The sequence below is a fragment of the Tauraco erythrolophus genome, chromosome Z (assembly GCF_009769465.1).
Source record: "Tauraco erythrolophus isolate bTauEry1 chromosome Z, bTauEry1.pri, whole genome shotgun sequence".
NCBI lineage: Eukaryota > Metazoa > Chordata > Aves > Musophagiformes > Musophagidae > Tauraco > Tauraco erythrolophus.
Window position 1 is genome coordinate 11,889,316 of NC_141496.1, and position 136,123 is coordinate 12,025,438.

The following is a 136,123-nucleotide window of genomic DNA, read 5'->3' on the forward strand; positions in this document are numbered from 1 at the left end:
GCTGGCCAGGAAGGGAGTAACCAGCCTGGGGCACAAGACCCTCTCAAGCGACAGCTCAGGGCCGTGAAATCACCCCAAAAAGCCTAAACTTGGAGTCCACACAGCAGACAGGGCTGAGGGCAGCTCGTGAGCTGAGCAGGCTGGGCAGGCAGAGCCAGCACAGCACCCCTGGCCATGGAGGCTGGCGATGCTGCCAGGGATGCCCATGGGGTAGGGGATGGACACGGGGAGGGGAAGCCTTTGGAATAGGAACACCCATGGGGAAGGGATGCCCATGGGGTAGGGGATGGACACAGGGAGGGGAAGCCCTTGAAGTAGAAACACCCATGGGTAAGGGATGCCCGTGGGGCAGTGGATGTCAATAGGGAGGGCACAACCATGGAGCAGAGGATATCTGTGGAGGAGGGGTGCCCTTGGGGGACGGATGCACGTGGGCCAGGGGATGCCCATGGGAAAGGGATGGTCCTGGGGTCAGAGATGCCCATAGAGCACCTGTGCCTGGCCCAGAGAGGGATAGGGGACCTGTTGAGCATGACCACTGCCTGCCCTCCACTGGCAAGAGTGCCTGCTGGGCCCGGAGGGTTTTGGGGTGCTGCAGGACGGCTCCAGTCCCTTGGGTCAGGGACTGGCCTCTAACCCCACAACACCTTGGCCAGGGAGAGGTCCCCCACCCTGCACCCACCATGGCTGGGCTGCAGCACCTATGAGCTCGCACAGTCCCTGTGGGACCTGGCTGTTGGAGATGTGGCTCTGGGGCCACAAGGGGAGCCCCAGCAGGGCAGAAGGAGGTACCAACCATGGTGGCAATGAAAGGGCTGCCCTCAGCTGCCCCCCTCGCTCATCCCCTACCATACAGGGCAAGTCCCAGCCAACAGCCCCTTCCTCCCTCGAGCATCTCTGCAGGTTACCCAGTCCCTCCAGCAAGATGCTGGGTAGGGGAGGGTGCTGTGGGAAGGCTCCTGCCCCTGCGGCTACCAGGGGTCTCTGCTGGTGGGTGGTCCCTAGAAAGGGGCATGGGGGGGCCAAACCCAATCCCCGGCACCAACTGCTTTCCTGGGGCTGCTGGGGGTTCACGGGAGGGGAGGGCGGCCAAGCTCCCCAGCTGTTGCGGGGGCTGATCTGGGGGACACCCTCAGCCCCCGGCAGGATTACACTGCTCTGGGGCAAGGGAAGATGCTCTCGGAGCTCCCGTGGGTGCTCTCCCCACCACAAGCCATGTCCCACAGGCAGCAAGGAGAAAAGATGAGGTTTAGCAGCCCTCCTGCTGGATTTAATTATCATTTGCAATTATGAGAGGTAGCAGGGAAGACTTGGGCTGCGGGGAGCCGGGACACGCATCCCACCACCCCCTGCCCTGCTTGCCCCGGCCTCCCCTGCTGACAGATGCCAGAACGCATATTCCTCCAGTGCTGGCTGGGTGGTGACAGTCCCAAACTGGGAGGGAAAGAGAAACCCATCCCCTGCCAGAGCTGGGGAAAGCTTTTGGGAAGAGTCCTGGAGAGCTCCTGGAGCGGGTGCAGAGCAGCCCTTTCCCCTTCCCAGGTTGAAAGCAGCTGATTGCTGGTTCCCCATCCTGGCTGGAGTCACCTCTCTCAGGCTGGCATTGGGGAAGCAGCAGGGTGAGAAAGTAAAGCCAGTGTCTGCATCCCTGCAGAGCAGCGGGGGGCACAGGCAGGGAAGCAGCACTGGAGTGAAGTTTCCAGGTACCAGTTAATCCAAAAAAGAGGCAGAAGAAACACCAGCCCTCCTGTCCTCAACCCCACTACCAACAGAGGCGGCGATGGCCAGCGTCCCCCTGGCAGGAGCGAGCAGAGCAGCACTGTTTTCTTCAGCAGAGGTGGTATAAGGACAGGGCAGGAGCAGTGCCGGTGGAGAGATCTCAAGTAGGACAGAGCACCTGAGCTGCCCCCGCTCCCCAGGGGCCTCCATGGCCTCCTACCCCAGCAGGAGCTTGTGCTATTTAAATGCAGTGTTCCCAATTTCAGTGTGTTTCTCCCCACTGCTATGCACAAGCCCCCTCTCATGGGCAGTCCGTCCTCCTGCCATTTTGAGACTCCTTTCTTCCCTTGAATGTAAATCCAGCTGGTTTCATGGAGCCCTCCAAGATCTGTCAGGCTTTGGGGCAGAAACTTGCAGAACCCAGAAACCACACAGCTTCTGCCGTGCAGGGGGTAGGTTGCCCTCTCCATTGTGACTCAGCCCCAAAAGCCTGGGCAGCCTTCTGCCACACAATCTGTACTTAACCCTCTGCAGAAACCCTCAGCTCCTGGACCCCCCTGAAAGCTGGCAGCACACAGCTGCCCTGTGCCTCCTACAGCCGTCGTCTTGAACAGGCTCACTCCCCCGGAGCTCAGGGCTGGGCCGTTTCCAGCCTCCTGCCCAGCTCTGGTGGGCACCATAGGAGCTGTCCCAGGGCTTCTCTCATACATACCACGAAGCAGCTCAGGAGTAACACATTCTTCAGTTCAGAGACGGTAAAACAAACCCAGGAGCAAGGCAGGCAGATAGAAGACGTGGAAAGCGAGGACAAGAACCATGATCAGAACCCGACTACTGAGTATGGGGCACAACATGGGGCAGGCTGGCACCAGAGACAAGGCTGTTGTCAGAAACCCAAGGACACATGGAATGTGTCCCCTCTTCCCTAACCACAGTGGTTAAGCATAAGCTCCAGAGACAGCTGAAGGGCTCCCTTGTGCCTGCCTTCAGGCAGGGCTGACAAGGGTTGCTGGAGAAGTCCTTGCTGCTGAGGAGTCAAAGCAGCAGGAGATCTGACAGCTCATGGCCAGCACCGGAGAAGAAACACCAGATACCTGCTGCCAGGCTCTCTTACTTGGCAGGGCCGGGGAGAGACACTGCCAAACCAACTTCTTCCGTTAACATGAGCTAAGAGGTGTTAAGCGTGAAGAGCAACCCCTGCACGCAGCAGGGAAGCACACGTACAGATGGACTCCACCAGAGCGAGGGGTGCTGGGACAGCACCCTGAGACACAGGTTTTCAGACCACACCAGCACCACACAAAGGAACTGCCGGGGCCTGGTTAGAATTTTGTGGATTTTTTTTTTTTTTATTACTTTTGTGGTTGTTTTTTTTAATTAATACAGGCTAGCGTTGTACCCTTTGCTAAAGCTGCTGATTCTGCCACATAAACTAGAACAGAAATTTCTCAGAAATTAAGTCGGTTCCCCTCCTTGTCAATTCACTGTGCCTCCCACCTGAACAACGGTCTGGATCTGTGTTTGCAGAAAACATTCCCTGTACAAAGTCTGACGTGCAGCTACACTGTTCTGACTGAGGAATGAAGAAGCCGAGAGTTCACTGAACATCAGGTTTTTCCCTGTACAACGTGGCCTGACATGGGAGTTTGGTCCACGGAGGACAGCGAGTTAACCGTAGAGATCGTCGTCGTTGTCTTCACTGTACACGTTGCCCCCACTGCCGCCTCCTGTGCCTTGGCTTGGACCGGCGCCGCCCTGGTTACCTGACGGGAACCTGCGTGCAGCAGTACACAAGGAGAGAGAAGAGATGCTGTTGAAAAGCCTCCTCACAGCTCAGCCCCATTCCCTCCCTCCACACCAACACCCTGCTCGCTCAAAGTAGGACAGGCAGGAGAAACAGGATGAAGCCTCATGGTCACGCAAAAGGCTCACACATCTGCTGGATGTCACTTGTGTCAAACGCCAAAGGGTCGATGGACTTCAGGAGCGCTGACAAAGGAGCTACAGCCAACCTGCAGCACAGCCTACACCCACCACGTTGTGTACCAGCTGCCGTACACACAGGGGATAATGGGAAACTGTGGTGGAAGAGGGGTTTGTTACCCAGAATCCAGCAGAAAGCTGCCCTGGTGCTCTGCTCTGGGGCCAGCTGAACCAGGCTGCCCTCCCCCATGGTTACCTGAAGCTGCCAAAGCCACGGCTCTGCTGTAGAGTCTGTGCAAACATCTCGTATTTCCTGATGTCGTTGTCACTGACAGAGCGGCGAGCAAAGCGCATGGCCTCCTCAAAGTGATCCCTGCGTATCTCAGGAACCGGGTCGTCCTCCTCCACTTCCTGCAGCAGGACAGAGGGCCCAGGTTAGCTGCACACCCGAGCTCTGCAGCCCGACAAGTGCCCCCAGCCTCCCTCCAGGCCAGGATGCTCCAGCTCCAGGCCATGTGTGAGAGCCTGCCTCTCTCCACCTCAGGATTACAGAGAGGAACACATGGCACCTCACCCACGGGAGCGGGGAAAGCCGAGTGCCCCACTCACCATGGCGGAAGGGTTGGTCTGCCTCTCACGTTCTCGCCTGATCTCGCTCTCAATGGACTCGCGGATGGCCAGTTTGCAGGCACGCTGGCAAATTTCTGTCAAGTCAGCCCCCGAAAAGCCATTGGTCATCTTAGCTAGGAAATCCAGGTCGACATCCTAGTGGGAAAAAAAAAAAAAAAAAAAAAGAAAAAAAAAAAAAGGCAAGAGAGGCCTCTTGTTAAAACCTTACATCCTCAGGTGACAGACAGGTGTCTTCAAATCACATGGTAACAAGGTGCTGCCTTAACCGTGGCCAGTTTTGGAAAGATTAGCTGTTAAGGTTCTTGTTTTTGGGAAAAGTTAACCACACACGAAGGCAGGCCATGCTCCCCATGCACCCAGCAAGAAGCCGTGAAGCAGCTGTAAATGCCTTTGCACCTGTGGATGTAGGATGATTTCTCAGGTCTCAGCACTAGGAGTCAAATGAAACACTGCCAGACTAGAAATGGACATGGGACATGGGCACACCAAGACAACCTGACATTCTCTTCCTTTCCCTCAACTGAGGGCGTCGTACTGCAACCTCCTTTGAAGCTTTCCTCCCTAACAGTACCTAAAAAGCTAAGCTTGGCATCAAAAAAGCTTGAGCTCTCACTTGACATCTGCTTTTCTCTGATTAACTACAGTTGCATTACTGTCTGCTCCTCCGGCAAGGGACATAGCTCTTGCCTATGATGGAGTTCACCAATAATTAACTGCCATGGTTCTTCCTCAATTTCCATCTCCCACCCCCATGTTCTACGTTTACTTCTCTTTCAGAGCACAACAATCTTTTCCATCGTGCCATAACAGGCTTTCCTGTTGCCACACTGTGGGAAGAACTCCACTATGCGACACAGACCTGTGCTTACACACTGACACCAGCCTTGTTGGTACCTAGCCTCAGAGCCCTCTTCATTTCCATCCTTCAGGGACTGAAGGTTTCCCAGCTCCATACACAGGGAGCAGTCACCAGCCCTCTGCACTGTCCTCAGTGTGTGAGGAGCACGTGTGGCACACAGCAAACCCAAGTCAGACACAGGCAGGGTGCAGATCCTACCTTGGCAACTGGTGATTTCCTCAGGTTTGCCTTAAGAATAGCAACCCGGGACTTCTCGTCAGGCAGGGGGATGTAGATGAGCTGATCCAGGCGGCCGGGGCGCAAGATGGCTGGGTCAATGATGTCTGGCCTGTTGGTGGCACCGATGATGAAGACGTTCTTCTTGGTGGACATTCCGTCCATCTCTGTCAGGATCTGGTTGATGACGCGGTCTGCAGCACCACCGCCATCACCGATGTTCCCACCTCGAGCCTTTGCGATGGAGTCCAGCTCATCAAAGAAGAGCACACAAGGGGCTGCTTGGCGAGCCTACAAAAAGCAAATGGGAACAATCAGTCCATGTTAATACCACCTGGTGAGGAGCACACTGAGCTCACCCTACCACTAAAGCAGCTCAGAGGAGGACCAGAGAACAGCTGCTGCAAGGAGTGTATGGAGGACCTGCTCCAAAACAGTCTTCTGCCACACAAACCCTCAACTAAATTCTCCTGAACAAGCAGCTGAATTTCCCCAAAGCTGGGAGCTTTGTTAACCAGGCAGAAGGGTGGTAACTCCAATGCTGAGAGGGAAAGCTGAGCCAGTTTGCCTGGATTAGAACTCTCCCTGCATGACCTGGGGACGTCAATTGGTTATTTAGGCACTCAAGTATCAGGAGGTAAGATATATCACATGGAAGAGAGAAAATTCAATTGCTGTCTTCAGCTACCTAATGGGTAGTTACAGGGAAATGGAAGCCAGATCTCTCTTCAAAGGGTGCAGTGAAAGGATGAAAGACCACAGGCACAAATGGCTGCAAAGAAAATTCCAGGTAGAAATAAGGAAAAAAATTCTTCACAATGAGAGAGCTCAAACACTAGCATGCCGGCCCAGAGAGGTCACGGATTCTCCACTCATGGCGTATGTTCAGAATACAAAGCGCTGAGCTACCTGATCGAATTTCCAAGTTATCTCCCTGCTCTGGCCAAGCAGCTGGACTAGATGGCCTCTGAGGTTTCCTCCCAACCTACATTTTTCTCTCTTACTCTCCTTCCAATTTTGTTCTATCAGCACTTTCCCTGACCACGACAGTGAGGATTTCCAGGATAATCAATGTGATATTTTCTGGAACAGGAGGCGACACCATCTACAGGGCAACTGAGCAGCAGGAGCGAGCTCCTTTCTAAGCCACGTATATCGCAGGACAAGAACCCACAGGGTATTTTGAAAATCTGTGTGACTTCTTGCCCTGCAGTATACATAGCTAATGAGATGTCGAAGTAAGTTTTCAGGGAGATGGAGGACATCCATGCTATCCTAACGCCAGCCTCACTGCTCAGGCACTGGGACATTTATCATCCTGTCACAGCAGATGCAAACCGCAGCCAGAGAAAACAGTTTAAACAGCTATTTCGCTGAAGAGGATTAATTGGCTGACATCAGGAAAGGAGACCCTGCTCTCGGTGCAAGTGGAGATATCACAAAAGACAAGAACCAGGCCAGTAAGACAGATGCAGTGGAGACAAAGTTCTAAGGGCACCTCAGCACAAACGTAGCACAGGGACTAGAAGAAACACCTACCTTGTCAAAGATCTCGCGCACATTGGCTTCAGACTCGCCAAACCACATGGTGAGCAATTCCGGCCCCTTGATGGAAATGAAGTTTGCCTGGCATTCGTTGGCAATGGCTTTGGCCAGCAGTGTCTTACCACAACCAGGTGGTCCGTAGAATAGAACTCCTTTTGATGGGGTCATACCAAATTTGAGGAACTTGTCTGGGTGCTCCACAGGATACTGAAGGAGAACAGCACAAACAAACAAAAGATCTCATGATCAGCTGGAGCAGGTCTGACCTTAGAATCACAGAATGGTTTGGGTGGGAAGGGACCTTCAAAGGACATCTTTCTCTAGATCAGTTTTGTTTCTCCTCCTACCAGAAATGCTACCCGAGATTTCTGGTGGGTTAAACACAAGGTCCTGCCTGCTTGGTGCCACTGCAGTTTCTTACTGGGCACTGGTTTGACAAGCACCACGGCAAGACTGGAAAGCTGCCTTTACCTGTTTACCTCTAAGAACTAAGTAGCAGTTCAGGTAGTTTTCCAGCACACTCAACCCAAACTTCACTCTGCCCTGCAGAAGCAAGAGGGAACAGCTCATTATCCAACCTACGCGCTGTGCTCTCCAGAGACAGGCGAGGGGCCCGATGTGAGCGTTTATCCTCAGCAATGAGGTCAGAAATGGATGATGATTTTAACATCAGAAAATCAGACTGAAAATGAGATTCTTTTATTCACAGACAGGATGTTTCTACAGCGCCAAAAAGCAGGGATGTATCAAACCTAAACCATCCCAAATGCAGGCACCACAAGTTTCCACAGACGATTCAAGACTTTTTGTCCCAGCCTCTCCCTTCATAGGCAGCTTCACCATTACTGTCCCTGTGCTAACGCTGACGGAAAGCCCTTCAGAGGCTCTCTTTACGAGAGTCTTCATCAACTTTCTGGCATATAAAGCCACCACATAAGAGGATGCTCAGCAGTGGTACCACTGCTTGGCTCCACTTAGGAGCTGCAGAACCACTGCTGTTTCTGCACGTAGCACAACGCCCACCCAAGATGACATTGTAGACTCAGCTAAGGAAAGCCAGATGCTGCTTCCCATCACCTTCCTCTCCAAGTTCAGTAAGACAGAACAGCACGGTATTTTTAGTCCATTACAAGCAAACACCATAAAAACCTCTGCAATTACCCTGTTCACAGCCTAAAGGGGAATCTGAACAAGTTCTGGATTTTACTACTATAATTATTTTTCAAGCTGACTAGGCAAAAATTTTTTGGAAACTCTTACCTGTACAAGCTCCTGGAGTTCTCTCTTTACATCTTCTAGACCACCAATATCTTCCCAGGTAACTTGTGGCACCTCCACCACAGTCTCCCGAAGAGCAGAAGGGTTGCTCTGGCTCAGAGCCCACTATCATCAGAAGAAACAGCATTGTATGAATTCTAACACATTCTGCTCATGTGCTTCAAATAAGCAATCAGACAGAACACCCAAAAGGAAGAAAGGCACTCCTGCATTACCCTGAAGTCATCCATGGTCACAGCCAGCGAGTTCATCACTTCAGCATCAATGGTTTCATCTTCCAGGTCTATGAGATCCATCTTCTTTCTGATAGCCTGAAGAGCAGCTTCTGAGCAAAGAGCAGCCAAGTCAGCACCAACATGGCCATGGGTCTCGTTTGCCACCTGAAAGCAGAGCACTGACTATGACTCACGGGGATACAAGTGAGCGCTCTGCAAGGGCAATGCATACTCTGGTCACTCACTGGGAAGCGCAACAAAGCTCTGGAGAACAGGAGCATCAGTGCTTTGCTGCAGATTCAAGACAAGCACTACCACATATTTAACAGGCAAAGAGATCGCTGTTCCACCTCCTACTTGCGTTGAAAGCTGCAACTGGAATTCAACGGTGTGCAAAAAGACAACTCTTAGGACCGCAGCTCTTCATTCGGGACAGAGATTACAGGAACCATCCAGTTTACACGTGGTGTTCAGCATCACCACAATGCTCACTCAGCTCTGTATGAGCTGTTTCAGGCTTACTTCACTTTTAAAGAGAATGCCACAGCAAACAAACCCAGGAGGACAGTGGCAAGGCACTTCCAGGCTGGACTGATACGCATCTGTTTCACTTAGCCATGCCATTCTTAATTAGTGAGTGAGGATTTTTGGCCACTGGTAAACAAGTTAGAAGGAAGCCCAGAAATCGCACACTCACCCAGTTTCAGGCTGCCCTAAATGAGCAACTAACTACGTCTATGCCATCAAGCCTTAATAACTCTTCCATCACAAAATAGAGCATCAGGAAAGTCTGTCTGCAGAGACAAACTTTTCTAATAGCACGCTACTCACCTGTTCCAGATCCACATCATCAGCCAGTTTCATATTTTTCGTGTGGATCTGCAGGATCTCCAGGCGCCCCGTGGCATCTGGGATACCGATATCTACCTCTCTGTCAAAGCGACCTGAGGAGTACAAGACACATGTTAAGCTGCTCATTAGTTCAGTGCAGGAGAGAAGCTGCAGTTGCTGCCTTGCTCCAACTGAACCACACGATGACAAGCCACAAACACCTACAATTTCAGAAAATGACAGAGCTTTGGGCTTCTCTGCAGCATTTGTCAGCACAGTAGCAAAGTCAGGTCAGAAGAGGAAGACAGGCTTTAGCCATTTAGGGAAAACGAGACTACTGATTTAACTAGAGCTCAAGAGACACAGAGGACTGGCGGTTTATTAACTTTTTCTGAACCTCATTTATAGGAGAATACACTTCCCCAAACCAATACACCAGGAGACATTTTCGCTTATTTCTACCTTTGTGTCCTCACCACAAAAGTCTGCAAATACTGAGAGATTTAATTTCTCGGAACCTTCACAGCAGTACCCAAGTGGTGAAAAACATGAACTGCACAGTATCTGGAGAGGCAGGAAAATATGGATGTATTACTGCAGTATTAACTAAGGTACGTACACCTATCATTTGCCTCTAACCATAGCTCTGCATTCTAACGCCTCGCTACGCATTTGAGAGGCTGTTTTCCCCTACACACTTGACTGGTTTGCTATTACAGACTTTACCAATTATTCATACACCAGACATTCATTCACAACGCAAAGTTTCAAAAACCTGTATCTCAGAAACTGCCAGACCTTCAGTAAAAGAAAGAGAAATCAGAACCTTCTGCAAACCAAGGCATGAACATCCCCTCAAGCATTTACTCCTTCTATGTGTCCTGAGATAGCTTCACCAAATAGAGGTTAGCACACTTTTCCACTTCAAAGTATTTTTTTATTTCTCCAAGTTCTAACCTAACACAGCACAGAAAACGATACCAAAGGCTGGAAGCCCACAAATTAATTTCAAACAAGCAGCTGGAGACAAGTCAATAGTTTATGTGACACACAGCAGACGTTTAATACTAATTTCTGCTCAAATCCTTCCAAGGCCCCTGAAGCATACATAGCCTGTAAAATAGTATGCGACACAAAAGAAAGAAGACTGCCATCATGGTTACCGAATCGCCTGAGTGCTGGGTCAATGCTGTTAGGTCTGTTGGTAGCTGCCATAACAATCACGTGTGCTCTCTGTTTCAGTCCATCCATAAGAGTCAACAGCTGAGACACTATGCGACGTTCCACCTCTCCGTGTGTCTATGGAGAAATAAAGCAGTGGTGAGATCCACAGCCCTACGACCCAGCACGGGAGCGAGTATTGCACCAGAGCAGACAGATATGGCAGCCACAAGCTGTGAAAGGAACCTCGAGAAGAACATCTCATTCTTCTCACATCCGACTGAAATCAGGCAGTAAGTTAATACTGCTTTACCCTGTAGTCAGATGCACAGATTCATACCAGCTGCTACCCAAAAGGACATACTTCTCAACCTTCTACAGGCTTTCTTTACCTTCTCTCTCTTAGGAGCAATGGCATCCAGTTCATCAATGAATATGATGGCAGGAGCATTCTTCTCTGCTTCCTCAAAGGCTTTCCTCAGGTTGCTCTCAGACTCACCAGCCAGCTTGCTCATGATCTCAGGACCTGAAAAACAGCTGCACTGTGGCACCCAGCAGAAAAGCAGCTAGCCCCAAGACACACAGCTCAATTTTTTTAGTACAACGTTCACATGGGAGAATCTATATCTCAAGTCAAAGCAAACACTATCAACCGAGTTCACTAAATTTGCAGCTGAACAGGCAAGAACAGCGTGCAGAACTACTTTCGACCATAATCCCTAACATTCTGTGATTATTCCAGTGTTTTCAGTTTACTCTAACAGAGCACAGCACTAGTCAATGAGCTACCTTTAGCTGCCTCTTTCCTTACCCTATTTCACACTTGGGGAGCTTCTCTGTAATATGCCACCGCACACTGTTAATGCCAGTCCTAGCTTTCAAGAGAAGCAAACAGATTATATGGTGAAGAATTATCACAGTGGGAAAGGAAAAAGCTTTTAAGATACTGAAGCTGCCTTTAGCTTACATTACACGGGTACACATTTACCTCTAAGATCCTATAAATGAGTTAAACCAAACCAAAAGAGGTACTAAGGGTGTTTCATTACAAATAACTCACCAGTTTACACCAGCTCTGTCTACAAAACTGCCTGCAGCTCCAGGCTTGGGAGCAGCAGACAGAGAACGCATCACTAACTCTGACAATGTTATTTTTATTATGCAATAGAAGTACAAGTGTCTAAAGGACCGGCTGGCTCGTTAGTATGCAGTGACAGCTTCCACACACTTTAGGAAGTATATGACAAGGGCGACATATGGTTAAAACCAGCCCATTTACATCTGATGTCTTGAGATACAAAGCAAGTCACTTCCCTGCTGCTGACCACTGCTATGCTATGCTATACACTCCTTCGCTATCGCTTTCACGGGTCTACGTGACTGAAATCAGAAAAGAAAAGCAGCACTCCTTAAGCGCTTAAAAACATTCACTTGTTCCAGTACTGACTGTAACAGCAGTGAGGGAAACTCAGGATTTTGTCCTTACTAGACATAAACGAGTTACCATCTCAACTGCTACAGGTGAGAGTTATCAATACGAGGTTCTGTCACTTGTAGCTAAGTCCCAAAGTACTCATCACAGCCTTCAGGAAAGTCCCTCCCAATTAATGCTACGTGAAACAAAACAGGTCTTGTGCTTTACTTGAGGTGTAAGAGAAATTCACAGCAGATCAGCTGTTTTTCTGAACAGAACATGGTGGCAGCAATAGAAACGAGTGTCCTGCACCCGCATACTTAGAATACTCTCAGCACTTCACTCCCAGCTCTGCTCTCACCAACACAAACGATCACTCAGCCAGCCAGACTCCAAACCTGTGCGTCACAAAGCTGTCTTCCAGCCACCCTGCTATGTGGTGGGAAGGGCCACTACAGATGCTCCACACAAACGGCCTTAAGTATTCCCAGAGGCATGCTTGAAAGAGGTAAGGACGGATGCCAGGGAGGCAAGAAGGCTCTACAAGCCCAGTTAACACCATTCATTACCGTAAGACGGATGAATGAGCACACAGCAGGTCCAGGGTCAAAACAGCCACAACACTTACCGTTGATCAGGAAGAAGAAAGCCCCTGTTTCATTGGCCACTGCTCGTGCAATCAGTGTTTTACCAGTGCCAGGAGGACCATACAGCAGAATCCCACGCGGAGGCTGGAGACAAAGGCAAGGGACTTCGGTGGTGAGCCAGTACATGAATGCCTAAGTAGCTTCACAGTGAAACTGTAGGCATTTGATAAAGCCAATCCAAAATTGTGATGCCAACTCATGCAACAGCTGTCATCCCAGCACTGCTATCAACACCCTTACTACTTTGCATGAAACAAAAACCTTGCCAGTAACTGACAGCACCAATTCAAAGCACCACTCTGCTTTACAAGTTGCCAGTACTTTAATCTGTGTCCAGAATATGGAAGAAAATACTTTCCTAGCACAAGCATTAAAAAAAACCAAAACAAACAAAAATTACTTATTCCACGCCCACCAATGCCTCATAAACCTCTGACAGCAAGAGTCATCTGCAAGGGCATGCTCACTCATCCACCTGGTGCACAAGGGGACTTACCTTCACTCCTATGGCCTTGAAGAGTGCAGGGTGTCGGAGGGGAAGTTCCACCATCTCCTTGATTTGAGCCAGCTGCTTCCGGCAGCCACCAATGTCATCATAGCCCACTTCATTCAGTGACTCTTCTTCATCCTATCCGGAAGGAAATGTATCAAACACCTGAGTAAAAACAATAGTTCAACAACCCCTCCCAGCCTATAGAAGCCAGGAATCCGGGTTTTTGCTCCTAGTCGTTTCTTTGCTGTCTTGAGATTCTCACTTTCAAGTCTTCCTGGGGTCTTCTATAATTGTTTCTTAGCTCTGTCTTCCCAGACATACAAAGGGAACTGCCTGCACATACCTAGACCTCACGGAAGTCCACCCTCTTGAATGAGTGTCTCCCACCAGGTTCCCTATGGACTCTAGCACAAAACAAGCCCCATGACCCTCTGATGCGGCAAACAAAGACAGCGACAGACAATGAAGCCGAGTATAAAATACACTCATTCCTTAAACTGTAAGTGCTATCTCTAACTACGTGACACACTCTAGCTATCATACAATTCTCAGACGTAGTGTTGTCTCTTGGGATTGACAGAAATTAACAGAGAATGTTAAGATCTAGACACACGGATAAGATCAACAGTAACCAACTCTTCCAGCATAGCTCTACAGCATCCGTTCATCTGGCTGTCCAAATCTCTACTGGCCTCACTTATCCATAACGTTAGGCCACACTAAAATAACAACGCAGCCTGGAACCTCAGAGGGGCTCAGTCTGAGCCCCACAAACAGGAACTACGACCTCAAGCAGGTCCCTCAGGGTCTGGTCCTATCACATACTGAAGGTCTCCAGGTGTGGAGATTCCCGCCCTCTCTGGGCCCTGCTCCAGGGTTGGGGTAAACTTTTTTCTTAGTATCTACGGTGAATTTCCCTTGATCCAGCTTATGCCACTGCCTGTAGCCCTGTTGTTGAGCACAGCTCTCAGAAGAGCCTGGTCACCCACCCCTTCTCATCAGGCAGTTGCTAGTAAGCCTGCCCCTTTGCCTTCTCTTCTCCAGGCTGCGTGAACCAGCCCCTCCTCATTCATTCCGACCTCCAGCTCATCATTTTGGTGGCCTTGGCTGAACTTGCTGCCCTGTCTCTGCTGTGTTCTGAAGCACCCAAACCGGACTCATCCACTGCCCAAACACAGTCTCACAAGTGTCACATGACGGTGAATTTTTCGGAAGGCAGCTAACCACAAATCATCACTTGCTCTGATTTGCAGGCACTTACTTTATGAAGTACACAACCACTTTAGCTCATTTCTCTGAGATCTCCTACTATGCAATAGTAAGGTGGCCAAGACCTGACAGACAAGCCACTCAGGCTGCCTCAGGCTTTGGATGCTCAAGGCTAGATACCTTAAGGGACTGGGGAAAATATTATTTTTTTTAAGTCAACCATTTAAATCTTTGATTTAAACCAACCATGAGATTTCAAATTTTTCACTGAAAGAGCACTAATTGCTTTCTTTTCAGGTGACATGAAATTTAGCAACTTTGTAAGCTCTCCCTGCTATAAATCAAGGGAAATTTGGAATTAAAAGATGCATCTAAATCCAGCATGAGATATCTGGAAGCAGATGCAAAACCAGCTGCTGCCAAAGAGTGGCATCTCATCAGCAAACCTACGCACTGGTGCTGTCTCGGCATATTAGGAAGGACACTGGAAGTACATTTCCCTGGCTACCTTCAGTAGCAGCTCATCTCCTGAAACCAGAGTTTCTAACCACTACATTCAACAAACAAAACGTCAGAACAGGAACTGCGAACACTGCTGCTCTCAAGGACTGTCACAGAAACAGATTTTGGACAGAGGGGATTCAGTGGAGCTGCATGGCAGGATTCTGCTCACCTCTCGCTTGATGGGCTCTCCTTCACAATGGATCACTGTGTCTGGAGCCACTATGCAGTATGGACTTGGATCTGTCTCCACCACTTTGAACTCCACCGCACGCATCCCTCCACGCACCAAGAAGATGTCACCTGTAAAACCATACATTTCAGTAGACTGCTGCAACTGGCATCTGCAAAACGTTGACCCGTGTACCACCAGCAGCCGAGGCGGCCAAGAAAGTGGGTTACACAGGCACTTTAACACTGCTCGGCATTTTAAACTCCAGAGCTGAGCGCACTGACGCACCCGAGCACTGCTCAGACCCACGGCCGTTAAAGTTCTCAAATTTCATCCAGTAACAAACAGCAAACAAAAACCAGCAAACAATAGAAAAGAATACTGTGCCTAAATACAAAACACAAAGGCAAGGAATCACATTTCTTTTCCATTCAGTTTCAATTTAACGTTTCTAAAACAGGCAAAAAGACCTAATTTAACAAAAATTCATTTTGTCGTTGTTAGAACTAGTTGTTACTAGTTGCAACCGGCTGCGCTCAGAAGCAGAATAACATATAACACACTGCACTATGGCTCCTGGCTGAACTGGGCTACAGAAGCTGGACATCTTCAACTCGTGTTTATACTGTATTAGGACCTGTTTGTTCCAGCAGAAGTGCTACTAGCACAACTCTAAAAGCATGTTTGGTTTCCTAAGCACTCTCCTAGTTATTAATTAAATCACTTTGAAGAAGTGAATCTAGGGAGGGTGCCAGCTGGTATACCCAACCAACTGATTAATATGCAGACAACTCCCCAACTCCATCAAGTGGCAGCAACTTAGTTTAATGAGATTTTTTTTCTGCATTTTACCTGAGCCTTTCCCAATGCTCTCCCATCTCATGTAGCAAAAAAGCCACAGGAGAACTATCAAGCTGTTCTGCCAGCCAGCAGCAGATATCACCCTTTCTTCTGAAGATTAGGAAAAAATTAAATCGGCATCATCAAAATCTCACTCTATAGATGGAGGTCTGTGCAAGCTTCTAGAAATTCTCTTTATTCTGCCTTCAGTAACAGGCATCATTACCTTTCCTGATGGGTCTGTATGCTTCCAGGAAGTACGGCTTGAGATAGACCTCAAACAGATTCCCCGTGATCCCTTCTACTGTGTCATCAATCGGCAGCACATGGATACGTTTGCCGTATTTCACATCTGGGCAAGGTTGGATGCTGCAACAGAAGAAAACGTCAGTGAGCCACATCATGGTGGACTTACACCCGAGTCTAGAAGAGGCAGTGATGCCCCTTCCCAGGCCAGCCCACATGCCAGAAAGGACACTCCGAAGCCCTGGTGAGACTTCCCACCTGCATAAGAACATTTCAGTGCTGACAAGGCAAAAAATCACGCCCATCAAGAGCTGGTCTTCACAACACACACCTCCCTTCACTCTTCTCAGCCCTGTCCAGGATCACTGGGGAGTTTCACGCTTTCTTCCTAGACCCTGCTCTTCTGTAGCCCGCCTCGCCATCCCCAAGGCGTGTTCACAAGTCACCAATGCAGCCTGAAGACCTGCGAGAGTCATGAGCTAACCTTGGTTTCAACAACGAACTACTGCTGCACCAACTGCAAAGGAGAGGGAGCTGGGGGAAGCTCCTTGTTCCTTCCTCTCTCTACCTCACTACAGAGACCAGAGCTTCTGTTGCTGACAACCCTGATCCTGAAGAAAGGCTCTCACAGGACCAACCAGAGGTAACCAGCTCACGGCCAGGTGTCTGTCAGTCCTGCTTTGCGTAAAGTCGGAAGGCCCCTTCCTCCTTTTTAAATAAACACCATGGTTTTTGTTTCGCAGTGAAGGACAACAGCCTACTGTAGTCACAGCTCAGAGCACCAAGCTACAGCAGAAAGCTCCAACCAGCTTTGCCAGCGAAGAAAAGCCCACGTGGAACTGCAGCTGAATGTGCAACTTTCCATACGTGGCTTTGCTCAAGACTTCTAACAGATTCTTTCACCACATGCTTTACGGAGAGGATACATCGGAAAGGGTAAAGGAAAAGACAGACTGCCTCAGAAGGAAAACAGCTGACAGACCACAAGCAGGAAGCAATTAGCACCTGAATCTGGATTTTGGCAGAAACCAGGCCACAGAAAATAACACAATAAGTAGTTAAAGGTCAGCAAGAAAAACTCCAAGGGCAAGAAGCGTGAAAACTCTCTGACCCTCACAACAAAGCTAGGACAATCGATAACGTGCTTGGAAGGCTGAGGACCACTATGGACACAGTCCCAGCAGAGCAGGGGAGAGCACAGGCTGAACTGTCACACTGGAAACTACTCCAACAGTAACCTCACATCAGGTTAAGGTAAGTATTCACTTTTATTTTAAATCCACAGCCTGGCTCAAGACACTGTTCTGTTCCAACCACCGTGGTGTTTAAAAGTTACATTTTCTAGTGGTAGAGGGATGGGTGAAACAGCCTCATTCTTCTCCTCTGCAAAGTTTGCGTTTAAAGATTTTGCCAGATACCACTCCAGGAAGTCTAGTGTCAGAAACTTGGATCCATTTTTCCCAGAACCTGGGTGCGGTTTAACGTGGTCAGCTACCAAACACCATGCAATCACTCACTCTCCCTCCTTCACCCCTGGGAGATGAGGAAGAGAATTAAATGGGAAAAGGGAAGGAGACTCGTGGGTTAACATAAGAACAATTTAATAATTGAAATAAAATTAAAAGTAATAATGATAAAAATAATAATTAAAATTACAGTAATATACACAAATGAGTGATGCACCACCCGCTGACCAATGCCCAGCTTGGCCCAGGCTAGTGATCCCAAAGAAGAGGGATCCTGAAACTGCAATCCCAGAAGAGAGAGACAGTCCCAAAGAGAGACCTCAAGAGAAGACAGCTTCCCAGCCAACCCTCATCTATACACTGAGCACTACATTGCATGATAGGGAACATTTTGATGGCCAATCTGGGCCCCAATCCTAAGCCTAAAATCAAATCGTAAGCTAGGAGTTGTGGGTCTGTTGCTCCAGCTATGCTCACTCCCAGCTTGTTGTGCACCTGCACATTGGTAAACATGGGAAGCTGAAAAATCGTGGATTTCCTTATCACACACTAAAGGTATCAGCATATTATCAACATTCTTGTCATGCCAAATCCCACACTAAATCCAAAGCACAGCACTATTCTAGCCACTAAGAAGAAAAACGAACTCTGTCCTAGTCAAAACCAGGACACCCCGCAATACATTTTAAGCATTCCTAGTTTTAAAATTATTTTTATAACAAAAACTGAAATACAAACATCCTTCGGGGATTTTTAATCTTGCTACTTGACTGCTTCCTGGTTTTGTCACTCATTTCTAGCGAGTTCTGACTTCCGTTTGCCATAGGGCAGCTCAGATACTCCGAGATCAATTACAGTGCTGCTTAATGCCTTCCACAGTTAACACTGTGCACAGTAAAAATTCAGACAAGAAAAATCTGCGAGTTCACCTGAGAATGTAAATTGGAGAATATAACTGTGACAACAGTGGGATAAATGAACCACTCAATTTAATGACAGGACCTTGGCTCGTGGAGGTCCTGAAGTGACTTCAAGAATCTTTAGCATAACTTTTTTAGTATTAATCTGAATACACATGCAGCCAGAAACGCACACAAAAATAAGCTGAGATCCCTGATCTTGAAAACATCTCTGTGATGTAAGAGTACTTCCTGCAGACCCTGCCTCTGCGACTGACTCAATCCATTCAGAGGCAGCACACGAATTACTTAGGCAACCTGGGGATACAGGACGGCTAGCAAACGAGTCCTGACCTGATCACATCGCCCAGGCGCACCCTCAGGTTGTTGCGAACAACCCTGTTCATGCGAATCTTCTCGTCTGAGCAGGTGTCATCTGACAGAACAATGCAGACAGCTTCTCTCCTCTTCTTTCCTTTGAGCAGGACAGTGTCTCCTCTGAACAGCTGCAATTCATCCATTTTTGCCTGTCAACAGTAACAGCATTAAAACAAGCTTTTGACAAAATGAGAATTCAAGCATTTGAAGGAGAGTTACATCTTGGAAGCGATATACTAAATCCACAACGACAGTCAAGAGCTAATCCTGACGCCAGACTAAGGGCACAAGCTCAACTGAATCCTACAAATTGAGAATCAAAACACATTTCATCACAGAAGGGTGCTAGGAAACAAAACTACCCTCCCTCCCAACCACTACAGCTTCCGACACAAATACTCAGATGCACGTTGCAAAGGTACATATCAAGTTACGACACACCAACAGCTTGCAAACCACCAGATTAAACGCTTCGCTTTTACAAATGACGCACCTGGGACAGTGACACAACACTGTTGTCTTCATTGATGGCTTCATCCACAATTAACCGATTGGGCCTGTTCTTCTGCTTCAGAATAGCAGTCGACAAGTCTTCCGCTTTAGAACTAGTGAAGGAGACAGAAGTTATGAGTCTGAGTGATACTGCTCTCCCCCTTTCCGGCCACCCCCTCTTTTCCTCTCCATTTTCTACAAGTTTCTGTGTCATCTTGTCTTTTAGAAACTATACTTGTTTGTAAGAGAAAGAAGAACATTTCCCCCAGGCACCAGCTGCAGGAGTTCAAAGCACAATGTTTTCTTCAATAAACACAACTACTTTACTCGCCTCAAATGGAAACAGCTATGAAGCTATCTGTGAAAAGAAGTGGTCTGTGAGATGTTGCTGACTGTAAGATGTTTTCCCTAAAAGAATTAGTCAGACTCATCTGAAATCACATGTAACCGCTGCCACCGAAGCAAAAGTTCAAGTCTATTTGGTGTCAAATCCCAGATAAATAGGGGAATTAAAGGACAATGCTGCAGCTCCCCCGACAGGAAGAGCTGTAAGAGTTTTGCCTGTCGAGGCCTATTAGTTAAACCCAGCAAGCCAGTAGAAATATTCAAGTGCTCATTAAAAATTAGGTTTTCTTTTTAGGCTACAAGCACCTTTTTAGGACATAGGCACCTTCCACAATACCTTCACAGGAGTTACTGCAGCTCCAGCCCACTACGCCACAAGAAACATGACAGATAATTCATTCACCTTGGCAAAATGGAGAAAATCAAACAGTAAAGAAAGAGAAGAAAGGCAGATTAAGCCATGTCCTTCAAAAACTAATACAGCAAATAATTCACTGAATGAAAAAAATATGAATTTGAACCAATTTATTTCAAAGGAGCTCTTGAAAATTGCACACTAGCCAGCTGCAACAGGGGCAGACTGTTGTAACCTCCCTTGGTGGGCACCTGACTACTTTCTCCAAGTAGTCCAGATGTGCCAGTGTCTAAGGTCTGACCAGAAGCCTTTGTGCAGTTGGGTTTGATTCTGACAAAGAAAATCATAGAATGGTTTGGGCTGGAAGGAACCTCAAAGATCATCTAGTTCCAACCCCCCTGCCATGGGCAGGGAAACCCTCCACTACACCAGGTTGCCCAAAGCCTCATCCAACCTGGCCTTGAACACTTCCAGGGATGGGGCATCTACAACTTCTCTGGGCAAGCAGTGCCAGTGCCTCACCACCCTCAGAGTGAAAAATTTCTTCCTTATATCTAATCTAAATCTCCCTCCTTCAGTTTAAAGCCATTTCCCCTTGTCCTATCACTACACGCCCTTGTAAAAAGCTCCCCTCCAGCTTTCCTGTAGGCCCCCTTTAGGTACTGGAAGGCTGCAATAAGGTCACTGCGGAGCCTTCTCTTCTCCAGGCTGAACAGCCCCAACTCTCTCAGCCTGTCTTCATAGCAGAGGTGCTCCAGCCCTCGGATCATCTTCATGGCCCTCCTCTGGACTCGCTCCAGCAGTCCCATGTCCTTCTTGTGACAGATAAATACAGTCTTCCTTTGTCCTAAGCAAGCAGCAAGCACCAGCAAAGAGTAGGAAGCTCTGTGGACAACAGTGTTAATCATACACTGTGGCTCCATTTTGCTCTTTCAGGGACAAACTAACCAGAAGAAATCAAACCCTGAGTGGAAGTGGCAGAGCAAGCAGCCACACAGCACAAATGCAGACCGCAGCCTCGGTGCATCGCTTGGCACACTCACCGCATTTTTAAGAGTCCATCAGAGAGGAGTGACACACCTACAGCGTGATGTTACCCCAGGGCCCCCGACCCTCAGGCACAGAGGTTTTTCCAAGGCAGCCTGTGCGGTGTTGGCTCCTTTCTCGGACACTTAAAAGGGGGAAAAATACCAAGCAAGCCTATGAGGGCAGCCAGCTTGCTGCCCAGAGGTTTTCAAGCTTTGCATAAGCCCTGCTAGCAAAAGGAAACACGCTGGAAACAAGAGACAACATCATTCTAAGTGAACAAAAGGATTGTGAAACATGTCTTTTCCTGGACTGCCAGCACAGGGAAAGTTGTGTTTTAACTTTCTTCATTTAAGAGTGCAAGAGGTAAGACATCGACATCCAGCTCTTTCAACGACCATGTGAGACATTACAGACCTACTCTCTGAACCCAAAAGACATAAGAAAGGCTGCTGGATGCATCCTGGAAGCAGCTCATGAATTTCATTTTCAACCTAACACGTAGTCTTGGCAGAGTTCTAAAAAGTCTGAGATTTCCAGAAGAACTGTGAGCACAGTAAGAAAAATGAACCAATACACTGTCAGGTCAGACAAGATCTTCTGGTTAAAAGGAGTGGATAAAACCAACAACCCACGTGTAAGGATGCTGCCTCAGCATTAGCTGCTGGACACCGGACATTAATTTGGTAGGTAGATTTTAAAACTTGAGCTAAGGGACACTAGAAAGAAACAATACTCCCATTTAACCTGTTCAAAGTGTGAATGTAACTCATACCCCTCTGCGCATGAGAAGTGGATCCAAAGGCCTTTTGACAAGAAACCGCTGCCAGACTTGGGCTACATAAACCGTCCCTGAAACTGAGTGGCTCTCCCTCGGGATACAGAGGCTGCTGTGCAGCCTGAAAAACAGCCTGGGAGACAAAATAAAAACAAACGGAAGAGGAAACGGGCAGCGAGTGGAAGCTTTTGGACCAAAACTGTCCACAAATCAAGAGCTGCATAAATCTGGAAAGTTCAGACACCTCCCACGACACAGCAGTGCTGAAGAGCAGAGCAAGAGGTCCGCTTGGTTCTGTTGAACGCAAGAAAAAAAAATTAGTACTGGAAACAGAAACAACAGTTTCCTCAGTAAGAAGCAAGGGCTGGATCAATGTTGTCAGTACATTACTGCACTTAAAGCAATCGGAAAGCCTGGAGGCATTAAAAATGGAATAAAGGTCACCAGGAAATAGCGCGCAGGCACCTAAACATCCGGGGTCAGCTTCAGTTATCCGACCTGACAGTTCCGCACACAAAGAAACAAAAGTGTTACAAAATTATGTGTCAGCTACAGAGAGGGCGATGTTATTTCTCCTGCAGACAAGGGTAAGAACTTGGAAAGACAAGCGTTGCCCATCCTCCAGGAGCAATTTAGAATATTATCATCACCATTCGCCCTCCCTGCATCTCTCCTGGGAGTTGCTTGTGCTGTAAGTGAGATGACGGAGCAAAATATGTCCGTGCACCTCAACCATGCTCAGACAATCCTCAACATCTACGCATCAGGGAAGGATAGCCTGAACTGAAAACCGCAAGCAGGAAAGCCTGAAAGCATGGACTGGGGCTCTCTCCTGCCAACTTTCTTATAAGTTGGTAAAAACTTCAGCGAAGGGTAGGACAGAAAGCTAACCCAGTGAGTTTCCCCATCAGAGAGAGCCTCGTGCAAGTCCTCTAGATTGTGTCTGCTGCTCATCCCTTTTATCAGCTCCCTCACACACTCTCCCTCTCACTCCCTTCCTTCACAGACTCAAAAGAGAGATAAACTGAACACAAAACATAGCTGTAGAGCTGTTTTGGAATTAAAACAGAATTCAAACCCTGCACCAAGCCTGACCAGGGAGAGAGAGGCCAGAAGTAACAACATAATCCCCAGCACAGCTAATGGCCAAACTTGCATATAAGGCACAAGACGTCAATAAAATGGAAGCAAATACCTAATAGCACTAAAGACCAATGAGAATGTGTTCCCTCTTCCATCCTCAGCCTCCTTTTCTCTCTCAGTAAAGCAGTTCAACAGCCCCATTTGACACAGGAAAGGAGCGAGGGATACTTGTTACATCACTTCATCATTTTTCTCTGTTTCAGAGCTCCCCATGTTCGGCACGTGATAACACCCAGAGGCTATGCACTATGGTGGATGGTATGAAGAGCAGGAGTAGAGACTAATTACCCATCAGTGATTCTCCTGAAAACGACTACCAACCTCCCAAGCTCCACTTAAACCAAGGAAATACATTGTTCCTGCAAATCTGTGCTAAAAATATAGCAAAAAGTCACGGACTCGGAACGACTCCGGCTGCAGTAATGAAAGTGAAAACAATCATGCCTTCTGTATGCTAGTGTGCCTTTTTACCAATATCCTCACGAACTCATTTCCAAAATAAAACCTGTCAGCACTTTCTTTACCACCCTGAACATTCAGATTACAGACCAAACTGATTTCCCCAGGTAGGTATTAAAAAAAAAAAAAAAAAAAAAAGAAATCCATTGAAGCAAATGAGCGAGGGGTCTGGTGACTGCAGCCACTTACTGGAAGAGTTCATGACAACCGAGCAGTGAGTTCACACCCATGCTCCAGAGGCAAGGGCTTTAAACTGAAAGAGGGGAGATTTAGATTAGATATAAGGAAGAAATTTTTCACTCTGAGGGTGGTGAGGCACTGGCACTGCTTGCCCAGAGAAGTTGTGGCTGCCCCATCCCTGGAGGTGTTCAAGGCCAGGTTGGATGAGGCTTTGGGCAACCTGGTGTAGTGGAGGGTTTCCCTGCCCATGGCAGGGGGGTTGGAACTAAATGATCTTTGAGGTCCTTTCCAGCCCTAACCATTCTATGATTCTCAAGGTGCCAATTTCTCAAACACTGTTTCAGACAGGTAGGCACATAAAAACAAGAATCTCCTCAGAAATTGCACTCTCTTACCTCTTGCAATGCTACTTGCTGCGCTAAGGCTCAATTCAGCAAGATGGCTGCCAGCAGCACTGACCCGAAAACAGCAGCTAAAAAGTAAATATTTTCTAGCTGCAGAGTAATTTTTGCTGATTCCTGTGAGGTGGGAAGAACTTTGCTAAACTAGAAATATCTTTTTAAAGACACTGTTCGTGTCACTCAGCTGCAAAATACGCCTTTGAGCCCATCGCTTCCATCACAAGCTCTACCCCGGACACTGAACTCTTGGCACACCTTGCTGGAACTGACTCAGTGGGACCGAGGAGGTCTAAATTTCAGGAGTAGCAAAAGAAAAGGAGAACATAAACAACGGACACTAAAGGGACCAAAAGTGCCTCTGGTAAGGCCAAAAAGTCACTTCAAGTATTTCTGGATTTGGAAAGTTTATCTTTAGATTCTACTTTTACTCCTCTCAAGGAGTAACGAAGTGGCTTGCACACGTGGGTTGTGAGCCAAGACACCACTATTACTCATTTTTAAGGAGCACGAAAGACGATCCTCAGCCTGGAACCGAAAACAGAGTGAGACAAGACACCGGAGACGAAAATATCGCCGATTGCCTCAGCTGCCAGAGAGGCCAGCCCCGTACAACATGTCTGCCTCTGCTAATGCCAAGTCACTCGCCAGCCCCAGCCCGAGAGCCGCTGCAGGGAGGAGGCCGGGATATGCCTCTCCCCTCCTCGCTGCCCCGCCAGCCGCTCCAGGGCCTGGAAGACAAAGCGCTCTGCGGCTGAGGCCTAGCCCAGGAGCGACGGCGCAGGCCGCCAGCCGGGCACGGCACGCAGGCGGCCCCGAGCCGCGGGCACGGCCAGGGCCGAGCGGGAGGCCTGGCCCGGCCAGGCCTCGCACCCCCCACCCCCCCCCATGACTCGACACTTCCCGGGGAAGCCCGGCCCGGGGAAGGCGGGACGGGCAGCGGCGGCGAGCGGCCCATCCCCCCTCTCAGCACTGCCTCCGCCTCCTCAGGGCCTGTATGACACAGCGTGATGGCGGGACGGATCGAGCCCGCCACCGGGCCCGGCGTGGCCCGGGCCCCGCCGCGCCGCCGCGAGGTGAAGCGGGCGAGGCCGGGCTGGGCCCAGCACCGCCGCGGCGGGGCCTAGGCCTCGGCCTGCCGGCGGGCGGCCCGCACTTACTCGGATCCCGAGGCCATGGCGCTTGGGGGAAGGGGCGAGGGGAGGCGGGCGGCGGCGGCTCCTCAGGGCGGGCGGCGGCGGCGGGCGGTGGGTCCCCAGCGGGCCGGCGGCGGGTCGGGGCGCTTCGTGCGGACTGAACCTCAGAGCCGACTCATCGGAAGAGGGAGCTCCGCCCCGCGCTGCTTCGCCTGCCTAGCAACAGCGTGCGCTGACCAATCGGAAATTCCGCCCTGCCGGCGCCTCGGCCAATGGGAGCGGCGGAAGTGGGGAGGACGAGGAGGTAGAAAAAGAAGGGGCGCCCTCGCCTTTCTGCCCCGCCCCTCTCCTTTTCCTTTCCCAATCGTCACGAGCCAAGCGCAACACTCACCAGCCAATCACAGCACCTCTGCTGCCGTGGCTGTTCTACCTGGCAACACGGGCCGGGTAGCCAATGGCAAAAATCCAGGCGGAGAGAGTCCCGCCCCGACGGCCATCTGGGTTAGTCCCGCCTCGCGATTGGCTAACGTCCGAGGAAAGGGAAAGGCGCGGCGGGATTGCAGCCAATCAGAAGGGGCGGGAGGCGGGTGCTCGGGGAGTGGCGGGTGTGCCCTGAGCGCGCTCGGCGCCGCCGGCGGGCAGCGCGGCGGGGGGGGATCGCCGGGCGGCGGGCGGCGCTCCGGGGGGTTTGTTTCCCTCCGGGGAAGGGGTGTGTGCGGGGCCGGCCCTTCCCCTCCACCCAGAGCCACCCGCATCCCTTTTCCCCAATAAACGTTTTTGGCAGTTTTTCCTGCCCCCGGTTGGTGTTTTTGGAGGCGCCGGGCTGCAGCACCCACCACCCTCCGGGCCCCGGTTCCCGGTCCGTTTGGGCACTCGGATCCCCACGTCCCCGACCTGTGCGGTGTTTCCGTGCAGCCAGAGGCACCGCTGGAGCCGAGCGGCATTGCGCCCACAGCCCCGGCTGTGCTCCCTCCCTGCTCGCGCCGGGGAATCCTATGTGCCACGATACTTTCGTCCACAGGAACTGCAGGGCAGAACCCGCCCAAAGACCCTCTCTGCCCCTCCAGCGTTCGGAAGAGGCCAAAGCAGCTCCTGCCTCATGCTTCTCCTCAGCTTCGTCATGCTCTTTCCCTCAAGTCACCCTTTGCCTCGCAGCTTCCAGCTGTTTCTTCCCTCTCGTGGGAGGCAAGTCTTGCCAGAGGCTGGGCTTACCTGGTCCTGGGACTTTGCTCACCCAAAACCAGCTGCAGCAAGCACTGGGCAGGAGCAGGTACCCTTCACACCTGCTCACTGTCAGAGAGAGGCCCAGAGCCACGGAGTGCGGTGGGCATAAGACCCCCCGGGACACACTGGACACGCAGGCACAGACCCTGCTGCCATCCCTGGCGAGTGCAGCGCGGTGGGATTCAGACCCCAGAGCTGCACGCTTCAGCCAAAACCACTTCTCCAGTGGTGTAGTTATTTTCTAGCTCAAACGGGATCCATCGCTTCACGTAAGTAGCGAGATTTGCTGAAGGTCCCAAGCTGTGAACTTTTCCTGAGATGTGCTTTTAGCCAGGACAGAGTTAATTTTCTTCTTAGTAGCTGGTACAGTGCTGTGTTTTGGATTTAGTAGAGAATGATGTAGACAACACACTGATGTTTTGGCTGTTGCTCAGTAGAGTTTATCCTACGTCTAGGACCTTTTCAGTGTTTCCCACTTTCTGCTGGTGCCAGAAGCACAAACCAGGAGAGAAAAGAGGCTACAACCACCAGCAGAAGCTGCAGCTCAGCCAGGTAACACCAGTTAATAGCAGAGAAAGACTCCAATGAAGCATTAGAAGACCCCAGACCAGAAACCATTGGACCAAAACAGCGTGTGAAGAGCGCGCGAGGGGCAGGTGCACAGGTGTCAGGGTGTGATTGTCCAGGGATCTCTTTGTCCGGGCTCCCTCTCTGGAGGCACCCAGCTCGAGCTGTTTTACCAGCTGTACCACCTGAATAAATTGTATTTTTAAGATTTGATGCCTGAAACTCTGCCACAGAAACCCAGGGCCGAGCCTGAAAGAAGAGGAAGTGCCCGAGGGTGCATGTGTTCGAGCGAGGAGACGGAGCCCAATGGGGCACCAGTCGGCTCACCGGAGTCACCACTGTGCAGGGACTTCAGTCCTTGCAGTTGAAGTCTGAGATGAAGTGACTCCTTGAGTGGTGTGCGAATGCACGGGCAGCGGCCTCTGCTTTAACACTGGCTCCAAACTGTGGTGATGGAGCACAAAGCCGGCGTACCAAGCACATGTAGGACAGGCGATCTGACAACCCTTTGCTCTATGAGACCGCCTGGCTCTGCCACCAGCTCCCTCGAGCTCAGAGCTGGCCACGCTGCACATGCAGGTGATGAGGACATCTCTGCCCTGGATCTCCGACGCACTCAGGGCACAGGCCATGGGCACACAGCAGCTCCAGGCAGTGTCGAGGCCATGGTTGCAAAGGTTTGCTCTGAAAAAAGGGCACGGTAAACTTGGACTAAATAGAGATGAGGCTTTTATTAGAAAAGGAGATCCAAGAAAAGTTTCCGTCCTTTGGGAATCCAGCTTTATACAAGAGGAATTCTGAGTCTTGGTGGAGTTTCTAAAGGCTTCGTGCCAGCTCGGTGCAGGAAGGCTTCAGCAGGTAGGGATGGGGAGACTGACTGTGTTAGCTTGAGATGTCCCGGCTTGTGGTCCCGAGGTAATCCTGTATGCTTCCCCCAAGAGATGCACTGTCTGGGAACATCGCCTGCTTCAGACACGAAACCAGGTACAAAGGGAAGGGCCTGAAAGAGAAGAGAGCATGGCATCAGCAAGGACTGCTGCATTCCCTTGCCATGGTCTGACGAGGAGGTTCGATCTCCACAAGCTGTGCAGAGCCCCCAGCTCTGCCTCCAGCCTCTGCCCTCCCGTTTGGCTCCCTGTCAGCTCTTTTGTTCCCGGGGAGTCCCTGCAGAGGCACAGCCCACGGTCTCTCAGAGCAGACGTGGGGGTAAGCTCATCAGACACATCTGAGCTGTGGGTACAGGCTAGCAGGAGTTGAGCTAAAGTGTCCACACAGCTTAAACACAGGCTGTGCTGCTGGAGCTTTCTTGTGTGGCCAGTGGAGATCCCACTCATCCCTCTACACACCTTCCTTGCGCCTTCTGCTGCCCGTCCTCCCCAGGAGGGCTCTGGGAGAACTTCTGCCAGTGAGCAGCCGCCTCCTGCTTTCTGTTCAGCTTCCACAAGGCCTGCACCAGGTAGGAGGCAGCAGCTGGGTCATCTGCAAGACATGAAGAGGATTCAGCCCTGAACACAGGAAGAGCAGGTCCTCAGCACTGCTGCAGGTTGCAGGGCATTGCAAAACCTTGGAAGCCAGATGAGGGAGGCAAGTGTGAGGAGAAGTGGTGTAATGGGGAGGAGACCATCCCGGCTGTGTCACAGGCTCTAATTAACACCAGGGCAACAGCCAAGGGAGATGGCATCAGTGCTGTGGCACAGCCAGCCACACCTCTGTTTTGACACAGGCTGGGGCTTTCCTTGCAGGCAGGTCTGCAGCCCTGAAGGGAGGGAGCCTGGGATCAGGACTGGGACCACCAGGTTTGGCAGATCCTGTGAAGCTCACACCCCTGCAGCATGTCAACATAGCTGGAGCACTGAACAGGGTTGCCCCTGGGAGAAGCACCAGCCAGGCCTTGGCCGTGCTCGGGACACGACACGTACGGCTCCCTGCTCCAACAGGCCTTCATACTCAGCCTCAGGACTGCCAGGCACGGACATGCTGCTTTCTAAGATGAAGCGAGAGTCCAGCTGCTGTTCCAAGAACGCAGATCCCTCTCTGTGAGAAAGCTGGCTGTACCAGGCTTGTACCAGGGCTTGGGCAGGAAGAAGAGAAATCTCCAAGCTGTCTCAGGGGACAGGTTGTGGGCAGGGTTCTGATATACTCCTCTGACAATAGTTTTGTTGTTCTTTTCCAGGGCAGTGAGCTGACCAAGCCCCAGAGAAGCATTTCAAGTACGTAACAAACACTTCTGGCAGCCCTGCTGCAGTCCTTGATATCCGAATAAGCGTAGTCTAAAGTATAAGGCCTTTCTGCTGAAGACAGCAAAGCATCTCAGGACAAATTTGTGGAAAGCCCTTCTGTTCCTCACCAAAACGAGCCTCGTACCTGGTGAGATCTGCAAACCGTGCTGGAAATCCAACAAGGCTTCCTTGTGCCTTCCCAGCTCCAGGAACTGTGCACCTCTCCCGATAAGAGAGAGCAACCTGATCTTCTGGAGCACCTCCACTTCTGGCAGGAGACTCTCTGGCATGGAAAGACACATGGATCTGGAGACAGCATCCTCCAGACATTCCTTCCCTTGTCCCAGCAGGCTGAGCCAGGTTAGCAGTCAGGGCAAGCCAAACATTTTCTTGGGCTGCTCATCCTCCAGCTCCCCGAATCCCCAGCAGCAGAGCTCAGCCTCTCCACCAGGCTGGAAGAGGACGGGAGGCAGCAGAGGGTGAAAACAAAGAATGCCAAGAGCTTGGTACGTCACACATCTGTGGTGAACAGTGACCTCGGCAGCAGCCTGGCCTTTGGCTACCCATCTACACAACTAGCACAGATCTCTTCCCTGAAAGCAGGATTGGAGAAGCTTCCCAGTTCCCAGCCCGTTTAACTGTCACCTAGACAGTTGGGAAGGACGTAGAGCTGAGGCCAAACCCTGCTCCAACCAAACCAGCCAGTCCCTTAGTGTGGTGCAGAGCTCCACGTGCTGGGACAAGCACCTCCTGCCAGAGGTGATGCTGGGTCTGGCACCATGCTCCTGCACCACCACTACCAAGAACGCGGATCCTGACCTAGCCAGGCCCTGCACAGGTGCCATCCATGCAGCATCCTACCTGTTGATTCAACACCAGACCCATAAAGCTGGACTCGCAAGAGGTCACCAAGACACCTGTAGGTGGGAGGACAGAGGAGCTTCAGAACCGCCCTCTGGCTGGGAAGCCAGCTGCAAGTTGTCAAGCCACCCCGTGCCACACTGCGCTCCGCTGTGGCCCTCGCCAGCCATTGTTGCCTGCCAAGGAGGCCCCTTCTCTCAGAAAGGCTGTCACCTGCTGAACTGTGTTATGGCCTCCTTGCTCTCGCCCAGTGCGGCCCACACCCAGCCCAGATGCAAGTATCCAGCTGCTCTCCAGGCAAGACAGCACAGGCTCTCCTTCTTCTGGGACAGGAGTCCACCCGCCAGCCCTGTCCCTGGTGACAGGCACTCTGACTGCTCCAGCCTCTCCTCCACTCGTGACATCCGTGGGATCAGGTCAGTTGTCCGGCTGATGACCTCCTCACACACAGTTATGGCATCCTGGTGCCTCCCAGCCTGCTCCAAGGCAGACGCTGCTTCCAGGAACACCTCAGGGATCCTGGGTAGAGCTGAGTCACCATCTAGGGGCACCTGAGGAGCAAAAGTGATGTCAGTGCTCAGATGCAGAAGTGCAGAGCACCCAGCCAAGTAGATCAACCCTGTGCTTCCTGGAAACCCAGAGCTGCTGCCCAGCGAACCTCAGACCTACTCCCACAGACACTGGAACCTCTTGGAGGAGGCAGAAGCTGTGAAAGCACTAACAGCTCAGAAGAGTCAAAGTGGCAAAACCCTACTCTTGGGAGTGAAGGACATCCAAAACCAGGCCAGCAGCTGCTCCCCACAGGGAAGGGGAAGCTGTTTCTCCAAACAGCAGTGGCAAGTGGTCTCTGGTGTGATTCCAAAGGCAGACTTGCCACATGTCAGAGGTGCCAGCCCCCACCTCATTTCCTTCACATCTCAAACTAGACACTGAAACCTGGAGTCCAGGGGTGATGCCTGCGCCCAGGCCTTGGGATGTGGATCCAAACCTCATCTACCAAGTCACTAAGGGAGCTCTTCACCAAGATACCTACCTGCTGCTGCAGCCCCTCCTGAAACAGAGCCAGAAGATCCAGGTAATGTTCCACTGCATCAGCCACCCTGCAACAAGGACAGGAGAGATGTTGGAAGGAGCAGAGTGACCCCACAAAGTTCCAGCAGCCAGGTGGAACCTATATCGCCAGCCCACAGGCTCTCCCTGTGCCACATCCACTCTGGTCATGACACCCATGTTTTACAACAGCAGTACCAAATGGGACAATTTCCAAGAGCACAGGGAAAACCACAGGGCCTATACAAGCAGCATGTAGCAAGCAGACCGCAGGCACTATTACCTCCCGTCCTGGAGACACCGCTGTGCCAGCAGGTACTTCACTTCACAAGGGTGGCGATGGCGAAGGAGAGAAGCTAGTGTTGGTGTATGGACAAGAAGCTCTGTTTGAATTAGGAACCAGGGACTAGAGGAAGTAGCTGCTGGAGGGGTTTTTTCCACAGCCTGTGAAACAGGAACAGAAAATATGTTCAACATGATGCTGGTCAAGCCCCGAGCAGCTGCAATCACTTGCCACTCCTGGCACCTTGAGATGCACCCAGACGAGCAGAAGCACTGCACTTGGTCAGCACAGCGACCATATTCTTACACACTAGAGCACAGCCGCTTCCGGCAAGAGCAACCAGGATCACGCAGGGACAGGCAGACTTCTGACATCCACATGGCACCAGCAGATTTCCAAGATCACCCACATCACCTCAGGTTTTCAGTTCAAGGTGCTCTGAGCTGCCTGGAATGCCATCTCCCACTGCAGCTGCAGACCTAGTTGGACCAGATCTTGTGCCATGTTTAAGGACAGAGATCTCTTTCCACAGCTGCGCTTCTATCTTACAGATTTCAAATGGCTGAAGAGCTAACTCAGCACCTCCTACTTTGACCTGCTTCTCCTGGGCAGACCGAGGTTGCGACAGCTAACAGTCAGCCCCTCACAGCCACAACCTGCCTTTTAAAGGCCTTTTTACTATTAGACACTTTATTATGAGACTGATACTTCGTGACATGAGAGCGCAACCTCTTCTCCCAAGACCCCAGCAACAGGCACTGGGACTCACAAAGGTCTTAACAGACCAGACCACCAGATGCTGAGCAGGAATTTCAGACCCCTGGGCTCCTTCCTGCCCACTGCTGAAGACAGCACTATCGCTGGATCACTGTCGTCTGCTCTGGGCCCCCAAGAAGCAGGAGCCTGGTTGAAGCTCTGTGCAGGCTCTGCTGGGCAAAAAACAGCCTGGAACTACAGGAAGCAGACAAACCTTGTAGAGCAGAGTCAGGGCCTGCAGCTCTGCGTCAGTCTCCCCCAGCTCTTGGTACACTGCTGCCGCGTGCGACAGGGCAGGAAGGCACTGGAAGTCTACCTGGAGGGCCCGTTTCAGGTGCTGAAGAGCTGTCTGAGGCTTGCCCTAGGTAGAGGGGAAGAGGTGCAGGTTGCAAGGACATCTTGCTGACATCTTTACTGTTCGGTAGGATCCAGATCCTTGCTCTGCTTCCCCAGCAATCACCACTAATCAAGGGGAGCATTTTAGCCTCCTTGGACTGTTTTTTGAGCTGCTCTCTCTGCAGCAACTCTTTGTGCTCAGACAAAACCCCTGCCCGGATTTTGCAGCTCTCCAAGGAGGCTGGGGCCACAAGGGCAACTTCTGCTCAAGACCTTGCCCTCCTGCAGCAGCCTAGGATCACACGGAGGCAGCATGGACACCAGCCTGAGTCCCCCCACCCTGCTCTAGGCTGTGTCTCCCCTCTCCCCGCCAGCAGGGGAGTGGCTCATCCATTACCATTCGCTGAGCGCAGCATCCAAGGCAGGTGTAGATCTGGGCCAGGACCCTCTTGGAGCAGAATCCTCCTGCAGCCTCCTGAATTAGGGAGAGGGCGGTGGGGAAGTTCCCAGCCTCCAGCGCCTGCAGCCCTAGGACAGACCCAACATTTCAGCTCTGCAGCTCCCCTTCGTCCCCACCTAGTCCCCAAACAAGCATATATGTCCTTTTCTTCCTAGTGCCATAGGAAGGGTCAGTGCCTGACCCCTCTGCACCCGGCAATGCACAGCAGGACGGTGCCAAGCTGTCCTCTTTCATTTGATGGTGCTGCAAGAGAACAAGCTGCTCGATGGAAATGTCTAGCAGAAACAATAGCAGCTTCCAAGCCCAGACAACAAGACACCTGCCTTGGTCCAGAACAAGGGCAGAGGTAGGTCCTGGGCAGATCCACCTGTGCATTCACCCACTGCAATGGTGGCGCAGATGAGGAAGCACACACAGAATTTCAGAACATCTGGGCCATTTCCCAGCAGGATGCTTTGGGATATTAATTCATGAATATTTATTGCAAATGCTATTTTCTTTTCTTTCAGTCCTCATTTCAAGCTTCCCTCTGAGGCCACTCCCACATGCCTACATCACATTCACATCTGTCACCTCCCCACTGGAAGTGCTATTACCACCCTAGAGGCTTTTGAGAGGTTGTGGGCAGGAGCTCCTGCCCACTCTCCTCACAGGAAGGTCCCACCTCAGCCCGAGCACAGCAAGGAAGTAATGGCTGCCCCTGGAGCTGCTGAGGTTGTCAAGACAGCGAGCAAGGGAAAACTATGAGCGAGACAGACCGCAGCAGTCGGATGAGATCAATCACCTGCTGTGACACCAGGCTACGAAGCTGTACAACAGCTTTCCGACACTCCCATAGCACTGTGAGCCAACGGGAACAACACACTTACAGCAAGGCAAGTGCCAGAAGACAGAGAGAAGAAAGGAGAATCCTCCTCATCCCCCTGCCAGCCTTCCGCTTTATACAGGATCACTGCAGGGCTCAGAGACCCACCTGAAGCCACAGACAGGCAGAGGAACCCTGTGACAGCACAGAGGAAGGCTTAGCTGGGGAAAACGCAGAGAAGCTCTTTGGATACAGAACAGCAAAGCTGAGACCCAGAGGCTCAGCCCCAGACCTCTTCCACAGGAACAGCCCAGAAAACCCCAGGGGCCAGTTTGCCTGGGAAGAGAAACCAGGATAATGGCAAGGACAAGGGGTCCTGGGACAGGAGAGCAGTGAGAGGCTGTGCAGACATGAGTACCTGCTCCACACAAACCTTGCAGGAAGGCTGCTGCGGTGCAAAGGATCTCTTTCAAGTCCTCAGCACTCTGTACGAGGGGCAGGGAAGGCCCCTCAGCAGGTACTCGCCATGCCTTGAGCAGGGAGAGGAGTTCGTTCTCCCCGTCATTGCAATGAGCTCTCCCTGGATCCTGTGAATACACAGAGGAGAGAGAGCAGGGAATGCTGAAGGAAACAAGGAAACACTGATCCCAGGGCATGGGGAAAAAGAAGTCCCACCAAACCCTTTGACAGTGCTTTCTGTGCTGGGGAGCAATGTCCTACCACCCTCTCACTTCAACTACAACCCACTTGCTGTAATGATTCCTGCCTGGCCCGGGACAGCACTTCCTCATCTCAGAGTGAGGTGACCTCCTGGCAAGGCAGATCCAAGGGCCGTTGAAGGGCATTTGAAAAGCTGAGACCCTCAGAAGACTTCACACAACCCTCACTATCAGCAGGGAAGGTTCCTCTGCATCCCATTGTTTGCGGCTTGCTCCCTGCAGAGTCTCCTCTCTGGCATCTTGAGGTCCAGGGGCTTGACAAGCAGGAGATATTTTGGGACCCATTAATGCACTTGGGGCCATTAGGCTACGTCAGGACGCCAGCGAGAGGATTACACTGACTGGGCAGCATTGATTGAGTCAGATCTCCAAATACCACAGCAACATTTTGCAGAGTGGGGTTTATGACAAACGTAGTATTTAAGCCAGCTCTGCCTCCTTTAGCAAACTATTTGTGTCTGTGCAGGTAGTCCAGCACAGGTAACTGGGACCTGTGCAGCATCTGCCCGTCCGTGCCCAGTTACCTCAGCGCTGCTCAGGAGCCGGAAGAGGCCGGTGGCACTTCCCAGGCGGCCAGCTGCCAGCCACCACGCTGCTTGCAGGGCCCCCAGTTGGTGCAAAGGTGCCTGCAGCTTCTCCTCAGTTACCTCCTGCAGCACCTTATGCCACAGCTCCTCGGTGCTAAGATCCTGCCCGCAGGCCCCACAAGCCTCCAGAACTGGAAAAAAAAAAAAAAAAAAAAACAAACGGAAAAAAACAAGCCATGAGATACAGGTCACTGGCCTGTAACAGACACCATCCCAAGAGCAGAAAAGAGCCTCAGGCAAGCACAGGCTCCTCGTAGCAAGGGAAGTGTCAAGAAATTCTAGTTGTTTAGCTTAAATCAGCAAGTTTTAAAAGTTTTAAATAGAATGAATCACTCAGAGTCAATCATTTCGCATTAGGACGCAGGGGTTATACACTGTGTGTTTAGCATTACTAACTTAGCATGAGTCGCTAGAATTGCTGAAGCCTTGGGTCTCAAGCTGTGAACTTCTCCTGAGATGTGCTTTTAGCCAGGACAGAGTTAATTTTCTTCTTAGTAGCTGGTACAGTGCTGTGTTTTGGATTTAGTAGAGAATGATGTAGACAACACACTGATGTTTTGGCTGTTGCTCAGTAGAGTTTATCCTACGTCTAGGACCTTTTCACCGTTTCCCACTTTCTGCTGGTGCCAGAAGCACAAACCAGGAGAGAAAAGAAGCTACAACCACCAGCAGAAGCTGCAGCTCAGCCAGGTAACACCAGTTAATAGCAGAGAAAGACTCCAATAAAGCATTAGAAGACCCCAGACCAGAAACCACCATTGGACCAAAACGGCGTGTGAGGAGCGCGCGAGGGGCAGGTGCACAGGTGTCAGGGTGTGATTGTCCAGGGATCTCTTTGTCCGGGCTCCCTCTCTGGAGGCACCCAGCTCGAGCTGTTTTACCAGCTGTACCACCTGAATAAATTGTATTTTTAAGATTTGATGCCTGAAACTCTGCCACAGAAACCCAGGGCTGAGCCTGAAAGAAGAGGAAGTGCCCGAGGGTGCGTGTGTGCAAGCGAGGACTCAAACGGGGCACCAGTCGGCTCACTGGAGTCACCACTGTGCGCGGACTTCAGTCCTTGCAGTTAAAGTCTTAAGTGCTGTGAGCAAGACTCCTTGAGTGGTGTGCCAACACCTGGGCAGCAGCTTCTCCTTTAACAGGAAGGTATGGGGTTACAGGGCTTTCCCAGACTCAGCAGCATGGAAACCAAGCTCCCAGACAGGGGAGTTAATGGCAGCACACTCAGGAGAACACATGCGGCTCGGAACTATGACTCCAGCTCTGACGAGTCCTCCTGAGCTCCCTTGCCCCTGGGCAAGCATGTGCCCACACTGCAGATCTCCTGCTGACACGCAGTCTGTTTCAGTGAGCTTTCTTTGAAGCCAACACACCATAATTAAAGAAAGTACTAATTTTCTACTGTCACTGAAACTTTGCACCTCACACTTTGAAAACTCTCGTTTCCCTTAAAACCTTTGGCCTGTCCCTGCATACAGCAGTAGGCAGACAGCCAGGCAGCTGCACATCCTCCCTGGCCACAAGCCACTGCACCTCCTACCCTCCCTGGCAGAGCCAGGCTTCATTGCCCACAGCCCCCCTGCCTCCAGCCAGTCACCACACATCTCCAAAGCACAGAGAATGCTCTCCTCACCCCAAGGAGCCTCCATGGAAAGAGCAACCTCCTTACCCCTGAGGAGCCCCTGGTGTATTTCTTCTGCTTCTCCTTTGATGGCAGAGTCAGATGATCCCATAGTAAAAAGCAGGGAGTTGTAGAGGATGGTAAGCTCCAGAGGCAGGGTGGGGAGGGCAGCCGGCAGCCCTGTGGTCACAGACAACCCGACAAGAAATTGAGCTGGTTAGGAAAAACCCTACAACCAGCCACACTAAAATGTTACATCTGCCTTTGTGGTAACAGAATTGTCCTGGCAAGTATTTTTTTGTTGTGGTGGTGAGATTTAACAGCTTGTGAACTGCACCGCCTACAGAGACAGCAGGTGACATCTCTCCAGGTGCCAACACTGCTTTAGACATCCATTACCCAGCAATCCAGGCGCTGCAGTCCTCCAGGGCTGAGACATTTCAGCTCTCCCAAAAGAGCATTAGTAGCCTACCTTCTTCTGATATGCATCCACTGTTTTGCACAGGCTTCCCTTGCTGTATCTCCCTAAGTATGTCTCTCTCCCTCTCATCAGGTTCCCTCTATACCACAGTTGTGGCTTGGAACCCTTTCCCCAGGATAAAGCCTGTCTCATTTTATCCAGAAGCCCCAAAGCTCTGCCCACATTCCCCAGCAAGATTAGGTAGAGGCTGGGCCTTAATCTCTTTGCAGTCCCAGTTCAGTTCAGGGCAGCGGGGAACGCTTTACCCTCACTTCAGAAGTCAGTTTCCAGCACTGGGATACCAGAGCTGTAGCCCAGTAAACACCAGTGCCCGGGAACGGTACTTTCACCCCCACATACTTCGGGTCTGGGACGGTAGCGGGGAAGAGGGTGAAGGCAAGGCACGGGGCAGGGCAGCCGGAGCCGGCGGGGCCGCCACTCACCCCGCATCTTCAGGAGCAGCTCCCCGAAGCCGCCCCGCTGCTGCCGCACGCTCCGCGCCGCCGCTCCGCCGGGCTCCGAGGGCCGCGCAGCCTGCAAGGTACACACTCATCCGCCAGCCCGGCGAAAGGGCCGGCCCGAGCCGCGGCACCCCTTCCCCTTCCCTTCCCCTCCCGCCCCGCGGCACCGGGCCGTCTGCGGCCCAGCCTCAGGCGGCGGCGTTCCCATGGCAACCGGCACCGGAGCCAGCGCGGCCGCGGAAACGGCAGCCCCGGGGCTCGGGGAGGGGAGGGGAGCGGAGAGGGGCCCTGCCGCACCCGCCAGCGGCGGGCCAGGGCCTGGCTCTCGGCGGCCCAGGCCCCGACGCAGCCCGGCTCCGAGGACGCTCCGCGCCGCCGCTTCATGGTCATGGCCGCCGCTTGATGGCCGCCCACCCGCGCGCGTCCCTTTCCTCCCGCCTTCCCGCTGATTGGCTGGCGCCAGCCGCGCCGCTACCGCGATTGGCGGGCGGGACACGGCGGGAACAACGTGGCGCGGCCGCAGGGGCGGAGCCAGGAAGGCGGTGGCCGAGCAGGACCAAACCTCGGCGCTGGCCGAAACCGCCGCCGCTACGGGAGGGACCCGCGACCGGAACCGGAGGGTCCCGGCCGGCCGCCCGCACCGAGGGCGCGAAGGAGACCACCACAGCCCGCCTTGGATCTCACGGCTTTATTCGCTGACATCTGCTTCGCAGCCACCCGGATCCCCGCACCGCGCTCGGACAGCGAATCCCCCTCCCCCGCCATTAATTAATTAATGAGTCATTAATTAATGAACAAAGCGACCCCTCCCCGGCTGCCTGCGTGCGCCGCAGCCCCCGGCGAGGTAGGTCAGCGGTGGCCCAGCGCGGCAAGCGGAGGAAGCACCCGGGGCACCAGCCCCAGGACTGCGGCAGTCCGGAGGCGAGGCTGTCGGGTGAAAGAGTGCGGCCAACTTGCCTGGATTTGGGGGTTTTGGGGAAGGAAAAAGGCTCTACTTCCCAGCAGAGACTCAAGCATCACTTCCACCTTCCCAGTGCAGCAGCTGAACGGGAATGAAAGCATTAACAGCCAGATATGTAGAAATACCCAGGAAAGCATAGCACCACGCTGCAGGCAGAGCTCCCAAATTGCTTTCCAGAACCGGGTCCATCCCCTTTTTTTATCCCCAATTGGGTAATGAGGCACAGAGAGGTTAATAACAAAAGATAAAACGACAATCTTGCTCCAAGCCATGTAGCAAGTCGAGCCAGAGCTCGGGGTAGAGGGCAGTGCTCCCCAGCCCTGATCCCTGCATGCCAGTACCGCTGCTTCCCGAGGGGAACGGGAGACATGCACACTGAGAAGGTGACCATGCCTTGGCATGTATAAGCAGCCTGAAGCGCTGAGGGAAGAATAGGCAGAGACGGGATGGAGAAAGGGGCATGGGAACTGAGGTACACCAAGCCTGGGCCTCCCCAGAGCAGTTCCATCCCTTGGGACAGCCGTGCGGGCAGCACCAGCCCTACGGACCAAGGTGGGGAGATGCTCCAAACAGCCACAACTTTTCAGAGTCATTCAGCTTTCAGTCGTCATTTTCCAGGTCGTACAAATGAGACATAATTCCCCCTGTGCCCCATGCCAAGACCACAGGACACACCATCCCACTGCCAGCCTGAGCCAGGGAAGTTTCCCAGCGGAGCTCTGCGCCACCCAGAGGGACAGGGCACGGGGCAGGAGGTGCTGCCATGGAGTGCAGACACACCACTTGCAAAAGCCCAAAGAGCAGCAGCTTTGTGGAGTGCAGGATGAAACAGCTCTGCAGAGCATGCTGAAGATGACATGTCCCCTGTCATGCTCACCCAAGGGACACAGGGACCAGAAACAAACCGCTTGGAATAACTGCTCCAGGAGAGATCCAGCAGGCTCCAGTAACAAGCTAATCGGGGGACATGGGGCAGAACCTGCTCCCGAGCACACTGAGTTTCCCAAAGAGCCTTGGTCTGAATCAGTGGGCACCTGCCTCTGGACACTCCTTGGCGTTTTAAACCAGCAAACGTGGCCATGTCTGCTCCAGTATCAGCAGCACGTCCTGCTTCTGAGGTTGCCAAGCCTGGCACCTGACATTAACTCTGTCATCCCTGTCACAACCAGAAGAACAGCAGCCAAACAATCAGCTTGAGGCAGCTGGGGAAGGCTGGCAAAGGCTACAAGTCAATGAAAGAAACCAAGAGCATCTCCAGCCCTTGGAAAACTCATCGTCTTGAATTCTTTGGTGTAGTAGCCAGTCCACCTTGGCTGAGCAGCTAGCGCTCCTCGGCATCTCTGCAGGGACAAGAACGTGCTTGCAGCTTCATTACCGCAAGTTTTGTCTAGTATCCAGTGAGATAAGTGTGCGTGTTTCCCTGGCACTGCAGCGCTGCTGTCCCCTCTGCTCTGCCCTGGCCTTCCGAGGCCATGAGCCTACAGCCCCAGAAGGGCAGAAGGGGGAAGGCAGAGGGGATTTACGGAGGGAAGAGGAGAGGATGCCCAGGCGCTGTCTTGAGCGCTCTAATCACAAACAACGGGCTCAAGAAGGCTCAGCAGCATGACGGCAGCCATTGCAAGAGGAACTCGTCCCAGAGATGGGAGAGAACAAAGCCCAGGGGCCTTGGTGGCAGCTGTGGGGATGTCACAGGTGAGTTCTACGGCATTAGCAACCGTAAGGATTTCTGCTAGCACACATACAGTCAGGCAGCAAGCTCCTGGCCGGGTTAAGAGGTTACAAGACCTATCTGGGCTTCAGCCTTGGCGTTTAGCAATGTGCGTTACCTAGACTAACCTCACATTGAATGAAAATTCACTGGGTTGCTGCTACCTCCATCCCCTTGCTCCTCTCAACACCAATGCACCCATCACCATGGCCCCCTCAGCACCGAGAACCATACAGCCACCAAGGAGTCAAAGTATACAGCAAACAACCTGTTTTTAAGGGTGGGACTGCTGAAGCTCATCTAATCGTGGGCTGATGTGTTCCTGCCCCCTCCAGCTTCCCCCACTGCATGCTGCACTAGCACTGCTGTGCATGCAACCAGGCAGCGTAGGGAGTCACACCAACTACAAACCAGTCCCTGGTTGTGTAGGGTGGAAGTAAACAGCACAGGCCCACCGGGCAGGGGAGATGTGAGGCTGAGGTATGAAAGCAGAGCCAGCAGGTCAGGAGGAGGCCAGGCAATGGAAACACAAAACTAGGGCAGTTTAAGCCTCCCTAGAATTGCAAGCTAACACCTGAACAAACATTTTGCAGGGCTAAAATAGAAAACTAAACCCCTCCTCAAGAGCCATCTTCTGCAGCGACTGGGCACTTGGGCGTGACGGCAAGAACTCAAGTGACAAGAAAGGTGGTGAGACACCTTTCCCGGACCTCTCCAGGGCAGAGGAGAGGAAGAGCCTGGAGTTATGCTAGCAGTCTGCAGTGAGGAACTCAAAACAGAGGCAGTCGTGGTGCATGAGTTAAGAAACAAATGGGATCAGAACAAAAATCAACGCAGGAATCTCAGGCAAGCAGTCCTCGGCTCTTCCTGGAGGGGAAAGAGACAAAGGGTTTCATAGCACCAAGTAATGCCACACAGTGGTTCAGGGCAGTAAGGAATCCCAGCTCCCTTTGAAACTGCAAGGGCAACTTAGCTGGGATGTGGCCAGGCACCACGGTCACTGTCCTCTACCTCTGCCCGTAAAGAAACAGAATGTCTCCTGACTGTCAGCAGCCAAGGGCGAGTCTGGGGTGGCTCACCTGCAGCACGAAGTCCCATGCAGAACACCAAGGTCAAGAGAGAGATAAGCACCAAATATGGGATCAGAGACGCCATCAGCTGCAGTGCCTGGGGACCCTTCAAGATCATGTAACAGCCAGCCATACAGAGACACCAGTGAGCTAAGCCACCTCCCAAAAGAGCTGTCACCTGCTCAGGGCTTTCAGCTGTTCCCAGGCACTGGAGCTCACACCAAGGCCACTCTTGCAGTTGGGACAGCTAGTCCAGACTTCCCTTTCCTTCTGACCAGATCCAAGATGGGAATGAGACGATGCTCTGTCACTACATCCAGCTGCACCTCAACCGTTCCCAATCAACAGCCAGCATTCAGCAGCACGTGCTCAGGAAGAGAGTGGGAGCCCAGGCTGCTGCAGCCCAGCCCAAGGGGACACTGACAGGCCGAGAGTCCAAGCAGAGAGCTCCCTGATCTTGGACACAGTGTTCAGTGCTACTGCTCCAACAACAAGCTAAGCCTGCTTCAGGCTATACGAGGCAGCCCAGCCTGCTCCCCACCGCCCTTCACAGGGCTGAGAAGGACCAGGCAAACGGGAATGAGTGTAGGGCAGGAGGGGCCTCACTACAGAGCAATCACTGGTTTTACAGAGGAGCAGCTGCCACCAAGATCCCAGGAACCATCTGTATGTGTGACCATGTGCACTTTGCTTCCAGCATGAAAACTGAGCATGTGAAGAGAAGTGGTGGCTGCAGGACCTTCCCTCTCCTCTGTCCCTTCTTTCCCCTCCTCAGCAGGCCTCTTCCCATGAGTTAGTCTCTGCATTGGCAAGGTCACACCTTGCTGGCTACTGAAGCTGACCAGCTGCACAGTGGGGACAGTTATCAGGAAAGTAGCAGCAAGACTCCTGGCTGGTGTTTCTCCGGAGGGGCACTTCAGGACTCTTGCTTCATGGGCTCCTGCAGCAGAGTCCTCCTGCTGCCAATACACACCCAGCGAGAGCTCTGGTCTCCACCGCTGAGAAACACCACCGCAACGAGCGGGGAACAGTTGGCTCTGGTCCTTTTGTGCCGCATTGAGGCAGGGAGCTGGGGATAATCCCTGACTGCTGTCGGCAGGCACTCGTTGCTGGTGGCTCATGTATATCTCCCAGCCCCAGGGAGGCAGGGAGACAACCACAGCCTCAGCCGACGAGCAGGTCAGGTTCCCCACATCTCCGATGCTACCTGAGCTGAAGCTGGCTGAACCAGGTGCTGACGGCACAGTCCACACGCATCACCAGGGAGATCCCCAGCAGGAGGCAGATGCTGCTCACCACGAAGCCCAGTGATTCAAACAGGAACCTGCAGGAACAAAAAAGACAGTAAGGATACCACAGCCAGCACGCCTGCAAGGACAGGCTGCTGCCCTTGCTCCCAGCAGACTGATTTTCCTGACGGTGGAAGGCTGATAGGACCCCAGATCCTAAAACCTGAATTAAATTCACTCCCCAGCAGTTGCTGCCCACAACCTGGAAGGGAAGTCAAGCCCATCTCTGGTTTAGCGGCTGTTCAGGACAACACCCAAGTGGGATTTTGAATCCCTCAGAGGCCAAGGCAACCCCACACTCCTACCTGCTCAAAGGTCTGCCTGTTTATCATTTCTGGTCTGGTATCCTTACCTTTGGCTCTCCGCCCTCTATATTCTTAGCTTCCAGGTGGGCTCAGTGTGTCCTTGGAAATCAAGATAAGGAGAAATTTCTAGGCTCTAGCTCAAGTTCAGCTTCTGAACTTGAAGCAAGAATTAGCTAAGGACAGTCCTACAGCCTCTGCTAGGTAAAAAGTCAGAAGATGGATCACATGGTCTCTTCAAGCATTACTGTCTACAAACTTGAGCCAAGACGCCATGGATATGAGCTCCAACCCAGCATCAGAGCAACTCATGGGACTTACTTTGGGGCAAAGACCTTCCAGACCATGAGGTGCCTCCTGAGGATCATAGCTGCACAAACACAGGCCAGAAGCTGTGGGGGAGATCAGGAAAAACAAGTTACGAGTGACTCTAGAGAGACTTCCTGGGCACTAGGTTCACATCTGAAGGTGCCACTAAACTGCAAACATCTGAGAGGCTAGTACAGCTCACACCAGAAATAAGCATCTCAGAAAGGATTCCTTTCCATCATGTCCTCAAGTCAGGAAACACAAACATCTCGGGGTACACAGAAGCGCTCCAAGGAAAGCGCCAGGCTGGGACAGCACAGAGAAGGGCTCCCACTGTGGCTAACCCAACCTAATGCTTCACGGAGAGAGGCGCTCCCACTCTCCTGCTGCAGGGCCTGCCCCCTCCCTTGCACGGTCTCAGGTCTGACCATGCAGGAGAATGACTGGAAGGGCTAAACCCCAGAAAGCTATTCGCTTCTGTGTCACCACAGGATCAGAAGAAAACCAGAGCTGGCGCAAAATAGACAGGTATGGTCGGGAAGAGGGGGAGCAGGACCACAACCCTGCAGTTTCTGAACAGATGTTGCCACTCTGGGCAGATGGGTACGAAAAGCAGCCTAATCCCTACAGTGGCTTCTGTGCTGGAGCCCTTCCCAAGGCACAGAGCAAATGGCATGGCTGAGAAGAGGACCTGTGCAGCTGCTCTTCCACCTGCAACCTGACATATCACCCCTGGGCCCATTTGTGCCCTGCCTGACCCCCTCTTCTCATCAGAGTGCCCCGTGGTTCTCACAGCACACCAGTTTCCTCTTAGACAGCCTTCATCACAGCCATCCCACCTCTGTCCGTACCTGTGTCCCAAGGACAAAGAGATACTTCAGCCCCAGCTGCAGAAGAGCAGTGGAGAACTTCTCTGGGGACTCCCGCAACCTCATCTCCATCATGTGCTCTTCCACCTCCTGCAGCTCGTCCCGAGGCTCCTTCCTGGGCTTCCTCTTCTGAGAGCTGGGCATTTCACACACAAAGGGCCAAAGCAGGAGCAGAGGGCAGCCAACTACCTCAAGGACAAAGGCACATGAAGTTACTGGAGCCCAGGAGGTGAGGAGCAGTCTAGGCTTTGCCATCATGCCCTGGACGTGCAGGAAGCAAATACCCCAGCTCCAGTTTGCTGGTCAGGCACAACTGCATGGAGGCTGCAGGCCACGGGCAGCTCTGTGGCCCCAGAAGGGGACAGCGAGGATGCTGCTGTTCGGCTGGTGCTGGAGCCTTCATCACCTTGTGCTCAGCCTGCAGGCCTCCAGACAAGGCAACGCAGTGAGCCGTGTCTGCTCAGGCTCAATGGCCCAGGAAGAAATTGATTTACCTGCAAAGAGGATATGGGAGGCAAAGGTGTTGGCGCCCACCAGGACAGCAGGCAGGAGGTTCGTGCTGTGGTCAAGGTGGAAGCCCACAAAAGCTGCTTTCCAGTGGATGGCCGGGAAGACGGGCTGGTGGCCTGTGGAATAGAAGAACTGGGAAGCAGCAAGGAGCCAGGAGATGACTGCATACCAGGGCACTGAAAAAGCCTCTGTGTGAGAGAGAGGGGGGGTGGGGGGGGGCAGAGAGAGGGAGAGAGAGGGAGAGGGGGAGAGATCTCAGCATCAAGGAACAAGACAGATCCAAGGGCAAAAAAGTCTTTTTTTTTTTTCCCCCATGTCCCCTGTCCATGCTCTCTCTTTTGAGAGACAGAAACCATGCAGGCTCCCACCAGATAACACAGTGAGGCCAGGCATTCCCTCTGCTGCCTGCCCTGCTACTGGACGCTGTCAGCAGCAGTGGGGTTTGGTGGCTGCTCGCACCCTGGGGAAAAGGGACGGGTGTACAGACACAACACACTCCTCCTCCCACATTGCGTCCCTGCTGCACGCTTCTCTCTTCTACTAGAGGATTTAAGCCGCTCTGAAAGAGCTAGGAAGATCCTCTGAGGATCTGTGCACCACCATCCCCCAAGAGCAGAGACTGGGCTCTGCTTCTCCCACTGGAAACAGGACAAGGTGACTGCAGACAGGTCAGGTCACACATCCAGAGGATGCTCTCCTGCGCCCTCACTCACCAGTGTCTCCAGCAAGGCCCCTGGCATGCGTGTGGATGTGCAGCAGCACGAAGGCCTCCAGGAAGAGAAGCAGGAAGGCGAGACTCAGCCGCTCACTATGCAGAAGCATCAAGAGGAAGCTCAGCAGGGTGAGAGCTATGACCAGGGCTGCCGAGTACACGCTGCCCAGCCCGTACGCTGCCACGGTGGCCCTGCAGCTGCCCCGCTCCAGGCGGCTCTTCTGAGACTCCTGCATCCTCTTATAGATCTGAGGGATGACGTGGAGGAAGTCGACTTCAGAGCTGGGAACTCCCAGGGAGGGAGTGACAATGGATCCTGTCGACTCCCGTGTGTCCTTTGCGAACACCGTCATGGGATTGCACAGCAGGAGCAGCAGTCCCATGGAAGCCAGTCCATAGACAGCCCACGGAAAAGCAACAACTGCCACCTGCACCAGCTCCTGCAGCTTGCCGAGGGAGTCATCAGCGCTAGAGGCAACAGCCCAGTAGCAGGCAATACAGAGGACCACCAGTGGGAAACCCCAGCGCACAAAGAGCACAAGGGGGTCCGAGCTGTTCAGGTTGCCGTAGTGCCGCAGCCAGCTACGCACTGCATAGACCAGCCCGGCCAGCAAGGCCACGCACACGAGGTAGAAGAGGTTCTTGGCCCGTGTGTTTCTCAGGCTGGCAAGGGGGGAGAGGAAAAGAGAGGGCCGGCACTGAGGGATTTCTTCACGGCACTGGTGGAAGAAACCGGAGAGGCGCACGCAGACGAGGAGCGTGGCCACGAGGCACAGCAGGTACCAGATCTCTCTCCGGTAAGAAGAAAAGCCAAGGAGCTGCTGCTTGGGGCCTTCTGGCACAGTCAGGCGACCATCCCAGTGGAGCTTCCCTACTAGCAACACCACCAGTGAGGCCAGCAGGAATGGGGCCACCCGGGCCTCGGCCACCACAAAGCTATCAGAGAACATAGCTCCGCAGCGGAAGAGGAGAATGCCCATGGGGAAGGCCAGCCCCAGCCACGCTCGCAGCCTCTGCCTCAGGCCAATGCTAGCCAACGGTGGCTGACTGCCTGCCAAACGGGCTCGCTTGGGATGCTGTCCCCACCAGTGCCAGAAAAAACCCAGCTGAGAAGCAGCAGCTGCCCATGACAACACCAGGAGGAGATCCAGCCCCTCCTGGGTGAATGCGCGGGCCAGCCCGAGCAGAACAGCCACCACCAGGCCCCAGAGCAGCGGGTACAGGAGGCAGCTGCGATAGAAAGAGTCTGATGCTGCGGCCAGGTCCGAGGCCATATAGCAGAGTAAGCAGGATGCGGCGATGAGGGTGCAGCCCCCCACCATACGCAGCGGCTGGAAGCGGGCCCAGGACTGGGTGCACACAGCCCGTGCCTCCCGCAGGTAGAGCTGAAAGCGACTGATGAGGCTTCCCAGCCTGGACTCCAGCTCTGGAGGCACCAGTGTTGCTCCCTGCACCTGGGCCAAGAGCTGAGTGTGCTCCTCCACGGTGCTGGAGAAGAGCTCCTGCAGGCGCTGGAGCTGCTCTGATGGCAGGTCCTGAGCCACCAGTGAGTAGGAGTGCAGGAAGCGGTCCACCTACGGGAGAGGGGACACAGGGTCAGATAGCGACACTAGGACCACTGGGAACAGGATTCGCTGCCATCTTCCTCACTCAGCCCTTTCAGAATGGAAACAGCCTCAAACTGCCAACCCGTGCCAGGGCAGACCCGTCCCCAGCTGCATCACCCAGGGCTGGTCACCCAAATCCAGGATGTGACTGGTAGGACAATCCTTCTGTCAAAGTGACATCCATCTCAAGTGACATACCCATCCTGACAGCCACACTGACACCTCTTAGTTCTTCACCTGCAAGTGCACCTCTGGTAACATTGTGCATTACCAAGGGCTTTTAAACAGAGTCTTTTGTAACAATAAGGAAAATGTCCCTCAGAAGTTTAAGTCATTACTAGCTATTAATTTGCACCTGATGTCAACTTTTACATTGTTTGTCTGAGGACAGACATCAAATCAAAGAACTTATAGTGGATCAAATCTCTCTTCTTCAATATAGGCACATTAACCCACTGTACCATAGACTAATGAAAGCTCATTCTGCTTCCTACTTCGAGAAGACAGGAACAGAGGCAGCTATAATCCCAAAGTTGTTAAAAAAGGTCTTACAAGGGCATTACCAGGGCAGGGCAACTGCACAAACATCCAGCGGCTCAGCAGCACAGATCTGCTCAAGCCCTCAAACACAGGGGTATCTCCACGTGCCTTCCAGTCGCCTCGGAGGGCAGGCAGAACAGCCCTCTCCTGCCCATGAATGGCAAACATATGCACGAGCTCTCTCGCAGGCCAGCGCGACCTCCCTGGTATGCAAAAGCTTCTTCAACACCAATACCATGGAGCCAAGAAACCTTCTCGAGACAAACGAGTGCAAATATTTAAACAGGCAGGACTGACTAATGCTAATTCCTAATGGATGATGACTGATATCCTGGGTGGCTAACGGACAGTAACATACACGGTCATCTTTAAGTGACAAAGCACTCTTCTGCTCTATAAATACACAGCAGCGAGGCTGAACACTTCTGTCTTCTCATCAGCAATCGTATCTTCTCCAGTTCCTCACTGATCTGCACCAGTGGTGTCCAACTAGCACACCAAGGAGCTGTCTGGGGGCTGGAAGCGTTATCCTTGTGCTCCTAGCAATCCAGAGGTGCTTCAAAGGCAGGCTAGCACTTAGCCAAGACACGTGCCTTGCAAGGTGTGCAGCAAATATGGTTCTGTACGATGCCCAGAGCCACAGCAGACAGCCTTCACGTCCTCCATATAGGCCCTGGCTCGCCCTGGCACATGGCCTGCTCCATTGCCTGGGCTTCTTTTATACCTGGTATGGTCACTCTCATTCAAATTTGACCATTCACCTCTTGCGGTTCTGGGTTTTGTTGCGCTTGGTGTAAACTGCTCCTTCTCTATCCCACCTTATGGTCACCTGTGACATAGTGTTTCTTTTATTTAGTCCTTCATTACTGTTTTCCTTCTGTCACTGATCTAGAATAGCTTTTTAGTCAACACTGTTTCTCCTCCAAAACTGAAGCAGCATCAAAATGTCAATTTGTACTCCTGAATCTCCAACAACAAGACTTCAGCCTTGAGAAACCAGCCTTCCAAACAGCCTCCTGAATTACCAAATCCACCTCTGACCACCTGGAACCAACTCTAATCCTGAAGGGAATGCCACCATCTCGGCCAGTATGTTCCACACCACAGCACTCACCACCAAGCACTAAACAGGTCTCTCTCATGTCTCTTTTGAGAAAATGGTGCTGCCTCTTCCTGCAGCAAACACTGCAGGAAGGTAACTCTTCAAAATAAGCTCTCCACAAACATAACGCCATGTCACCGCCCCACCTCCACCAAAGAGAAAATATATGTGCTTAAAAAGCCATTCCTTCTCTTCTCTAGCTCAACGGGGAGGCCCTGCTGTAGGCCCTACCTGCTTGGCGTTGATGTGATAGACCGAGAGCTGCTGCAAGGCTGCAGACACAGCGTCGCCATCCCCGGAGAACAGCTCAGCCATCACCTCCCCGATGTTACTGTAGGGGATGGGCACACCCAGCAGCAGGGCCACAGTGGGCACCAGGTTCACCTGGGGAATGGCCTCGGGCTCCTGGAGAGACAGGGGAGGAACCAGAAATTTGGAAAGAACACAGCAAGGTGGCTTTTCACTCGGGCTAGAGGATGGTGGGGAAGACATCCCTGTTCAGAGGGGAATGTGAGGAAGCCAGGAGGGGGAAAAACCCAGAGGAAGCCAGAGGCACAGTTCAGCTCTCCCTGAGCACTGTGCGGAGGGGAGGATGGCTGCTGGAAGCTGCAGGTCCTTGGGTCTGGCCCTGGCTGTCCAACAGCTCACTTGGCCCCACTTGGACACTCCTTGCAGCTGGAGGGGCCCAAACATGCGTCCCAAATGCTTCCATTACCTGCATCTTGTGTCAGCCTTTCCATTCTCTTGGGAAAGGTGACAGACTCCCCACTCCTCTCAATCTAAACAATCCCAATTGAATTGTCGCTCGCTGTAACCCCAGGATGCAGTTTTCACCCCAGACGCCACCTCAGGCAGTGGCAGCTAAGGATCAGTCGATTCTCACCTCTGGAGGGCCGTTGCCAAAGAGGGGTGTTTTGCTGTACACGAACAGCGCTGCGTTCACTTCCTTCTCGCTGTCGCCGCCATGGTCTCCGGTCTCCGTCATGCCATGGTCCCCAGCAACCAGAAGAAGGGTGTCATTCCCCAGGTGCTCCACCAAGGACCTGTCACCGGGATAAAGAAGGTCAACCTCTACCTGGGCAGGGAACTGGGTAGCCCAGGTGAGAGAGGATATGTCCCCACTAAGCCTGCTGGTACCACAGAGGTGAAGCCCACAAAAAGATCTGAGCAAGACTAAGTGCTGATGCAGAGCTGTAACAACTGAGCCAGAGACCAGGGTGATGGATGCTTCAAAACTGAACTGAAAATTCAGAGCCCTGAGACAGAGTGGATTGATCTTGCCTCGGTCCCCTGTGGATGGTGACTGGTACCTCAGTGCCTTCAGGGAACTCAACAAAACGCAATTCAGAAGGAATGTTCCCAACAGGAGCAAATTTCAGGCTGCTCCTATTTAGAACTTGTATACTGCATCACGTTGTGTGAGCCATCTCCTGCTTTTAAGGAGAAAAGAGGGGATTTGTCCCTACAGGATGCAGTAAGTATGACACAATATATACCACACTCTCAGACGCAGCAGGGGAAGTCACCCACTCCTTCCAGCGACAAATATTAAAGCAGTCTTAAGAGCCAAAAGCTGCAGCATTTTGGGCTGAGGCACGGCTGCGTGATCAGGATTTCTGGATCCCCTTCCGTCCTCTGACACAAAGGCAGCATTGCCCAGCCGGGGTTCTCCATGTGCTTCTCAAACATGAGCCAAACCTCAGTGTAACAATCTCCATTTTAGAGATGGAGAGAGTGAGGCTCAGCTGTACCCCAGCTGCGTCATCGCCTGGTCGAGAACCAAGGCTCCAAGACCTGAGACAGCCATACCTCTTGTAAACATGTGTCTACACAACTGACACTGTCCCACAGCTGGGGTTTCAGCTGCTGCTGGCCTAAGCCTTCTCCACGCTAACAGGCACAGTAAGTCCTCCCTGTTGTCCTCTGCATCTGTAAATGCCTTCTGAAGACCCCACCACCCTGGCTGAAGGAAAAGGCCAGCTGGCAACCCCCTACCGCCGCACTAATCACCTGAGCATCTCATTCATCTGGGTGAGCTTCTTAGCCATTTCGGGATGGTCAGGTCCGTGTTTGTGCCCACAGTGGTCCACACCAAGGAAGTGAGCAATCAGCACATCCCATTCACCACCGTCCACTGCAGAACAAGAGCAACCTTATCACACACTAGCACGGGACTCGGGCATGGGCTATATGCATGGATCCTCCCGCCAGAGATTTCTGGTTGCCTCTGGAAACTGCCATTTCTTCCCTTCCTGCCATCATCACACCCAGCTATCAAGCAGATTGATGCAAGTTTTAACAGAGGCACACTCTTGGTCTGCAGGTGCATGGCTGCAACGCTGCAGGGAGCTCAATGCCCGGCAAGTGTCCCAGTATCCATGGGTTTTATTCAGCACCCTTTAGGAGAGGAATGGCCCAATATCACCTTGAAATACCCTTAACTCAAATTGCCATAAACTGATATAAAGCACAAGAATGCCCAGGAAAAGAACCCAGAACTCCAGTCCTTCCCTGGAGATACTTCAGGTCAGACTCATCAATGCGCCACTCTGCGTCCCACCCAGGACATGGGCACTGCACACCAATGCTGTCCCTAGCTAGAAAGTTATCCTGGCCTCTCCCTTCTGCTTCAGGGTCTCAACGCATGAAAACTAACACATTTGGAGTTAAACAACGAACTGCAGGTCTCCCACAAGGCACAAGGACTTCCCCGTGAAAGGCCACTGCACCCTTGGCTTACTTAGATTCGTACACAGTTAAAGCAAAGAGCATTCCCCTCGGTCCTAGGACCTCAGGGAGGAGCCTGAAATTACCTAGAATTCACGAATCCATCTCACGTTTCACCTTCTTCCCAAGACCGGGAGCCACTGACACGCTGCTGAGAGCAGTGCCGTGCTCCAGCCTCCTGGCTGCACTGTCGAGTGTTTCTTAGAGCACTGTGTGCCTGCCCGGGGCAGCCATGTGTACAAGTTAAGCTGTTCCTCCTGCTCCATCCTGGCAGCATATTTCTAGGACAGATGTGGAAGTCTAACCTCGTTCCATCAAGCTACACTCCTTTTTTTACAGAAGCAGTTTACGGGTCCTGGAACCTGGCTGATCTGTGGAAATCCAGCCAGAGCGCTGTAATTCCCAGGCAGCAGCGTGCGACTGCCCATTGCCGCTCCATAACAGAAAAAACTCTTCAGTCCCACCCCAAACTTCCACTAGGACACCCACGTAATGTAAAGGTTACCCAGGCCCTGGGGGAAGAGTCGCTTACCTGTTGGATACAGATGCTGCAGGATCCCATCATCCACAGTGTGAAGATCCTTCACGTTAAAAGAAGGGAAGAAATACGAGCGGAAAAACTTCTTCGGAAAGAGTCCTTCCCAAGTGTCGTCACCCATGAAAACCACTCTCCTTCCTGAGGCAGCAAGAAAGGAATCAATGAGAGCAGGGAGCCCATCCGAGTCATGCTGTTACCTGCACCAGCGTGAGGAGCCTGGGCAGACCCAGGTCCGGGTCTGGAGCACTAGCTCCTCTCCAACCCCCACCCAAAAGCGACTTGACGTTAAAATAAACATCTGGCTGTAAATGAGTTTGAATACGGGGAGTGACCAGTTTCTAAGCCCCTCACACCAAATCCAGATACACAACGTGGTGACTTATTGTGACCTTTGACACATCCTCCCAGCAGAAAGACTGATGGGTTGAACAGGCCCGGAAGCAGGCAAGGACCCATCTGTACTACTGCAGCACCTTGGAAGGTGCAGCAGGAAGCAGGCAAACCCTCGCCCAAGGCCTGCGGCCCCACTGTAAAGCACAAGGCAGCAGATGGCTGCTGGCAGGGGCTGAGTAGAAGCTGTTGAGTCCTGGTGGGCTCCAGCTTTAAACACAACAGTGGTGGGTTTTCATACACAGGAAAAAGAAGGCAAAAGCACTGATGCTTCTCTGAGCCTCTGAGGTCCCTTCCAATCCCTAACATTCTGTGATTCCCACTCCCCTCACTCTTCTTGCCCTACCTGCCACCAGCCAGCTCTCTGTGTTTCCACAGAGCCTCTTCAGCCTAGGAGTGGGAACCGTTTCCTCTGAGGCTGCTGCTCTGGCACAGCATCTACGAGCGTTTAGATTCACTGCATTTGCCCACCTTGCTCACCACACACAGCGGGAGCAGACAACCCAGTCGCGTTGCCTCCTCCCAGGCACTGGGAGTGTTTGTGCCACTTTGAGCCCTGGAACGAAATCTCTCTGGCTAACACAAAGCTGCATCCTGTCCCCTTCTCTCTGCTCCATCATGCCACCCTAACAAGGTCACCCCAGCAGCACCAAACCACACAGAAAATGCGACGAGGTCACTGCCTAACAGCCGCAGGCAGCTGGCCAGGCATGCTGCCCGAGTGACACCCCCACAGCACACCCGGCACCAGCTCCTCCCTCGTCGTACGTCTCACCTGAACGCAAACATGACACAACTGACCGCCCTTGGCTTTGTACACCTTGATTCCTGGTGGTGACCTTGTGACAGTCACCACCAGTACAGCCACCTTCACCTGCTTTCTCGTCATCTGTGAAGATGATGAAGCCATGGTCCCAGCTAGTTCTTATTCCCAGTACAAGATGGAGAAATCCTGCCTGCATGACAGTTCTACCTGGGACAATCGTTATCTGAGCGGGACGAAAGAATTAGCTGACAAGGTGGAGATGTTGTAAGCAGTTCCTTTCCCAGGCAGAGAGGAATAAAGATCCAGTGTGAGCCCTGACCAGTGGTTTGCACAAGCCCTGTCCCAGCAGGACACCACCTTTGCCCACCTACCATTCTGCACCAGCTGTGCCAGCAGGTTGTCCTCCTGGATCGCGTAGGTGGCGAAGTTGCTGCCCACGTCAATGAAAGTGGGCAGCGAGCCGGTGGTCAGGCCCTTGATGCGCTGCATGGTGGCAGTGGGAGGATCGGCTCGGAAGCGGTAGAGGCGGGCATGGCGGGGCTGGGAGGTCGCCAGGTGGTGCAGGAAACTCAGCTTGTTCTGGTAGGGCAGCGGGCTGGCCTTGGCTGGGTTGAAGCGGGCAAACTCGAAGCGGAGGGCATCAATGATGACAAGCACGGCCTTGGAAAAGCGCTGGGGAGCCCAACAGGAGCCCGGCGGCAGGCTCTGCCGCTCCCAGGGCGGCGGCACGAGCGGGTCCGAGCAGGAACTGCTGCTGGCGAGCTCGATCCGGGTCAGGAGGAAGCCGCTCATGAAAAGCCCGATTCCAGCAAAAAAGAGAAAGCAGACCCAGGCCAGGAAGAGCAGCACCGGCCACCGCTGCATCCTAGGGGAAGGACCGGAGGCTCAGAGCCCTGCGGCTCCGCCTGTGCCCGGTACCCCCCGTCCTGTGCCCCGACAGCCCTGGCACCCGCCAGTCCCCCGGCGCCCCCCGCATCGTCCCGCCACCGCCCTGACTCGACTCTGCCCGCTCCCGCCCCGTGCCCCCCGCACAGCACCCTGAACCCCACCGCGCTGCGCCTCCCCGCCCCCGCCTCGGCTGCCCAGCGCTGCCCAGTCCCTCCCAGTCACCCCGGTCGCCCCCGGGCATCCACCCCCAGCCGCCATGCAGCACCGCGACCCCCGCGCCGCCACCTCACTCCCGAACCGCCATTGTGCCCCCCCGACGCCGCCGGGCACCCTGATCCCCCGGGCACCTCAGCCCCTTCGCCCCCCCCCCCCGCCCCCCCCCGCCACACCTGCGGCCGCCGCGGCCCGGCACCAGCCGCCCCGCCGGAAGCGCCGCTCGTGCCGCCGGCCGGCCGCAAGCGGCGGCGCGCGCAGCGGCGGGCACCAGCGGCGGGCACCGGCAGCGCCCCCTGGCGGCCCGGAGGCGCCCGCGCTCCCGCGGTGCGCGCGCCCGCAGCTCGAGCGAGGCGCTTAACGGATGAACCGGCCGCCTCCCTGCGGCGCGCAGCCAGGGGCGCCCATGGAGCACATTCCATCGCGCACCGCACGGGCAGCTACTGGGAGACCAAGGGGGCGAAGACAGAGAGCTCAGGTCGCCACGGAGGGATCCCTCCTGGGACAGGGTTCCTCCCCGGGAAGGGATCTTCCCCCGGGAGAGGGATCGTCCGGCTCCTCTTGCAGATCATTGTGTGTCCATGGGAACTCCTGGCAGGAGCCTGCTTAGGAGTGACAGCCGCCCATCCGCAGCAGACAGCAGGCCAGGCTCCCAAGCGCCAGAGGACATGCTGCAGCAGCACCGGTACCATTTATTACATGATTTAATCCAAATACAAAATAAGGACCAAGGGAGGAAGAAGAGCGTCTGACCAGGGAGGGCGGCAGGACAGGACTGCCGGCAGCCCAGCAGGCCCCGGGCAAGGGTACGGGATCCTCCTGGCCCTGCTAGCTGGAGCTGGCCTGTTCTGCTTTCAGCACCTCCGTGGCGGAAGGCTGGGGTTCCTCACTGGATGGAGGTATCTCATCCTGAGTCTTCACAGCTTGCGGCTTGGTCAGCGTGGTGTAGATGCCCAGGGCCTGGAGGGAACGAGCGCACCATGGTGGAGGAGAGGACAGGGCCAGGCCCCGCAGGGCTGCCACCTTCACCTCCCCCAGGAAAGAGACGGGGTCTCTAAAAGCACACTGACCTGCGCGACCATGTTGGTGACGTCACCGGTGTTGGCAGGCAGCAGGAGGGTGTTGGAATCTTTGGCGAGCTTGGAGAAGGCGTTCACGTACTGCTCTGCCACAGAGAGAGAGGCAGCGGCACTGCCATGCTGAGGAGAGGGAGAGATGAGGCTCAGCAGCGAGTCCCGTACCACCAAGAGCCCATCCCTGCCCGTCCCAGCTGGCAGCAGCCCCCAAGACAGTAACACTCCTCACTCGCTGCTACTTAAGACGCCAGGGAGCATCCAAGAGAAAAGCCAGGCACCGCCCCGGCTGTGGTTTCACCTCCCCCAGTGCCAGCGCTGAAGCAATGGCCGCCCCGAGCTGCTGTTGCTCACCTGCTGTGCCAGAGCAGCTGCCAGGAGCTGAATAGCCTCTGCCTTAGCCCTGGCCTTGACCAGCATGGCATTGGCTTCTCCTGCAACAAACCACAGCAGAATGCCCGTCAGAGCTGCAACACAGTGCTTGCACGGAGTGAATCCACACAATTTCACGGAGCAGATGAAGACAATTTCACGCGTGTAAAGCCTCCTCTTCCCCAACAGCCGCACAGCCACACACCTCCCGCCGCCCCAGGCTGCGGGCAGCAACACGAGCTGGAGCTCAGCCTGAGGGCCCAGCAGAGAAGGATCGGCGTAGCTGAGGAAGCCTGGCACACAGAGAGTGATGCGGTCTGCTCCTTGGCAGCATTACCCCTCAGTCTGGAGGGTTCTAGGACCCCCGGGCCCCACATATTCTAGCCCACGGCACTACCAGCAGCTTTGTTGATTTGTTCGGCCTTCTCAGCCTCTGACGCTAGGATCTGGGCCTGCTTCTGCCCCTCTGCCACGTTGATAGCCGATTCCCGCGTCCCCTCTGACTCCAGCACTGTCGCCCGCTTCCGTCGCTCTGCCTCCACCTGCAAACACAGGTCAGATTCCAGCATGCCACAGCCACACTGGAGAAACAACATACATGGGGCAGGTACAGCGAAGATATGCTCCTACATCCTGCTTGGGCATGCATGGCTTAGCAGAGGATGAGGATGGGGATGAGAATCACTTATTCAATAGCTGTTGGTTTCCAGCCAAAGTGCCAACGGGCTTCCCTCACTGCAGGAGGGGCCAGTGCTGCCAGCTCTGGCTGGAAAACAACTGGGCAGTGTGGAAAAGGAGACTTCCCCCTTGTTCCAGATCGCCCTCCCAGAGAACCAAACCTGCATCTGCATGGATTCCTTCACACGTGGGGGCACATGGATGTCCTTGATCTCATAGCGCAGGCACCGGATGCCCCAGCAGTCTGAAGCCTGGTTGATGGCATCCACAATGTTGGCATTGAGGGACTCCCGCTCCTGAGAGGCACAAAAGGAACAGCAGAGAGCAAAGGAGAGGTACTTAGCAGGAGGACAGGGGTCAGGAGGAAAACAGATGCTTCCCCTCACAGGCCACGGTCAGCCAGAAAAACCCATCTCCACAGGTGTAAGGCAGCGTCACGCGCTTCCCACACCTCTTGAAGGGGTCACCATCTCCTAAGGAGAGCAGTGCCCCAAACTGAAAATTGCTGGGAAATAAACATCTGGTGTACATCTGGATACAAACATCATCAAGGAATGCAAACGGCTCCTGTTTCTGCCCAGCAAATGCAGCACGATGGTTACAGTCGCCCTGCACCAGCTCAGCCAGGACACTCATCACTGGGCCTGAACAAAGAGTCATCGACTCAGAAGAAACGCAGCCGCACCAGCTGGGTCTGGCCATGGGCCACCCATCACCCCTTCCAACTAACCCAGGGCAGGGTGAAAAATAGCTCCTGTTAAAAAAAAATAACGGAAACAAGACCCATCTTCAAAGATTCACTAACAGGTCAACAGAAACTGAAGCCAGCAGCTCTCCAAGCAGAGGGTGTTTGCTGCTAAGCGCATCAGCGGGCTGCGCAGGCTGCCCCTGGGTTTTGAGAGATGCTGGCAGCTCCACGATCCACCGCCCCAGCTCACCCGGAAGACTCTGTCAAGGGAGAGTTTGCCAAGTTCAGATCTCATGGTGGTCTGGGCCAGCTGGGTCACTGCGTACTCAGGATCTTCCACCCCATAGCTGGCCTGGAGAGCAGAAGCAAAAAACAGAGTTGATGGCAGGGCCACGAAAGACCCTGAACGAAGTAGGACAGACAAACAGCATTAGATGAGAGACTTGCCGCAGATACCCCTGCCAAGGAAAGGAGGTCCAGAGCCGAGATCTGCCTTTCCCTCCTCCCGCTGTTCCCTCAACAGGGGACGAGGTGCTCAGCCCGCTCGCCTTGCGGGGTGCAGCAAGCTGGGCAGAAGCTGAAGCGTCGTGGGGAGGAGGGGGCCAGCAGAGCCAGGCGAGTGGTGCCCGAGGGGCTACTGAGGCGGCCAGCTGAGCAGCGCGGCGTGCGCAGACTATGCTGGGCGCAGCAACAGGGGCTGCACGTCTGACTCAGGCTGAGTGAGTGTCGGCGCAGCAGGGACTGTACCTTGTAGGGGTCCATAACCCTCAGATAGAGCACACCGTCAATCTGCAGCGTGACGTTATCTGTCAGGAGAGAACAACACATCCTGTTTACCAGAGCAGCAAAGGCAAAACATGGCAACCCTCTCCTCCTCGGCAGGGCTAGCACAGCTGGGCAAGGTCACCCCTTTCCTATCTGGTGTCAACAGCGTGTCACAGAAGAGGGACTGGCTGAAACAGATCTCCTTATCTTTGTAAGAGGGACCTTGACATTCCCTAGAAAACACTACATTTTAATGTTTTAATACACAAGAAGTCTCAGGTGTCCAGATCAAAACATTCCATACTGCAGTTATCTTCTTCATGAAGAAAGATTTAAGGGGGAAAAGAAAAACCAAACAAAAATCTTAGGACTAGAATTGTAACAGAGTTGTCCATTAACCTCACCTGAATTACATTTTACAGAAACACAGAAGAGATTTTTCATTGCTCAACACAAGAATATATCTGAAAAATGGATTCCTGCCCAAAATGGATTCCTGCCCAGGTGAGTTCAACCCAGCAAGAAGGGACAGCTGCAGCCCCTCGAGGGCAGACAGAACCTACTGGGGTTGTCCTGCTCACAGTGTCAGAGGCACAGCCAAGCCTGGGTTCCCAGGCACAGGGCTGAGTGCAGGAGCCTGGGACACTCCTACTCCTCCCTGTGCTGTCACTTGCTCACCCTGGATGCAGCGGAAGGAAAGGGGCAGCGCGCACAAGCTGTTCCTTACCTAAGGTGACAGCTGACTGCTCTGGGACATTAATGACGATTTCTTTGAGACTCTGCACATAACGAATCCGGTCCAGCAGAGGGATGAGGAAGTTCAAACCCTGGGAAAAGGGTGGGATTAGATGGCTGAGCCCTCTAATCTGAGGTTTTCCTCCCAGAGAGCTCAGCCAGACTAGAGAGAGCTGTGCAAACAAAGACCGAGTACACAAGACGCTGCAGGTGCTGCTGCCAGAGCACACGTGCTTTACACATGGGGGGAATTTAGGTTCGCTCGGTGCTTTTACCACCACACCAAGGGAAGCTAGTCTACAGGCAGTCAAAAGGACTGCAGTCTGGAAGAACGAACACACCAGAAAGAGAGAACAAAGGCAAAGAACACGTTTTGTTTACAGAAGTGGAGAAAAGTAGCTCCTCACAGGCTCAAGGATTCGGTGGAACTTGCCCATCCTCTCCACCACCCAAGCCTCCTGCTGCGGCACAAAGAGCACCCCGATATTCACGGGCAGGCCAGAGTTCAAGCGGTGTGGTGCTGGGACCAGCCATGCTGAACGCTTCAGCTGCTGGGAGCGCTGGAGAAAGGAAAAGGAACGGGATGGAGATTGGCCACTGGCACCTTGGAGCCCAGTATCACCCCTGCTCTCCACCTGGGATCGCTGCTCGTTGTCCCAGTACACCAGGGCAGGAAACAGCACTGACACCCCAAACAAGCCCAGGCCAGGAGGGGACACGGGCTGTCCCCACAGGGCTGAGACCTGGGGTCAGTGCAAGCGTCAGGGCCTCCCCTGCAAGTGTAAGAGGGCTCACCCCACTGCTGGAGTTTTCTCCCCACCTCCCCTTCCCTCACATCCCCACTGCGGGGAAGGAATAAAGCCTCCCTGACATCATAAGGGAAAGGAAGGTGTGTACGGGGGTCTCTTCTGCCCCACTCAGCCTCCTGTAACCTGGTCAGACCCCCTCCTCCCACCCCTCTCCCTCACCTCGGTCTCAGGCCACCCCCCTTCAACAGGCTGTCTCTCCCCTGCTTTGGCAGCCTTCTGGCCCCCCACAAGGACCTGTTTCCCCCTGGGAACAGCCTCTCCCGCAGCTTCCTCCACCACCTCCCCTGCCCGGCTCCCCGCAGCCTCCCCATGACCCCTCACACCCCCCCGCACCTCACCCCAGCCCTCCACATCCATTTCTCCTGCACCCATTTATCCCCCAGTTCGCTCCAGCCCCACTCGCCCTAAACCCAGCCCCCCCCAGCTCACCTCACCGCGCCCCGCACCCGCCTCCCCCCGGCCCCCCAACACCCCCTCCCCGCCAGCCCCCCTCGCCTCCTCGGTCCCCCCACACCCATTCGCCCCCAGGCCTCCTCCGCACCCCCCTACCCCTGACCCCGCCCCGCACCCCCCAGCCGAGCCCCCGCGATCCCGGCACCTCCCCAGAGCCCCGACACCAGCACCCTCCGCCTCACTCCTCCGCTCGCCGCCCCCCGGGCTCCCCGAGCCCCCCCAGGACACCCCCAGCCCGGCCCCCCGAGGCGCCCCCCGGCCCCACCTGCAGCAGGCTGAGGCCTGCCCCGGCCCGCAGCCCCGCCCGCGCCAGCATCGCTCCGCCGCCTCCCGCCGACCCCCCCCGCCGCCCCGCAAGGCCGCCCCGGAGGCCCCGCCCCTTCCGGGCGCACCGCGCAGCGCGGCCCGTCCCGCCGCGGCGGCCGCGGCTCCCCCGTTCCACCCGCCCCCGGGAACGCTGAGAGGCGGACGCCGAGCTCCAAACGGGCGTTTATTAAATTAAAAACAAACACGAAAAGTACCGGTACAGCCTTCCCGACCCCGCTGGAACGAGGCGACACCCCCGGGCTCTCGGTGCGGGGGCGAGGAGCAGGACGCCGACACCCGGTGCCGGGCGGCGGACGGACCCCGCCGGAAAACGAGGCGGAAGCAGCGCGACGGCGGGACGCGCTGTGGCCGGGACGCCGGCCAGCCCGCGGAGCCCCTGGCCCCGGGTCGTCCCCGCCGCAGCGGAGGGCGTGCGGGGACCCGTCCCTCCCCGCCGCCCCCCGGCAGAGGCGCCGGGGCTCCCCCCGCCCCGGCGCTGGCACCAGGAGCCCTGGCACAAACCTCACGTCACAGGGGTGATGCAAGCAGGGTACGTGCAAGCTCGTCCACCTCCCTCCGACCCACCCTGGGCTTGGCCCGCAGCTCCCAAGGCTGCAGCAGGGATAGGCACTGCGCCGCATCACCCCCAAATCCCCTCGTGAAGGTCCAGCCCGACTCCCGTGTGATGTCCTCTGCCGCTTCCGCTCTTTCCAGGGACTAAGCCAGGGCTCCTGCCCATCCTCCAGTACCTGATCGCACTGCCGGCAGGCCCCTGCCCAAAGCTGCCTCCTGGATAGGATTCACCCCACTCATGCAGACAGTGTAAGGCTCTGATTTTTTTGGCAATCTCCATCTTCTCTCAGATCCACAGCACGCATAGGCTCTGGTGGCTCCTGCAGGAGGACTGTCCCAGTGCTTCTGCAGGGAGCCCCAGGTCCCCATCTGTGTGACAGCCACACCTCAGCCCCTGGATCCATGGCAATGGCCACTTCCCTGCCAGCCACAGATTTCTTGGCGTCTGGCTTGCCCTTAAGGGGTCAGAGAACAAGTCCAAGCCACCCCAAGCTGCCTGAAGCACAGCTGGCCCCGCAGAGCTGGTGCCCAGCAAGTCTCAGCCTCTGCCAGGGCTTTTAACACAGCCCCAGCCCAGGAGCTGCACCCTGGCCGAGAGGTGGGTCACCCTCTCTTCCACAGGCTGAGGTGTCCCTGTCCCTGTTCCCAGTCACCTTCGTTGCACCCACAGCCCGACCCTAACCTGGGCAGCCCCATGCTGCCAGGGGCCTCATCCAGCACTGAAAAGGTTGGGGGAAGAACAGCACAGCACCTCTGATCCTCTGCACAAGCCTCCTCTGCACTCCCAGCAACAATAAATACTAATAAATACAAACTCCTCTGCACTTTCTGCTCCCAGCCCTGGGATCAGCATGGGCAGCCTCACCCAGAGTCCCCAGCCCAATTCGTCACTCTCCCCCCTACTCCCCAACTACAGTCAAGTCTCCAAGCTGGGAGCAGCACCAGCAGAATGCTTGGGCATGTCCCTGGAGTGCCAGGGCTGCTCCCCAGCCTTTGTCCCTCCTCATGAAGCCCCCTTGGTGATCCCAGCCCTGCTGCAGGGCACAGACACAGGGTCTGTGCTGCTCAGGAGAATGGGAGTGTGCGGGGAGGGTGATACTTCAAGGTGGTGCTTGCTCGCTGGCCCTTTACTCATCTCTTCCCAAAGTGCTGGGCTGGAGGCTCCCTGCTGGCCCTGGCGGATGGAGAAAGTCAGGCCCGGGGTGAGTAGCAGGGGTTCTTCGGCATCTCCGTGAAGGATTTCAGTTCGTAGGGGATCCCCGAGTCAACTTCAATCGACTTACGAGAGAAAAGCAGCCGGATGTCCTCATGAAGGTAGATCTTACCTGACTTGGAGCTGTGAAACCTGAGCAGAAACAAGAACAGGGGGGAGGGACCTCAGGCTCCCAGAGGAGGGCAATACAGCCTCAGTGGGGGGTGTGAGCCCCTCATCCGCTCTAGCCCCTGGTCAAGGTGACCAGGCTCCAGTTGCAGCTCCAGCCTCTCCAAAGGAGAAGCTGGTCCCTGCTCCTCCCCAGGGTGAGGGGGTAGTCAGGCTTCCATCCCCCTGCTCTGGCCTGCAGGCTTGGGGGAGGCAGGGACACATGTGAGAGGAGCCCAGGGGTGACCCTGGGGCAGGCATCCATCCCTCCTAGCATGCCCTACCTTAGGTGCATCAGGTAGCAGAGGACTCTGCGGGGTGGGCCAGTGCCTGGTGGGTCACTGGGGGCCATGGCGGCCCCTTCCTCCTCGCCAACAGGCACCAGGAAGATGCGATGGCGTAGGAAGGTCATGTGGTTGGCCGGCATGTCCTGGAAGTCGTACGTCACCAAGAACATCTTCACTACAGTCTTGTTGGGGTTAAATAAGGTCTGTGGGTAGAGGGGTAGGGGGTGAGACTGGAAAGGGCACAGGAGTGGATCCATAGGGCAGGGCTGGGGCATCTAGAGGCAGCACCAGTGGGCCCAATGGTCCAGAAAGCCCCACACCAGCCTCAGAGGGCTAAGCCAGAGGCCACAGGTCAGACCTTTCCACCCTCCTCCACTCCCGTGCTCCATCCCATCCCCAATGCATGTACATGCCGTCCTGGGGAGACCGTGTCCCTCCCCACCAACCTTGTCCTTTCCCTATATCTCCCATTGCCTTGTCTCCCTGCCAGCACCCTGGGGACACTGTGTTCCCCTCTGCTGTGCTGTCTTGGTAGCCACGTACTCCCTCTGCACAAGCTTTCTGGCTGCTGCCCTGCCAAACAATGTAATGGAGCATAGCCACCCTGGGGGGCAACTGGAGCCTACCCAGCCCTCTCTGCATGGCACTACTGGAGGTCACAGAAGGACTTACCACTTGGATGGTTCCAGCTTTGGGGACATTGTAACCCTTCTTTCCCAAGACCTCCAAGTCAATCACTCCCTGAGGCAAAAGAAACAGCATGTGAGAGAGCGCGAAAGCCCATGGAGAGGCCGGCTGGGACTGGTACAAGGCTGAGAGACCATCTTGCTGGGAATACCTGGCACAAGGTGGCAAGAAGATGCCCAGCTCAGTCCCTCTCCAGACCAGGGGATGAACAAGCAGCAACACAGAGGTGACAGAGAAGCAACAGCCATGAGACGGCTGGGCAGCAGCCTGCCTGTTTAAACACCTGCAACTGTTCCTGCTTCTTTCCCTCTTTGCTTTTTGGGTTAAATACTGCTCCTGGCATAGCCAGTGGTCTCCTCAGGTAGGTGGTTGCTTGAGCCACACTCTTTGGAAAGGGGCAGCCCCCAGGATGCTTGGTGCCTGGGTAGAGCCCCTGCTCACCTCCCACCACAGTCCCAGCCCTCCCTCATCCACGTACCAGGAAAGGTGAGGGTGCACTGTGTTCTGAGATGTCGAAGTAGGTGACATCAACAGGCAGGGTGGCATGCTGGGGGCAGTAGGAGCCGCTGGCACCAATCTCTGCCGTGAACCCTTCGATTCTCCCCGATGGTGCAAAGCGGCCTTTTAGGATGGACTCCTGAGAGAAGAAGGAAGCATTAGGGACCTTCAAAGACCAAGCCTGCCCCTTGCCTTGAAGCTGCGGGTGAGATCACTCCCATCTCCACCGCAACCACATGTTTGCTTACCCTCTCGTGTCTTCTGGCTTTCCAGAACCACCCATGAGGGTCCCTGGCTGCTTACTCTGAGATAGACCCACCCTGAATTGGTGGGCTGAAACCAGCCATCTAACACAGAGGAGGAGTGAGAGCACCTCAGCTCAGCCACTCGACTCTGCAGTGGCCATCTCAGCCTGGCACATCACCCAAGGATCTGCTGGCTGAGCTATCCTGCTGGTGGACGGTGGCTGTGTGACACTGCCACTGCATGCCAGGCCCTTGGGGACAATCAGCCCAGCCCCACGCCAGGGATCCTGTCAGGTTCAGGCTCTCACGTCTGTTGCCAGCCCAGTCTAAAGCCCCCAGGACCCACCTCCCTTGCTGGCAGGTGGATGCCGTTACCTCAAAGTTGCCCAGCAGAGCATGGCTGACAGTGGTGGTGGTCCAGGGTGCTGCAGAGGGCCTGGCACCCCTCCGGAGGTTGCTCCGGAGATGTCGCCTTTGAGACAGGAGAGAAGATTGGTGTCAGACTGGAGAACATGCAGTCCTGTGCTGCCCTTTCCAGGTTCCCCTGTCCGTTTCTTTGGTTAAGGTTGAAGCTGCTTTCCTACCCTCCAGGGGCAGAAGAAACCTCCCTCTGTCCCACAGCCTGAGGTCTTGTGGAGGGGAGACACCGGGGGCAGAGAAGGACCCAGCCTGCCCCCCCACAGGGCTGTGGGGTGCTGGGGTGGCTGGGCACTCCAAGCCCATCCCATGGGGCTGCCGGGACACTCACGATTTGAGGCGCAGCCCGCTCTTCAGCCTCCTCCCGACCGCAGTGCAATCCGCAGAGCTCTGCAGGGGACACAGAATAGAGACCTGTGTTAGGGCAGTAACCGGGGACTGTGCACCCCTAGGAGGTACCATCGCCCCTTGCTCTGCCTCACAAGGGTCCCAGCAGATCGGAGAGGCTCCCATCCATGGGGAGCCATCGGCAGCCTCTGCAGGGATGACCAGCAGGGCAGCGTGAGGGCTGCGGTGTCTGGTGGAGATGTGGGGCTGCCCAAACCCCAAAGCGGCTCAGATGGGGATGAGGGTGCTGGTACCCAAACCAAGGGAGCAGCACACAGCTCCCACCCATCAAAGCAAGTCTTAGAACCAGCCACAGTGACACGACACCCCCAGACAGAGTCATGCACCAACACTCCCTTCCACCTCCCAGGGAATGGTAACACATACAATGAAGCTCCCCGACCAGCCTGGGAAAAGTCCTGATCCCTGGTGATTCATGCAAAGTCCTTGGTAGTGCTGCTGGGCAGAGCAGCGTGCTGCCCACCCCGCCTACAGCCAGGCTCCTACGGCTGTAGGGCAGGGGGTTAAAGCCAGGGACACACTGCAGCCTCCTTTTAAAGATGTCCCCTTTTCAGGGGTTTTCCCTTCTGGAAGCCACACAAAGGGCAGCACAAAACAATGGGATGATGGAGCTGGCTGGCATGACCGGGCGGGAAAACCCAGGGAAGCTGCTGGAGGGCTTCACTCTGCAAGGGCAGTGCTGGGGGCAGCCAGGCTGAGGGACAGTCACCAGAGAGGGCACGCGGGCTGGGATGGAGCTGTGTCCCAGGGATGGTGTGTCTTGGATTAAGCAGCAAGAAGCCAGGGCAGCTCTGCCATGGGTCCCAGTGGGTGCCTGCACCATGGGATGCCCCAGGGAAAGAGACGAGCATGCCAGCTCTGGCATAAGCCTATTGCAGCCTCAGCTGGCAGTACATAGCGAAGGCAGGGAGCTGGTCAGGAAGGGTGGGTAAGCAGGGAGAAATTGCAGGCAGCTCAAGAGCTGCCAGGGTGGTTGCAAACCTCTGGAGTTCACCCCATTTCTGAGATCTTGTGGCACCCTGGGGACATGCCATGAACACCCTAGACGTGCAGAAAAGCGAGTGGCATCTCTGCAAATAGCACTGGGGCTCCCACTCCCTGGCCAGAGCATGTCCAGTCCCACTCTCTGCCACCAAACCCTTATCCTGATGGATATCATTGCCAGGGACACAAGCCATCCCCCACCTCTGCCTTCTTCCTTGTCAGGCAGGTAGAGGCCAGCCGCCCTTCCCAAGCCTGCCAGAAAGTCTGGCTTAAGGTGAAGCTGTGAGACACTGAGTGTGTCCCCACACTGTGTGTTCAACTCTTGCTATCGTGGGGAGGTTGTGTCCTGCCCAAGCAAGGCTCTCCAGGCTAAAGAACTGGTTGAAAGCAGAGGATCCAGTGACTACAAGGTCTCAAGAGCTGGTGACAAGCTATAGACCTACAGCGCTGCGGCACTGGGACAGGACAGGGCGTGGTGCCGCAATGGACTACATTGCCCACGAGGACAGCCCTGAGCTCTGGATGTCCCTGGGCCATTCCCTGCCTTCCCCCACGAGCAATGCTCACCTTGGCTGTGGGAAGCAGGTGATTCCAGAAAGGGGCCCCCTTGGCATCGGTGCTGCGGCAGGACGTGGGCACCGGATGGCACGGCAGGACCCTTTTCTTTCTTGCCGGGAGCGACAGGCTCTCATCCTCAGAGCAGGAGTCAGTCACAACCTCACCAGCAGGCAGTAGCTTCCTTTTGGCTGGGCAGCTGTTGCTGCTGAGCTGGCTGCTCCCACAGGGCGTCTTCTCCAGGGAGCTCAGGTTGCTGGGCTCGGGGCTCAGCGCTGTCTGAGGGGCTGGGGGCTCCTTGCACCCATTGGCCACCACTGGCCGTTCTACTTCTCTGCTAGCCCTGCTGCTGTGAGCTAGGCTGCTCCCCGTCTTCTCTCTCTCCCCACCACAGTCCAACCAGGCTGTTTGTGCAATATTGTGCAAATCAAGGTGAAGTAAGTTGTGGCCACTTGCCCGCTCCCCATTCCCTCCATAGTCTGTGAGTTGATCCCCCAATGAGACAGGACAACTGCCTCCCATGTGCAAAGTACTGCAAGCAACGTGCGGGGGCCAGGAGGAGGAGGAGGAGACATCCTGCGACTTCTCCTCTCTGCTGGCCTTGGGGCTGTGACTAGGGCTGCCCTCACACCGGTGCTCCACCACTCGCAGCCCGCTGTGGGAGAAGTGCTGGGCAGAGCCACAAAGGGATAACTCCTCCACCAGCAGACCATCCTCAAAGGTATCATCATCGTCCAGGGAAGCCTGCCCAGGGCCTCTGTCGTGCTTGCCGTCCACTCCCCGGCCACCCCAGTGAGTTCGTTTGGGATCTCGCCCCGCCTCTGGAGTTCGCTGCTCGGGGTATCCCCTCTTGACGGACGGAAGGCTGCCTGCCTGCTGCTCCGTGCTCTCGGAGGAGCTGGAGAGGTGGGAGAAGATGGAGACCTGGTAAACCTTCTGGCGTGTGATCTCTGTCTCGTTGTAGCCCATGAGGATGCCACGGTGGGTGCAGCGCTGTGAGGAAGGCTCCAAGGGCGCCTCTCCACTGGGCCGGGACAGGCTGGGGTCTGTGCTGCGCTCTGGGGGCACAGACGTCTCCGTGTGGATATGCCTCATGGAGCCTTACTTGCCTGGACTCGGAGCAGAGCCGGAGTCAGAACAGCCCATGCAGCAGCAGGAGGGGACTGTAAAGTGCCACAGATCAGGGTGCAAGGCAAGGGCGTGGGAGCTGGACCCCGTCTCGCTCAAGATGTCCGGGTGAGCCCTCTGCTACGGGGTGCACTGCAGCACAGCATCTGGAAAGAGGGAGCAGGAGGACGGAGATCAGCCTGGGATTCTCGTCTTCGTCTGGGCTTCAGGTCGTAAAGGACCTGCTGGGATGCAGGCAGCTCCTTGTACAGCCCAAATCAGACCTCCCTCTCTGGGGACGGGAAGAGGAACCAGGCTGGTGTGGCTCTCTGAGGAAGCCTGTGATGTCACCTACCTGCAGAATCAGCACCAGCTTCCCAGCCTGGGCACAGAGAGGAGTCTCCAGCCGGGCTGGAGGCTACTAAGGACAAGTCTGGACAAGTGTGAAAAAGGGGGCCTGCCCTCTGCCATGGACTTGCGTGACACCTCACTTCAATTTTCATCCCAGTTTGAGAGCTGTGAGAATCCTGGCCACAAGTTTTGCTGGCATGATAAATACTGAGATGGCTGCAAGGAGCTGCAGGAAAAGTCACTGGCAGACCGAGGAGCTCCAGAGCCTGGCAAACTACCTGGCAGCTCCACCATTTGCCTGTTCAAAAACAGGACACAGAATCATAGAATGTTTGGGTTGGAAGGGACCTAGACTTCATCTTGTTCCAGGGACACCTTTCACTAGGTCAGGTTGCTCAAAGCACCATCCAACCTGGTCTTGAACACTTCCAGGGATGGGACATCCACAACTTCTACGGTAAACCTGTTCCAGTGCCTCACCACCCTCACAGTGAACAATTTCTTCCTTAGATCTAATTGACCCAATACCGACCCCTGAGGAACACCACGCGTCACTGGTCTCCACCTGGACATTGAGTTGTTGACCACAACTCTTTGAATACGACCATCCAGCCAATTCTTTACCTAGTGAGTGGTCCATCCATCAAATCCACGTCTCTCCAATTTAGAGACAAGGATGTTGCGCAGGACAGTGTCAAATGCTTTGGACAAGTCCAGGTAGATGACATCAGTTGCTTTTTCCGTATTCACCAAGGCTGTAACCCCATTGTAGAAGGCCACCAAATTTGTCAGACACAATTTTCCCTCAGTGAAGCCATGTTGGCTGTCACCAATCACCTCCTTTTTTTTTTTTTTTCCTCATTTGCCTTAGCATAGTTTCCAGGTGTCCCCACACCTCTGCTTACTCTTGCAGAGCAAAGGCTTAGGGGCAGGTGAGCAACAGTGGAACTGGTTCACCAAGTGGATCAAGGTTATTTGGAGAAAAAGGCTGCACGTGGTATTTTGACTCCTGCCGTGATGGGGATGGGAAAGTGGCAGACCAGGGTGGTTGAGCCCAGGGATTTTGTTTAGAAGGTATGATGAAAGGTATAACCATGCCCCAGGACATGCTGGGGGCCGACCAGCTGGAAAGCAGCCTTGCAGAAAAGGACCCCGAGGGTCTTGGTGAACATCGAGTTGACGATGAGCCAGCAACATGCCCTTGCCACAAAGAAGGACAACAGTATCCTGGGCTGCATTAGCCACAGTATTGCCAGCAGGTCAAGGGAGGTGGTCCTTCCTCTCTGCTCAGCACTGGCAAGGCCACACCTGAGAGAGCACAGCAAAGGACCACTAAGATAATTAAGGGACTGGGGCATTTCTCCTATGAGGAAAGGCTGGGAGAGCTGAGACTGATCAGCCTGGAGAAGAGAAGGCTCAGGGGGATCTTATCAATGTATATGCAAAGAAGATGGAGCCAAGCTCTTTCCAGTGGTGTCCAGTGACAGGACAAAAGGCAGTGGGCACAACCTGGAACACAGGAGGTTCTGTCTGAACATCAGGAAACACTTTTTTTACTGCGAGGGTGACTGAGCAGTGGAACGGGTTCCCTAGAGAGGTTGTGGAGCGTCCATCCTTGGAGATACTCAAAAGCTGCTTGGACACAGTCCTGGGCAATGTCTCTAGGTGGCCCTCCTTGAGCGGCGGGGTTGGACTAGATGACCTCCAGAGGTCCCTACCAACCTCAACCCTTCTGTGTAACCCACTACGATGCAGCCTGTCCTGGCTGCCCCCCACACTCACCGCTCCGCAGCAGAACACCACTTTGTTCTGGATTAACTTCCTTCTCTCGCAGTAGGTGGTCGTTGGCACAACTAGCTGAAGACACCTGCCAGTCAGGCACCCCCCAGAAGCGGCGTGGCTGCCGTGGAATGGCTCCCACCATCACGGTGTGCCCCCGACCCTCTGCACCGTCCTCTCCAGCTCCTCAGTTTCCACAGTGGCTCTGAGAGGAAGGAAAGTGGGAGACACAGGGCTGAAACGATTCAGATGCTTTCCAGGAGAAGGGCAGGAGGTTATTGCCTGCCTGTGGGGTCACACAGCCAGAGAAGGCAACATTGAGGCTCAGCCTCTCCCAACCTCCCAAATCCAAAGGCCACATGCATCTCGGCCATCTCAGGCAGTGCTGTCACCTTGATTTCCATTTAAACCACAAATACCTTAAGCTGAACTGTGAATTCTCATACCTGGCTCCTTTTTATATCCCTTCTGCATGTCCTTCTGTATGAAACCCTGTGCATATGGACAGATCCTTGTTTCTTTCTGGCAATTGTTTCATGTCTTGGTTTCCAAGACACTGCAGATCACCAGCAACTTCCGAGCCTCCAGCTAGTCACTGGTCTTATGTTCACCTCCTGCCCCTTTCACCTACAGCACAGGACACTTTCTGGCCTTACAGACAAGGAGAAGAGCTTGCAATTGTTTTCTTCCAATAAGAGATGCTTGGCAGGGAAGACAGAAACCAGGAGCCTGACAGCCTTGAGCCATGATGGCCTCCCACCAGCCTCCCCCAGCACAGAGACCACAGTCCTTTCATGTGCACAGCACTCACCTGCTCAGATGTGCTCCTGGTGCACAAGGGAGATTAGCAGATGCAACACAGCTCCCCTGCAGTCATAATCCACTGGCACCACAGCTTTGAGGCCTGGAAGAGGGCAAGGTGGAGAGTCATTTCAGGCAGCAGCTTGTGGTGCAACACCTTCAGAGCGGCCAAGAGCCCTCAGGCACCTCCACCCTCAGCCCCTCTGTGGCAGGGGCAGCCCATGAGTTTTGCTGGCCCAGGAACCTCCAGGTGAAGAAGAAAATGCTGCCCATCCCTGGGGATCATGCCCTCCTGGCTTCCCTCCCCATGCAGCCCTTGACCAGAGGCTCACTGCAGTGGCCATCTGGAGGGAAGCCACTGTCTATCCCACTGGACATCCCAACCCAGCAGTGAGCACTGGTCTGAAGGCTCAGAACAGCAGAGCCAAGGAGATGAATGAAATCCCTGAAGGGATGCTCAGAGGGAGCAAACACTCATGTGCACCCCATTTCTAGCACCCTGGTCCAGCAAGTTCTGCATCCCATTATCTTGCAGGAGGGAAGCCAGCTTCAGCAGGTCACTCACTGTGCTCATTGCCTGACTCACCTGCCCCAGGAAATGGGCTGTTCTTTCATTCCATTTCCAATAAGATTTGTAATTAACAGGCAGCCATGGCCAGTCCCTGAGCGTCAGCCAGCCCAAAAGCCACCGTCAGCAGTGCTGGAGAAGGGCACTGCCAGCGGCCAGCCAGAACAACGATACAATACACCAGCTCCCAAGGAGCACTTGCAGCAGGGAAAATCAACGCCATAGCAAAACAAACCTCTGGTCCAAAACCTCAGCAAAAGCTCTTTGTAAAAATCAACTCCTCCTGGCACTTCAGATGGGGCCTGCACCAAGGCAGGTAGAAAAGCAAGTGAATGCCCGCAGCTGTGGGCAGGCACCAAGGTGGTAACACGCTGTGCTCTGCCTGCCTGGAAGGTTGCTGCTTCCCTCCTCCAACCCTGGGGGAGATTTGTACCATAACTTGCGTGGCACAGTCAACCACTGGCAAGAAAAATCAGAAACAGCGAGTCAGCACTGCATGGCAGGAGAAAACCATGTCCTTCCTGTGTGTGTCCATGCCAGGACAAATGCGCAGATCCATCTGCAACCTTTCTCCTTCCCATGTTCCTCTGCAGTCACAGCCCTTTGCTCCCCAGCAGCGGCTGCCTTTCAGGAGAATGGGTCCATCAGGAGAGGCTGACACACTGACACCACAAATCCATCCCAGCCAAGACCTCAACACCAGTCACCAGGTGATGGTAGCCCTAGCCAGCAGTGCACACACCTAGCACAAGGGGCTGCACTATGTTTTGCCAGCCCAGATACTGTCGTTTGAAGCACCATGCTGGGAAATGCCAGGATTCTCCAGCCCACCACAAAAGTGTTTCCAAGCATACTTTATGAGGACGACCTGCCCATCAGCCTGGGATGGAGAGCAGCTGGAGCACAGCACTGCTCCTCAACCTCCTCAAGATGTAAGGCATTGTGTCCGGGGGAGGTTCCCATCTCCCTTCCCCTAGCCTTGGAGTTTCTCTTGTCTGTGTTTAGCTCTGCCTCCCAGGGCAGTTCTTCCCTGGTGAGAGCCCAGCCAGCTCACAGCAGGACTCAGCCTCTTACAGCACCCAGTGGGAGACTACCACCTCCCTAGAGAGCCTGGAAGTAACACAGGGACCAGAGACTCCTTCATCAACAGCAGGAATGAGGAGGCAACACCTGGTCACCTCCTCCTTCTCCTCCTCAGCTGGGCATCTCTGGAGCCCTGCTTCTGGCTGCCTGGATGGGACAGAATGAGGTCCAGATCCTCACCAGCTCAGCTGAGCAGCACAGTTACTATCTATTGGCTGCAGCACATGGGGCTTCATATGTCCAAGTCAGCCTCTCCTAAGCACTAGTGTTTCAGCCCATGTTAGTGCTCTAAGGTGGGACTTAAAGGGCTTTGCCTGTTGTGGGAAGCCCAGCCAGAGCTCCTCCTGCTCTCTGCCCTGTCAAGCTCCCAGGCCCCCTCAATGCTCAGAGGACAGGAGGGGCCCTGTGCTTTTGTCAGGTTCTCCCAGCACCTGGGTCCAGAGCTATGCCAGGCACAGCCTTCCTCTCTTCCTCCCACCCGGTGAGGCCTGGGGAAGGGCACTATGCTTCGACAGCCACGAAACACCCAGTGCCAAAGGACCTGCAGGGAGGGAGTGTGTCCCAGGCGCTGGGGCAGAGACCCTGCGTTCCCTGAGATCACTGAGACCCTGATGTGGGATGACACAGCCAGGCCTGGGCAGAGTCATGGACTTAGCTTACCTGCTGGTTTATTTTTATTTGCACATCCAGGGGGAACCCAGGATTAACAGGCCGTGGTCTCAGTCTGGTGGCAGCAGAGCAGGATGGTGGGTGAGCAAGGGACCCTGGCTGGGTGATGCAGCAGCTGTACCACATGCTGGGCTGCAGCCTGCAAAAGGATCTGTTCCTGCTCTAACTGTACTGTACCAGTCCAAAAAGAAGCGGGACGGGGTGGGGGCAGCTCTGCCAGCCAGGGGGCATCTGTCGTGGGGCAGGACCTGCAGAGTCCTTGGAAAGGAGAGCCCAGTAGGCCTGGCAGCACAGCACTGATGCAAGGAAGAAAGCAAGAGCTGTGCCCAAAGGGGCCATGCTCACACAGAGAGGATCCGTGTGTCTTCCCGGAGCAGCACTGCCAGCGAGTCAAGGGCACATGCGGCCCGTGGACAAGTCTTTGGTCTGGGCATTGCTGCCTGGGGCAGAGTGTCATGCTCAGGGGCTGGCAGGGCCAAGAGGGGTCCTTACACCATTTAGGTCACAAAAAAAACCCCAAACCAATCCCAGACTGCCTTTTGTTGCCTTCCTCCCTCCTGCTCCCTCTCCTGGGAAGTGCTAAGGAAAACTTAGTCTCACTGGGGGTGAAGCAGGAACCATGCAGCCAGGAAAGAGAGGGGCTGGTGTTACAAGAGGGCAAATAATCATCCTCCATACAAGCAGAGCACAAGTCAAGAGAAGAGGCAACAGAAACTGCTGGAAACGGACTGCCTGGAGGATAAGTCAACAGCTCCATCAGTCCTATCTGAACGCAAGCAGAAGGAAGGAAAGCTAACCCGTGCAAGTGCAAACCCAGAAGCTCCCTGGCACAGGCTTAGAGCAGAGCTTGAGAAGCACTGGCAGGCAGAAAGTTTCCATCACAACCTCAAAGGATGGCAGCACCAGCAGCCATGCTGTCACCAGGAAGGAGTTTCTCCACAGCCTGACAGATCAGGCATATCACCGTCAGGAGAGAGACAGATGCATGAGGCTGGGGACCACCTCCAGCACTATCCATAGGAGAGGTGGCAACCCTGTAGAGAAGCTGGTTAGAGGGACACTGGAGGAACAGACTGCCTGAAGGGAAAGATGACCAGCCTAGACTTGGCTCTGTCACTCCCTGGGATTCAGGTTGGGGAGGAAGGAGCTGATGCTTGGTGGAAATGAGGGAGAGAGAGGGAGGATGCAGAACGAGGGAGCATCCTTGCCCCACTGCAAGGGCAAGTGCTGCTCTCAGGGGTCCTCAGGAGGCCTCCTGCCATGCCAGATTTATGCAGCTGCAGAGCTTCGCTCAGTGCTGGCCCCTGTGCAGGTAACAAGGCCCTGTGCAAGGCCAGAGGGCAAGAATGGGGCAAAAGGCAGTGCCTGTGTAGGAGTGTGAGCTCCTAGAAACCACCAGAGACAGCTTCTACAGAGACAGACCTGACACCTCCCTCCACCCCGCAGCACTCATGTTCGTGAGATGCTGCTGCTGCCCTTCCTCCCATCCCATGGGAGGGGAACACTGACAGGGTGCAGAAGCCCCTGAGGACACAGTAGCGCTCCCCACAGGGCACCTTGCTAGGGCTCCAGGCTGCAGCAGGCTCCTGAGGGGCTGAGGTCTGCCCAGCGACATGCAGTGCCTCCACAGACCCAGCCCCACACACAGGTGCCGTAGGGACTGAGCCCTTCCGCTCAGCCATCCCAGGATAACACAATGAAACCTCTCCTGGGAGCTCAGGGAGCCAGAGCAGAGCTCCCAGCCTGGAGGCTTACCCCTGCTCCCTCTGATGCCCCACGTCTTCGGATGGATCGCCTCTGAACACCTTGCCTGGGTGCCTCGCGTGCCGGCAGTGATGCTGACAATAGCCTGCAGCTGGGAAGGGGGGCTCGCAGGGTCTACAGGCAGATCCTACTATGCAACGGCCACCTGTGTACGACTTTCCCCCACGTCCAACCCCCCTCACCAGCCTCCCCTCCATGCACGGCTGCCCCCCTCCCCAGTCAAAGAATGAAAAGCAGCTTAAAATCCAGCAGGACAATCAGGCAGCTCTCCAAAGCCGGCAGCACCCCCTGCTCACCCAGCACCAGCAGGCTCAAACCTCAGCGATACAGCCCACGGCTGCCCGGCTCCAGCGTTCGACCCGGAGCCCAGGAAACCTGCAGCAGGCAGGGCAGGGAAATCCCATGTAGCAGCCGCTCACGGGGAGGACAGCCCAGGTTGAGGACAGACCTTTGTCTCTGCCTGCCTGTCTCGCTCGCTTGCTGCCGGAGGAGGAAGAGGGGGCGGTGGGGGACAGCGAGCAAAGATAACACCCCTAGGAGGGATGTCACAGCCACGTTAATCACTTGGAATTCCAGCCAGTGCAGACCCCGGCACCGCAAATATGGGCAGCAAATGCAGATGCTCAAAGCTCTGAAATAATTGGATCCTTTCACAAGAGCTGAGCCCAGAATCCAGCACAGGAATTCAGTCCCCGCTGGAAGTCGAGAGATCAAATACACGGAGAGGCAGGCGCAGCAGAAGCAATCCTCAGCCACTGCTGTATCCAGCTCCACAGCCCCCGGCGCTGCTCTAATCTCAGGTGCCTTCTCAGCGGGAGCGAGGGTGAGGGAGGACCGCAGCGGAGAGCCCGAGCCCCCAGCAGAGCCGAGCCGAGGACTGGCCCCTTCCCATCCAACTTACTCCACTTGTGGCAAGGTGCAGAAACGCTGCCAGTGCAAAAGAGGGTTTTGCGGAGGAAACCAGCGGCCTCGAAGCCTTGCTCGACCGGAGGAGCAGCCCACAGAAAGGAGACCCCCGAAGCTGCCGGCTGGCCTCTGCAGCCCTGCGACGGAGATGCCCGGCCCAGCAGCCCTGCCAGCCCGCATCACGTTCCCGGCGAGACGCGCACACGGCACATGTAGGCTCCTGCTCGGCGCCTCAACGGCAATGAAAAGGCACAGAGGCTTCTGCCAGAAAACAAAGAGGCAGCGGCAGAGCTGGGGGTGGGGAAAACTCTCCGCTGCCCAAGAGGATCCCTGCAGAGGCAGCAGGATGCTGCTGGGCTCCACCGCGACTACTCACCCCTGCCAGCCGGAGGTGGCACCCACTCGCCCAGCTCAGGGAGTCCAGAGGGTGGGCCAGCCCCAGCTCCCCTCCCCGAGGCAGCGCCGGGTGGGAAGTGCTGGAGGACGCAAGCCAGGCCCAGGACAACAGCTGGCCACGAGGGGAAAATTCCTCTGGGCTGGCTCTGCTTCATAAAAAGCTGCGTCTTTTCACCTCGGGATAGCTTCCACGCGTCACCGCTCCCAGGGGGAAGGTGCAGCCGGCACCGTGCCAGCAAGCTTTGCCACCTGGGCAATCCATGGAGCCCAACAGCATTGACCTTGCAGAGGCACGGCGGCCTTGGCAGCCACCCCGGGGCAACAAAGAAACTGCCTGCAGCCCAAGCAAGTCCCTGGCCACCCAGGCACAGGGACATGTCAGCCAGCTCCTTTCCAGTCCCCCCCTCCCTCTCCAGGGACGGTGACCCCAGGGACAGGGACCTGGGCCACTGGATGACCATGCAGACTGTCTGCTTCTCTCCAGACCTCGGTGCCAACTGCAACCGATGGAAAATTTTGCACCCTTGGTGATTACAAAGCCACATGCCTGTGCATGTCACAGGACAGCTGTGAGAAGGCAAATGGGTCCCGGCAGAGGGGCAGGGACCACTTCTGCTCTGCACTTGCACGACACCTGGGGTCTCCAGCCATGACCAGAGCACTGATGCGCTGTCACATTTCAAGTTCAGTAAGGACATTTGTCCAAGGGAGGCACGCCCCAGGTCCAAGAAGGACTAGTCCCTCACCATAATAAGTGATGCACAAATGTTGGCATTAACAGTCCTTTTTATCTGATGTCCCAAGAGAAGGAATGATGCCCTGGGCTTGGTGTCTGCATTAGAAGCCCTTCGAATCCTATCCCGACCCATTTAACTCGACCCTAATGGAAAAGCAAATGCTTACTGGTGACTCCCATCCCATCAGCTCCTTGTCCCAGGCCACGTGCTGTGGAAGCGCAATACAGGGACAGAAACATGAGCCTCTGACAAGGAGCTCCGGTGGCATGGTGATGCTTTGCGAGCCAGGAGAAGATAGCACAGCAACCAGTGGGTGATAGGACCCCTTTTGCTCCCATCTCTGCTATCACCTCTTTTCTCTCTCCAGTCACTGCCACATACAACCACAGCCATCCACAGCCCCATCTTTCCTCCTTACCAAGCCAGCTCCTCCTGTACTCTGATGCTGCCCTGTAGCCATCTACACTGCCTGATACCAGATGCACAATACTTCACCTTCCCCCTGTCCTTCACATGGCAGCTGAGCTCTGCATCCCCACAAGCACGCTCCTCTTCACTTCCACCCTAACCCTGTCCTCCACCACCATGAGACCCTGCTCTTGTTCACATGCCCTGCCATGAACATCCCGAATGCCCCCAGCTCTTTCCCTGTGCTCTGCTGTCTCCTGGTTGCTGCAGCTCATACCATAACTTAGCCCAGTCTCCCCCCGTCCCTCACTGCCACCCACCTACACCCCTGCACGCACTCCCCTGACAGGTCCTCAACACCCGTCTGCAAAAGCCACAGCAACGTTACCTTTCCCTACCTCCCCGAACAGTCACCAGGGCACCACAGAGCAGCGGAGAAGGTCCTAGGGACACTGCATTACCCCGAGCAGCTCTGGACACAGGCACCAAAGCTACGTGCGGAGAAAAGGAGCAGACAAAGTGCTTGCGGTGGGGAGGACAGCAAGGATTGTGTATGCAGTGTTCCCCCCATGGGAACTGCCCGTCCCCACTGCAATCCCTCTTGCGATACACTTCCTTTTACCGTAAGGGCCCTCCAAGGGAGGTGCTTGGGCGCAGGCACTCGAGCCTGCAGCTGGGCTCAGTGTTACCAAGCTGCAGCCTGCAGATAAGGCTGCAGCAGCTGTGGGGACATTCAGCATCTTTCCCACTCCCCGTTCTAGACATCTACATGGCACGGGGGGAGGAGATACCACACACACGCACACACACATGGCTGTGCGCACCCACCCAACTCTACCCCTTTCCAGCAGCGATTTAGAAAGTCTCAAGTCTTGCACAGGCCAGAGCAGCAACAAGGGCTGGGCAGGGATTCAGGCCATAAGGGTAAGGCTTTGTCCATCTTTGATTGTAAGGGCAGGGCTGTTGCAGGGAAGGAGGATTTCCACCACAAATTCAACGTCCCGTGCCTCGTCACAACAAAGTCTCCTTCCCATGGCACACAAGGTGAAAGAGAAACACCCTGCCAGTATCAGGAAAAGGGTGTCACAGCTGTCACCTGAACACTTGCGCTGTTGCCTGTAATGGAGGCCAACATGTGAGTGCACAAGTCCCTCTGAAGGGAAACGAGGGCGTAGGAGGGACCGGCATGCCTGACTGCAGGCATATCCATACACATGGCAGTGAGAGACAGTCTAACTCCTGGTGCTTCGTGTTAGGTGGAGGCCAGAGGGGACCTGCCCTCAGGGCTATCTGGCAGGTGCAGCCTGCAGGGACTGCATGGCACTGGGGCACTGGCATATCAGCATCCCCCGTCTTCGCAGAGGTGATAGCGAACAGGGACAGGCTTGACACACAGCTGCGTCCCCAGGCAACCCACCTGCACAGGACATGAGCCCCCGCGTCACCCCCTGAAAGACTCAAAGGACTCCATGCAAACTCTGCTTGCTGCCACTGTTGCAGCCCGTGTTTTGCTGTGCTGCTTCTGCAGGAACACACAAAGCTCAGAGACCTCAGACACTGGCTTAACCACGGTGACCGGGTCCAAAACACCTTCAACCCTGTTGGCAGCCATGCCACTGGGGACACAGATGTCCCCTCCGAGACCTCACCCTTCTAGGAAGATGGAGCCCGCAAGAGACCCGAGAGCGCTCCATGGACTACCAGGAACCAGCTCATCCCTGGCCACACAGCAATTTACCTGTGCTGCTGGGAATGGACCTCAGAGGCCTCTTGGCTCAGACCACCGGACCTTGCTGCTCTCAATGTGGATGGTGTTGTAAGAGAGGTGTCCAAGTAACGCAAAAGTGCCCAGAGTATGGAATGGACTACTGGGGAAGGGAATGCACACGCTAAGCGAGACAGCAGCCCAGCATCAATGAACCCAAGGGAAAGACTGAGAGGAGCAACTTGAGAACGGATCTGGGGACAAACACAGCCTCATGGAAATGTCCTAGACCTTGAAAACCCACATAAAAGCATCTGGGGAGCCTGGACATCCTCCCAGCATCTGCTAGACGGAGAGGCAGATGTAGCTACTGCTGTGGGTCAGCTCTGCCCAGGTACCGTGGCTACACGCAGCCCCTTTTGCTCTGGTTCATTATTGTTGCAGATGGGACAGGGCAAACACTAAAGCCCCTTTGAGCACTTACACACCTGACAGAGGCTTCTGCAGCATCAGGCTCCAGGGTCAAAGCTCAGAGACACAATAAATCACAGAACTAAGTTGTTTCTGAACACAAGGCTGGTAAGGCTGCCAGCAGCCAGCCTTGCAGAAGGACAGGATCAGGAAAAGAGCAGCCATGAGAATAAAAGGCTGGCAAAGAAACAGAAAATACTGGGAGCAAGTAATTCTTTCCAGACAGTCCTTTGGGCTCATCTCAGCCTCCATCTGCTCCCTATCTGCTCAGGATGGTCAGGCAGCTGGAGCCTTTAAAAAGGCTACTGAAGACTTCCCCCGCAATCACCACTGTCTCTGGGACAGGCACGACAGGGAAGATAAACCTGGAGCCCTTCCAGCTGGGGGGCTGGGGGCCAGCATCCTCCCCAGACTCCCAACAATGCCAGCACGCCCCTACAGATCGCAGCTCTGCACTGCCAGCAGAGCAGGGCGGATGGTTTGTTGTCCCGTGCTTTACTGCCAACGGGCTTTTTGTGTTTGCGCAGGGAGGGAATAACGTGGACCTCTGGAGAGATGGCTAAGATAGGTGGGGGCAAAGCAATGAGCCGGGCAATGCTGCTAAGGCTGTGCCTCCGTGCCCTGGCACTGCTAATACCAGGCGGATAAGACTAACAAAACCAGGAGAAGCGGATGGACAGAATAACCCTCTGACCCCTCCATTTACCTTCAACTGGTCAGTCCAACAGGCCATGAGCTGCTACATTGCCAAATGCCCAAAGACTTGCAGACTGGCGAACAACGATGGTGGGAAGGGACCGCAGAGGGTTTTGGCCCAATGCTGCTCACAGCAGAGTCAATGTCAAGTAGATGCTCAGGGCTTGCCCCTGCCAAGGGCTGAAGGTCTCTGGATGTAGGGACTGCTTCCCCTTCTCTAGGCCCTGCTCCAGAGTCTAGCCACCCTTGTGGGGAAACATTTTTCCTAATACCTAATTGGAGCTTCCCTTGTGTGTCTTTGCTTCTCATCCTGTCCCTGGGTGCTTCCCAGAAGAGCCTGGTTTCAGCTTCTCTCCAAACCCACAGCTGCTGGCAGTGGTGAGAGCCCCCTTTGTTGCCTTCCTCTTCCCAGGCTGCACAAACCCACCGTGCTCAGCCTCTGCTCACTGCAGCACACTTGCAGCCCCACAGCTCGGCCAGAGCTCCAGGGCATCTCTGGAGAGTGCTAGAGCCTATTAGTCTCCATCCTGCCCAGCCAAGGGTGCCACCAGGGAGGACAAGAGGTACCTGCAGCCAGCCCCAAGCAGCAGACACCTAGATACCTTGGGGGTGTTGAAAAATAAGGGACTCACCTCAACACTGAGACCAGCCGGGCTGTTTTCATTCAAGCATTTGATCCTTGCTCTGGTTGGAAGTGAAACCAAGCACCTATGTCAGTGCCTGCTGCAAGACACCTAGGGTATCCCGAGTCGGGAGTCCGAAGTACCTGCTAAATACAGACAGCTTTGTCTTCACTGCTGTGGCACCAATACCAGGCCTACCTCCATCAAGCCAACAGGGGACCTGCCTTCAGGAGTGATGAGCAGGACCACCAGGAGTCAAACTCAGCAGAGACCAGCTGGGCTAGATGGAAACTCAACAACACAGGGTAGGTCCCTGGATGAGGAAAGCAGCCATCCATGTCCTCCCCAATGGCCCCCTGGGTCTGCAGAGGAGTCCAGATCACACAAGAGATTCCAGAGCCAACAACCAATCACGTCCCCAGATTTGCAGCACATCATCCCCGTTCCAGCTCTCCCTCAATGCAGCATTCCCTCAATCCAGAGCTATCTATTTATCCTTGTCTGCCCCAGCAGGGACCACTGATATTTCCATCCTTTCCCTGCTCTCTCCAAGCAGATGGGAAGGTTACTGGGCAGGATCTGACCAGGATAGAGATTTGCTCATCTTGCCCAGTGCTGGCTGGACACCCCACTGCCTGCATGAGGACAAGGATCTAGCCCATGCACCAGAGGCTGGGGTACCTGGTCACTGCACCGTCTTCAGTCCCACCTGGGAAAGCCCCAGCACTGAGGATACCACAGGCCTCTCTGGGACAGCAACATACCCATGGCTGGAGGAGATGTGGGCAGAGAATGGGTTCAGTACGTGGCCAAGCTGGATCCCGGCCCGCTCCCAAGCTGCAGGCACTGCCTCCACCTGTTAAGCCCTGCGGCTTTCCCAACTCTCCTCCAGCACCCTCACCCCTTCCCCCGGGGGATCTCGGCATGGGCTGCCAGCCTCTTGAGCTCCCTTAAAGCCCAGCCCTGGGCAAGCACTTGCCCTCTGCTTCCCACTGACTCATCCCCCTGTGATTCACTCCCTCCTCCTGCCTGACTCACCCATTCCTGCCACAGCCCTGTGCACGCACACGCGTGTGTGAGCGTGCAACCCGGCCGCAGTGGTCAGGGCAATGCCACAAACTCTGCAAGGCAGCAACCCGGGCGGAGAGCCGAGCTGGGCTGTGCCAGGGCCCTCACCTCCCACAGCACCCGGCGGCAGGAGCCGCTGGCTTGAGTCCACAGTGGGAAGATGGGCAGAAAGGCAGGCCTGGAGCGCTGCCGAGATAAGGAGCCATGCTGGGGGAGGGCTTCCTTTGGGCTCCGAGGCTGCCTTCCAAGCAAACTCATTCACTTTATCAGCCCTCCAGCAGCCTGATCCCCACCGCTGGCTGTGGGTGGGTTACCCGGTGCTGCTGCAGCTCAGATCCACAGATGTGCCGTCTGTCAACTAACCTGCCTTTGGGTACAGCCAAACATGTCCCCCCAGGCTGTGCGTCTTTCCCAGTTTGACTCTCCAGGGTGGAGAGCTTCCTGGGAGATAGAAAGGGATTTCTTCTAAGCATGGCTACGGTCCCTCGGCATCAGCTAGTGCCACTGCCCATGCAGGACGCACAGGCTTGGCCGGTTCCTGAATCTGGACAGTACAAGCCATGCAGATGATGCTATGTACACACGTCCTCTGCAGTCTCCTTCTCTGACTAGCAATTCCCCAAATGCTAGCAGCTGAAGCTCAATGAGGCTTTGCCCCCCATCCATTCTCTTCATCCTTCCCCCAGCATCATCCCTTCCAAGGGCTCTCCAGCTAACCTCAGCCTCCTACTCAGAGGGGACCAGAGCAGACAGAGGCGACACAAGGAAGACCGCACACCGCAGCTGTGCCGGAGCCCAGCGAGAGCTGCGGCACACACCTCCCAGCCGGCGAGCAGCTCTGTGTACCAGAGCATATCCATCTGCGTCAAAGAGCGCATGAGAGCGCCGGCGCGTGCGGAAGACGCCAGTCTGCGCAGCACGCCCGGTCGCGGACCTGTGCCTCCGTCTGTCGTAACTGGAGGATCCATTTCCCATCGACTACAGAAGAAAATTACTGGGATCAGACATAGGCTCTTCTCTCACCCTTTCCGCTCCACATCCCATGGGTCCGAGTCACACTGACAAGGGGTTCTGGTCCCTTCCACCCAGGAGCGCTTGGTCAGCTGCAGCATTTTCCCTGTAGGGGAAATTGCAGCTGGTGCTGCAATAAGACAAGTCGGTCGAGCATCACATCTCCAGCATGGTCACACGGTGCAGCTGGGTCAGAAGGCCCTGACACCCGGGAATTAAGCCCAGACTAAACCATCCTTTGGGCAGGGAGGGAGGGACAACTCCCTGGGTTGGGATATCCTGTATTTAATAAGGACAAAGAATAATCTGCTGCCAAAGCTCAGGACTGTATGTCAGAGCTGCTGGTTCTCCATGGATTTTAACACTGCTGATCCTCACTAAGAGCACAGAGCTCTTCTCCCTTCTCAGGGCAAGGAAAACCAAGACGCGAGTCACACAGGATCCTGCAGGTACCACTTCCTCTGCACACCACCCCTCCTCTCACCAGGATGCTCCAGTCATAGAATCATAGAATCACAGAATGGCATAGGCTGGAAGGGACCTCAGAGATCATCTAATCCAACCTCCCTGTCATGGGCAGGGACGCCTCTCAACTAGATCAGGCTACTCAAGGCACCATCCAACCTGGCCTTGAACACCTCCAGAGAGGGGGCATCCACAACTTCTCTGGGCAATTTATTCCAAAGTCTTACCACCCTCGTACTGAAGAATTTCTTCGTAAGATCTAATCTAAATCTGTTCTCCTTCAACTTAAACCCATTTCCCCTTGTCCTATCAGTGGACACTCTTGTAAAAAGTCTCTCCCCAGCCTTCCTGTAAGTTCCCTTCAGGTATTGGAAGGCAGCTATTAGGTCCCCCCGAAGTCTTCTCTTTTCAAGGCTGAACAATCCCAGCTCCCACAACCTGTCCTCGTAGCAGAGGTGCTCCAGCCCCTGGATCATCTTTGTAGCCCTCCTCTGAACACGCTCCAACAAATCTATGTCTCTCTTATGGTGGGGACACCAGAACTGGACACAGTATTCGAGGTGGGGTCTCACAAGAGCAGAGTAGAGGGGGAGAATCACCTCTCTTGACCTGCTGACCACACTTCTCTTGATACATCCCAAGATGCGGTTGGCCTTCTGGGCCGCATGAGCACACTGCCGGCTCATGTTGAGCTCCTCATCTATAAACACCCCCAAATCCTTCTCTTCAGGGCCACTCTCAACCCACTCTGTGCTCAGTTTGTATTTGTGCCTAGGATTGGCCCGACCCAGGTGAAGGAACTTGCATTCTGACTTGTTGAAGCTCATGCAGTTTGCACTGGCCCATTTCTCAAGCCTATCAAGGCCCCTCTGGATGGCATCTCTTCCCTCAAGTGAGTCCACGGCACCACGCAGCTTGGTGTCATCGGCAAACTTCCTGAGGGTGCACTCAATGCCGTCATCCATGTCGCTGACAAAGATGTTGAACAGCACTGGACCCAGAACAGACCCCTGAGGGACACCACTTGACACTGGTCTCCATGTAGACATTGCACCGTTGACCACAACTCTTTGAGTGCGACCATCCAGCCAGTTCTTTATCCACCGACTGGTCCATCTGTCAAATCCGTGTCTCACCATTTTAGAGACAAGGATGTCATGTGGGACAGTGTCAAACGCCTTGCACAAGTCCAGGAAAACGACGTCCGTTGCTTTACCCACATCAACCAGCGCTGTAGCTTTGTTGTAGAAGGCCACTAAATTAGTAAGGCACAACTTGCCCCTAGTGAAGCCATGTTGGCTGTCACCAACCACTTGGATATTTTTTATGTGCCTTAGTACAGCTCCCAGGAGAATCTGTTCCATGATTTTACCTGGCACAGAGGTAAGGCTGACTGGTCTGTAGTTTCCCAGGTTGTCCTTCGTCCCTTCCTTCCAGGGAGGCAGGGTGGGAGATCCATAGTGGTCAATGCGCCTCATCAGCAAAGCCAAAAGCAGAGCCAACACTTGTCACAGCGTCACCGAGGTCACAGCGCTGGGTGAGCACCTGAAGGAAACTCAGCAGCCACCAGCAGGACAGGCCCAGCAATTTAAATGCAGGTGCTTAAATCAGCCTGTCACCACTGGAAATATGAGCTTCTCTACGAGCTTGCAGAGCCCCTGAGAGAGCAGCAATAACCTATGTGAGCTCTTAGACAAGGCCAGCTCCCTGCCGTAGCCCCTGGGAAAAGGGGAAGCCAAGGAGGGATGTGCCCTACATCCAGTTAGGGCAGCTGGGGTCTGCCCCAGTTTGAGCCAGACTGTAATGATTTCCTGCCAGACCCCCATTTGTGACTAACAGAGGGGTAACACCACATCTGCAACACCTTCCAACAGCCAGGCTTGGGGGGAAGAGCAGAGAGAAGACAGCCAAGCTGCCCTTGCTTGTAATGTCTCTCCCACACCAAGGAGATTCCTTGCAACCGCCTCTGCTCCCGTTCTGCAGCCCAGGTGGCTGAGAACAGAGGCAGAGTGTCCCTCCAAAGCACAGTGACGAGACCTTCCTGCCTTCAAGTTGCACGTTTCAGGTCAGCAGGCTGGGAACTGTCAGCAGAGGGATGCCAGTTTATCCATCCACCTTCACAGCAGTGGCACGCTTCTGCAGCACAGGTGACGACAGAGGGCAGGACGACAAGAAAGGATTCTGGGTAACGATGGGTGGTAAAGTTCAGGCTTTCTCAATGTGGATGCTGAGCAGCAAGAAGCACACAAAGCTGATGCTTCTGCTGAAACGGTTCCTGGTTACAGGGACAGACACACAGGGCACAAGTCTGAGAACAGGCTATCTACCAAGGTGAACTGAGGATATTACCATTTCCAGGAGTGCCAGACCGAGCCTTCCATTTCTGAGTTCCACTTCTCAGCAGCTCTGTGCTCCCTACAGCTCTCCTTTCCTGATGCTTGAAAAAGTAGAGCATCCTCCAGGCTGCTAACTTAGGTGATGGCTCCAGTGACCCTCATGAAGTATTCCCTGGGACCAGCTTTCACCTCCTAGACAGAGCTCAATGAAGCATCAGCCCTTTGTTCCAAAAAAATCACATCCAAGGTCATCTGATCCAACATGAAGACCAGATGTGGAGTTTCTTTAAATGAAAGCTTAGATGGAGGAGCACGTCTGTGCCAGGGTATGGAGCTGAACGGCTAAGTGCCTGCTAACCCAGCCTGAAAGTTTTAAGGACTAAACTGCTTTTTCTGGTCAGTAACACAAATCCAAGTTTGCTAAAATTGGAAAGCCCACCACGTGGTCCACAGCTGGCACTCACCCTTCCTGCAAGATGGAAACCCCTATTGTCTTGGCAGCCCTGATTAGCCCCCTGCCCTTGGCAAAGGGATGCTCTTGTTAACTCAGCACATCCTGCAGCCCTCCGTACGCGTCCTGGGTGGGCTGGCCCACACCATCTGAATCTCAGGATGGAAACGAGTTGTGTCCTCTTTCCACCTTGCTGTCGGAAGAGAAAGAGGTTTCTGCCATCCATCCCTTCCCTAGTTTGTTTTTCTGTCCTCTACGGCACTCTGCCCTATGGGGCACCCTGAGCAGACTCTAAGCAGAGGGGCCAGGAAAACAGCAGGACTTGGGCTTTCCTGCCTAGCTACACATGAAAAATCAAGTTTTAGCCTCGGTAGGCTTTTAAAAGCCAAATTCCCTCTCCCGTCAAGGCGAAATGTGCCTGCAGGCACCCAGGACTGTCTCTTCTTTTGCATGGTAGAGCAGTGGATGTAGTCTATCTTGACTTCAGTAAAGCATTTGACAGAGTCTTCCATGGTACCTCACAGCTAAACTGAGGAAGTGTGATCTGGATGATCGGGTAGCGAGGTGGATTGTGAACTGGCTGAAGGATAGAAGCCAGAGAGTAGTGGTCAATGGGACAGAGTCCAGTTGGAGGCCTGTATCCAGTGGAGTCCCGCAAGGGTCGATACTGGGACCTGTATTGTTCAACATACTCATCAATGACTTGGATGAGGGAATAGAGTGCATGGTCAGCAAGTTTGCTGATGACACTAAACTGGGAGGAGTGGCTGACACACCTGAAGGCTGTGCTGCCATTCAGAGAGACCTGGACAGGCTGGAGAGTTGGGCAGGGAGAAATTTAATGAAATACAACAAGGGCAAGTGTAGAGTCTTGCATCTGGGTAAGAACAACCCCATGTACCAGTACAAGTTGGGGACTGAACTGTTGGGGAGCAGCACAGGGGAAAGGGACCTGGGGGTCCTGGTGGACAGCAGGATGACCGTGAGCCAGCAATGTGCCCTTGTGGCCAAGAAGGCCAATGGCATCCTGGGGTGTATTAGAAGGGGTGTGGTTAGTAGGTCGAGAGAGGTTCTCCTCCCCTTCTACTCTGCCCTGGTGAGGCCACATCTGGAATATTGTGTCCAGTTCTGGGCCACTCAGTTCAAGAAGAACAAGGAACTGCTTGAGAGAGTCCAGCGCAGGGCCACAAAGGTGATTAAGGGTGTGGAGCATCTCCCTTATGAGGAAAGGCTGAGGGAGCTGGGTCTCTTTAGCTTGGAGAAGAGGACACCGAGGGGGGACCTCATTAATGTTTATCAATATGTAAAGGGTGACTGTCATGAGGATGGAGCCAGGCTCTTCTCACTGGCAACCAATGATAGGACAAGGGGAAATGGATATAAGCTGGAACATAGGAGGTTCTGCTTGAACATGAGGAAGAACTTCCCAGTAAGGGTAACAGAACACTGGAACAGGCTGCCCAGAGAGGCTGTGGAGTCTCCTCCTCTGGAGATGTTCAAAACCCACCTGGACGCATTCTTGTGTGATCTGATCTAGGTGGTCCTGCTCCAGCAGGGGGACTGGACTAGATGATCCTTTGAAGTCCCTTCCAATCCGTGACATTCTGTGATTCTGTGATTTTGGAGAGATCCTTCCCTGCAGGCATTGCCTTTTACCCTCTGCCTTTTACTCACTGGCTCAGAGAAGGTTGGAGAGAGGCCCAAGTGCTGGCTACACCAGTGATGCTGCAAATTCAGGTGCCACGTGTGGGGGAAGCTGCAAATGCAATATGAGGGGTAAAAACAAAACCAAACTACCCAAAAATCCCAGGGCAGAAGGCCTGCACAAAGCCTGTGGTCCTGGCCTCCTGGCTCCCCGCCTTTGTTCAACACTCATTCACCTCAGGATACAGTTCCAGTTTTCACTCTGGTCTTAAAGCTCCCCATGAAGTTGCTCTCACTGATCTGCACAATTTCTTTTCTCTGTCTCACTTTCAGCAGGGACCTCAACTGCTCCTGCCTCCCAGCAAACGGGTCTCCATGACCTCTGTAATTCAACACACTGGGAAAGGCTCAATCAATCCCCTCTATTCCTAGCCCAACACAGACCTTAAAAGCTCTCTTTGTTCCTTCTACAAACCCTGTCCCACAACTGTGGCTTAACCCTTAGGGCACTGCCTCAAATAAAGAGTGCTTCACAGAAGCAACACAGGTTGCAGCATCCATGGGAAGCTGGACTCACCCTCCACCTACGGTAGCGCTGTGCTGACAATCTGCTGGTGGCCTGCAAGATGCACTGGATACAAATAACGGGGCAGGGGGAAGATGTCTCTGACCATCCTCATCATCAGTACAAACTACCACCAAGCTACATGGGGATCTTATGACCCACATTGCTGCAGCAACATGGGCATGATTAGGCCTTGCAACTCTTCATAGCCTCCTGATCTCACTGTACCTGCCCTCAGTTCAGCAGGTTTATTACAAAATACGCCCTATGCAGGCAGATTCAGCACCAAGGAAGGAACAGAGGTGACGAAGGAAGCAGGTGGGAGCGGGCAATCCCCTTGTCACTCCTGCCCCCAGGTGCAGCCATTGCTCCACGACCAGGTGCAGCCATTGCTCCACGACCAGGTGCAAAGCAGAGACAGCAAGGGATGCCATGCCATTACCTCCACAGCCTGCACACAGGCGAGAGAGCAGTGACGGCGCTTCCGAATCTTGCCTTGTCTGAGATAAGCTCAGACCTGCATCCTGAGCGGCAGCCCATAAATCACACGTTGGAGGAAGCAGTGCCACGGGACTATCTGTGATCATACGCCCTGCACATGGGAATGCAGAGGGGATGGGAGGCACAGTCAGCCCTCCCTTCCCTAGCATGATCCATGGAGCAAGGGATGCTTTGCTGCACCCAGAAGTGTCAGCTCTGCAGCTGGGACAGAATAGAGCTGCCCTGAAGCACTCCAAAGTACCAGCTCCACAGTCAAGAGAGCAGGCTTGCACCACTGCACCCCAAAACACCACCTCTGCAGACAGGACAGGGTAGAGCCACGCTGCAGCACATCAAAATGCCATTTCCTATCAGCTGCTGTAGTTTCCCCTCTGCCCCTTTCCGGTCCCACCCTGCCCCTCCCTGCTACCCAGTCCACAGGGAAACTGAGGCACGGCATGCTGTCCCTGCCCCAGGGAAGGAGAGCAGGTGGGCAGCCCCCAGCGTTGGGTCCAGCGTGGGGAGTAGGGTAAGGGTAGTACTGACACCTCTGAAAACTCCAGTGGAGAGAGAAAGATACTCACATATCCTGCACTAAGCAACCATCCAAATTATAAGCCTCCTCTGTTCTCACCTCTTTTGAAGCAGAAGTTGGCCCTACTCTGCCACTGGCCATATGGACTGCATACAGCTTAGCGGGGCTACATCTGGCCCTACAGACTGACCCACACACTCTCTGGCACCAGAGGGGATGGGCACATACAGGGTTCTGCACTAGGTGCACGTAACAGCGTGGCCCAGACAAGAAAGGTAATAGGAGCAACAAAAACAACAACAAAAAAATAAAGAGCCAGATAGAGCATTATAAACCAGAAGAGTGCCCTGGCTCCCAGAAGGCTGGCAGGGAACTGCACGCTTCCTTGAGAGCAGGCCATTGCATTCTTTACTTTTACTTTAAAAGATTCATGTGTTTGAGTAAAAACTTCGATTCTCTGGTCCAGTTCTAGAGGCCGAAAAGTTTCCAGGTACTGACCTCAGCCTCTCTGTTTTCACCAGACACCTCGAAAAATCCTTTTGAGGACCGGCTCACCAGTTGAGCTTCTCAGGAGCAGGTCCACAGCAGTGTTCACCCACACCAGCATCCTTCAAAATTCCCACGTCTGGTGCAGTAGCAAAACACCACCCATCTATCTTCCTTGTAGGCAGAGAAGCAGAACGTTGTGGTTTGGCCTGGCAGGCAACTAAATGCCACGCAGCCGCTCCCTCACCCCCAGGGAACAGGGAAGAGAATTAAAGGGGAAAAGGGAAGGAGACCTGTGAGTTGAGATAAGTACAATTTAATATTAATATAAAATTAAAAGTAATAATGGTAAAACAATATATGAATACATATATATAAAAAATGATAATAGTGTATACAAACAAGTGATGCACAGTGTAATTGCTCACCACCTGGTGACAAATGCACGTCCCATCCTGGCAAACGATCCCAAAACAGATGAGTCCTGACACCACAATCCCAGATGAGTGAGAGGCCCAAAAACAGAGTGAGAGATAGAACTCAGAGACTGGGAGAGCCCTCAGAAGAGCAAGAGCTTCTTCCCAGCCAACCCTCATCTATATACTGGGCATGACATTGCATGTATGGAATATTCTATCGGCCAATTTATGCCTCAATCCTAAGTCTAAGTTCAAATCATAAGGGGAGTTGTGGACCCTTTGTCCCGGCCATGCTCCCTCCAGCCTGCTGTGCTCCTGCACACTGGCAAAATATGGGAAGCTGAAAGGTCCTTGATGTCTCAGTGCCAACTATCAACTTTCCTCTCATAGCGAATCCCATACCAAATCCAAAACACAGAGCTCTTCTAGCTGCTAAAAAGAAAAACTCACTCTGTCCCAGTCAAAACCGGGACACTGAAGATAAAGCTTTGCTCATTCAGGCTCCAGGTCAGGCACCTCGCTAATGTTACTAAAGCTACGGTTTCTTTACTGCATTTCTCAATGATGTTGATGATGAGATGATCACAAGATCTCAGTGATGTTGAGAGCTCAGCGCTGTACAGTTCAGCTGGGCCACTGAATGGAAAAGCAGTGCTCAAGCTGCAGAAAACACTCAGCCATTATGCGCTGCTCATCTGCAAATCTCCTGGCATCCTTCCCCAGGCTGGCTTCTCTTGGTTGCCTCGCTCCAACTTCCTGGGGACTCCCTGAAAACAGACCCTTCCACCCCTCCCCTGGGAAAGGCGTTCAGGTGGTATTTGCTGTTGCTGTCATGCACAGCATAACGTTATTGCCAATACCCTTGCCCCAGCTCTGTCTCCTAGGACAACATAACAGTAGATTAAACTCATTATCCCCTATCACTTTATGGCACAATCTTTTCATTTCTCTGTTAACACACATCTGAGACGTATCGAGTTTCAGGCAGGCTCACTCCGAAGAAAATTCCCTGCTCTTTCCTTACAAGCATTTGTGCAAGCAACACCTTTTCTTTTTGGTGGCAAAAAAAACCCAAAACCCCAAACCACTGACAACAAAAAAAAAATCAAACCAAAAGACACTCCAAAAAAACCCACTTTGAGGTTCACTTAAGGACAGAATTTGACTTTTCTTTCTAAACCACTTTGGTCAGACCTTTCCCAGGGTCTGGCAGACAGCATTCTCACTACAGCTGACACTGGTGCAGCTCCATCAGCAACGTCTGGAGTGCTGTAGTAAGGAAGCTTTCAAGGGTGAGATGCCTTTTCCTTCCCAAAAGCGACCAGCACATGAACACAGGCATTTCCTGGTAAACTGCTTCGCCTTGCTTCCAGCCTCTTCTACAGGGGTGGCCTCTGATAGCAGCCTTCCTCCGGAAACACCACTGCGTTTTGCTTAGTTACTCTAACAGTATGATATTGTAGGGAAACAGAATTAAACAGAGCTGTAATCTATAATAAATCATTCCTACTGAGCTGCCAGGGAGCTAGCTGCACAGGAGAAAGAGAGGAGCTCGAAGTCTGTTTCCTCAACATCTAAGCCACAAAACAGCCCTTAGGTACAGGGAAACGGCAGAGCAGCAAGAGGAACGCTTTCAGGGTGGCACTGATTTTTGTGTTCTCTCTATCCAGATTTATCACAGGGCCAGGACAGATCATGGCAAATACCTTAAGATCACAGACTGTCAGCGCAGGGGAGAAGTCGGCAGCCCAGACCCAGACAAAAAGCCTGAGAATATTCTAGTTCCTCAAATAACTGCTCATGTTTTTAGCTGTTGCTGGCTCCTAGAAGGTGAATTGAAAGCAAAGCTCAGACCCGCTACTTGATGCCATAGCTGCTTTGTTTTGCTGGCAGCCACAGCAGAGAGGACCTTGAGAATTACCCCTTTTTGTCCACCACTGGCCCAGCTATGCTAATCTCATCAGCAATGCAAACACTGCTATAGAAAGGACTGTGCTAACCTGTCTACGCTATGCTCCCTCCGCACCGCTCCAGCAGTGCCGACTGGCCGTGAGAAAACCCCCATGCACTGAGTCCAGGCGTTTCCCCTAGGTCTGAACAGAACAAAGAGCTGGCTCTTGCAAGCTATTCTTCATGCATCTTCCAGACAGAGCAATCTGTACAGCAGTGCTGGGCTCTACCATCTTCTCACAATTTAGGGAATGGAGGTAGAAACACCCACTGAGTCAAAGTTTCTCCTTGGTCCCAGTGATCCATCATCTCTCTGCTGAAATCCCCAGCACTCTTTCCACATTACTCCTGATGTCCAGAAGGGCACTGGCCATTTTTTCAGAGCGACACTGCTCAGGATGGTGTCCCCATCTGACTACTAGCAGGTATGGATGTCCTGGACTTGCCTAAGGCAATGGCAGCAGGCACGTAACCCGCAGAGTACTTTCCGAACTTCAGTGCTGCAGCTCAGCCAGGAGGAAATCTCTCTTGGCTGCCTCTCCCTAAATGCTTATTCCAGCACTGCCTGTCTTAACTCCTCCCCAAATCAGGGGCCGAGTATGTGACTCCATCGCCTTTGGGCTTTTCTGATCCTTTGTACTGTGCTTAAAAATGTGTAGTATGAATAGGCAAGACAGAAAAAGAGAGAGCAGCACTTCGAAGATGATATGGTTATAACTCATTAGGTCACAGCGTCCAGGACTTGAGTCTTGGACAAGCATCTCAGCACGCAAGGTGCTGTACAAATGGCAAAAGAGAAAACACCCTCCGCCCCAGAAACTGGCAATTCACGCCCCAACACGCACGCGTAACTCAGAGCCTTATCTGCTGGGCTCTGCATGCACTCTGTGATATTCCACAGCACATCTGAGGCCTCAGTCTAGAGGAAAGATCAGAAACAACAGGCTGTGAAAGCAGGGTCAGAGGGAACTGCTGTTGGGCTCAGTGGATTCTGTCCATGCTCCACCATCATCCGCACCCACAATACATTGTAACGCCAATTCTCGCACCAAGTGCTGAAGGTCACACACGTGAAGAGCAGTGCTGGAGCTGCTAATCTGAAATTGCCTTCAGTATCAGGTACCAGCGTCCCAGCTTCCTCCATGGAAAGGAAGCTCCAGCTGGCAGGGCGGTGCAAGCTGTTGCCCTCTGAAAAGGAAAGGAACCTGCCGGAAGCGGGAGGGAGGCAGCACATTGCTGTCTGCTGCAAGCAGCTTTCCCAGAGGCTCCATGTTACAGCTTGGGAACACCATGGTCTGGAGCGCAGGGGACATTTTACATCAAATCTAGCCCATTCGGGAGTTTTAAGATGACTGGAACTGTAGCACTGGATGGAGTTGTGCAGCCTGTACAGATCTTAAAACAACCCTAAACAAGACAAGACACTATAGTGGACTGTAAAGGGTGAAACAGTTTTCAGAGGAATTTCTGAGGCTTTGTACCCTGGTTCAGAGTGGGACGGAAGGGTCACAGCTCAGGTGAGGATTGTGACGTTTGTGAGCACAGGGCCATCTGGGCAGCTCACAGACCAGCATCCTTTCCCCTCCAGTTTCGCCTGAACGTCCTAGTCCCAGATGAACTCTGGTCACAGGCACTAAGGCAGCGTGTGCCACGCCATGGCAACACCACATATTGGACCTGTACAAATTCAGAGCATCCTCTGAAGGTGGGGCAGGCTCCTTCCCCTCTCATTCTTGGCTGAGCACAGAGCTGCGGGTGTTGTAGCTCACTCTGAACACTGACTTTTGAGAGGTGTAATGAGAGAGGTTTACAGCTCACATTGCCATCCATGTTTAGATGGTCCCTTCCCCCTGGCTCGCATCCAGGGCTTCGGGCACATCACGGATGACAGGTCAGGTCTCAGTCACACTCACATTATGGCCAGGCTGGAGCTGGCTTCCTGACCCGTCCTCTCTGCACAGCGAGCAGCACGATGTTCTCTGCTTCCTTCAGCAACAGGAGCCAGCTCTCTACCTGCATTTGGCAAGGGGTCTGCCCAAAGACAGCTTCAGAAACATCTAACTCCTCCTTTACACACCCCAGAGGATGGTCTCAGACTGTATCAGAGGGCTCCCTGGAGCGTCTGCTCTCCAGCAGAGTACAAATGCCCCAGAGCAAGGCAAACTGGCTGGGCGAGGTGGACGGCACGGTACAGGACCAGGTTTCCTTGGAAGATGCAAGCACGGCTGGAGCCACTCACACAAATTAACTGAGGATGAGCAAGGGCAGCAGAATGACTTCTTTCCTATGTGGTTCAGTGAGAGGGCTCAGGAGACTGGTTTCTTTCTGGCTGGGCCTGCTCTGCAACTCAAGGCTTCAAACAGAACAGGTCTGCAAACAGGAGCAGCCAGCCTGTTCCCCAGCGAGGGGTGAAAGAGGGGAGAAGCCAGACAAAAGACCCCCGGCCACCCACCCTGAGGCTGCTGCCCGAGGACAACAGCTCCAGATGCCAAATTGTCACGCAGAAGCCCAGTGGTGCTGAACCCATGGCACAGCTGGGATGGCGCTGCATGGAGGGCTGCGGCAGGCTGCAATTTTGCCCCGGCTGCTCCTCCACCGTGCGCTGTGGAAAGCGCAGTGCTGCGATGCCGCCAGCGGCGAGTTGCCATAGCAATCCCCCCAAGTATGCCCCCCTGCCTCCCTCCTTTGTCTCCGCTCCCCTGAGCCTTGCCGTTCCCTCCCCACTGCCCCACACATAAAACCCGCTGCACAACACCCAAAAATCTCAGCATGCTCTTAAAGGGCTGTTCATCACCATGAGGAAGGAAAGGGGACAGAGGTGGAAGACCACCTTCACAGGCCATCATCCCCACCTACAACACAGGCAAGGTGCCTAGTTCGGACCCGGGTGCATCGCACCCCATGGTGCTGGGTCCTGAGGGGGACACAGGACAGTTGGGCAGCCAAATCTGGGGTTCAGAGGTCCCTCCAGCTGCTGCCCACATCGTGCTGAGACAGGCAGGGATGCCTCAACATTGCTGCGTGCTCCATGTGGTGACACACAGCCCTTACCGAGCCTAGTCAGCTTCCAGCACAACTGGCTGCCTGCTCGTCAGAAAGCCCTTTGAGCTCTTTCTACCTTGTGGCAGCACTGGGTTTGATGGAAATGGAGGTCCCAGATTCTTCTTGCTGCAGCCGGACAGGCATCTCCTAAGCCTCTGCCCTCCAGTCCCTTTTCCACTTCAGGCAGTTCTGTTGTGCTGCACCGAACCCTGCTGTGGCCTGAACTGGAGACAGGATCCTGCTTCACATCCTGTCCTAAAAACTGTTGTCGAACGTTGCTACGTGCCACTAAACAGTTGCCTAACCTGGCGTGCAAGCAGAGCTCCTCTCCCTTTCACTTCTCCCACGCGGGCACAAGATGTATGGGGAAGACAAAGGACCCTACTGAGCCATGCTCAGGTGTGATACCTGCCAATATCTTTCAATGAATTAACTTAATGGCTTAACAAAATGGATAAAACATAACTTCTAAAAACTCTGCTTCCCTCTCCACTCTGCCCTTCCTCAGATCCCGTAAGGCCCACCACAACCCGTTGCATCACTTGAGGGTTATAGCAGAAGCTAGTGAAGCCTCGGTCCCAATCCAGGATGAGTCATGGAGCTCAGGAGACCGTGCAACTTCCTTCTGATACCATCAAACACGTCTTACACTGGCTAAAAATAAAGATGGGCTAAAACTGCAGAGCCACGTCTTGCCTCAACACGAAACTCAGCAAAGCTCAGCGCTGCTGAAAAATCACCTGAGCAAGTGGAAACCAAAAAGTGCAGAGAGCCCGAAAGTCTTGGGTGTACAAACAAGGGAGAGGCCAGCAGGCCTCACCCTGTGCTGCGCTGGAGGATGGCAGTGGCAGATGCCGAGCAGCCATCCAGCCGTATAAAGAGGGTCAGAGCTGGGCTCTCGCCTCACTCAGCAGGGGGCTTTGCAGCATTTCCACACTCAAGAGGCTTCGTGAGGACTGTATTCTGCACCACATGCGCCCACTCGAGACGACAGGAACCAACTGCGGCAAACAGGAGGGATGCTGTGTTTTTGGCAGGGAAAGGCTGGAAAGCTGCAGCCTGCTTCCACCGTGCAATGTGTGGGCACCCACAAAGCAAGGTCCAAAGGGTGCTTGGTGTTGGAGCTAAAAAAGGGGTCACACGTACATCTGATACGGCTTAGACACTTTAGGTAAGTGAGGAATTCAAAGTTCTTCCTAATCCCTGGGACGCTATGCCCAAGCAACACAAGGATATGGGATTCTCACACAGCTCTTAGCAGGGAGCCACAGGATCGCACACAAATAGGGGCTCAGAGGGACACCAGCAACGTTCAGAGACCTAAAATTAGCCCCAGCAGATGATCCTCAGCTCCATTCTTGGGAGCAGTGAGAACCAAACAAGGATCCAGCTGTCCCAACACTCCCATGAACAGGATCTCTGAACGCCCGACCTACTTGCAATGGAGATGGTATGGCAAAGAGGGGATTCCTCACATAACTCCACTACCAATACTCATGAGGAACCCAGGGCCTCATCTTTGAAGGGAGAGCAGCATTTTCTTTGAGTTTCCAGTGGAAAGAAGATCTACTCCTAGATCAGCTGGTAATACCAAGGGGCAACAGCAGCCCACATATGCTAAGAGCAAGCTGAAGGACATTAGGCTGACCACTTTTAGTGGAAGATAAACCTCCATTTTGCCAAGTCTTTTGAGTTTGTCAGCAAAGCATTCCCAACAGAGGCACTGCAAGTCTGTCCAAGAGTCTGCAAGCTGTACTAGCTTCCAGATTACTGCTAGCTGCACTAAATTGAACTAATATGGTTAATTCAGCCCAAATATAAGTTCACTGATATCACTTGAGTTAGATGATATCCAAACCAGAGAGAGGAGGTCCATGCTATGACCAAGTAATGCGAGAATCTGCAGCATTACACATATATTGGAGATTTGCTGTCCCTGGAGGTATCAAGCTATTCCGTCAGCAAGGGCAGGTGGGGGGAGAAAAGTGGATGCAACATGGTGACCCTTGTGTTAAAACACCTCTTGTCAAAAGGCAGAGGACCCCTGAGAGGATGCTGTGAGCTTCGTGGATTGGGAACTGCAAGCAGCTCCAGCAGAATTAAGGGCAACCCTTTTCTCTGGTCTTAGACACCTAACATGTCTTTTCCATCACTAAGAGCGACAGAAGATCCCAGCATGGAGCATGTATTAATGATTGTCACAACTCAGCTGGATGAAGGGGCTGCTCTGCTGCCTCCACGTTGTATAGCTGGGAGTCCACAGCACTGACATGAGCTAAGGACTGACTTCTTTCTTCCTTTCTTTCTTTCTTCCTTCCTTCCTTTTAACTTCCCTTCACTGACATGAGCTAAGGACTGACTTCTTTCTTCCTTTCTTTCTTTCTTCCTTCCTTCCTTTTAACTTCCCAGGTGAATCTACACCTGCCTTGCTCACTGTGGGTACCACTTCAGCACCAGGCTGAAGGATGAGGTCCAGTCTCCAACTGCCTCTGGACTGGTCCCAAACTTCCCTGGCAGACACTTCAGAGGAAGATGCACACAGCCTGGGCAGCTGGGTGTCCTAAACAGCAGCTTCCCCATGTAGCCTCTCCTGGTCAAATCATACCTGAGCTCTGGGGTGAGAGAAGGGCTCAGCCTGCCCCCGCAGAGGCACAGTGCTGATGAGGGCTCCCTTCTTGTTGAGAGCACACCGTGCAGGGCAGGCACTGCTGGATCCCAAGCATGGGAATGGGACAAGAGGCCCACTGCTCTCTCAACCCACTGGTTACCTCGGAGCAGCAAGAGCCGGACCTTCGCATTTCTTGACAATGGCAATACAAAGACTACCAGTCCTCCTGAAACACTTTGCTGTCACTCTAAGCCTCACACACCATGGCCAAGGGTCTCCTTGAGCTACAAAATCCTAGCTAAATGGAGGCAGAGCTCAACTGGTCCTGATAGAAAGCAGGATGCTGTCTACCACAAGCTCTGGATGAAATTTCAGATCTGTTTGTTCATGTGAAGGACAGAGAGTAGCAGAGACCAGCAGCTGGGAAATGCTCCTGTTCAATACTGTCGTTCCACAGAAGGACGAGTGCGGCAAGCAGCATAGCCTGCAAGTTTCCAAGGGCTTAAAACACACTGCCCATGAGCTCCTGACAACTGTGTGCAGGGTTCAACAGTCTTAACAGCACCAGTTGCACACATCCAGGCTCCCTTTGCCACACTGCCATCAAGGTGGGAGGCAGGAGCACCCAGCAAGCCTGGGCTGCAGGAGCACTTCACCGGGGTGACACCTACCCTACAGAGCTGTCCCTACAGGCCAAGAGGAAGAGAGGATGGGGTTCTCCAGCTTCTTTATACAACCCTGGTGAAGGAAGAGAAACTAGTGATCATTCAATGAGTGCTAACCTTGATGTAGGGCTGAAGCAGACAGGAAAGGCAGCTCTCAGCTGTCAGCACCCTCAGGGTGGTCTTGGAGTTGCTTGTTCTGGCTGTGTTGGGTCACCTGAAAAGACAAGCACACAGACACACATTCAACTCAGCTGGGAAATACTCTGTCCGTACAAGAAGACCTTCCGAACACTGGGTGGGCAGTTAATTGCTCATCCAACACAAGCGAGTTAGTGGTCTATGCACAAAAGAGAGAGGTCCTGAGCACCCCAGTACCTTGAAGACCCCGTCATATCTTCTACCATTGCTGAGGCTACCCCTCCAGCTGCAACCCTGACTCTCTCTCAGGGTTCCAGTTGATAACATGGGTGTCACCCACGTGACTCCAGGCGGGTGCATGGTTGGTTCTCCCGTGAGAATTGCTAAGGTCACTGCCACTCTCCCCATTCCGCAGACTTCAGCCGAAAGCAGTCCCTTCTGTGCCCTTGCTTTGTTCTTCTCCACCCATCCTGCCGTAAAACCTCCATCACGCAGATTCTGCCGGTACTCGAGTGGGTGCACTGGCACACAGCTCATCTACAAGAACAGGCTCTGGCTGTGGTCCCCACAGGCCACCCGCTAAACCAGCCCGCAGGGACGCAGAGCCCGGGCAAAGGCCAAGCTCTGCTGCAGGGAGACACCGTTCCCAACAACCCAAACAGACCAAGCCAACACCGCAGCGTTTCCCAGGCTACAGCAAAAGGGGAAAAAGACAACTGCTTAATAGAAATCTCGGAGAGGCTTGCCAACACCGTCACAAAGTTTAAGACTCCTCCCTGGGCTCCCAGTGCTGTAATCACAGACTACTGGAGATCACACTGTGTTGGGGGCTTGGTCCTTGTGCCCAGCAGGTCCTGAAAACTAGGGCAACATTAGCCTCCCTAAAACCAGGTCTGACATTTCCCTGTCTGCAGGCATGATGATAAAAAGCTGCTTAGGGGCAGTCCCCGCTCCCCAGCCTGCCCTCCCACATGGGCTACCACCCTGCAGTACCACCGGCAGCACAACCCAGCTCCGACCTGAGCCACAGCAGCAGCGAGCAGAGCACTGTGGGCAGCCACACTGCCAGTTCCCCAGAAGCCCAGCCTTTAAATTGTGACATGAGGAAGTACCCCCACACTAGCTTACCAGTGCACCGGTCCTTAAAACATCATGAAGGCACCCAGAAAGTTTGTGCTTAATGTCACCTGCACCTATACACCTAGCAGGTCAACCTGCACCGGCCTCCCAGGAGAGTTCCCCGCTGGAAGCTGTACCAGCGAGTCACCAGGACTGTTTTTTTGGAGAGCTTAGAAGCAGAACAAGCCCCAGTTAAGTGTAGCATGTGTATATGTAAATGTACATATATTCAAAACCCTCCAACAATTCCTCACCCTTCCACACTATCTTTCAGAGAAGGCTCAAAAGGCTCTAAGCCTGAACAGTGACAAGAATTGCTCTGGACACAGCTGAAGTACCGCCACCCACATACTGCTGCAGCACAGGAAGCAACAGCGATGCATCCGACAGGGACAGGTTGAAAACACTCCCCAGGAAGAATGCAATTACCCCAAATGGTCTGAGGCCAGGAGATCTGGATTATCACCTCAGCTCTTGCATAAAGGGCTTTACATCTTTGTTCACTTCCAGCAAGAAGGGTTGGCATCAGCCCTGGCCTCAGACATGGATTTGTTACTAAAAAGCACTTTCATCTGAATCACTAACTGCACTTTTTGCAGTACACAGGACTCCTTTGAAGGATCCCCATCCAAGTATTGTTCTGCCATCACGCTGCTTAGCTGGGGGGTTGTCCAGGCCACAATACAGGCGAGTATGACTGCAAACCACCGGCCAGTCCTGAAAAAGCTCTCTGAAATGCAGAGCATGTGAGCTCAGCTGCTCTTCATTCAGGATTCACAACCAGCTGAGGACACTGACAGAAACAGGGGGAAAACATGTTAATTGGCAGCTGGGCATTCACGAGGCCAAGCAAGACAGGCTATGAAAGAGAGGAGCAAAGGCAGAGGGAGGATGAAGATTTGCAAGGACATTTTCCAGTCAAATAAAATAGCTTTTAAAGCAAATTTCAAACTTCGTGAGACTAAATTCTCCAAAGGTTAAATTCACCTGGCACACTTGCTCACAAGAAAAAGCAAAATGGAAAACAAAGGAAGTGAGCCAGTCAGAAAAGGGGCTCCAAGGAGTAGAGCCAGGCACTGCAGACAGAAGGAAGGATCAGAAACATGCAATGGCGTTACCAGGACGCAGGGATCCACACAACCCACTGGAGGAAGGGGGTCCCTGGGAATGACATGCGGTGGAAAGGCATCAGGCAAAACCCTCCCACAGAAGACTCTCGCTGCCAAGTAACCCACAACGCCCCCCACAAACCATCTGTTAACATATAAATGGCTCCCTTTGGGATTTCTCCCGTGTTGCCCTTCACACCTGTCCTGCTTCAAACCTGACTCATTAATTCCTCCAGCCACGGAAGCCTACGATAATTTGATTACAGCTACGCTGGTAGCATGCTGAGGACATCACTTTTCTAGCCAATATGGCTTCACTTTTTCCTTCTGCATCTGTGGTCACATAACCTATGAATGACATGTTTTCTTGTTCTGCATCCAAGACGTGTCCTGGCCCCCAGGCACTGGGCATTTCCACACAGCACATGATGGTGCCTACCAAATCTAGAAGAGGACAAGCGTGGGCAGGCCCAGAGCAATAAGGGCAGGTAAAGGACTCAGAAAGAAGAGTCAAGAGTCATTGACTTTCAAGAGTCAGATCAATAACTACCCCCTTGAACCACCCTCAGACTCAGAAGCAGTGAGGAAGGTCCAGGCGTCTCTGCCTTCTGCTACTCAGTGCTGCCACACAGAAATGTGCTGGGGCAAGCAGCTGGTAGCAACAAGGAGCAAGACCAGCAGTGCAGATATGCTTCTCTGCTCTCAGAGGTCCCTTGAACCCAGGAAGGGAACTTCCTTTCCTCCTCCGGCTCCTCATGCTGAGAAGACCTGAAACTGCTGAGGGAGCAGGGGCTGGGAAAGCTCAGCACCACGGCAGAGGGAGGGTGTACGGACTGGGGGCTTCGTCTGCCTTTGAAACAGCAACACCACCAGTAAAATTAAAATTATATATTTTTTCCCAAAAGTCAATTCCTGCAGAGGACAGATGAGAAGGAAAGACCTTGCTGCAAAGGTAGGGGAGTGGGGGAGCCCCTCAGTGAGCTGTGCTTCAAACAGCAGGGTCTCCAAAGCCAGGGCAGGGTGACCCCACCAGCTTTCCTTCCAGCGGAGCTGGAACAGCCCCAGCCCTGCCCCACTTGCAGGCCAGACCTTGCTCCACCAGCCCAGCTCCCCAAAGACCACAGCTCTACGGCTGGGGTGACAGGAGAGCTCTGCTGTCCCCACACATCCCTGTCCATGGGAAGGGACGCGTCCAGGGCCCATGGCAGTCAGCAGGAACCTGGCAAAACGTTATGGGAGCAGCCGCCGCAGATGAAGCGGGGGCAGGTGCTGCCTCCTCTGCGAAAGACACCGCGGCAGCAGCGTCCCACCCTGATGCACACCCTATACAGACCTCTCTGCCCACCCAGCTCCCACCGTGCCCTGCCCTCAGCACCGGCAGAGCTGCCCGGCGGCTGCAGATCCCAGCCTGCCGCCATGCCCAAACGGGCAGCCGGGCTGCGCGAAGGGAGCTGCATGCTGGGACGTGTAGTCCCTACCAGGGCCCCGCCGCTCGCTCACGCCAAGACCCGCACAATGGGAATTGCTGCTGTGGAATGAGGTGGTGACGAGGCTTTGCAGGATGATTTAATTCTCCAGGTCCTCAAGCCCTTCCTAAAGCAGAGCCCAGCCAAAAATAACTCTAGTACCGTCACATTGGGAGTTTTCTCCTGTTTCACCTGCCAGACCTTGCTCACCTTCAGCATACGTTACTGAGTTTGCTGAGATTCTCCGCCGTGTCAGGGTTCAGTCCTGCTAACACTCTCCACAAGGTCTCAACTTCCCCTCTTTGCTAAGGCTGATGGACACAGTTCAGGCAGAGGACACGGCCATACGCAGATCTTTGCTTGTGTGACGCTTTTTAAAAAGGCACTGGCTGGAAGCGACTTTGAAAACACCCTAGGACACAGCACAGCATTCCTCGGCCATGCACTTTTCACGGCAGCTGCAAACTCCACGTTCCTTACTTACAAAGCAAAAGGAGCCCGGAAACCCTGGAGATAAGCCTACGCCCCTCGTAGACATCAACAGACGAGTCTTGTCCACAGGTGGGTGGCGAGCAAGCCCCCAGCCCCAGCTCCCATCACGCCGCCGTCCCCTCCGCCTTCCCTAACGCACGGCAGCTTTCCAAACACCACATCGGGGGCTGCCGGGCTGCGCTGCGCACCGCCTGCGCACACTTTCTGTAGAAAACCGGGCGCCCCAGCCGCAGCAGAACGCTTGAACCCCCCACCCGGTCTGCAGGTGCTGATCTCGGGTGGGCGAGCGTCCCCCCGACGGGCCCTTCCGCCCGCGGTGGCCGTCACCAGAGGGCAGCAGGCCGCTCCCCGCGGCCGCCGGGGTCCACATCCGCTCCAGCGCCGTTCTCGAAGGCTGCGATGGACCCGCGGGGCAGGTGCCGGCCGGGCGAGCGCTGGACCAGCCGCGTCTCCTGCTCGTCCCTCGGCGGGCTGCGTGGCCGGGCGGCGGCGCGGCAGCTCCGGGCCTCCAGCACGGCCCCGCCGCCGCGGGTCCGTCGGGCGCGGGTATCCGAGGGGGCCGGGAGCAGCCAGCTGGGCCCAGCCGCGGCTGGCTTGGAGCTGATGCCCCGCAGGAGGAGGCGGCCTCATCCTGTCGGCACCGCCGTGGACGGGCTGTCCCTGCCCATGTCACGGCGGGGAGGACGTGGCCGTGGTGGGCGAGACCGGGGGCAGCACAGCCTCCGCGAGCTGCCGGGCACCTTGGCGGCGGGCTGGGAGCCAGGATGGGGAGCACCCTCCGAGCACAGCCCGTGCCACTCCAGCCACAGGGCACCCCTCCAGGGCGGCGGCGCCTTTTCACAGCCCCGCTGTGTCCCTCCGCCAGACCTTCCCACCAATGCCCCCCGCGGGCACCGACACCCCGCAGCAGAGCGGGGGGCATGCACAGCCTGGCTGCCACAGCACCCCTCCGCCGCCCCCGAGGCGCTCCGCGGTCTCGCCGCCGCCTGCCGCAGGCTGGCCCCTCCCGGTACCTCCTGCCACAGCTTCTCCCCGTCCCGGCCCCCCATCCCGGTCCCGGCACTCCCGACTACAGCCCCCTCGGTCACGGCCCCGCCAGCTCACAACCCCCATCCCCGTCATTGATCCCCGATACTGCGCGGTCACGGCACCCCCGGTCACGCCAATCCACCCCCCCCCCCCCCCCGCTCTCGCTCGCCTCCCCGGTCGGGACCCCCCCAGTCCCAATGCCCCCCCCCGAACCTTCTGGAACCAGGGGAAGCGGCGGGGACGGGGCGCATTAACCCCCGCCGCGCCGGACAGGCGGCCCGTCTCCCCCGGTGCCCGGTTCCGCTCTGCAGCCCCCCCCGGCCCTGCCCGCCGCGGCCCCATCGGACCCACCAGCGCCCCCTCCGCTGCCTCCGTCACCGCGTCCCCGACTGCTGCGCGAATCCGTCTGTTCCTTCCGGGTGCCGGCGGAGACACGCCCCCCCGTGCCCTGATTGGTGCTCTGGGCGGGGCACGGCGCGAGGCGAGGCGAGCAGTGGGGCCGCGCGGCCAATGGGCAGGCTGAGAGGCGGTGACGCGCCGCGTCCAGGCCCCACCCCCGGCCCGCCCCCTCCACGTGCGGGTGTGTGATGACAGCGGGGAAGGGGCGGGCCCAGGCGAAGCGGCTCCTCATTGGCCGCCGGGGGCAGGGGCGGGGCCTGGCTGCGGGCCGGGGCCCGGGGCTGCGGCCGCGCCGACCCTGCGCCGCTGCCCCGCGGCCGGGCTGGACTCTGGTTCCGGCCCGACCCCGAACCCGGCCCCGACCCGCTCGGGGGGCGCCGGCCCGCGGGCGCGGCGTGTCCCGGCCCCGCGGGCATCGCCCCGGCCCCACGGACGTGCCCCCGCGCCCCGCGGACACGGCGTGTCTCAGCCCCCCGGGCACGCCCTCCCCCCGCCTGATCTCACGGGCGCAGCGTGTCCCTCCCCACGGACGCACCCGCGGGGACGGTATGTCCCGGCCCCACAGACACGCTCGCCCCCCCCCCCCCCTCAGCCCCACGCGTGCAGCGTGTCCCAGCCGCGCAGTCACGGCCCTCCGTGGCCCCGTGGGCATAGCTTCCCCCAGATGGGACCCCCAGCGTGTCCCTTGCCTCACGGACATGTCCCGAACGGGACCACCCGGGTGTCCCCCACCCCAAATGGAGCGAGCGGGCACCCCACGGGCCCAGCCTGGCAGCCACCTGCACAGCCAGGCTGGGAATTGGCAGTGCCAGGCTGTCCCGGAGTGGCCGTAGGTGAAGGACCTGTGGGTGCAGCCTCCCCCTCGGGGAAATGGCTGCTCAGAAATGCTCAAGCACCGAACAGCCGTTGCACACCGGCAGGGATCCAGGAAGGACTCATCGCCCTGGGAGGCGGCAGCCTGGAGCTCACCAGCCTGACCAGGGGCTGTTGGGGTCACAAAAGAGACTCCTTGACTTCAGCAGTTTGGGGTGAAACTCAGTAAAAAACAGCCCCGTGGACAACTCACCTTGCTCCCCAGCAAGCTGCAGCTGCAACGCCGCTCTAAAAATAGCAGGGACCGGTACCGTCAAGTGACAAATATAACCAAGATCTCGTTTTCTGACAGTGCTGGTGTGCAGTGAGCTGGATGCGAACCAGCTGCTGAGCCCCAACGCCTGCCTCGCCTTGTTGCCAGTCCTAGGGCATTATTTTTGGAGGCTCCGTCATGGACAAAGCTGCGCTGGGCACTCTCCGGAAATAGTTGTGTTCAGGGGGGCAGCAGGACAGCCAGTCCTTTCACCCCCTGCTCTCCACACACTCTTCTGCGGGGAGAGGTGGCAGTTTGACATGCTGCTACGTGGCCGTGGAGCAGCTGTCAACATGGGACCTTTTCTCCTCCTGGGGCCCCAGCTTGTTGTCATAGGAGATTTCTTGTTAAATAATCTCTGGCTGGTCCCAGAATTGGGTTGTAGGCCATTAAAGGGAATTTAACATATAGAGCATTGCAATTTCTGAGAGTTATGATGGGAACACATGATCCTTCAGTGCTCCTGGTAGTTTAGGAGCCACTGCCTCAAACCATGCCTGTGCAGGTGCTGGTTTCAGGGAGGAAGAGCCCAGGAGGCTCAGTTTCACTGCACCCCTGCTCATCCCTCACAGCGTGAGTTTCCTGCATGCTCCCAGGGTCATATTTAGCTTTTCTGCCCTTTGGCCCTGTGTGTCAGCCCTGCTGAGCTGGTGAGAAGCTCTAGTGTCCTACTGGGATGGGAGTAGAGACCATGGAAACCAGAGGTGGGCTGAAAACAGCTCAATCTCTATGGCACAGCCACTTCCACAGGCTGTGTTTTCCAGCTTAAACTGGCTGAAATGAGTTCTGGGTTAACAAATGGTTAATGAACCATTATTGGCCTGAACGGGAACTGAACTGGAACAACTTCATTCGCAGCTGAACCCGCTGTGGAACTGAATCCAAAAGATTTGCTGGTTCAGCTCCTCGGCTGCAGGGAAATATGGGCTCCTTTGTCCTTGACAAGAATAATACATTTCTGTTTATTGTGTGGGCAGCGAAGGATTAATAATATCCCAAGTTATTTACCTCCCACTTTTGAGTGCTGAGAGTTTGTGAGCGATGTCCCTGCTGAGCAGACTGTCCCTTAGCAACCTCCCCTGATTTTTAAAACACGGTCTTGTTCCAGAAACAGGATTAAGGAACAGGACGTAAAAGCTCCTTTTAACAGGCTGGGTGGGGTGAGGGTGCTCCCGCTCCTCATGGGTGCCCGGCAGGACCTCAACCATGGCCATCTGATGGGGAAGAGTAATATAGGCAGAAGACGGCGAGCAGCTGGAAAAAAACTCCAGAAGCTCAGAGGAGATGGAGATGGGGGAAAGTTACTGCACAAGCTGCACTGCTGCCTTGCAGAGTGAGACAGCCCAGCCACGGCTTGCCAAGAATGGGTTTTGTCCCCTCTCTGCCAACCCTGGAGACCCACAGAGGGCTTCACAAGCATCTGTGAAGGCAAGCAGGGACGTTTAAACACATTAGGCAGGGATCTGCCCCATGGCTGGCCACCTTCCAGAGGCTCGCCTGCCGGGAGGGCCGGGAGGAGGGTGTTTCCCCAGGAAGATGAGGTGTCCCAGGCAGCGTGTGGTGGAACAACGTCCTTCTGTCCTTCCATGATGAGCTCTGCTGCCTGCAGGGTTTCCCTTTGAAGGGTGCGCTGGCAAGGTGACTGGGTGCCGGTGAGTTCATCGCTGGGTTAGCTCCCTCCCGAAGCTGCCAGCGCTGCCCCGACCGGCCAGCTCGTGGGCTGGGGCTGCTCAGCCTGTTTGCCAGGCTGGTTGCTCTTGCTGGAGAGGCTGTCGGGTGCTGAGCTCCAGCAGGCTGAGGAGCTGACACCAGCAAGGCTGCTGCTGCAGTTTTAATTTGATTTAATAGTTTTCATCATGGAAGGGTGACGTCCCCACGCACACGCTCATTTCGTTGATGTGAGTGAGTTTCGCAATCACAAAAGAGCCTTCGAAAAGTGCGTGCATCGTCTCCCAGAGCTGAAAGGGCAAGATATGCCTCCGTAAGGGTGATGACCCCCCTGCATCACCAGCAGGCTGGTCCCGGCTATGCACACCTGGTGCGAGTTCATGTACGTAAAGCAATAAAGGATCCGAGTGTAGAAACAAGCCCGGAAAGACCTGGAGCCCTGCCAAGGAGAGATTGAAGGGATTTTTAAAAGGCCCTTGGAGGAAGCCGGTAGGAATCAGCTGTCACATTGCTCTGGGGCCCCTGGCGAGCTGTGCCGGGCTGGCAGGGCACAGAGTGGTGGCAGGGCTGGACTGGGTGCCCCACAGTGACTCATGGCCTCATCCCAGCTGGCAGAGGAGCTAGAGAAAGCCCAAGGGGCAGGCGTGCGAGAGGAGGGTTGGGTGTCACTTCCCCTCTTAGTGGCGTGCCGCACAGGCATCTCTTCGTCAGGCCACCGCAAAAAGGCTTTGGCTTTTTTACCTCTTGCAGCCTCAGCCCTCCGCATGATGTGGAGAGACCTTAACTCCGGCAGCGCTACCTCCCAAGGTTTTCATGTTTCTCGTCCTCCTCATGTTTAGTAATGAGAGCAGAGTGAGGCCAAACCCTGCCTCTTTTTCCCCATAGCTGTCTCAAGGAGGGGATGCATCCTGGTGCCCCACAGTGCTGTGCTGGAGCTGGGGGTTGTCCCCAGGGCAGCATGAGCCAGTATTGCAGGACGTTTCTCTCATTGGAACCTGTTTCCAGCAACGTGCTCGGTTTACCTGTTTGACCGAAACAGCTGTAAAACTGGAGATATGAATCATGCTCAGAGAGCTTCCTGATGGAGGAGCCCTCTGCCTCTCTGGGGTAGGGATGGTGTTCCCTCCCGGCACTGTGGGAATCCCTCTCTGCATGGCTTGGCGTGAGGCTCGCAGTCACAACTCAGTTGAAGTTACTGTGGCACCCTGACTGAGCCTTGGTGCCAACCGATGCCTTGTCCCGAACTGGAGGTGTCTGCTGGGATTCAGAGCGCTGCTGGGAAAGGAGACATCTACAGCACTACCGAGAAAAGATGGATCTGATGTCGCTTTAACAATCAATGGTGGTAGGGTCAGGCTGCTGCCTTCCTCCCAAACCCCACATGACCTTCATAGCTCCAGTGTTACCTCTCTCCCATCAGCTGTCTCCCAGTACCTTGCAAAGGAGAGCAGCACTGTCACCACCATGGGACCATGGGGGCACTGAGGCCCTGGGGAACAAAAGGACCTTTCAGACTACGCAGCTGGATGCAGGTCATTAATCCTATGCTTTAGCCATCGCACTTCACCGCTGCTTTGTTTCCGAGAGGCACACAGGGCTTCCCAGAGCCAAGGCCTCTCGGCATTGCTGCTGCCCTCCTGGCCACACCAGCAGCCTTCACCAACACCAAGTGTGCAAGCCAGGGCTGACAGCAGAAGGCAAAGGTCTCCTTGGCATCACCCTGGAGGGGTGGCAGAGGCTGGGGTCTTGGCTGTGCGAAACACTCAAGAGGCCCATGCTGGAGCTGCTGGCAGATGGTGTAACGAGGGGTGAGGGCTGCAGGTTGCAGCTTGGCAGGCTGAGGATGCTCAGCAAGAAGAGTTTCTGCAAGGCAGATGCACAGCCCAGAGGAGGGATCTCCAGCCCTGGGGGTCTGTAGTACCAAGCTGCAGCAGATCTGATGTCATGTTAGTTTCGTCCTGCTCTGAGCAGGTTATGAGACATACCCTACTTAGGCTGCGTGTGTCTCTGACTGTTCCTGCAAGTGGTGCTTGGGGGGTTCCCAGGTGCCACCCCATACCCTGGGGTGCTGGAACAACACCTGAGGATGGCATGTGCCAGCTCAGCACCCGGGAAATAATTCCCACTCATCCCTCGCTGTTGGGCTCAAACTTCCTCCTGCTTCCACTTCACCACTTGGAGTTAACCATCGCCCTTGGCAATTTGACTTCACTCAACAGCCCTCTGCTCTGACCTGCAGCTGGGGGATGGGCTACGGGTTTAGGATGGCACCAGGGACAGGCCTGAGAGAGGGCCAGCCTGGGGAGAGATGAAACGTGCCCCAGCATTGAGTGCAGGATTGGGTCTCTGATCTCCTGCTGTGGCTTCCCTGCAGAAATGTTTCCTTTCTTTCTTTTTGTGCCTGCTTTGGAAAAAAAAAAAAAGAAAAAAAAAAGGGAGGAAGTGATAAACTCCATTTACCTACCCAGATAGCATCAGTCCCAAGCAGCCAGCCTGTGTGGGCTGTGCCAGGGCTGGTGCATGCCTGGGCTGCCCAGAGCCATGCAGTGACGTCTCGTCTCGGCGTTGCTGCTGAGCCCCCGACACACCAGCAGCCTTTGCCAACGCCAAGTGTGCGAGCCAGGGCTGAGAGCAGAAGGCAAAGTCCCCTTGGCGTCACCTTGGTGGGGTGGTGGAGGCTGGCACCACTCAGAAATGCATCCCACTGCTGCAAACTGCCCCAGGGCCCAAGGCTGCACACTCACTTCGGGTACCTGCCTGCGCCTAAATTTTGGCATTTATCCCTGACCATGCTTGGCATTCGGGGCTGAGTCCTTCCCCTGAGCTCTACAACTTTGAGCACTCACAGGGATGCTGCAGCCCAGGCAGCCCCAGCACCCTGGGGTGCTGCAGCTTCTCTTCCACTGCCTGGGCATTTCCTGGAGGACAGGGCTGCTGGACAGCAGGGCTGAGCTTTGCACAGATTATGGGCTCCTTGAACCCTGGGTTGTGGATGAAGACAGCTCCGGGGCTGTGCTCCGAGGAGGGATAGCAAAGCCCCTTCCCTGCTGCCGTGGAGGCGCTGAGCTCTGTGGGGTTCGTTTGGAAACTGAGGTGCGGGCGTATATGCCCGGTTTGGTCACAGAAAATTTGGGGTGATGGAAAATCCCTTCCCATGCCGGGGCTGGTCAGCGGATGCTGCCTGTTGGCACAAGGTGGCAGCCCAGCCCAGCTTATTTCCAGCAGGGTCCTGTCCGGCGCCTTTGGGGGGAGCTGGGCCCTGCCCTGCCAGGCTGTCTCCTGTCCCCGCAGATTTGGGGAGCCCGTCCTCCGCAGGGTGCTGCCATCGCCCTGCCGTGGGGCAGCGTTACAGGGGGGACGAGTCCTGCTGCAGGAGGCAGTCCTGGAGGGCACGGGGAGCCCGTGGGTTGCACCTTGGTCGTCCTGGCTCTGCTGCACCTTCCCTCTGCAAGGGGATCTGGGGACAAGGGACATGCTGGTGGGCTCCAGCCCTGCAGCTCCTAGGCTAGAGAGGACTCGGCCTGAGGCCGCACCAGTATGCTTGCTATCAGGACCTTCTTTCAGGGTCTTTTTGAGAAAAAAGGAGCAACGTAGGATTGAGGGAAATGAGCCAGCACAGTGATGGGGAATGATGGGCCCTTCTCTGTCCCCTGCAGGGAACAGAGACACCCCAGGGTCTGCGATAACCAGTCCAAGGTGGGGGTGTTAGGATGCGTTAAAAGTGTTCATGGTCTTCTCACCTTGACATGGCCATGCACCTCCAGCAAAGGGATGGGAAGAACTATTCTTACAAAGTCATGATGCTGTGGGGAGTCCAGTTCTTTAGCATCAGGTCTCACCTCTTGGGGTTCACCGCATTGCCACATCTTGGAATTTCCCTCTGCCTGTTGCAGGTTGTAGGCTGGTTTGTGCCCGAGATTCCCTGTGGGTGTGTTCAGCGAGACTGCCATGAGGAGGCATGGCAGGCTCCCATTTCTTCCCTTCATCCATCCATCCATGTGTACTCTGCAGGTATATTTTTGTAAGGCCAAGAAGAGCTGCAAAGCTCCTGCCATGGGATAACCCAGTGGATCTTCCTGATGGTGCCCAGCTCAGGCCTAGGGTTTACTCACGTTCCCGGAGCAGCTGAAGCTGCTGTGTGTGGTTGTGTTGCTGGACTGGCTCCTTCTTCATGTGCATTCTTTGCCATCTTCTGTTTGCTCATCTGTAACGGGTACACATGAGAATGCTGCTGATGTGATAGACCTTGTTAGAGGTCTCCAGCAGCTAGCATTTCCTTTGGATTTACAGCCAAATCTCATGTCAGAACTGTTTAACCCCTCGTTCGGTTGCTGTAACTTGAGCCTTGATTACCTAAGACTGGGAGCTGGGCACTCCTGACCTTTCCTGTCATTGCAGGACCCTGCTCTCCAGGCACTGCACCTTTGTCTTAAACCCATTTTTTTGGAGTAGGCACAGCTCCCAGCTTCTGTAGGAAACTCTGACAGAAAGATGGCTCATTGAACAGTTGATCTTCCCCTCTGTGCATCTTAAGCACATCTGCATCTGCATCTATAGAGGAAACCAGGTCAGAAGCAGCCCACGGAGCAGACGGCCAGATGTGAAGGAGGGTCTGTGGTAGCTGCCAGTGGTATCAGGCAGGGCTGGACAGCACGAGCAAGCTGCTGCACTGCCAGCGTGCCTGTTGGCATCCAGAAAAACCCCATCTGAGTATCCACCTGCATACAACGGCTCTCTGTGCTCAGATGCGCAAACACATCCAGCACTACAGCAGAGGCATCTCTGCGCTCCAGGGGTAGCCAGTAGAAGAGAAGACAAATCTTCCCATCCCAAATCATAGCTGCAGATGGCCTGTCACCTTTGCTTGCACTGGGCTGGGCCCTTCCTGAGGTTTCTGGTGTGCTGCTTGCAGGCAGGTGGGATCTGCCAGGTCTAGCCGTGCAACTGGTTTCTCTGCCAGAGAAATGCCCACTCTGGTCACAGTTTCAGTCTTAGCTTCTCCCACTCAAAGTGACTTTTGGGAACAAACCGCTCTTACTGGGCCCCTTCAGCTCCTGGTGTCTGGCACTGTCCCCCATGCCTGCCTTTCGTTTCAGTGAACACGCTCAATCCCTCACCAGGCTCTCGGGAGGACTGAGAATTAAACGATGCAAAAATCCCTGCCAGCTGCCCGTGTGGGGCTTCCCGGATGAGTCTTGCCGGCTCTGCGCAGGTAAGTGCGTGAGCAAATGAGGTCACGACCACGGGAGAGGCAGGAGCCTCGGCCCCCCAGCTCTGGGCACGAGGCTGCCCCCTCCCATGGAAGCATCCACCGGTGTGTGGATCCCTGGCACTGTGCTGGAAAGGCGTGAGGGTGGCAGGGGGCTGAGCAAAGCCCTCTCGCCTGTGGGCTTTGTGCTTTTCTGGTGGAGGATGTGGCAGCAATGCTGGCAGTGAGAGCAATGGAAAGGAAGTGTTTTTGGGCTCTCTGCAGCAATTTCCAGCACAGAGGACCTGCCTCCATGTCATTCATGCTTAGATATGCAAAAAAACCCCAAAACCCCACTAGCAAAGCTGGTTTGATTTTCATTCAGAGGAGAAAAAAATACACCCCAAATGTGATCTAGCACCGAGAAATGCCACGTGCTGATGTGGCTTATGCTGTTGGCCACCATATCCATGCTGCAGAGGCAAAAGGGCACAAACAGGGTAGCTTTCATCAGCAAAGCTCTCTGGTGTGAAAGCCCAAGGGCCAGGTTAGGAAGACATCACGAGTATCTCATTCTGGGTGCAGGTGGCTATGCTGCGGTGGGAGGCACTTGGCTACTTTTGGGGTATCTGTCCCCAGACTGTGCTATCTGAACATGTTCCACAGGGACAAGCTATTTCCAGAAGCTGGCTTCTCGCCATGGCAGGGCTAGCTCTGGAGTTTCATCTGTGCTGGCTGCAGCTGGAATAAACACACAGGGGAGCACGGGAGGGCGGTGTGTATCTCTCAGAAAAGTGCTGCTCTACAGCCGCGGATCCACTTTGCTGCCAAATGGGTGAAGGAAGGAAAGAGGATAACGTTCATGAATTAAAGTTGCAGCCTTTCTCCCTCCATTACTAATCCCCATCCAGATTTAATCAGGCAGAGAGTGTATTTCAGTCCTTGCGGTCTGAGTTACTGCAGCAACAACCCACTCCAGAAGGGCATACTTCAGCGGTGGCCATGCAAGCTGACAATGGAAAAAACAAACCTGTCTCTGAGAGGTTGCAATCTGAAGCACAGCAGCAGGTAGAGACAATGCCACGGGGCACCGTGGAAAAACAAAGTCAGCCAGCGCCGCATAGATCTGAGCACGCTAGCTGAGATAATCAGCCAGCTCACATTTTGGGCGTGTTGGAAGATGAGTGTGGAGGGATGCTGAAAACCTCAGAGATGAAGCCAAGTGGGGAGCAAAGAACTGGGAGAGCTGGATGACAAATGCAGCAGGTTCATGTGGTTCCTCTTTAGGACTGTGTCAGCCAGATGGGTCCAACATTAGGCTGGGAAAATGGCGTCTGCTGCACTCAGTTCAGAATAGCTCTAATGGGAGCTTTGATGAGACTTCTTCTTACGAGGGAGACAGAACAGATCAGAGGTGCTCTGCTGAAAGGCTCTGTAAGACATTGCTGTGGAGAGAGACCTGGTTTGAAGATGACATATTGGTTGTGGCCTGACAAACTGGCAGGATAACGATTTTGTACCTCATGATGGAAGGACTTGATGAATGTGGAGAGCTTTTCTCTGGCAAGGTTGATCTTGAGGCCACAGGATGCATCTGTGAGGAGAAAATTGTGGCAGATTGAGGTCAATTTTGGATAAAGAAAGATAGGTCTGGGACAGAGAGGCAGATCTGTGAGTCGCCTGCATGGAGCTGTACGAGCTTCTGCCCATATTCAGAGATAAAGTGTTGGATTTATCTCATCTGACATTTTCTTTACTCTGAGCTAAGGTCCCCAGGCTCCCTTTACAGTCAGTGGAGAAAAATCGGTACCTTCAGGGCATCTAACCTAGTTTGAATATGTATTTGAGGGTGAAGGGAACTGTTCCTGAGAAATGTTTCCATTGACTATAAAGAGAGACACAGTGGGAAGAGCTAAGAGACAGACACCCATGCTGCGGACAACTGCATTTGCTCAGCTAAATCCTGACCAAGAGGGTAGGACTCTTCAAGGAAATGACCAGCAAGAACACAGGACATAGAATCTGAAGGAAGCAGAAGGAAAACGGAGTCTCAACAGAAAAATAGGGTCAATGACCCAGTGGTGATAAATCAGGGAGGAAAAAGCATCTGCTCACCCTCTAACACAGCATCAGGGCAGATGCAGGACCAAGAAGGGGTTAGAAAATGTCCTCAGGAGCTTTGCAGGGGAGCAGAGCAGTTGTACAAGCTTGCACAAACTTGCTGTCAGGAGAAAGCAACCCTCCGTGGTTTTATTTCGTGTCCAAGGCACTGGCACATCCCACCTCTGTGAAACAGCTAGAGCTGCCCGTGCGGCCGTATGAACAGACCAAAACGTAGAAATGATGAAGCTGCGAGCATTCAGTGCCAATGGCCTTGCAGGAAGGTGTAAGGATGAGTTTTGAAAAACCCCTGCGTGCAAAGGGAAGGTTTCTTTGTCTCGGTGTGCTTCTGTGAGAGAGCTGCCGGCTCCCAGCTGTGCTGCCTGCTCAACTCTTGGCCAGAAGCTCCAGTGTCCATCGCAATCTCCTTCTCCCTGATGTCAGGAAGGGCTCATGGTTTGGCTGATGGTCCAACACACATCTAAAGCTCTGCTCTTCCTTCCAGAAAGCTGAGACAGGGTACAGATGCCAGCTCCTCCATCCTCACGTGCAGATACAATGAGTACTAAAACTTAGTACCTAAGGGGCATTCCTGTTGCCTTCACAGCATCCTGCAGTTAGACATTTTGGTTTGTAGAAACTCACTCTGTCAGCACTAAATTGGTGAGGCCATAGGCAGAAACTTTCCCTAAATAACACCAAAACTGGGCAGTTTTCTGGTAAATCCTCAGATTACAAACAACCCTGAAGAAACGCCTTAGATTTAATCTGCAAGACTCTTCAGTACTTCCAGCCTCTGCACTCAAACCTCCAGATCCTGCAGGAAAACATGCACTTTATTGCTGCTGGATGCTGCCGCAGCAGATCTCGGCACACAAAAGCAGGACTTGGGTTGCTTGGTAGGTTCATGGGAGACCTCTAGAGAAACTTGGCAGCCTTATGGGAAGGTGCATTCAGATAGGGACGCTTTTCTTTTACATCTATGTTGTCTCTGTCGGGGGTCCTGGTGCCAGAATATCTGGCATTTCGCAGTCAAGCTTGCCATGGATGCTGCAGGCTGTAATCAAGCCTGAGGAATCGGGCTTTTCCCTGTGGATGTGTCAGCCAAAGCTTGGCTTTAAGACGCTTCTGAATTCAGAAGACAGTACTGGTGTCACCAGATGGGAACAGGAGGCGACAGTTGGCTGGATGAAAGCTGCAGACTAGAGGGGAATTGCTGGGTAGGGGATGAGCAGATGATGTATAAAAGATCCTACAATAGAAGCAAAAACCTCTTTACCTAGTATCTTTGTGAGTCTTCAGCAGTTTTGTATGTATTTATGCAAATATCTCATGGGAGATAAATGGCTAGCATTTAAGGCTCAAAAGACAGGGCAAAATTGTGCTAGCTGCCTAAAATTTCCTGTATTTTGGATGCTGACTTCTTCTAGACTTGTTTGGTTGCCAGTACTCAACATTTTTCCAAGCAGAATCTTCTGTGTTAATGTGTGTGGCTCTGAACATGAAAGCAAACAGCATCTGGAAGCAAACAACTTATAACGAGTGCCATTAAGAATTTCAATCTGCAAGCCACAAAATGATCCTTAGCACATGTAAATGACTCTGCCAATCTGTTTCTTTCCTACCCACTAAGCACAACAATGACACTGGGTCCATTTTCCCAGTTGGGGGTCTTACTGCTCACACCTCAGCTCTATTAGCAGGCTCGAATCATCATCTCCCCAAATGGCAGGAGGACCTCTGACTACCATAGGCAATATCCAAGCCACCCAGGCAATACTCATCCTACAGGCAGGCCATGTGCAGTGGAACCATTACCCAAGCTCTGCCAACATTTAGTCTCCCACTGGCAAGGGAAACAGCCTTGCTAATGACTATAAATCCTGAAAGCATCAAATAATTTAGAGCCAGGCTCCCTAGGGAAGAGGAATGGCATATGCAAACAGTTACCTAATCATGGTCTAATTACCCAACTGGAATTTGGCCAGGATGCTTGGAAGAAGCGCAGTACCCTAAGGAAAGGGTTGCAGGGTCTCTGATGAGCACATGCACTTGGGACCTTGGCTTTATACACTTAGTGGAAAGTGCGAAGGGGCAGAAAGCATGCCTGGTACTGCACAAAGATGCTCTAGGCTAAGGAAGTGTTATTTCAGGTAAGTTGCTTCTTTATGGTTTCTTGTTTCTAGAAATTAGACACCCACCTCTGCCTCCTGGCAGGTCTTAGACATCACAACTATTAATTGGCAGGGGCAAGTTTTGGTCTGGATGGGTGGTCCCAACTTAACTTCTGATGGGCGTCCCTGTCATGATCCTATCAGCTCATACTGACAGATGTCACTGCAGGCTGTGTGGTTTCCGTGCTCAAACATGATAAACTGCACAAATGGGGACAGAGAATGGCATCTCAGCAGACCATGAAAGTTCGCTTTCCTGTAGGTGATGGGAGACTAGACCTGAGCTGCTCTTCGCCCTCCTACACCGCCCTGCTTTCCACAGCTGCTCCTGACCTGCCATTACTCTGTCACTGCCTTTTTCTCCAGGACTGTTTTGCTTTTGTGTCCTTTTCCTCAGCAAGAATCACTAGTTACTCGCTCAAGACAAGACCTGGCAAACTGTGTCAGCATCAGGCATGAGTTAAAGGCAGTGCCTACAGCCATGCTCTGGTTGTAGGCTCTGAGAGATGCTTCAGGTAAGCTCTTCTCAGACAGATGGAAAGACATGAGAAAGAGAAGCAGGGTGGGAAACAACAGCCCTGAGGTAGTGCAGTCACTATTGAGGGTGGAGATGGGGACTGGAGGTGTTGGTGGCCCCAGCTCCTTTCCTTTGGGTGGGTTCGGACAAGTCTCCCAGGTGAGTGATGGCTGTTGTATTGTGGTGTGTTGCAAAGGGTACCAGGCATCACAGCAAAGCTCGGGGCTGCCTGCCCCTCTGACCAACGGTTAAAATCTAGTAACCAGGGACTTCTCACTCCTCAACTTTCACAGCTTGCTGCCAAGGCAAACCTTGACCGTGGCAGGATCCTTGCAGACCCCTTATCACACCTCAATGTTTAAACAACTGCATCTGTGCCAGGCTATTTCTCTCCAACCTTTGCTGATTTTCCTAAGCAATTTTATGTAACCAGCTGAGTTGGATTTCCATCAGTACAGAGCAAAGTACTATTGCCCTTTTTTTGTTGTTTTATAAAGAAAGTTAGAAGAGCAGTATTTTCCACCTTTTTTTTTTTTTAATGTTGTTTCTTTTTATCCTCAACTCTTGGAAGAGGTTCAAAGAGCTCATGAACGTTGTCTCTTCTGCTTGCAACATAAAATGATAATGCTCAGCCCAAGAAACAGAGGAGATCTGGGATTATTAGTTACAGTTTTGAATTTTGCTTTTGTATTTGCTTTTTATCAATGTATTTCATTCAAAGATGCAGCAAACAATATATAGAAATAGTCCTTAAATGATATTTATCCTGTTCAAATCAAAGTTACTCAAGGCGTTCCTGGGGAAGATTTCAAGAGGATCCTCTGTTTTTGTTATTCTTTCAAAAACCACCCTCTCAGACCTACCATCAGGGATACAAGGTGAAGTTCAGCAACACACACATATCAGGAAAAGAGTTATGTTCCACAAAAACAACAGCTTTCAGGCTGTAACGCTACCTCTTCTGTGACTTATCTTCACCTGCAGCTTGCTCTGTTATTAAGGAAACCGTGCTCCACAGCTGCCAGGCAGGCTGTATTGTGGACATGAGTAAGTAAAATCTGGAGAATCCTTCATTTTTACTTTCGTTGTTTAAAATAGGGGACTTGAGGGAGGAGTGGGAAAAATTACAATCTGGACAGCGAGATTGTTCCTTGTTATTAGTTATTGCTTGTGCTAAACTGTAACAATCAGTAGCAGAGTGCTAGAAATTGCATGGGCATTTAAGGAAATGGATAAGCTTCCCTTATCTTTGCATTTTAAATTCTTTGGAAAAAGATTTTTTCCAAATCTCTTGGTAAAAAGGACAAAAAGGAGAGTCAAAATGTGAACTAGAAACACTCCTGGGTGAACCAGGGAGGACAGAGTTGCGAAATGCTTGCTTTTTGCACACCCCTCTGAGGAAGCGGGTGGCAGAAAGTGTTCACAACAGGGCTTTTATTCCGCTATCGCAGCTCTGAAAGCTTGCTGTGTGTGCCCGGGGGAGGGCGAGCCTGCCTGCCCAATTGCTTTCCCCCTGTTCTTCACGCAGCCGGAAGGCATGGTACACATGCACGCTGCTTGGACTCCAGTGCCTATGGAACAACTTAGCCGGAAGGTTAAACGGCCTGTTTGCATAGGAAATGTCAGTCACTTGTCCACTTCTAGAGGGCTGGTGGCTCTGCTAAACTGCGGGAGCCTGGCCTTCCCTGTAACGTACTTTATTCCTCTAGAAAGTAATTTTAGAAGAGCACTATAAAAACCCTCTGACAAAAACCATGCTGCTCATAAACAGAGTTAAATACCCTCCTATATTCTCCATGGATCTTACCAAGACATTTTTTGTTTTCATGTAGAAGGCCCCTTCTCTCCCTTGTGCTCTCGGACGACACATACACTTTGATACGCACCGGAGGCGAGAAACCCTGGCCAGCTGCTCCACAGCAAAGCGAGAAGGATCCAGTATCCCCAAGGGGAAATACAATTTCCCTTATGCCTGTGATGCTCTTTGCTAAAAGGTGACTGACTCTGTGGCTTTTGACTGTGGTCTTGGCATGGTGAAGCAGGTCAAGCAGACAGAAGAGTCCTTTGCCTTCTCACGGTGCTCCTTCCTCAGAGCCCAGTGCTTTGGCTATATTCGCCAACAACTTTAACTTTGACAAACAGCTCCTCTTTTATCTTTGATAAAAAGATCCTGTGATCCCCTAGCTATTCTGCAAATGTTTCCTTTTACTAGTAAACAAATAGAGCAGAAATACCAGTGAAAGCCATTTCAGTAGCCTGTTACCTTTACAGTCAAATCTGAGGGCTGCTTCCCAATTATTATTATCTTCAATTAATAAAAACTACAAAAGCACGAGAAAAGCTATCCCCCTAGGCTTTTGCACTCCTCAAATGTCTGTCAATGTGAACAGAACTAGAACTGAAGACACAGCTGTAAGGCAGGAAACAAGCCTGGCTGGGGTGAGGGGTTTTGCACCTTATCAAGTTATAAGTGACTCCTCTTGGAAAGGCAAAATATCTGATTTCTTTAAAATAAAATAGTTATTCCCTCTTTTTGTAATAGGGAAGCTATGGCTCAATTTAAATATGAATCCAATCAAAGTGGAGTATGGAACAGCAGAATGGGTGTCACCTGTTCCTGTTAAATCAGGTGACGGTCTCACAGAACTGCATAGATCCATGAAGCTGATCTGAGGCATCAATGTCAGGAAATACTGGCCTGATCCTGATGTGACCTGCTGTGCACAGTAAGTGTCATCCAAGTGCTTGAGAAGTGTTAACTCAAATAGAAGGATCTACAAAACAGAAATCAGATAGTCAGAGCCAGCGGTCTCTGGATCACTCAGAAAAGATGCCTTTTTTAAGGCTGGCAAAGCAAAATGAGAGAGAGGATAGGGCTGCTGTATCATGGTCAAATATCAGGAAGAATACACCATTTCAGCTGAAAGGTGAAGCTGGTAGAAGGATGAAGAACATGAGTATTTTGGAGATGGAGGCTGCTGAGGAGTTCCTGTAAAGTACCAGAGCAAACCCCCAAGCTGTTTGTGAAAGAAATAAGGCTGGGGAAAAGGGGCAGTGTGACTGCAGGGACAAGGCTTCTGACCCCAGAGGTCTCTTCAGTCCTGTGTCCCCATGTCCCTGCCTCCTGACTGCCAGACAGCAGGTATTTGTAGAGGAGAGGATAGTTAAGGATAAACTGTAGCCAAAAATAAATATTGCTGAAAGGACAGTATTTCTGCTGATCAGAAAGATCACTTCAGCTTGAGGCAGAGGCTTTCACAGCACCTGGATATCCTTTCGCTCATGGATGTGTTGCAGCGCCTGCTTTTGGGCAGCAGCAGTGATAGTTTCCATGCTGGCCAAGTGAGGGATTGCTAGCAGACAGCACCAGTCCTACCATGCATGATCGGATCCTGGGGAAACATCCCCTGTTGACATCTATGCTGCACACAGACTCTGTGTTTCTGGCTTTGCTGCTCACTGCTCGGACACACAGAGGCCCCACGCTGCACGTGTGTAGCCCTGGGTGTAGCCTGCAGTGCAATCCCACTGTGTCGCTCAAGGACAAAGCGCCGCAATATGAACAAGAAAAGTTGTGGTTGGGACGCTTGGGATAGTTGCATGAGAAATGTGTTCAGTTCTGTCGACTTCAGCATGAGCAGTTGAAAGACTTTTCTGCAGAGCAGCTGTAATTGAAAGGTCAGTTCCCATGGAAGCTGCCCTCTTATACAGAGGGTTTTTTTCACTGAGGTGAAAGGATGCTTCTCATCTCTCCAGCCTTTTGAATACAGATTTATATTCTAAAAGCTGGCCGATCTCTTTGTGCTATTTCAAATGGTTGTGCGGTGACAGTGTCCAAGCATCTTATCATCGCTAACAGATTTATAATTTATACTCAGGACATCCCTTATCTTTAATCCCTCCTTAAAGAACTATCACAACCTTCATTTTGTGGATGGAGAATTAAGGCACAAAGAATAAACGCTACCCAAGTGTCCATGCTATGCAGAGAGGAAAGCTAAATGGCTACAGAGCATGTTGAAAGGAAAGACTCGGTACAGAGACTTCAATGGCATGGTGGCAGGTTGAACCGAACAGTTGAAGAGTCTCTGATTCAAGAGGGAATTAAAATCAATCCACTGGTTAATGCCTTAAACTGCCAGACCACTATCACTTCTAGATGTCACCAATCTTTAGAAAAAGCCAATACTGAGACACTGGAAAGAAGATGCCCCAAGTAGCAGCCCAAAGTTTGGCTGGTTGTTCGGTGGGGGGTTGCTGCCCCTCACTGCCCTCTTCGCCTCACTGCCCTGCAGGTGCAGAAGTCCCATCCATTCCCAGACCTTTAAAATGTACTGAGTATCATCCTGTTTGAGCATTTTTGAGTGTTAAAACTAACATTCTGGTTTACATATAACTGAGAGGATTGCAGGCTGCTTCCCCGCGAGTTTCCGTGCATGTATACGGTGCTCTTCAGCTACTGCACTGATTATCAGCTGCGATCCACTGCAGAGAAAGCTACGTTTCAAGATGCTATTGAAACGGCTCCTGCACATAGGTAAGACATCATGCAGTGTTGTGAAAAAGATCTTGTGATCCCCTAGCTGTTCTGCAAATGTTTCCTTTCACTAGTAAACAAATAGAGCAGAAATACCAGTGAAAGCCATTTCAGTAGCCTGTTACCTTTACAGTCAAATCTGAGGGCTGCTTCCCAATATCTGAGTATCAATCAACTGCTTAGTCTACATCCAGCACTCAATTCCTGCCAAATGTCATAGGGTAAATTAAAAGCTTTTTTTCTTTATCTTTAGAGCTTAGCCTCAAAAACCAGGTCTGAGATGACTTTTTTTTTTTATCAGTTGCATAACAGAAAAATGGTTTAACAGATCTAAACCCTTTGATTTAAAATAAAGCCCACGTGGGTTTGCTACACGCCAAGTTTCAGCTGGAGCCATTCTTCACCAGCAGAAATACAAAACTCAAAAAAGGCAGGAGAACAAGAAAAGAAGAATAAACCACAGTTTACTCAGACTGCAAATATAGCTACAGTATTGCTCTCTGAACAGGGAAGCTAAGGCAAATAGGCAGGTATAAAACAGGTGGCAAGCTGCAGTGAGCAGAGGATCACCCGTTTATTACTTTCCCATCCAACAGCAGGTGAGCTGAGATCAATGGCTGGGGTCTGAGTTGTCAGAGAAAATTAACTCTTGCTCTGCAGGAAGTGAAAATTTAGTATCACTTTGGGGTTGGCAGTAATGCCTCCTTTCTGAGTTTGCAGAGTATCTCAGTCTTTGTTCAGAAAGGCAAATAGTTTCAGTGTTTGAAGGTCACTGTAGTGTGCTCACTGGCCTGTGTTTTTCATCCTTAATTCAGTAAAATTCTCCATTAAAAAAATTACGCTGTTGGCGGAGTGTACTGCCTATGCTACCAGAGCGTGATGCCAGCTGCAGAATTTATATCCAGTCTGCTACAAAAGGATTTGGAGCCCTGCTTATAGTTAAGTATTTGTGAACCTGGCATTCTCTTTGGTGGATTTATAGAAACAGACCTGGAAAGACTGTTTTTGTTTAAGATATTGAGGACAGCACAGGAACTGGTGTGGGGTTTTTTTATCTTTCCATTAAAGTGAGTTCTGTGCTCTGGACAACAATGTCCAGAGGAAGAACTGGGAAAAATAACAGAGAAAGATGCATTCAGGGAGTTTCACTTCAGCTGGGCGAACATAAGGAAGTTGACTTCAAGGAGCAAGTATGATTTAAAAGATGGTAATTCTACCTTGCCAAAGTTTTGCTGTAGTGCCATGGTCCTTCTTTCAGCCTATTTGAAGGGGAAAGGAGAGGAGGATGAACAGACACACAGGTAACCACCGTATTTGAGAACTGGGAGTTATATAAATGATCTCGTTTGATTAGATAAAGACTTGTAAAACACTTGCATCTAATTAGACCTCGGAACTCCAAGGAGTTCATAACATCTATGATAATCCCAGCCTTCACAGTTACTGCTGGTAGTAAGATATCTCATCCTAGCTACGAGATGCTTACTTGATTGCCATGCTTGCTAATAACACATTACTATGATTTTAAAATGCGTATGACATCATCTGCCCTTGATGAGATAATTTCTGTATTATGGTCGTGTTTACAAGCTGTGGGCAAGATAGAAACTTGCTGTGCTGGGTGCTGTGTGGCACAGTAGGTGACAAGGATGGCGTCAAAGGCTTTAATTTTTAAATTAGGACAGGCAGAGCAATGGGGCCAGCAAAGGGAGGAGAGCAGTCATGAGGGGCTTGTGTGGTTACGGCAGAGATTAGCTCATGCACAGTTTAAGGGTTTTCGTTTGCAATGAGGCTGCCAAGGAAGATGGGAAAGGAAAGGCATGAGAACAGCTCAGGGACCCTGAGCAGATCTTTTGTTGATTAAAAGTTCTGATGCTCTGATGAACGCAGAGGAGCAATGAAGATCTGAAAAGGCTGAGGGTCTGGAATCCTACCCTAAGACACATGAGAGAGAAATAATAAAGGACTTTTTAGAACAAAACACTAACATCCTCTGAAGTTAACTGAAATGCCACTGTTGTACCTAGCTCACAGGTGGGGCAAGCTTTGATGATGTACAGCCAAAATGCAGAGCTTGGTGTGCTGCAGCCCTTAACAGTCTGCCGCTGCTACACTTGAATAACACACGAAGCAGCAAACCAGAGCTTCTGAGGAGTTTAACAGCATTTCAGCAGCGCTGAAGCCAGTTAAGGGGCAAGAAGAGGAGATTCCTTCCCTGCCTGCCTCACTGCTGGCACTTGCAGCTACCTGCATTGACAGTCTGTGTTCACGCTGCTGGGTGGAAGTGTTCCCAGTCCCTTGAGACTGCCTCTGGCAACACCTTTAGCACACAGTCTACTTCTTCATTTGCCGGAACATCTTAGTTTGTCCTTCTAAGTGGTTCCTCTTGGTATCTCAGATAAGTTTTCTGTGTATTTTTGACACGTTTCCCTGACTGGTACACCTCTGTGCAGGAAACATAAGGGCAGTAAAACACGCCGTGCTGAACAGGACAGAAATCAAATCTCTCCTGTCTGAGTGTCAATTTTGGGAAGGTTGGTTCTGTCTTTGAAACACCCAGCTCAGGGTCTTGTCCTCTACCCTCTGTGTAGGCCTTTGAGTTATTCTAAACATTAGTGCAATGGCAATCACATTCTATGACGCTTTGCTGTTGAGTTTCAATATCAGAAATTATTTGTTTCTCCTTGGGTCCTCTGTTTGGACTTAGAAGCACATTCTGCAGTATTATGGTTATTTATAGGTTGGGATGAAGCAGCACTAAAAGCATTAGAGTCCATCAGGGGAAATTACTAGAACCAGGCTCAAGGGAGACCAAAAAGTGCTTCTTCCTGCAACAGGCAGCAGACCTGTGAAACACCTTGTCAGAAGATTGGGATGCAAGGACTTTGCAAGGGTCTGAGAAAGACTAGACAAGCAGAGACGGATTGGGGGTTACCAACCTCACAAACACGTCAGGCTAAGGAAGCCCTCAGATCTGGTCACGCTTTGGAGCTGGAAGGGTACCGAGGGAGGGCTTAAGGCACAGTAATCACATCTGCTTGTCCTGCTACTGCTCTTCCCAAAGTGTTTGCTTACGGCTTTTGCTACCTAAGGGGAGGCAGAGGGCTGTTGCTGTGCATCAGTCGAGCTTCTCACGGTGATAAACCTGAGCCTGTCCCAGGATGGTGGAGTGTAAATGGTGGGAATGATACAGGCAGGACGCCACGTACCCCGTAAGTTCTCTTACCCCGAAGAAGAAAAACAAAAGTGGGAAGAGCAAGAAGAAGAAAAAAGAGGCGAAGTACCCCAAACCCCCCAACCAGGCGCTGCCCTCCCTTCCCTCAGGTGAGGGCACCTCCGAGCCGGGCTCGGGCGGCGGGCGGGCGCAGCGCCCCGGGCGGTTGCCGTGGCGACGGGGACGGGGGCGGCGGCGCCCCCTGTCGGCCGCCGCGCGGCGGTGCCCCGCCCTGCTCCGCCCCACCCCGGCCGGTGGCTCCCGCCCCGCCCCGCCCCGCCCCTCCCCGCCGCGGGACGGCTCCGCCCCCGCTCACGGCGCCGCCGCCCTGTCCGCCCGCGCGCCCCGTGGAAGCGGGGCGGCATGAGGAAAGCCGGGGGCGGCTGGCGGGGCCGCAGCTGAGGCGCGGCGGCCGCCGCCATGTCGCTGCTGTGCGTGCGAGGTGAGCGGGGCGGTGGCGGAGGGCGGCCGGGCGGGCTCCCGTGGGAGCGGCGGGGGGCGACGGCGCGGCTGGGCGGAGCCGGGGGTGGCCGGTGCTGGGAGCGCCTCGGGCCGGGCCCCGGGCGCTGGGCCGTCGTCCCGTCCCGTTCCGCCCCGCCCCAGGGGTCTGCTGCCTCACCTGTGGCTGGAGGCGTGGGGCGAAGCCGCCGGGCTCCCGAAGGAAGAGCCGAGCCCGCCCGCCCCAAGCACCTGCTTCTGGAGCGAGCGGGACCCGCGGACCGCGCCCCTGAGCGGGAGCGCCGCTGGGAGACTTGGCGGGTGTGTGGGGTGTGGGTTCGCCTTAAGTTAAAGACCTCGCCTTTAGGGAAACGGGGACGGGCGTCCCGGTGACCCCGTGGCCGAGCCCGTGCCACAGCGGGGGCGCACAAGCCGCGCGGGCCGCCGCGGGTGGGAGCGGCCGCCTGCATCCAGGGCGTGGGATGTCCGCCCCGGGGCGGCCGGGGGGCGAGGGCGGCTTTTGGAGCACGGAGGAGTGAGGGGGCGGGCGCGATGTCGGGGAGCGGCAGTCCCGCCCGGTGCCAGCTCGCCGGGAGCGAGGAGAAGCCGTGTTGGACTTTTGTAGCTCGTGTGAACACGAGTTGGAACGTTCCCGTTGAATGAAACTGTGCGCGCAGGAAGCAGGTTGCTGTCACTGGCTTTAATGTCGCCTTTTTCGTTCTCTGTATGCTCACCTAAAACACGCGTTGTTATTCCAGATACATCTTCTCATCCCGCTATCAATCCCCGTCCCCTTGCTGAACAGGTTACTGAAAGGCGTCACTTTCTCATGCAGGCTGGATTATAGTGTTAGCGGCTTGCTCTCTATCTCTGGTTTTCAATTTCTTGCTGTCTTGTGCCAAAAAAAATAAAATCCCTGGAGAAAACCATCTGCCAGCACTCACGCTTCTGGGACGTGTCTCCCACCAGTGTTCTGCACTGAACGCTGTGGTCATAGGGTGTCTACGGGCGCCATCCGTGCCCTGAGGCTTAAAAGTGTGGTTTTAATGTTCTCATCTCCTTTGTCAGGTATGATGAAAAAACTGGCACTGGTGTGCTGCTGACAGTTTAGCTCTTCTAATGTCAGTTGATTTGATAACAGCTCTTCATCCAGCTGTTCGTCACCTTTTTGAATTGAAATACTGGTTTTGATGGTGGTATTAATAAAAAGATGCCAGCAGTGTATCTTGAGTGTGTTACACGTTGGGGAGAGTGCTGTCCTTGTAGGAGAGGGTTTTTAACTTTCAGCCCTTTTATTAAACATCTCTTGTGTTTAAGGAGTTAGAAGAAGTGTACAAGTGGGAGGTTTTTCTTAAAAATATTTTTTATGCAGTTCTGTGTAGTCTCTGAAGCATGCGTAGCATCTCTGGTAGACTTGTCCATGGTGAACGCTTTGCCAAAATGTCTTAATTAAAGCTGATTCTTATTGGCTCGAGGATACTTACATGTTACAGGTATTTCTTTGTCGTTTATGGTGGTTCATCCTCAAAACATTCTCAGGTTGTCTTTTAAAGAAATCTAGTTTTGATGCCACTTGGAGCCGTGTATGTTAAAGGTGTATTTATACCCCATCTACTAAGAGTAGTAAGAGAACATGAACCGAGTTACTGAAACTGTCTTGCCTCTTCAGAGTGTTGATTCTTGGTCTCTAGAGTCTTTGGGACAAAAGCATTTCAACAGCCTGGAACGGTGCGCTTGTGTGTTTCGCTTATGCTTCGCTTAGGTGTAGTGATCTGAAGAGAAGACTTGAGATGGCTGGTGACTGTGTGTGATGGAGAATTATTGTGAAAATTGTATCTTTCATTTCCATCTGCTGTGCCAAGACAGTAGAAAATACCAGTAGTGCTTTAGATAGATCATACTGAGCAACTTCATTGTAAGAATGCAGAATATAGTCAATTTACTAAACTTTAAGAAGTATGTTTTCTGAAATAATTATGACTGAAGGAATAAGCTGGTGAGATCTGACGAGTATGAACCACTAAACATAAAATTGAGTATGCTGAGGTAAGCAGTCTGAAAAACAAAACAGGTACCAGGAGCTGAGGTAAAAGAATAACTTTTGGGGCAAGCAGGAGAAAGGTCTATTAACTGTCACTTCTTTAGGAAAAAAAAAAAAAGGGATACTTTTTTATGTTTTCCCCTTCCACCAAAATGAACTAATCCTGCTGAGAAAGCAGTGGAGCTGTTAATGAGAAAGTTGGAAAAGCTGTTTTTTTCCAGTAGAAACGATGCGTATGTAAGACTGCATAGTAACGTGGAGTTGGGTGCTGTAGACCTGAGATTAAAAAAGAGAGACAACAAAAAAACCTGTGAAATAAATGTAGGCGACTGGGACACTGTTAATAGCCTCTGAATTGCAGTTTAACAGATAAAGGGAAATGTGGAAAACCCCCTAAGCGGCAGTGTAACAAGAAGCCTGGCAGCCAGAAAGATAGTGTTGTACTTCATTGGTTTATTTTTTCTCCCCCTTGAATTATGCACATTAATAATATTTTAATGAATGGCTAATCTAAAACAGTGCACACCAAACATGTTTGAGTGCTGCCTTTGTTGCTGAAAAAGCAGCTAACATACACGGCTTCTTCATCTCATATTTAGTGGTACATTTCTTTTACATTTTCTTCTTATGGAACAAATCAGGTTTGTTTTGGATTTTTTTTTTTTTTCCAGAATCATTGAGGTGTATCTGCCGTAAGAATACCTGACAGAAAATCTAAGCTCAGAGGAATTGTTGAGTCTGGGCTCACTTGCAAATATTCAGAAGATGTGCGAAGTGAGCCAGTGGTAACAGGCTGTTGCAGGAACAAATTAAGGGATACTTTTGGAGCAGGAAAATATGCAGAGTGTGTAAGTGAAGTGAAGGAGAAAACAAATCCTGAATGTTACGTGACAGGCTTTTAGAGGAGGCTTCTTCGTATTTTGATTCTACTGCTTAAGTGCAAAAGAGATTGCATATACTCCTGTGTAGAGCAGCTGTGTCTGGATTATGTCTGATAATCTTCTCGTGGCATAGTTTGCTTTATTAGTTTGCATTTAGTGTTGTATTTGTGGAAATAGCACATATTAAATAAAACTAATCCCAGTGAAGCAGTCTACTTTTCCCATCAGTCTTGCATTGTTAACTTTCTTGGCCCGCTCTTGGAAGTCTTATTTTACCTCAGATCTCAATGTAAGATCGATCTTGTCTTCTGATGTACAGATAGAAATAACTGCCATGTCAGGAGAGCTTGCAAGGATCATAGCAAAACAGGACCCTGCTGAGGTTGGATCACCCGATCAGGAGTGCGGTGTCATCAATTCCTTTGCCCTATTTGCATCATTGTCCTGAGACAGACTTCAGACCCTTTCACTTAGAATCATAGAATCATAGAATGGTTAGGGCTGGAAGGGACCTTCAAAGGTCATCTAGTCCAACCCCCCTGCAAGGAACAGGGATATCTCCAACTAGATCAGGTTGATCAGGGCCTCGTCCAACCTGGCCTTGAACGTCTCCAGGGATGGAGCATCCACCACCTCTCTGGGCAACCTGTTCCAGTGTTCTACAACTCTCATGGTAAAAAATGTTTTCCTAATATCCAACCTGAATCTACCTCCCTCTATTTTAAAACCATTACCCCTTTTCCTATCACAACAGGCCCTCCTGAACAGCCTCTCCCCATCTTTCTTGGGGAAAAGAAAGCCTCTCCCCATCTCCTCTTCTCTTCTGGAGAAGAGGAGGCTCTGGGGTGACCTTATAGCGGTCTTCCAGTACCTCAAGGGGGCCTACAGGAAAGATGGGGAGAGGCTGTTCAGGAGGATGCAGTACTCCAGGTGAGGTCTCACAAGAGCAGAGTAGAGGGGGAGAATCACCTCTCTCGACCTGCTGGCCACGCTCCTCTTGATGCAGCCCAGGATGCGGTTGGCCTTCTGGGCCACTTGTGTTACATCTTACTTTGTCCCTATCTCTTGCTGTCTCAGGATAGTGGTGGTTCTTTTATGGTTTTTCTCCTTTCTACTTTGAGTCGTCTTCAGTGCCATTGTGTTCCTAGCTTCTTGACCTACCTTATCCGTCTGATAATTATAGTAAAAAACATATCTTTGTCTCGTACCTTGCCTGTCCTGTTCACTCTGAAATGCTTTGCTCTTGCAAGGATATTGGCAGTGAGGATCGTCCCTGTGCACGGTACCTGCCTTAGTCCCATGAGAGCATCGTGCTTTTGTCTAATGTGCTTTTGTCTTGGGGCCACGTCTGCATTACCTGCATGAGATTTGGCTGCCTGAGGTATGTAGGAGATTGAGTGAGGTGATCTCTTCTGGTCTTGTACTCTGAAGCTTTTAAAGTTGTTGACTGCTGCGTGCAATGACACTCTCTTGAGGTTAGGGATGATGGTATTTTTTTGCCTACTGTTTATCTTGCTGCTGCTCTGAAGATTTGGAAGAGCTTTCTTGTCTAGTGACGCTTTTGATTTGTCAGAATAGCTGGAGTGCTGAAATACTACTCAGTGAACTTACCTGTGCATCCCCGCATTGCCAGCAAAATTTGGGTTCTGGTACCTGTCCACCAAACTGAAGTGAAAGAAACAAACAGGGAAAATGGAAATGGATGCTAACGATAACGGAAATGAAAACGTGTTCGTCTAGTAGAGTACTTAGAAATATCCATAACTGGAAGTCCAGTGATCAATTGTCAAGGCTTTTTCTTTGCGTTTGAAGGATTTTTTCCTTCTGATGCAATAACCTCAGCTCACCTCCATGTTCTCAGTACGGCTGAATGCAGTGCCGCCATCTCTCTGTCTCAAGGGTGAAGGTCTCTAGCTGGAACTCCTTACATTGCACACTTGTAAATAGTACTTGTAGCAATAGAGTAATTGTATTGCTGTGTTGTGACAGTATTCTGAAATGGCTGCAGAATTGAAAAAAAAACCCAAAAACCTGCCTGCCAGTGTAGATGAAAATGGAAAAGAATGGAATTGTACTCTAAAAGCAGTGGCAGAAGTACAGGTTATAAAGGTAGAGTGTTAATAAAAACATAATGCTTCATGAAGAATTTGCTGTGCAAGTATTATGAACTCCTTTTCTGTAGCTGCAGTTAGTCAGGAATCTGCTGGTGTGCGTAGTGTTGGAACAAAATAAAATGCATCAGAAATTTGGATAGTAACACTGAGATAAAAAAGTCTTTGCTATTAAAGGAGCTTCTTTCTGTTGAGTCTTAAGTTTGGGGTTTCTAAAGCCATAATTGGTGGCTTAATTGGAGAGAAAACTTTTAAACTTCCAGGCTGCTTCTGTTGTTAAATAATAGGAATGTTTAAAACCTACAAGCCACACTTGGTTTGTGATGCATGGGAGGTTATTAATTTTCCTGTTTCAAACCTTTGCTCTTTCAGTGTTGGACATGGTGACTGCAAAAGTTTCAACAGACAGTATGGAGTCTTTGTTTTAAGAATTCAGGGACTAAGAGCTACTTGAAACCCGCCCGTAATTTGCAGTGGGGTGAAGGAAATGTGTAGGGGTCCTTTCAGAGTTCCAGTAGTGTCTGCTGTCTTCTTGCTCACTTTGTGTCCTCTCAGTTGACTCCTCCGGTTTGGGATCTGCCAGGTCAAACTTATTAAAGTTGTTATTAACATACTGTTTTAATATGCAACAAACTGCTGGATTTAATCCAAATGCTGAAAAATCGTCATTTTGAACTGTAACAGTCTGAGAGCTGGTTGCAATTTATACAATGAAGGAAATGCAAGCAAAGGAAACTGCTTTTTAAAATCCAGGATCTTACATCAGATATTTGACTTGGAGGCATGTGAAATGCATATGTCTGATGGCAAATAATCCTCTTAAAAAAACTATACAGGAGGAAATTTTTGTTTATTCATTGTGATCAAATTTTACTCAATGTTTTGAAAAACAGATTAATTACTTGGTGAAAGCTGTTCTCAGTGCTCTTCCAAGAGAGCTTAAGCCAGAATGATGTGCCCAATAACTCTTCCTTTCTCATTCAGCTGATTCATTGTGTGGTCTTGCAAACGGACTGGGAGGTGCTGTGAGAGTGTGCAGGGTCTTCCCATACTCTGCCTCAGTGGTAGGGTAAAACTTACTGGTAGCTGGCATTTTCTTGGTGTGGAAGTGTGTGAAAGCAAGTTGCTATCTCTAAGTTGTTTTTTATCTCTAAGATGTCTCGTTAGGTAGAAAAACTTCTGGAGTCTGTAGTTTGAAAGGTTTGTCTTTAGAGTTTGAATTTGCTTTTCTTTGCAGTCTATTTTCTGACCGTAGTTCTAAATAGAAATGAAAATTGGATTTAATATTCTTGTGTTGATCTCATCATCATTAAATGGAGAACTAAAATCTGCTTTATTCCCATTGCCAGCTCGTGCTTATCTGTGCATTCATTAGCCATCTTTGCCAAGGACTTTGCTGAAATAACGTACCGCTTGGCTACTGTGACCTGTAATATTTGGCAGATGCTTTCTGCGATACAGATTTTTATTTTGTAGGTATATCTTGGGTGTTTGGATCAGATCTCTCTGCATGTAGCAGATTTCAGATGGATTTTCTTTTCTCTTAAGCCCTCCTTATACCTGACTAGGCTGCTGTGTGTCATTTGCCTCTTCACTGGCTTCTGTGTCCTGCTTTGTTTGGTATAAACACCAAACATCTGATCTTGGAGTGAAAATGTTGAAATGTGCCAGGTGTTAATACTGATGTTTGGGAAACCCCACTAGTCATGACTGGTGTCTCAAGTGACTAGCCATTACTCTTTTCACTGGCTTTCCACCGTATTATGTGATTTTACACTTTAATGCCAGTAAGCCATGCGTCTCAATTTTGTGTCTTATACTGTGTCTAACTTCCTACACCTCGGGCTACCCCATCTTTGTTGATACTCTTCATTTCTTGTATGTTTTACCGTGGCTTACAGCTGTTCGGGGTGGAATGGAATTCACCTGTCATTCTTGCTTGAGCAGAGTGACTTTTTGGCCCCTAGAAAACTCTTCATAAATGATTCTTGCATCTAATATCACAGATTCGGTTCAAATTTATTCTTCTCAGTCAATTTGCTAATAATTATTCTCAGCTTTGTGATATTACCTGCATCTGAAATGTCCTTGAGTATTGATAGGGGGTGTCTTTAGACAATCCATGTTGTATTTGATTTCATCACAACTACTGCAGGTAAGTTGTAAGTGATTGTTTTGTAGAAGTAAGTTGTAGGGAGCAATCTAAAATTGTTGTTCTCATGTTTAACAGTTTTTTGAGTTGGAACGCTGTTTCCAGGTTTTAAAAGAATTGGAGAAATACTGGTAGGCATATGAACTCTCTAGCATTTCTCTGTTTAACTGTATATGACTGTCTTCTGTGATGAGTTCACAGGTTTCAGTTAAATACATTATGAAATACACTGTGAGCATCTATATTTCTAGTTCAGCTAGGAAGAAAACTTCAAATTTAATCCGTATTAAAAAAAAAAGTTAAACCGAGAAACCTCTGATTGATATTTTAATGAAAAGATGCACATGAGGTTTACCTGGTGTATCACGAAAAGCTGAGATGCCCACCTTCTTCACCAGACTTTCAAAATACATTCCTTAAAGTCCTTTCAAGTTATTTTCCCCATTATTAACTTTGAATAATTGAATAAATACACTTCTAACTAACAAAGGGCACACTGAGAACCTGTGGATACTGATGACCTTTTCCTTCTTGTGGAGTGCAAGAGACCAGCTGTGGCTGTGGGATCAAGTTAGATGATAAGTCCTCAGCTGAGGAATTCCTTTGGCTGGTGTTGGTTGAACTTCATAAGTACTGTCTAATGGCGAGGATTCTTGCCCTGCATTGCGGAAAGCGGCGAGGAACTGGAGCATGGTACTGGCAGGTTTGCTGTCTGTGGGACATCTCGGTGAGGGCATCTTGAAAATGAAAGGAAGTGCTGCCAGCTAATGGTTGAGACTGAGTTTGTTCCCTATAGCACACGGCTTGAGTGTTGATGTGCTCATCCTTTAGTCAGTTGAGTTGGGCTGGGATTTGGGAAGAACTGCAAGGGAGATAAGCAGCTGCGTTCAGCATGGGAGCAGTGTTCAGAGACCTTCAGTTTATGGAAATCCTAGTGGAGAGAAAATTGAATTGAGGTGTTGTCAGGTGTGTGTAAGTCTCACCCTCTTTGTGCACGCAGTTTACTTTTGCTGGCCCCGCTTAAATTTGTAAAGGTCTTAAGATTGCTGGGCAGGGTTGCATGGGTTAGAAACTGTGTTAAAGGGATTTAAAAAAACGGGTTTTGTTCCTGTTTTACTTGCCTGTATTTGAGGAGTTGGAGCATTTAGAAGCATAAACATGATGATCTTTCAATAACATTGTGCTGACTTCAGACCTCTGATCCTTTTCCTCGCAGTTGAACATCTTATACAAATGGAAAGTGAATTGGACTGGAATGGCATGTCTGATGAGAAATAGGAGGCGTCTTGTTCAAGAGATCTCTAGCCTAAAACTGTTGGCAAGTTTTAAAAGAAGTCTGGCTTCCAGCCTTCACCATGTCCCTTTAAGGAATACTGGTTTTAACCTTATTACTTAAAGCTCCTGTGACTTAATTCTGTTAATTCTTTACAGCTAAATGCTCTGCTAAACAGACTCCAGCATTTCCATCGTGGAGATGTAATTATTAGATATAAAATAGCTGCTGAATCACACTTCTGAGTATTGGCACACTTGATGCTTATTTTCTCCACTTAGGCCGACATAGTAATACTCAGCATAAAATACATCAATTAAGAAAAAAAAAATAAATTACATGTTAAAGGACTTCTTAGGTCACCCCTCTATCCAAGTGAAGTGTGCAACATTTATCCAGTCTGCTGTTGTCTTTGTTGGCCTCTCCTGAGGAAAGCAGTTTGGGTGTGGAGCTAAGTATGGTGGCTTATGAAACCTTTCATTCTTTTAAGCTTTTATGGCAGCGCAGTGGTGCAGGCCCTGTAACGGGGCTGCAGGTGTGCACGAGTAAGGTGATGTGAAGTGATGGAAGGACTGCATCACCTACCTGAAAGCTGTTCTGAGGAAGATACAGGGCTGTTGTCCGAGGCCTGGGATGGGACGTGGTTGGGTTGGGAATGGACAAGGATTGCTGCTTGAACTTCTTCTGTGATGTTGTAGCAAATCTGCCCTGCGTTATCCTGCTGTGTGGCATTATTGTGATTTTGTGTCACCAGACATTCTCTGCTCAGCTGGGCGAGAGTGGCACTCAGGCTGGGGAGCGGGGCAGGTAGGGGTGCCGTGTGCACAGAGCAGACCCTCAGAGTCGGGCACTGATTTGAAGCCTCGTGCTGATGAAGGTGCATCGTCCTTCTAAACCTTCATGGCATTTTCCCCGGCCACCTCTCTTGGCTTGACGTAATTTTTGGAGTTGTCATAGATTTATCTTATTTTTTATGCCACTGGGTACCTGATTGAGGTCAGACAGCTTTATAAACTTCAAGCGTGGGGAGCTGTGAGCTTTATTTTGCTCTGTACTGATTGTTTGCATCCTGAGCATCACAAGAAGGCTACTTATTGTAAAGCATTATTTTTCAGCAAATCCTTGACCAGATTGTTCAAAGGCTGCTGTGCAAACTGAGTTCTTTCAGAATTTTGTGTTGTTTTTTTTTTTTTAATTGCTCTAAAATATGTTTTAAGCCTATTTCAAAGCAGTTTGATATAGCCAGATAGTGGTGAGAAGGCTAGGCATGAAGAAACTTGGGGTCAAATTTCACTTAAGCTAAGTTATAAACAGAAAATTTCTGCTTAGCAAACATAGCTGTCTCCAAGGAATAAAAATATATATATATCTACATATTCTCATATATATGAATATGTAGATATTTAAATTTCTAGAGAGAAGCGCTTTGGAGACATTTTCCTTTCCTGAGGGCTTGTATAAACCTCAGAACATGTTTTCAGGAAATGTCCTGGGACTTCAGGCTTTCAGTACCTGTGATGATTCGCATTTAGTTGTCACACTAACAGTGTGACACACACTGTTACACTAACACACACACAGAGTCTTCTGTTGCAGCAACCACAGTCCTTTGCAAATTAAGTCTCTGTGAAGCGTTATGGCTGCAATTATACACCAGAGAGCTACAAACTCTTATTCTAGAAATCTTTAATAACTGTTTTTTCCTGTAAGGCCAGGAGTACCAGACACTAATTGAGATGATGCAAAGGTACCTTATCAGCTTTGGGTGAGGAAGGAATTGGACTGCTGAGCAAACTACTATACACACTTTAGAAAATTATGTGTCATTCCTGTTTAATTCACCTTCCTAATTTCATGAGTTATTCTTCATCATGAGAATTCTTTAAAGGTAAGCAGGTGGTGTTCTTCAGAAGGTAGTTTGGCCTCTGTGGAAGATACGCTTCATGTGGCTCATCTTTGAGAGTCTGAGGGGCCATAAATTACGAGACAGCTGAGATTGCCTTCATTTTTGGATTTGGGAGTTCTAACGCTACCAAAATCATAATGCAATTTCACAGATTAATAAAGTCTTGGTTTTTAACAAAAAATTCTTGTTATTTTCTGGGTCAAACAGCCTCAAACCTTGAACTCCTAATCTGAACCTAAACTTGTAGTATATGACTTGAATTTGGCATGCAACATGGATATGGATTGGTGGGGACGGAAAAATGGATGTGAAACAGTAATTTTATTTCAGCCTTTCCTGCCTGGTATAAGTTGCTGCATGTGCAAAATTTTATTAGATTTTGACATATCAAATTAAGTAAGTGGAGTCTGTGTATGCTTCATTTTAGTAGGAGGTTTTTGAGGAGATTAACTGCTTAGAAACCCTGTAGTTATAGGGCCAGAATGGATTGTTGTAATCATCTAATATGACCCTGAAATGACAAGTGATACAGTTATATAAAGAAAACAGTGAAAAGCATTTTAATTAGTAGTTTTGAGTTTGTTTCCAAGACCGTGCAAACAGATTAACGTTATAAAGCCAAGTGGGGACCTTGTGACTGAAGTGGTGGGAAGGGGGCTGTTGGTGTAGGGCTCAGAACTAACCCTTGTAGGGTTAGCACGAGCCACGAGGAATGGGACTTGTGAAGGGAACAGAGATGTTGGAGAGGATGCCCTGCACTGGAAAGAGAGGAAGGAATAAAGGTGACTGGGAAAATTCCACTGTGTGTTAGTGATGTGAAATTGTAAAGCAGCATTAGTGTGGATAAGAGAGAACCAGCTGGGCTGAAATTGCTTTGGGAAGAGCTGATAAGAGATTTTGCTGTGGTAGCACAAGAGATCTACTGCACGGAGTCCTAGATTTAAATGCGGGTAGAAATCTCATAATGTGGTTAGAGAGAAATATTTCTGGGTGTTGTCACTGTGAGAGACTAATTCCCCACATCAGAGAATGGGTGCTGTTGGTAACAGCTGGGCACAGAGAGCTGTGTTATCTGGCAGTTTCATCATCAGATCATGACTGAAGCCATAAAATCGATGGAGTTAACTGTAGATGTGGCTTTAAGAAGCACAGAAGATGCTTCAGGGAAGCTAGACATAGAAGTGGTTTGAGTGATCGCAACTTTATCTGTTTAACTTAACCTGGGTTAACATGTAGACCAGTGACTGTCGAGCCTCTAGAGACACCGAAGGATCTCTTTTGGTGAAGTGAGGTGCTTTGATATGAAGGAGGGCATGGAATTCAGTGAAGCTACAGGGGTAAATATTAGCATCTCAAATAACAAGAAAAGGCTCCACCTAGGAAATGACCCCAGAGCTGATGATTCACCTGATCGTTGCGTCAGGATATGGTGAGCAAACACAGAACCTCTGAGAGGTGTGGGCAAAAAATCAGTTTGTAAACCAAGGTGTATCTTGAGG

At 52.8% G+C, this 136,123-nt stretch overlaps 5 protein-coding genes across 7 annotated transcripts; all 5 read right to left on the bottom strand.

Moving 5' to 3' along the window:
* Positions 1 to 3,092: 3,092 nt before the first annotated feature.
* On the bottom strand, positions 3,093 to 25,021 carry VCP (valosin containing protein). The gene is made up of 17 exons (XM_086628775.1): positions 24,979 to 25,021; positions 19,136 to 19,247; positions 18,619 to 18,791; positions 15,880 to 16,022; positions 14,814 to 14,944; positions 12,935 to 13,066; positions 12,420 to 12,522; positions 10,770 to 10,903; positions 10,380 to 10,515; positions 9,217 to 9,329; positions 8,386 to 8,550; positions 8,153 to 8,275; positions 6,887 to 7,099; positions 5,330 to 5,638; positions 4,252 to 4,407; positions 3,899 to 4,053; positions 3,093 to 3,493 (listed from the first exon to the last, which is right to left on the bottom strand). The coding sequence occupies exons 1-17, from the start codon at positions 24,993 to 24,995 to the stop codon at positions 3,388 to 3,390; spliced, it is 2,421 nt and encodes an 806-aa protein (XP_086484901.1). The 5' UTR covers positions 24,996 to 25,021; the 3' UTR covers positions 3,093 to 3,387.
* Positions 25,022 to 27,627: 2,606 nt separating this feature from the next.
* FANCG (FA complementation group G) lies at positions 27,628 to 37,747 on the bottom strand. Its single transcript, XM_086629718.1, has 14 exons — positions 37,661 to 37,747; positions 37,346 to 37,436; positions 36,491 to 36,622; positions 34,759 to 34,952; positions 33,949 to 34,102; positions 32,648 to 32,778; positions 32,129 to 32,275; positions 31,159 to 31,319; positions 30,859 to 30,925; positions 30,039 to 30,376; positions 29,826 to 29,881; positions 29,110 to 29,247; positions 28,092 to 28,224; positions 27,628 to 27,745 (listed from the first exon to the last, which is right to left on the bottom strand). Exons 1-14 carry the CDS (start codon positions 37,745 to 37,747, stop codon positions 27,628 to 27,630), a joined length of 1,947 nt encoding a protein of 648 aa, XP_086485844.1.
* A 4,323-nt stretch (positions 37,748 to 42,070) lies between these two features.
* Positions 42,071 to 53,627, bottom strand: PIGO (phosphatidylinositol glycan anchor biosynthesis class O). The gene is made up of 10 exons (XM_009989846.2): positions 53,135 to 53,627; positions 51,602 to 51,745; positions 50,353 to 50,476; positions 49,226 to 49,385; positions 48,574 to 48,747; positions 45,095 to 46,667; positions 44,366 to 44,569; positions 43,854 to 44,056; positions 43,015 to 43,085; positions 42,071 to 42,426 (listed from the first exon to the last, which is right to left on the bottom strand). Exons 1-10 carry the CDS (start codon positions 53,625 to 53,627, stop codon positions 42,306 to 42,308), a joined length of 3,267 nt encoding a protein of 1,088 aa, XP_009988148.2. The 3' UTR covers positions 42,071 to 42,305.
* Positions 53,628 to 54,536: 909 nt separating this feature from the next.
* On the bottom strand, positions 54,537 to 59,753 carry STOML2 (stomatin like 2). Its single transcript, XM_086629124.1, has 10 exons — positions 59,703 to 59,753; positions 58,583 to 58,735; positions 58,168 to 58,267; positions 57,423 to 57,481; positions 56,926 to 57,027; positions 56,149 to 56,283; positions 55,707 to 55,851; positions 55,292 to 55,371; positions 54,935 to 55,063; positions 54,537 to 54,824 (listed from the first exon to the last, which is right to left on the bottom strand). The coding sequence occupies exons 1-10, from the start codon at positions 59,751 to 59,753 to the stop codon at positions 54,693 to 54,695; spliced, it is 1,086 nt and encodes a 361-aa protein (XP_086485250.1). The 3' UTR covers positions 54,537 to 54,692.
* Positions 59,754 to 60,260: 507 nt separating this feature from the next.
* On the bottom strand, positions 60,261 to 103,280 carry ATOSB (atos homolog B). 3 transcript variants are annotated; one of them, XM_086629136.1, is made up of 11 exons: positions 103,251 to 103,280; positions 97,664 to 97,760; positions 69,806 to 69,898; positions 68,998 to 69,199; positions 65,770 to 67,031; positions 64,142 to 64,200; positions 63,769 to 63,865; positions 63,129 to 63,287; positions 62,636 to 62,704; positions 61,961 to 62,166; positions 60,261 to 61,661 (listed from the first exon to the last, which is right to left on the bottom strand). In XM_086629136.1, exons 5-11 carry the CDS (start codon positions 66,850 to 66,852, stop codon positions 61,508 to 61,510), a joined length of 1,827 nt encoding a protein of 608 aa, XP_086485262.1. In that variant the 5' UTR covers positions 66,853 to 67,031; positions 68,998 to 69,199; positions 69,806 to 69,898; positions 97,664 to 97,760; positions 103,251 to 103,280; the 3' UTR covers positions 60,261 to 61,507. The 3 variants fall into 3 exon arrangements, with proteins under 3 accessions (XP_086485262.1, XP_086485264.1, XP_086485265.1); XM_086629138.1 differs by lacking the exons at positions 97,664 to 97,760; positions 103,251 to 103,280 and adding an exon at positions 76,715 to 76,738; XM_086629139.1 differs by lacking the exon at positions 61,961 to 62,166 and having other exon boundaries at positions 61,598 to 61,661.
* Between the last annotated feature and the right edge of the window lie 32,843 nt (positions 103,281 to 136,123).

Excerpts from the sequence above, each read along its gene's own strand:
- ATOSB (XM_086629136.1), bottom strand. The coding sequence starts at position 66,852 with ATGAGGCATATCCACACGGAGACGTCTGTGCCCCCAGAGCGCAGCACA. Across the intron at positions 64,201-65,769 it reads ACCTGCTTCCCACAGCCAAG|AGCTCTGCGGATTGCACTGC; the intron begins GTGAGCATTGCT and ends TGTCCCCTGCAG. Across the intron at positions 62,167-62,635 it reads AAGCTGGAACCATCCAAGTG|ACCTTATTTAACCCCAACAA; the intron begins GTAAGTCCTTCT and ends CTCTACCCACAG.
- STOML2 (XM_086629124.1), bottom strand. The coding sequence starts at position 59,753 with ATGCTGGCGCGGGCGGGGCTGCGGGCCGGGGCAGGCCTCAGCCTGCTG. Across the intron at positions 55,372-55,706 it reads ACAAATCAACAAAGCTGCTG|GAGAAGCCAATGCCATGCTG; the intron begins GTAGTGCCGTGG and ends GGTTTGTTGCAG. Across the intron at positions 55,064-55,291 it reads CAGCTGCTCTGGCACAGCAG|CATGGCAGTGCCGCTGCCTC; the intron begins GTGAGCAACAGC and ends CCCTCTCCTCAG.
- PIGO (XM_009989846.2), bottom strand. The coding sequence starts at position 53,627 with ATGCAGCGGTGGCCGGTGCTGCTCTTCCTGGCCTGGGTCTGCTTTCTC. Across the intron at positions 48,748-49,225 it reads TTGGCAACGGCCCTCCAGAG|GAGCCCGAGGCCATTCCCCA; the intron begins GTGAGAATCGAC and ends CTGTCTCTCCAG. Across the intron at positions 44,057-44,365 it reads CTCCCATATCCTCTTTGCAG|TTGGCTGCCCTCTGCTCCTG; the intron begins GTAAATCAATTT and ends TCCTTGAGGTAG.
- FANCG (XM_086629718.1), bottom strand. The coding sequence starts at position 37,747 with ATGAAGCGGCGGCGCGGAGCGTCCTCGGAGCCGGGCTGCGTCGGGGCC. Across the intron at positions 36,623-37,345 it reads GCTGCTCCTGAAGATGCGGG|GGCTGCCGGCTGCCCTCCCC; the intron begins GTGAGTGGCGGC and ends CTGTGACCACAG. Across the intron at positions 32,779-33,948 it reads CGCAGCAGCCTTCCTGCAAG|GGCTGCAGGCGCTGGAGGCT; the intron begins GTTTGTGTGGAG and ends GGTCTGTCCTAG.
- VCP (XM_086628775.1), bottom strand. Across the intron at positions 18,792-19,135 it reads GTGTTGTGTCACTGTCCCAG|GCAAAAATGGATGAATTGCA; the intron begins GTGCGTCATTTG and ends TACTGTTGACAG. Across the intron at positions 3,494-3,898 it reads CGTGGCTTTGGCAGCTTCAG|GTTCCCGTCAGGTAACCAGG; the intron begins GTAACCATGGGG and ends TGCTGCACGCAG.